Below are 144,179 nucleotides of genomic sequence, written 5' to 3'. Positions count from 1 at the left end.
GTGCTTGAGGGCCTCACATGGAGCCATGTGCTCATCAGCCACAGAGATAAGAGCCGGAGAATTGTCTACATTCCCCACTTATCTCACCTCTCGACCACGCTCTCAATTCAACGGGTCAGTTCGCTATCGCCTCTTTGTGCCGCTCTGAAGTGTCGCCTCGCCTTCGTTGCTGGCCCCTATCCATCCTCCCCGATGCAGACGAGTGGTCCGGAGGTTAAATATACTCGCAAGGACATGATTGGGGGGGCGGGCGACCGTTCAACTAGCTAGTCACGAGATCAACACGTTGCAGAAAAGTAATCGGGGGGAAGGTTTATTGCAATAACCTTTTAAGGGCTTTTTGCATTCAATGTTTTTCAGTTTTTTAAGGCATTAATAAAAAAAAACATGGTTTAGTTTTTAGGGGTTCATCTTATTTTCAAATCCGTTTTCAAATTCAGCAAGATGCGTCGCCATAGCAACCGAGCCTAGCAAGCTGCGGGGCACAACTCACAGACAGACGAGACAACAACGAGACATAGAAGTACAAATTGACAACTTTACAGAACGTGACACTGATTGGTCGAAGTGCACATTTAAGAAATGATTGATTTATTCAATAAAAAATTATAAATTATCGCACATGTTTTCCATATGCATATCGCATGAGCCAATATCATGATATTGATATTTTTTAGATATATCGTGCAGCCCTATCCTTTATGAATGTTGACTAATCTGAATATCGATACGCATCAACTAAAAACGTTCCTAGATTCTAAAGGAATCCAAAGAAGCAAATCTAGTGAGTCAAACTCGGGAAACTGTCTTTAGGTATGAGTGTGTGTGCGAATGCTTGTGTTGCTTTGTGTGCCCTGCGCTAGACTGGCGTCCTGTCCAGGGTGTCCCCTGCCTCTCGCCAGAAGTAACTGGGATAGGCCTCAGCCCCTGGGCTAACCCAATAAGGGATTAAGCGGTATATAATATTAAAGATTATACCGACACTTCCGAGTAGAAATTATATTGAAGGATCTTGGTTTGTGTTTGAAAGACACAGAGATAATTAATATATATTGAGTCAAAAAGAACAAACAAAAGGGATGTTCAATAATATCTCGATATTTTGGGGGATTTTGACCGATAACTTAAATAAGACGATATTCTTCAAATGTTTGTTTATTACGGACAGATAACATTACGATGACAGTGTTAGAATATTGACTTTCTTTTACTACTGTGAAATAACACTAGTCATTCCCTGAATGAAAAGCAAAAAAGGTATAAAATGCTGCTTGTGGTTAACAGTTAAACACTATAAAAAAAATTAAATATATAAACTTTGTAAATCAGTAAATAAAGAAAATATAAAGCATAAGAAAAATATTTCAATAGTAAACTTTGTTCACCCTATAAACAAAAACTATAAATAAAAATGAAGACGGCATGTGTAATAATATACTATATTCAAGCTCATTAAGTCAACACAAAAACTCCAGAACTTAATAAAATCCCCACTTTTGTAGAAAAAAGATATGAGTATGAAAATGAAATCTAACAGTTATTGTCACTTATTAAATAATCACGGTTATCATTATTATCGTAGTATTGTTGCAACAAGATGGTCAAAAGTACTGAAACAAGCTGAAATAATTTAACAATATTTCAGTAAGCAAAAAACTAAAAAAAATATGCAATTGTTCTAAAAACATATTTTGTAAGCAACTCTATTAAAAGCTGCTTCAAAAATAAACAAGGGTTTGAAAATAAAATGAATTAACAAATCAAATGTAATGTAAAAAACGCAGACACTGGAGAGATTTTTGTCGACTTTCATTCATGATCGTGCTTTTAAACACATTTTTTATTACATGAAACACTCATTGAATGATGATGAAAGTTTTCTGTCGCGATCCTTAAACTCAAATCATTATCTTTATGTGATAAACACGATGTAAAGTTGGTCAGTAAAGAGTTTTACCCTGTTTTTTTTGTGTATAATCCTTCATTGATCTTGGTGAAGTTATTTGATTTGAAGCTTCTCTCGTCTCTACATGTTTCATTTCTTTGCTCTTTCTTGTTTCTTCAAAGCTGGTTTCGTCAGCGCAATTATATTTAATTAAACTGCATGGGTCCAATGTGCAAATGGGAGCTTTTTCACCGATACCAGATCCAACTTTGAGAGGCTGGAAAGGAACTGATACCCGATCCTAATATCGTTGCATCCCTACCTTTTTAGTTGTTTTAATGAAGTCCTTTGCATACTCAAGAAAACCAATTTGACTATATTATTGCGACAACCTATACATCGACCAACCCTACATCGGACTCTTACTCTTATGGACAATTCAGTTAACAAACAATTTTAATGGCAAACGTTTTTTTTTGTCCTCTATGTGATTGAGTGATTTGTGTCATTGAGTTTGGCAAATGTACTTCAAGTGTAAATACTGGTTCTAGTAAAAGCTTTTAAAGCAAAAACTGTTTTGCACATTAAGTCTCGTAACAGATGGAACATTTACGGTAAAAATTGTTAGATTTGTGTAAAAAAACATGAAAGTTGTAAAAACTAAAAAAATAAACTTAATTTGTTATGATATCATGCTACTACTATAATTGATGGATAATTAAACCCCAAAATGAATGAAAGAAAATCTGTTCAAAATTAAAGAATCCTGTGAATAATTAAATAAATATTTGGGAGAAAACATAACGTCTGCTGAGGAGTATTTTTTAAATCAAAGAGTACTTTATCATTGTTAACAGCTTCAATACAATCATGCAGCAAAAGTCAAAACACAAGTTGGGTGAGACTTAACTGCCCACAATACTTTCTCTACTTTCACTTTCTTGTTCCCCTCTAACCCTCGGAGAGACAGTGGTCGACTCATCATGCGAAGTCATATTCCCGACTCCATCCATCTCTGTCCACTTCCTGCCCTCAAGAGTCGACGCACATAGATCACGAGTGGGTTTAGTGTTGAATAACTTAATGATCCCGGCGACTTCTTAATGAGCTGCTTTTTTCCTGCAGAGCTTCTCTTCATTATGTTGATGCCACGACACTGAAGATGACTGCTCTGTGGTCGTCTCCCCCCACAGGGTGTTGGTGAAACATTCGGGGTGAGGGGGGATGTGACCCTTGTAGCAGTGGCCTCCACTGATCTTAGCAGGTAACGCTTTTCCTGGTCACGGCAGGATGATGATTTAACCAACTGTGTCCTGTTAGATGTTTTTTCCGTTGCAGGTGGTCCTTTTTAATAAAGCAATCCAATTAAAACTTGTAAAACATGGAGCCTTTAAAAATGCCTTTATCTAAGAACAAATATGTCCCAATGAGCAGGATGAAATATAAACAGGTATTTCTGAGGGTTGCAGTAGGGAATACAAGTTTTCCTAATTTTGTGACCATTTACTAAAGTACTTACTAATACTACTAATACTACTAATAGTATATAGGGATGTGTATCGTCAAGAATGTGGTGATACGATATATATCACCATACAAGGGCATACGATATTTTGAGCTATAAAGTAGGAACAAGTATATATTGGTAGTATTGTCGCGTACTTGACTCTGGTGTTTTAGAATTTACAGACCACATGACTCCTGATGAAGTCGTAACTGATTTCATTCGTCTTGAAACGAAAATATGTCCAAACATCAGCTTTAAAATCAGCTGAAGTTCACTGCATCCTCTCGTCCTCAGTCATCACCAGGATTTCAATTCAGGAAATAATGCAGCCAACAGTAGTTGCCAGTAGTGGCCAACTGGAAGTTTAATTGCAACACGAAAATGAACTGATCTGCGTAAATATTTGCATGTTGATCGTAGAAACTATTTGATTTTAAACACACATTATTTAACAATAACCCATAAAAACTGTGGTAACACATATATTATGATTTGCAAGTCAAAAAGGAAAATTAAAAAAATTAATTAATTAATTGAATGATTGATACAGGGCTGTCAAATATCAATACAGTATCGTGGAAAAGAATATCGCGATATATTGTCGTATTGATTTTTTCACCCTTAATATATAGTGGTTGCCTAGTTGTATACCGTATTTTCCGGACTATAAATCGCAGTTTTTTTCATAGTTTGGCTGGGGGTGCGACTTATACTCTGGAGCGACTTATGTGTGAAATTATTAACACATTATTACCGGTATATCATTTCACATGTTATTTTCATATAAACCACAAGAGGGCGATCTAGGCCTATGCTGACTTATACTACAGTGCGATTTATAAGTTAAACGTTTTTTCCTTTTTATTATGCATTTTATGGCTGGTGCGACTTGTACTCCGGAGCGACTTATAGTCCGGAAAATACGGTAGTCGTCAGGACTGTAATCACGCCCCCCTTTTTTTTTATATAAAGAGTCCCTTGGAGGGTGGAGAGTTCCTGGATTGATGACGCGCGGTGACAAACCGTCAGCATTGTTAAATGGACTCACCAGAACCGATGAGGATTGTTGGAAGTTGCGCAGCAGCTTCTCTTGCACCGACGTGAGTCGCTTGCCTTTGGCTTTCCTCTGCAGCAAACGTTGAACCCTCGCGGACGGAACTCGCCTCGGCCTGAGCCTCACACGGTGGTTGTCGGGTCGTAGCCACTGATGGCAGTACGGACATGCTGAGGTGCTGTGCTCCAGACTGGACGGGTTCCCCGTCAGCGCTGAGGACGACAGATAATATTCCAGATGAAAATCTTCTTCTCCAACTTGTTTGAGAGTCTAAAGTATTTAGTATCTAAAATATAGCTACACAGGATTTTTATAAATGGAGGAAGTATTTGATTTGGATTTCCTTATATGATCTAATTAATAATAAAAATCCAACATTAATATTATATTTTCAATATAACTCACTTTAATTAACAATTTCATCAGCGTACCCAACAGAGATTTAATTTAAAAAAAAGTGATTCCAAATTGTATACAGTAATAATAAATATGTACTGATGAGTTATTACCTTTTTTTTTTTTTAAATTCGTCGATACATGAAGTTAAAAAGTAAAAGTTCATTGACCTACCTTTCGCTTTTATGTGTCGATGGCTGCGAGAGAAGAAAAGGAAAGAAAAAACGAGAAATAAGTACAAATTTCTAGCAGAGGTTGAATTAACAATTAACATGAATATATTCACAGAGTTTCTTATATTTTGTGTTGCAATCATCATCATTTTTTGCAAAACAAACCTCAACCGCAGTCACAGGTTAATTAAAATATGAACCTACCATGTATTTTAAATATGTTACAACAATACCATATATAGCTACTGCATATATTGGGATACTGTACGAGCAACGGTACATGTGTAGTATTGCCCACGTACTTTCTACCTCTTGACGTGCATGTCAGTGCTGTAGTATTGTCGAGTACTAGATTCTTCGAGTACTCTTCCACATGAATCTTCACGAAGTCGTAACTACTTTCATTTGTTTTGAAACCAATGTGTCCAAACATCAGCTTTAAAAGCTGCTGTAGTCCACTGTATCCTCTCGTCCTCAGTCAGAGTTTAATTGCAACACAAAAATGATCAACAAACACAGAGAATATTTGCATGTGAATTGAACATAAAAAGTATATATTATTTTCTTATATACACACTGTATTGAAGTATAAAAGAATCATGACAAAGTGTTATCATTCGTGGGTCACATGTTCAAATATTGAACACAACGTAATAAAACACACCCCCCCCCAGCCCTCCCCACACACGTCGGCATCCCGAAGGCTGCCGATCATTCTGGAAGTCCACCAAACACATTTCTGTGTAAATATTCCTACTAAGCCCTTCAACTAAGTCCGGCTAAAATTAGCTCCTGGCTTGAATCAATGAAGGGAAAACCTTGTGTCCGGAGCGGCACGTGAGGCGAGAAGACACGGTTGAAGGCCATTGGCGTGGAGGACAGGTTGGCTTGAGGCCTGCAGTGATCTGGGGTTGACCTCCTGTGAGGGACTACTTTGGCCTCCAGTGCTGATTGATAAATGACTTCAATTTATCCAGTACAAAACAACAATAAACACTTTTGTTTTTGTTAAAATTAATTAAAAATAAAATAATTGCATCACAATTGTACCTTCTAATTTTACTGACCGTCACAATTTTATTTATTTATTTAGTTTTATTTATGACTGATGACAGTCATCCTCTGAACACTGTCATCAGTGAGCAGAGAAGCAGAATGAGTGCACGAATGCTCCTTCCCAGGTGCAAAACAAATAGACTCAGGGACTCATTCGTCCCTCGGGCTATTAAATTGTACAATTCTGAGTTCGGGGGCAGGAGTGGAGTGAAAGTATCTGGATGTTCTGTTCCATGTTAGTCTTTGTATCTTTGTCTTTGTTGTTTTTCTTTCCTTGACCTATGTCCTTTGTCTTTGTCTTTAGACTTAGATTGTGTCATCTTGTTCTTCCTCTTTATGTTCTTCTTATTTTATTTTTTATGTATTATTTTTTATTGTTTATGAAAAATTGATGGCTATTGGTAAAAAACAATTTCCCAAAGGAGACCTCCTGAGGGATCAATAAAGTTTTACCTTACCTTACCTTACCTTACAACATTTATCTTTGATATAGATTTTTGGAGATACTTTTTGAAGTGAATCCTTCATAAGTGCAATAAAAAATAGTGGGGAATATTGATAAAAGTTGACCCAGGGTTCAATGTCTCCTTCGGTCAAGATTCTGAATTAGAAATTCTCTTTTGCCACTTTCCTCCGTCCGATCACACTGCGTTCTTCTTCCACACTAATCATATTAACATGGTTGACGTTCATTTCCTTTTAAGCGCACACATGGTGTGAGGCGATGAACACTAAAGATACAAATCCTGGACAAACACTGAAGGCATCTGGAAGATCTGTGACCTACTGAAGAACAACAAGCTCTGATAAATACAATCCCTTTTAAGGAGAAATGACAGTATTATGAATATATTGTCACAAGTATTATGTCATACAATACAATAATCTGTAAGTATTCTAGCTAGTATGTTGACTAGCTGGTGTGCTTTTTAGTCTCAGGATAAAAAGAGTATTTATACCCATTCTTTTCTTGCTGATAAAGTTGAAAACGAAAAAACATATTTTTTCTAAAAGTACCTTAAAGGAAGTAGGTGTTATCCACAAATAAAACTGCAATTAGCAGTGGGGTTTGGAAGTGAAATTACAAAAAAATAGATTTAAATAAATAGGAGAATTTAAAAAAGTTTTTGGTTATGGTTATAACTAATTTAGAATGCTTTGGAAGTTATTGGGCTGTAACCTTTTTTGCGCCGCTGACCGGTTTAATGTCAGAATTTTATTCACAGAACGACCTCCAGATAAAAACAGTAATAAAATATAAATCTCATAGAGTTTGTGTCTCGCTCAGTTTGAATAATTTTTGGAGAAAACTTGCCTGAAACACATCTATTGACGTGCCAAGAGTCACAGACCACATTCTTTTAAAAAGACAATTATAATAAATAGAACAGAAATTATATAAGTTATTCTTTTTTTGTGTAAGGCCCGTCAACAAATGCCACATGGACCAGTACTGGGTTTGGTACCACTGCTGTAACTGCTGTGATGCTTTTGTTAAGCTTTATTTCCTTGTGTTAGAGTGGATTTTGAAGTGTTTTTTATCTGAACTTGACAGAGAAGCAGACGAGCTGTGAGGATGGCATCATGGGTAAGTGCCTCGGACGTCAGAGACACATTCCAGACGTGTCTCTCTTTGTTTAGAGTGATAATAAGCACGATAAATCCTGCTCACGTCCGATCTGTACTGTGTGTTTTTGTGTAAACGCCTCTCAATTTGTGCGATTAAGAACTCGCCACAGAAGCCGTCGTGTTTCATGGGTTTAGCTGGCGTTCTTGTTTATTCATATTATGAATTGATTTGTATTCAATAAGCAATTGTTACAGTTGTCGACAATGTATTTTCATTTAACTTCACTTCCCTCTGATGTCTGTAATAAAAAAGCATTTTGTTTGTCATGAGGCATCAGCAGCACTGTTTTTTTGGGAGTAGTTACTACCATTTTTTTTTAATTTTTTTAAATGTTTTTCCCATTACTATTCAATAGTCCTGCTTTTGATTTGATTTGTTTCTTTAAGTGTTGTTGCTGTGGTAATAACAATGTAGTCAAATATCTCTGTTATAAGCGGCATTCAACTACAGATTGAGTACAGATTGGAATCCAGTAGGATCTGGAATCCTACTAAATCTGTACTAGTAGGACCTGGAATCCAACTGTACTAGTACAGATTGGAATTTCAATATTGATCGGAATCCTCCAACTGAACTGGGATCTTAATATTGATTTGGGTTAGGGTTTGATGTAATCCGAATTTCTCCTATTAGAATTGGAGATTGTATTCCAATATTCAGATCCCAATACAGTAGTAGGATTCCAATCTCTCCTAGTAGAGATTGGGATTCACTAGTAGGATCTGGAATCCTACTAGTAGAGATTGGAATTCCAATCTCTACCAGTAGGACCTGGAATCCTGTACTAGTACGGATTGGAATCCTGCAACTGAACTGGGATCTTAATATTGATATGGGTCTGGGTCCCTAACCCATTCCAATACAGTAGTAGGATTCCAATCTCTCCTAGTCGAGATTGGGATTATATACTTTATTGAATATTGTTTTGATTGTTTAAGCGCTTTGTGACCCTGGTCTGGAAAAGCGCTATACAAATAAAAATTACTTACTTACTTACTAGTAGAATCTGGAATCCTCCTAGGACAGATTGGAATTCCAATATTCAGATCCCAGTTCAGTAGTGATCCAATCTGTACTAGTACAGATCGGAATTCCAATCTCTACTAGTACGATCTGGAATCCTACTGGAATTCAAATCTGGCCCCGCCAGAAGCTTGACCAATGGCGCCTCCAAAGAGTCCTGCTCTGTACTAGTAGGATTCCAGATCCTACTGGATTCCAATCTGTACTTTGACATCTACATGTGTTGCACTGTCATAGACAAAACGAATGACGATTGTTCTTCTAAAATATATGTTAATACTTTTGTTTCTGGTACATTTAGGTTCCAATGGCCGCTCATTGCAAAAATTCCAAGAGCAACACTCAGTCCTCTGCTGTTACCATCAGATCCAAGGACAAGACAACCACAGAAGCAACATCTGTGGTGAGTCTGAGAGATCAGTCATTCTACAGAACCAACAGAGGCACACGGTCAAAGTCAGAACTGATACTCTAGACTCCCAGAGGAGTCGTGGTCCTTTTAGCACTTCGAACATTTTCACCCACTTGCAGTTAAGCTCAAAGAAACTGTGAAAGCCAAACACTGAGTATAAAGCTGCACAAAAAAGTCATTGATATATATACGAAATTTAAGTATACAGTCAAAGTTTTTCTTTTAATACAATGAGCATTATTTCACTTGGAGAATTACGCGTGTTTTATCAGCATACAATTAGATGATAGTCCTCTACAAGTCAATCATATTAATGGAGTAATGTTTAGTCAAAGACAAATCAATCAAAGGATTTCGATATGGTACTGGTATCGTATTCTATACTTTAATACCAGTTCCCGAGTGATACGTTTTCAAAAACCTTTTTTTTTTAAGATCAGCTCAAACAATAAGAAAATTACAGTACACATACATAACTACAAATAGCTTTTCAATTTAATTACATTTTCAGCTTTGGTAAATTTCCACTAAAAGCATTTTTTTTAATACAAAAAAAATAATTTATTTTGCTAACATTTATCAAACACTTATCAGGTTTTATTTAGAAAAATCCACATATTATACAAGTTTTGATCACACATCAGTAACAAAAAGCAAAGCATGTTTTGATACTCGGTACTACAGAAGTACTTCGATGGGTGCCACAAGAGAACCAAAGTTTAAACAGATCTAAATGTGTTGTGAGTATGTGTCAAGTTTTCCATAACAACCATTTATGAGAAATAGACCTAATCTGACAAGTTTCTCATCTACATATATACGAGTTCATTTCAGTTGAGCTGCAAATATCTGTGATCATTATCGATGCCTGTTTCTTCATCCTTACCTCGTATGAAGTGAAAAAATATGTCTCAGATCCGCAGTATTTTCCCTTGTGTTAACTATGCAAGTCAATGCAATGATATAACCACACCCATGTTTCTGTCAGAACAGAGGAGGCGGATGAAAAAAATACATCTTTTAAAATCCAGCAGAATCTGAATATTAAGTATATTTCCATCAAAAACTAAAAACAACTTTATAAATATTTTCAGAGCAATAAATTATTCAAAACATAGGTTTGGGAGAAACAAAATCACTTAAACTTCACCTTGAAGGAAATAATTGGATGCATATTTTAAAAATTCATAATATTATGTAAAACCTCTGGATAGACAAGGAGGAAATACTGAAGACAAAATTGTGGTAAAATACTTCATTTGAACTTGATCAACTTAAAAGTATATATTATATATTCAAAACTCTGTCTTTTAAATCAAACTAAATTCAACTTTAATGTATTAACATCTAACAGTTCAGGATTTCTGAGTTCTCAGAATGTTCTGTCCAGTCATCCAACTGTTATACAATCAGTATTACATTATAAAAACAAAGTGACATCAGCAGTCAAAATAGTTAACTGTTGGAAACCTATTATACAACCAAGATTATTAAACAATAGTACTAAAACACCTTGTGCTTTACTTGACAGGCCATAAATATTACAAAGTTCTAAACTAGATAACGCAAGAACAAAAAGCATGGTGTACAATAGTACAAGGAAAACAAATGTGCAAATGTAATGTAAGTTTTTGCTACAAAAAAAGACCAAAAACAACTCATTATCATTGTGGTATTGGTGGTTGGTTAATGACCATTTAGCAAAAACTCACATTTCCCTCCAACATTTAAATATTTTCAACCATTGATGAGACCATCCGCCCTGTAAAAAAAGTCATAAACAATTTACTTTCCTTTCAATCTATTCTTTTTATTTACTATTAATATCCTAACATTCCTACCATCTTCAATCCTAAATTGCAAATAAACTTCCTGCTGCAAGATAGCAGTCATTACGTCCTCTGCAGCTAAAACAACATTGCAATCCCAACGATGAACTGAGGACGAGAGGATACAGTCGACTCCAGCAGCTTTTAAAGCTGATATTTGGACATACATTTGTTTCAAAACAAATGAAAGCAGTAACGACTTCGTCAAGAGTCATACAGTGGAAAGTACATGAGCAATACTACAAATACAAATATACTACCTTTGCTCATACAGTATCCCAATATATACAGTAGCTATCAAGACATTTTTTATTCGTGCAGGCTTTTCCTTGATTTTCTGAGACTCCTGTGTTGTTCTCTGTGTTATCTTGATCTTTTAAGTTTATATTTTATTGGGTATTGTTTTGATTGTTTAAGCGCTTTGTGACCCTGGTCTGGAAAAGCAAATATAAATTACTTACCTACTTTTATATATGGTATTGTTGCCTCTGTATCGTGATAAATATCGTATCGCCGGATTCTTCCAATATCACCTTTATTAACAGTAATATTGCAGGGAGGAAAGTAACAGATTGTAATAAAAAATCCATCCATCCATCGTCATCCGCTTATACGAAGTAAAATTATTAGTGTTGCAACAGTAAGATAGATAGGAAAATACTTGGGATATATTTACGATATTAGGTAGAACTTTATTGAAATGAAATAGTTTTTTTTCGAATTAGACACAGCAATACAGAAATTATTCATAAAAGTAAAAATAAGAACAAGAACAAAGATAAATAAAGAGAAAGAAAAAGATGATACAATCTAAGTCTAAAGATAAATAACATAAACCAAAGATGTAAAGATGTAAACCAAGTATTACAAATATGCACTTACCTGAGCATATACTACTGTGTATTGTATTTCATTTATTTTTATATATTATACTATTGATGGTCAGTATATAAAATTATACTGAATTGTTTTTATTTTTTAAGTATGTTAACTATTCTTATGTGGCAATGTAAATATATACAATTGTTGGACGAACAAAGGATCTTACCTTATTATTATTTGTAATATGTATACTTTTATCTAGTTTGTTTCATTCCATCCACGCATTTTTAATACTGTTAAACCAAAATACAACATACTACTTCTACTGAAGTACTGTAGTTTTACAGTAGTTTTCTGTCTCTGTATACATACCCCAGGGTAACAGCGCTACCTAGTGACCTCACAGTAACCTGCTCCAGCGTGTATGAATTATAAATGAACATTTATGGTTAAATAAGGACAAATAATGACGAATAATAAACACTTACAGCAAGAATCTCGAGAGCTCCGGACACTTGTCTTCATACATCAGCGACGCGTTCAGAAGAAAGTTCTCCGTCATTTTGAAGAAAGTCTAAGTCCTACTTTCAAGGTCGTCACTTTTTTAATAGAAGATATATTTTAAAAAGGCGATTTAGGTTTGATACAATTCCACCGTCTTGTTGTTATTCCACGCTAACACAACTCGGGGTTGGAAAACGCGACAAAAAGCATGTTGTGGCGCAGGCTAGTGACGTCACGCAACACGTGGGAAGTGGAGTTTGGTTGATTATAATACGAAATAATAAAAATGTCAAGCAGTTCGCTGTGATATTTAAAGATAATTTAGTCAAAATATAGATCCAAAAATATGTTGTTTTTTATTTTGTTTATTATATTAAACAAAAAAATGATTTACCATTTATGCTCTTGTATTTTTTAGTTTATTTAATTTGAATGTATTATTATGTTTTGCTACAGTTATTCTTTTATTTAAATAAAGACAATTTAGTAAAAAATATAGATACAAAAATATGTTGTTGTTGTTGTGTTTATTTTGTATTCTTATATTAAAAAAAAATCTTTACCATTTATGATCTTGTATTTTTGACTTTTAAATTTTTTTTTTGAATGTATTATGTTTTGCTACAGTTATTTTTTTATTTAAATAAAGATGATTTAGTAAAAATATAGACACAAAAATATGTTGTTGTGTTTATTTTGTATTATTATATATATTAAAAAATCTTTATCATTTATGATCTTGTCATTTTCACTTTATTTATTTTTTATGTATTATTGTGTTTTGCTACAGTTATTTTTTTATTTAAATAAAGATAATTTAGTAAAAATATAGATACAAAATTATGTTGTTGTGTTTATTTTGTATTATTATATAAAAAATAAAATTCTTTATCATTTACGATCTTGTAATTTTCACTTCATTTATTTTTGAAGTATTATTTTGTTTTGCTACAGTTATTCTTTTATTTGAATAAAGATAATTAAGAAAAAATATAGATACAAAAATATATTGTTGTGTTTTTTTGTATTATTATATATAAATAAATCTTTATCATTTATGATCTTGTATTATTTATTTTATTTATTTTTAATGTATTATTATGTTTTGCTACAGTTATATTTTTATTTAAATAAAGATCATTTAGTAAAAAATATAGATACAAAAATATGTTGTTGTTTTTGTGTTTATTTTGTATTATTCTATAAAAAAGAAAAATCTTTATCATTTACGATCTTGTATTTTTTACTTTTTTTAATTTGAATGTATTATTATGTTTTGCTACAGTTATTTTTTTATTTAAATAAATATAATTTAGTAAAAACATAGATACAAAAATAGGTTGTTGTTTTTGTGTTTATTTTGTATAATTATATATATAAAAGAAATCTTTATCACTAATGATCTTGCAATTTTCACTTTATGTATTTTTAATGTATTATTATGTTTTGCTACAGTTATTTTTTATTTAAAAATAATACATGAAACATTAACAATCTCAAACCAAAACTGTTATTTTCTTTATTTTGTTTCATTAAATGCTTTACTTTCATTTTCATTTCACTCGGTGTTGTGTTGTGTTTATGTTTTAATTGTCTTCTCAACGCAGCGCAACTTCTCTTACGCGACTTGACGTCATCATTCGTTCACATCAGTGGTTTCCAAAAATAATGGATGGTCATGGAAAACGAGACGTTTGCGCGTCAGACAGGAGGAGGGACATCTGATGTGTGTGTGTGTGTGTGTGTGTCGGTGCGCAGCATTTAGACAGTGCGTGTCATGAGAGACGAGACACTCCTGGAACGAAGAGAGTCGCAGTGAAGTGAAAATTGCTTTGTTCATTCAAGCCAGCAGACCGTGGAGGAGAAGAAGTCAAGAGATGCTGGAGGAGGATGTTGGACCAGGAGTCTGAGTTTTATTTGGATTATCATGTCTGTCGGTGAGTGAACTGCGTCCATTCATCATCCTGGTCCTATTTTGTTTATTAGAAATAAATCATTAAAGAGCTGTAAGACAACTAAAATGTTTGAATTCTAATAACACTTCAAGTAAGTTCAAAGATAGACAGTAAACGAATAATCAAGTAGATACAAATAAACTATGTTTTATTAAACATCCGGATTGAATTGTCTATGATTGTTATACAATAAAAGCCGATGGTTGTTAAACATAAATGTAATAATCAATGTTGCATTCATTCTAAATGGGTTTTTATATTGAAATAAAAGTGTTCGACCCAATTATTCGTACAATTTCCACCAAGAATTATAGAGAAATGTTTGCAAATTATTTCCTTTGTTTGACAAAACTGACACGTCTGACATTTATAGCCATTTTAATGTTTTTCAAGCCTTAAAAAGAGGCGATTGGAAAACATCATTCATAACATAAAGTCTAAAAAAAAAAACATATAAACGCATGACCTTGTCTTGAAGACTTGCATCTTGATTCAATTTTCCATCATTAACTATTTCACAGGCTGTCAAGACATGTAATGAGGCTTTCAATAATGTTCAATTATTTGAAATTTATTCAACACATACATTGATCTAATTGGTCGATTTCTATGGTAGTAAATCAGTGCCATCAGAGTATTGAATGGTTGAATTTAACATTTCATATGTTACAACTTTTAATGTTTTAAATCAAAATGTCTTCTTCATTTTAAGCATTATATTCTGTGTTAAGTAATTTAATTCAATAATTTGTGTATTATTTATTTTTTTCATTTTTAATAGTAGAATTATAAAACTATTCTTGGATGAATTCGAATTCCATTAATTCGAAAATACATTTTGTCAGGTAATACTATTATAAGTCACTTTATTGTGTATTAAAATAAAATAATATAATTATGATTATTACTATTACAATTATTTATATTATTTAAATACAAAAAGCAACAACATAACAATCAAAAAAAATAAATTAAAATGTCTTATACTACATTTAATCATTCAATATTCTGATGGCACTGATATTATTCCAAAGGTTTCCTATTTCTTTTTTCCCATCGTATAAAACATATTCTATAATTCTTAAAAAAAAATCCACTCTCACCATTCAAGTGTCTGCCTCCTTAACTTTGTATCCACACTTGTTCCCTTAATGTTCGACTTCTGATTATGTTCTTGTGTCACAGTCTCTTATCCACACAACATACTTCAGTCCCAAAAAGCGTTTCATTTCCTCTTCCGCACTGCCTGCACTCACTTCTTTACCTTCCTCAATATCTTTCCATTACTCCACTTCCTCCCTGGCATCAAAAGAAAAAGCCCCATGTCATCATCAAACATCATAGTCCATTAAGACTCCGCCACAACTGCAAATCATACCATCCTGACGGTAAACAAAAACCATCTGATGCGTCATGTACAGTAACTTCTCAACAATGACTCGCTTTTCAGTGCTGCTTCAGTGTCTGCAGAAACACTGAACTTAACATGTTCCTTCTACTAATCACACATGTATGAAGTGACACTTATTGGTTGAGCCATGATTTGTGATTAAATACATGAAACAGTCACAGTTTATAATGTACGAGCTGTTGCCCGGGGAAGATACAAAACAGCCAAAAATATTTAAAATTAGAAATGCAAAGGCTATTTAATTTAGTTTTAAATATTTTATTGTCCCTTTATAATGCTCGCACGGGCTTAAAAGCATGCAAGAGTCATTTTTCAGTCGATCGTGACAGATTCCAGAAACAAGATGCAGGAGCTGCTCAGGGCTAAAAGCAGACTCGTGACTTTTAAATTTGGTTATAACTTTGTTAGTGTTGGAGCTACTGATCTCTACTTTTAAGCTTTAAACCTCACTTGGAATGAGACACTATTGTCGCACTGATAATAAGGGAGTAGTTGCGACTGTTTTCGGCCATGATTCTGATCCACAGACCTCAAAGCCCGAGCTGGGGTGTAAGTCTGGCTCAGATCAGTGATGGAAGGTCTGACCATGAATAGATCTGAAAGTAAGAACCAGAATTTTTAAATTGAACCTGAAAGAAACTAGAAGCCAGTGAAGAGTTTTAAAGATCAGAGAAATGTGAGTTCTTCTACTAGAGCGGCTCAGAATTCTTGCTGCAGAGTTCTGTATTAACTGCAGGTGAGACAGCTTTTGGCCGACGTAAAAAGGCCAAAAACAAACAAAAAAAAAGCAGTGTAGGTTAATTCCTGTTGTTTAATTAGGTGACTCAAAGTTGCAAATGTCTGAAAGTGAAAAGGAGTTTTCGTGGCTACAACATCTGATAAGGAAGCCTCCTGGACGCCTAGATACTCGTGAAGCTGCTGCTCACACTCAGATAAGATGGAGAAGACGACGATTACGAAACTTGAAGACGGTCGTTTCTCTCAGGACATAAACTAAATGTTTTTCAGTATTTACCAATTAGTGTTTCCAACCCATTGATTCAGTATCTTGGGGGTCACGACTTCATTTACAAAATGTTTCTATCCAAACAATTCTGGTTGAATGAAAACTGGAGAATAATGTTGATTCCGATTCAAATTTCCACCTGTCTACCTTCGTCATGTGACCAAGTGCAAGCCGAGTTTGGCTTCGAATATAAATGGACGCCTCGCTTTTTCCACTTCACCTCAACAAATTCCTGTGTTGTTCTTACATCACTGGCAAATAAAGCTGATTCTCATTCTGATGAATCCAGTATGTGTGGGTAGCACTGCCCAACCATCTGCTGTTGGCCACCAGTGCAAGAAAAGTCTCAGTCGAAGTCATATTTCACAACATGCAACTCTTGCCTGTACAAATACTTTCAATGTAACCCCTGCTCACCAAAAGTGGTCGCACAAAAATGAAGATAAGACTCATGCCAATCCTTCCCAGGACTCACAGGAAAAGCGGTGGTCCTGTTTTCTTCGTCGCCCAGGATCAGTTTCTATTTTATCAGAGTCACATGGCAGGCCGATGTTTATTGTTTCGGGCAGGTAATCAGTGATAAAAGTAAAGTTCATCTGGTCCCTTCAGGGCTGGACTGGAACTGAAAAGGTACTGGGGGCAATCCCAGTGGGTTGTCGCACATTTGGGCCGATTCAATCAGAACATGTCATCGATTTAATCCACTGTTTAAATTAACATCTGGCCAATGAAATGTTAAAAGTCCTCAGACGCAGTGGGCGGAGCTTATGACAAAGAAAGCTGCCCAATTTCAAACAAGAAGGTCTGTTACAATCGAAGTTATGACTTTACAAACAGAACAATAAAGTGTCAATAAAGTTCTATATAAATGGAATCAAAACACCAAAGTGTAACAGACAGATTTCAAAACATACAGTAATGTGATCAAATGAACTGATGATCTTCTCGTCATTACGCAACACAAACTGCAACCACTTTTGTCGTGAGTCTTACCTCCTGAAATTGCTAATGGGCCAACACAGGTGCCTTGACGTCAGTAGAACCAGTACAGTGGGAAGTCCCTTCAGGTGCCTTTCTGGGTCGCTTTGAAGCTAAACTATGTCTTAATTACCTCAGATCTTTTGTCCTTCTTTTTTAAACAAATTCCAGTTTTACTCTTATTTTCGACATCCATCATCTTTGTCTCTTATCTTATCTTAAACACCGACATCTTTATAGGTCACCCTCATGAACATTAGTCTAAGTGGATTTAGTATAAAATGGTTTAGAACATCTCTATGGCAACAACTAATGGAAACAAACACCAGTTTATCACTGTTACCGTCCCATTACGACGGGTGATGCATAGTAAAGTAAATCATCTGCATATAACGATAACTTATACTCAGTATGGAGACGGGATATCCTCGGAAAAAAATTGGGATTGGACCCCGAGACATGATATGAATCTGCATTAGCAAGATGGATTAAACATTAATACTGAGATCAATGGAGCTCGACTCTGCAGCGTCGAAGCACATTTCACACAAACCATAAAGACTTTGTTCGCCCACGATAACCTTACCGGGGGGGGGTGGAAAAAAAGGCATCGCAAAGTGCTTTGTCAGCGTTTGCGAGAAAAAGGGAGCGGATCCATACAGCCACCAGTGAGTCAGCGATCACTTGAGAAATGCAACACCAACTCCAATTCTGCTGAGGAAGCTTCGCCACACAACTTGGTTCTTTGTGTCTAACAGCACAAAACTGTGCACACTGTACTGCTTTGTAATGACTTGTGGTGGTGTGTGCTGCGGGGGGATTACGTTCTCCTGCCGGTGTCGGGGGTAATTCGCCTCATAGAGGGGTCGCTATACAGTAATGGATAGACTCTGTGGGTGTAATTATATCTTAACTACACGATGAGTAGCGTCACGATGTGAGCTTGCTTTAGTTTATATGTGTTATTCAGTTAGTTTACTTTAAACATCCCATTATATTCTCATTTATTAGCTGGATTTAACTGTCGAAGGGAAGTTATTCTTCTGGGTTTTGAAGCTTTTTCCTCCTTTCGAGACCTGACAGAACCAGAAGCACGACCGAGGCCGAACAGTGTCATTGAAATCCACGACATCGATTGATGTCATAGAGAAAGAAGGAGAATAAGTCGTGACAAGACAGATGGAGCTCTAGAGACTGCACTTCATGAGGTCGTCTGAACCACTTTTAAACCTTTTAATCGTGAGTTGTGGAGACAGCTTATACAGGTTTCAAGGGTATACGAGTGCAAATCGGATCAGCAGCGATACAACAGAGGACAATGACGCTGATGATTAACAAGGGATTTCTTTTTAATTACAAATGTTAAAAAGCCTGGAGAAGTGAAGGCGCATCACCTGGTTTTTAAAAACTAAACCCAATGTGAAAGTGCGAAAAGCTGCAGTGTTACAATTTATTACGTAGGATAACGTAAAATAAGATAAACAAAGATGAAAAAATGAGTCTTAATACCCTAGGAAGTTGTCAAATTTCACCCTGTAACATTTTTGTTCTTAACCTAAGAATTAATGCTTTTTAACTACTTTAATGATGTTGAATATACAGTAATATTTTAACAGTGTGTCACAGGTTGCCAAGTTTAAGCTCAAAGTGCACTATTTAACTACCAAAAAAAGGTGAATAAATCACATCAAATAACTAAGAACTTGCCCGCTTGAGGCCTTGGATCCTCCTCGGGTTTGAATAATACAACAGGCATCATTAATAATATTGAATTCAATTACAGATTTATTTTAAAATAATATAAATTAAAACAATTCTAGAAGGGACTTTCTAGACCTGAGGAAAATGTCAAAGTTGTTGGGGAAATTATTGTAGGATGATATATATACTTTTATTTTTACAGCTGCAAAAATGCTATTACGCTTTTTCTGATGTACTATTTTATTTCTTCTCAGTGTATCCTACCATTTACACACACTGTTTATCTGTTTTGATTGATTTATGTGGAAAAATGAATAAACAAAAATAAAAACAATTATTGTAGGATTTATATTTCAAAGGAAAGTCCAACTTTATATACATTTAAATTTCGTTGAATGAACCAGTAATGCAAAAAAATATTTGCCAAATTTCCATCTCATTTCTTTGGCATGTCTAGTTAGTATGGACGACCCTGCGGTGACCTGTGTTATGAAATAGACTTCATGTGATGTAATAACTTTAGAGTCCTTAACAACGGTGTGTCAAACTCAATCACACAAAATGTATATTTAGGAAGAGGCATTTTTATAGGTCACAATATCAACATCAACATTACTTCGTTTTTCAAACTCTACACAAACATTGATCAAAAAGAAACGCCATCAAAGTCCCTTAAGTCCCTTAATAGCTGTTTCCTGTCAGTCGCTTGAAGAGCAGGTTTTTTCTAATTTGGTGCAGAGATGCATCACATATCAGTTACAGGAAGTGTCATCATCGTCCTAAATTAGAAGATTCAGTCTCGATACCTCATCTATGTGTCCTGGTTGTTGAAAAGCTGCTCATCGTGTGACGTGGAAGTGACTGAAGAAGTATCTTCTCGCTCCATCGCCTCCTGTCCATCAAATGACCGAGCAGTTTACAGCTTTAAACACTTTTGAAGATTCTATTTTTAAATATGTTTACAGCGACATCAAAGTAGCTAGTGTCTATGGGTGTGTCCCAAATCGCGCACTTCTGCGCTTGCACTTAATATTTTGAGTGCACAGGTGAATCCCGATGAGCAGTGTGCACTCAAAATGTAGTGTGCTATACACACTCAATTGGTGCACTCAAATGGACAGAAAATTGAGTGTGGATTGATAGACACTTTCCACCCTTAACGCCCGCCATCTTAGTGACGTAGATGACGCTAAACGGAAGCACTGACGACAAGTTAGATACCGGCATAACACCGGCGTAAAACACTCTTTTTTCGAATGGAGAAAAGTGCTGTCAAGTAAGTCAGTAAGTAAGCAATATTTGTAGAGTACTTTACTAGACCAGGGTCACAAAGCACTTAAACAATCAAAACAATACCCAATAAAATATATGCTTAAAAGGTCAAGACAACACCGAGATAAACACAGGAGTCTTAGAGAATCGAGGAAAAACATGCACAAATAAAAAGGTCTTAAGATGTTTCTTGAAGGAGTCAGTAGATCATCAAACACAGAGATGGTTCCAAAGCTTAGGAGCAACAGTCTGGAAGGATTTCTCTCCTGTGGTCCTGAACCGTGTTCAGGAACCATCAGTAGATTCTGATCCACAGACCTCAGAGCCCGAGCTGGGGTTTAAGTCTGGATCAGAATCAACTGATGGAAGGTCTGACCATGAATAGATCTGAAAGTAAGAACCAGAATTTTAAAGTTGATCCTGAAAGAAAGTGGCAGCCAGTGAAGAGTTTTATGGATCGTAGAAATGTGAGTTCTTCTACTAGAGCGGCTCAGAATTCTCGCTGCAGAGTTTTGTATTAACTGCAGGCGAGACAGATCCTTCTTGTTTAGACACCAAAAGCAAACTGTTACAATAGTCTAAACGAGAAGTATCAGTGATAGTGTTGCAATCAGTTCAAAAATTTTATGATTAAGAACCTTTTCATAACTTCATCAAGAGCCTCAAAGTGATTCTTCTTCCTCTAAGAACGTCGTCCTTCTGACCTGAAACCTTTTTGAAATCCCAACAGTAGTCTTTGGCTTTTCCCAGAATACGTGTTCTACTTGCTGCCTTGTTTCCATTTGGAAATAAAAACATCTAAAATAAAAAGTGTTCGCCCAATGGCACACGTTCTTTTTTTTTTTTTTTATCATGCCTCGTCCTTCAGCCGCTTCTAGACGCCCTTTTCAGTTCATATCCCGAAGGTGTGGAATCTAGGTTGGACCCATTTTTACACCACAAATTAGACACGTGTGACCTGAAGTGTGATGAGTTGTGTTTCTTAGAAACAATTCAAGGTCCCGTGAATAGAAAAAAAAAATTGTGTTCCCCCATAGAATATATCATCTAACAATCCTAATTAAGATGAATCGTCTTCTATCATCAGAACATCTGTCGGGGCTGAATTACTTTCAGACACACTTTCATTGCAAACTCACTTTGGGAACCAGCTAAAGCAGGTTCGCTTGATGTCCTCTATGAGTTCTGTGGTGAAAACGTGACTTTATATTATCAGTAGAATTTAATAAATAATTGTATTTGGGATTATGTTTAAATAGTTTGTAGCCCATTAAAAAGGGAAGTAACTAAAATCTGCTCCGCTAACTATCGTAAGGGGGAAAAGAGCTGAGCCAAAAGGCAAAGTTCTGGATTTACTGGCTGATCCACATTAGAAGAACGTCGCCTGAGAACAAGAGTTTTAATAAGTGACTGAAAAATCAAGATACAATGAGATATAGTTAGTCTTCAACTCACTGTGATTATATAAAGAACTTAAAGTTCAACTAAGTTCAACTAAAATGTTGATTTAAGTGTGTGTTAAATAGATTTTTGACACTATTGTATCATCTGTATTTGTGTGTTTGTACAAAACTCTTAATTCATTGAAATATTGACATTAGAAAATGATCTTAAGCCCTGCCCACTGAAAAATATTGTTTACCCTAAGGAAATACTTAAGGCAGCAGCTGAGAGACTGATACCTTCCGATACAAACAAGCTTAAAATATTAACGTATTTAAGGTTTTCAATAGCAATTCCTCATGTCAATACTTCAATCCAAGATGGATGTTACAGACGAGCAGTATGGAGGTATTTTAAGTGTCTTTTTTGCCGAAGACAACTGAGCTCCAGTCGCTACATTAAAATGAACAAACATTTGTGTCTATAATTTTAAAAAGAACAGATTACTCTGAAAATAATCCCAACCCTTAGTCGACATGAGGGTGAGTAGAAAATGAGTGAAATTTAGGTGAACTATCACATCTTTTTATGCATTAAGGTAGTTCTTTACGCTGCCGTCTCCAACATATCACCATCCATTAAAGGGAACGTTATTTCAAACTTCACTCATTTTCTACTCAGAAATTGAGATAACTTGAGCTACAAACAATCTTAAAATATAGACTTTTTTGAGTTGTTTTTGGTAACAATTCCTCATGTCAAGGCTTCAATACAAGAAGGACGTTACAGACGAGCAGTATGGAGGTATTTGGATGTTTTTAAGTGTCTTTTTGGACAAAGACGAAGACAATTGAGCTCCAGTTGCTACATTAAAATTAACATTTGTGTCTATGATTTTAAAAAGAACAGATTACTCTGAAAATAATCCCAACCCTTAGTCGACGAGGGTGAGTAGAAAATGAGTGACATTTGATTTTGGATAAAATATCGTTTGAAGTTTCTATGCAGCTCAAGTACAAGTGAAATGACTTCTGTTATCACCTTCAACGATGCCGTCCTCGCCGCTGTGGGTCGATTGAAGAGCATGAAGGAATAAATGAGCTGCTTATGCACCAAAAAAAATCCTTTGGTTCGCAACATTTAACAAGTTAATCTGCATTGATAATACGCCGTCCAATTCCGCTCGCTCTCCTCCCCTGATTGTCTCTTATCTGCCGACTTTTAATAGAGAATTAATCACCTTCTTCCCTCCTCTCTCCGCCTGCAGGCTCGTCTCAACCTCAACTGGCCCGGGATGAAGGTGAAGCTGCCAGCTGGGCCATCGGCTGCAACACAGGACATGTGTCCTGTCTGTGGTCATCGCTCGTGTCTTGTGTTGCAGCCAGTGGAGCTGCCTGTCTGTCTCTCTGCAGCAGAACCCACTCCTAGAATGGTTTCCAACTTCTTTTAGATTCAGAACTGTTTTTCCTAGCAGGTGTTCTTGCCTCGGTCTGAAGAAAAACGGCGCCTGGTGACATTTACACTCTGACATTTTGAAGCAAAGTTTGCGCCGGGGAGGAATAATATTTGTTTTTTTTTAAAGCTCTAAACACAAGGCGAGGGAAAAGTGCAGGTTTCTCAATTATCCTCGACACGAAAAACAAACCGAGCAGAACCGCAGAATCTAAAGTCAGTGGAGTCGTTACCTTGAAGCAGACCGACCTGTTCCAAAAACAGTTAGTTTTAATATGTACCTCTGTGGATGTAAATGTGCAGACTTTGAATATACATTTTTAACTCTGAACTTTTACACCATCAAAATCAGTAATATGTAAGTAAATTCAGATCACTCTTTAAATCTAGTGGAAAAATTAATTTATTATCATTTATTGCTACAAACAAACTTTAAATATGGATATTTTTTCACAATTTATTTTGTCGAATCTTTACTTTTTGTTGAACTAACACTTTCAAATTATTGAAACTAACTTGATCTAATTGTGGGGGTTGTATGTATGTATATATGGTGTTTTTTTTCCAGTATAAAAATATAAAATCAAATGTGTTTTCATTTGTGCTTGACTCATTTCCTCTTTTTTCAAGCCCTGTAGCTTTTTTAGTTCCCAGACCCACATATAACAGTCCCGCCTGCAAAAATATTCAAACCTAATTTCAATTTAAGTTCTGTTTCCACTTCGTTGACGAACAAAACGTTTTTAGTGAGACCAGAGCTGTGTTTCCAATCGCATACTTGCGTACTTAACCTCAGTATTTTAAGTGCATAAGTGCGTCTCAATTCATACTATGTGAAATGTAGTGCTCCATACACACTAAATTGTCCACAAAACTGAGTATGGATCGATGTATATAAATATATTTATATACTTATAGGTGTATTTTCAGCAGAAGTAGGAGGATGACACGTCTTCGGTGCTGATACCGGCGTAAATATCTCGCGAATATTTTGTTTCTCACATTTCTTGATCCAAACATGCTGCCAGCAGGTGGCGCTAGTGTTCCTACAGCTGCTTGAAATCATCGTTAAATAGTAGTAGAAGAAGAAGCTGTCGCGTCATTTCCTGTTAGTGCGTAGCAGCAGAGTTTGATTCGAGACATACTATCTGTGGAGAATTAGTTACTAGTTAGTACGTACACTATCCTGATGCATACTAACCTCCAGTGCACTCAGAGAAGTATGAGATGTGAGACACAGCTCAGGAAAAATAAGCGTGATGTGGGTTTATAAAGGGGTCAATCTTACAAAATGTGCCAGAATACCTATGCACTTACCAAATGTTTGCCAGCGCCTCCTTTAGATGTTGCTCCACCGTCAAGGATTAGCAAAATAAATGATGAAATTGACCTATTTTTCCAAGGATTTAAGGCTTTTTTACAATTGTTATTCAAATCACTAGGAATGGAACCAAAACCACCGTCAGTCGGACCACCTGAGGGAAAGAACCTGATCCTCATTCTGGTGGTTCTACTCTTGGTGCTCTGTAGCCTCTTCTTAGAAGGAAGACTTGCTTGACCAGTGGGTCCTTGGGACCAGGAATGGTCTGCACAGAAAGATAAAATCGAAAAATTTCTGTTGAAATGTCTGAAATGTGTTTTATTTTGAAAAGAAAAAGACAAGATTTGTATCCAATCGCACAAGAAACTCCTATAAGTATCTTTCAACAACAACAAGTAGAGAAAAAGAGCTAAAGAAAAAATCAACGGATGGACCATCTTCTTGCAGAGAATCCAGCCTTGAGCTCCTGCTGACTCAGCAATATGATGAGATTTATATTTTTTACCATTTTGTTTTAGTTGTTTTCATCATAGGCGCACAGTGGCGCAGTGATTAGTGGCGTGATCGTCTCACAAGCTAGAAGGTTGCCGGTTAATATTCCAGGTCAGGAGGGAGCAAAGTAGTGACCTTGAGTTGCGTGGGTTTACTCCGAGCACTCCGATTTTACTCCCACAGTCCAAAAACATAGGTTCATTGGGAACTTGGGGGAAATTGTTCGTAGGTGTGAGTGTGTGTGTCAATGGTTGTGTGTCTTTGTGTGCTCTGTGACAGGGTGGCATCCTGTCCAGGGTGTCCCCGCCTCTCGCCCTAGGAAACTGCGATAAGCTCCAGAAAAAAGGATGAATGGATGTCTTCATTATTGAGTTGGTCCGGAAAAAACCCAACTATTTCTTGAATCTATTATGACAACCTTTTGTGAACAGTCACAGACAAGGGATAACCCTGTTATTTTTATTATACATCTAAGAATTATAAGAAGATTTTGTCCTAATAAGGTGTGAATCAATTGTGTTTAGCGAGCTTTAGCGAAGTTTAGTCTCCAATATTTTGTGGTGTATATAATTTTATTATTTTTTATCACTAGTTACAAACTTCTTTTGCTTCTCAGTGACCTTAGTTCTTGCATTTTAACAACACAGATGGGAGCGACACAGTTTGTTTGTTTTAGATGAAAAAACCCGTAAGTGCTCAACAGGTGTTTCCCCTCATTTCAGCTTAAAGTGTCAAAAAAGGCTACTTGAACACACCTCCATGACACTGTTTGTTGCGATGAAAGAGCTGAAGCCAGTGTCACGACAGGGATGCTCTTGATTGGAATGTAAATCCTGGAGACGCCTGCTGTTTTCAATCTTCCTCCTCACAGATTGTTTACCAGAGGGACGGACAGCATGTGCTGAATACCTCATGAGCTGATGTTGGCAGACTCTGTTTACCCCCCCGCTGGGTGAAATGTCAAGCAAAACTTTCTTTTATTTACTCTTTTTTTCCTCACAGCCCGCGGGTTCCTGCCGGGTAGCTTTGAGACACCAGCCTCCTGGTGAGTTCAGGGACCTTCAGTGGAGTTTGAGTTCCCGATACTTCCCTCCATGAGGAAGACATATTTACAGTGTCTCCTACTTTGAGAGTCAACGTTCACTAACATCCACATCTTTATCTCACGATGGGTGACAGGATAGAGCAGCAGCATAAACAACAATATACTGTTAAAGGTCAATCTATGTAAAACTACAACTGACTGACTCTCATGTTTCAAAAGTCTTTCTCTCCGAGACGCAGTAAGTTCCTCATCATGACCATGTTTTCAACGTATTACTTTATAAAGTTTGTCTGAAATCTGGGCGAACGAGAGGTTACCAGAGTCCATTATGATGTAATAATGGCTTCACTCCTCCTCCAGCCAGCTGTAATCACGCCTGCTTTGTTTATACAACGAGTCACTTCGAGATGAATACTTTTAAATATTTTGTAAACAAACATTTATTATAAAATAATGAATATGACATAATGAATGTATATGACATAATTAATATAACTCAGTTGAAATATTCTTCATATTATATACTATATATTATATTATATGTTCTTTATATTTGCACTTTGCCATCCTTTGCCCTTTGTTCTTTTAATTGCATTTTGTTCATGTTTTCGGCTGTGAACTGGAAACCCAATTTCCTAAAGAAGATCTCCAAAGGGATTAATAAAGTCTGTCTAAATCTAATCTAATCTAATCTAATCTAAACTGATCTAATCTAATCTAATCTAATGTGAATACTTTTTTAAATAGCCGGAATTAATACATCAATGAATGAAAACATGCTTAAAAATGTTTTACTCCCTTTAAAGTAGTCATTTCATCGATTTAAAGGCCCTATCAGTAAATTGTGAAATTCGTGTTACTGACCCCTGGTGTCAGAATAGTTTAACTGCAATGGAACTTTTGGTGTGAGTCAAGAAAAGGCACAGCCACCGATGCTTCTGTTATCATTCCGTTAAATTTCCATTTCCATCGTCCATATCACCAGGAGCTTGTACTTCTTCTCCTAGTAGGTGTTTTAAAAATGAATGATTTTATTTTACAGGTGAAACAGAAGCACAAACTCTCATCCTCACCATCTTTTGAAAGACATTTTCTGAACAGACATTCGGGTGTAATGGAGCGAAGAAAGTGATGCTGCAGTTAAAAGTGCTGCATCGTTTCATGTCTTACAGCAACAATATCAAATACTTTATTCAAGAGGAGAGATGAAAACACAACACACTGGTCCAGATGCTCCTGGACTAATACAACCAGTTCCTCAGATGTAAAAACAGATCTTCAGGCTTCAACTGAGAGGAAAAAAAAAGGTGCTTGAATTTAATTTTTCGGCTTTTGGACGAACACGAGGGAGAAGAAACAGCTGCAGAAGTGACAATTGTGAGCAGCTTTGAAACGACAACGTGGCAACACAGGATGGTGAAGAATCAAAATGACGATGTTCAAGGATCGTGAGGAGCTGGTCCTGGAGATCGACGGCTGAGGAAGATAAAAGTAAAGCAAAAGAGTGAAGAAGATGAGAATAGATGTGAAGGATATAAAAAGGGATGCAGTTATGGAGGCTAAGAACATTTTGGACCATTTATCGGGACAGGAAACACTCGACAGACGGGGCTGAGTGACGGTGACTCAGAAGTACTGGAAAAAAGTTTGGCAAAATTTGATATTTTTGAGGCCGAAGTTCTGGGAAGTGCTAATAACAGGCGTTAGAGCGAGCCATGATTTTTAGGAGAGGATTTCAGTTGTTTGCTTCGGGATTAAGATCAAAATAAACATTTGGACATGATTTTATGTTTCGTTAGGAAGTGGAGCAGCGACATAAAGACAAGAATCTAGTGACACGATCTGTAAAACTAAACAGGGTCAATGGTACAATATATTGTGATAATATGACAATAAGTATATTTGTGTAGTATTGTCGAGTACTTGACTCTGGAGTTGTAGTATTTACAGATCACATGACTCTTGACGCAGTCGTAACTGCTTTCATTTGTTTTCAAACCAAAATATGTCCAAATATCGGCATTGAAAGCTGGTGGAGTCGACCGTATCCTCTCGTCCTCAGTCATTGCCGGGTAATGGCTGCCGCCATCTAGAGGCCAGAAGTTGAATTGCGTCACATAAATTCACAGGCGCTGTGAATATTTGCTATATGTTAATTGTATAAACAAAACAAAAAAAGATTTTATTTTAAACAAACTTTATTGAACTGATGACCATAACATAAATTAAAATATTATATACTTTTTAATCCTTTTTTTATAATACCAATACTCAATACCTTTTTGTGTGTTATCTTCATGCTTGTCTGTCTAGAATCTAGAATAAAAAAGTCTAGTTTAAATTTAAAAAAAATTCTTTAAAATAGAAACACTAAAGAGACATTCAAAGCTTCACCCAACTTAAAAAGTTATAAATTATGAGACAAAAAGTGAATTGAGAAAAACTTAAATAACAAGACATTAAATTTTAAAAAAAGAAGCCACATTACAGATAAAAATGGAAACCATGACCCAGTTTCAATCCTGCTGCGAAGCAACCCATACATAGCAGAATAATGAGCAACACGGAGTTGAATATTAAGTCTCTGTCATTATTGATGGAATCCAGACAGGATCTGTAATGATATGATTCGTGTCAAAAGTATAAATGTGAGCAGATTTTTCTCCTCTCAACTATATTTCAATGTTTTAATAAATGTCAATGATACTGGAACAAAGAACATTAAGTAAATAATTTAATTTATCTGTCGCTGCTTGCTTCATGTTCAGATCTTGGACATGTATACAGTCCATTTTACGAGCTCCCAAACATTACACTTTTCTTTTTTTTACATTTTAATTAGTTTTAATGTTTTTTTTGTTTCTAAATAGACTCTGTACAGCCTTGACCTTTAGTGTCCAGGTCAGATATGAAGAATAAAATACATGATTATTATTATGATTGTGATCATGATTATTGGTATTGTTATTATTGTTATTATTGTTGTAATTGTAATTGTAATTGTAATTGTAATTGTGATTGTGATTGTGATTTTTATTTTTATTTTTATTTTTATTTTTATTTTTATTTTTATTTTTATTTTTATTTTTATTTTTATTTTTATTTTTATTTTTATTTTTATTTTTATTTTTATTTTTATAAATCAAATGATGATACTTGCCCCACTATTTTTCCTGCTATTATAAAGACACTGTTTTGTTAAGTGACATAATATACACCAGATAGAAACCCTTACAGGAGCCGAGGCCTTAAACTGACTCACACAATATTTTATATTTTTGCTCTTTTTTGGTCGATCTTTTCAGCTTCTGTTGAAATATCCCCACTGTGGTAAGAACAGATAATTATTTATCATTATAGTAATATTTAGAGGAAACTTAACTTAACTTTTTTTTATTATTGTAAAGTGGATGTAATACTGAATTGTATATTTTCTCGCTTATGTGATGACTACATTAATATTCTGAGCTGAAACTACCAAAAATATCCATCATAGACTTACCTTATGGCTCTTCTCTGAACAGACCTGGGGCCTCATGTACTTATAAGGGGTCGTACGTACAAAAAATGTGCTTTTTCCACATCAAATACTGCTCAGATGCATGTCAGCCTCACTAGCCATGTTGAGATGTTTACATCAAACATTAAGGATCAATATTGATCATAAATTAACACACACGCACACACACACACACACACACACAGTGTTTGTCTTTACATGAGTGGATATTAAATTACTCACAAACTTATAAACATATTCTCAATCGAACTGATGATCTGTATTTATTAAGAAAACGTAGATTGTTTTAAACTGAATATTTTAATTCGCTATTTCATGCTATTCAAAAATTAAAAGTGAATTATGAGCTTGTTCTTATAATATAACGAATAAATGATCAGCGTCTGATGCTTAAAGTCTACGAGAGTCACAGACGTTCTTGTGGAACAACATCACGTTTAATCAAAATTAAGCTGCAGAATGAAAGCAGCTGAAGTTTCCATCATGTGATCACGTGATCTGAGCGATATTCCTGAAAAACACACTTTTATAAATACAACTTTATATGATTTGTTAACTTGTGATTTGTAGACAAACGCTTTTATTTCATAAATTTAATAAGAATTTGGTATATGAAGCTCAGACGATCAGACCATCTTCATCCTCGTCTGCACTCATTTATATTTAAGTATGTGATTCCAGTCAGAAATGTTTAAATGAACGAATATATAAACTGTTAATCCAGTTAAATATTCATGTTTTCATGACGTGGAAAGGGACGAACAAAGGAAGATTCACATCGGAATTTTTTTGTACATGCACCATTTTCTGGATTTAAATGTCCGACCGTATTTAGTAGAACATCTACAAACCTTCTTTTAATTTGTCTGTTAATAATTTGTAATTTTTATTTTTCACACTCTTGAACACATGTGAGGTGATACAAAAGTTATTTTTACAGAGTTGGAAAAACAACCTTGATTCCTCAACCTGCACGACAAACACAATTCCAATCTGTTTCCTTCCTTTCCTGTCATGAAAGTCCTGAAAAATAAAAGTGCCTGGAAGTCAAACCTTCTTCAACTACATTTTCTATTTTCACTCCGAGCTTCTATTCCTGTCAAAACAAACCAGTCGAGAAGAAAGTTTCAACCTCGGGAAAATAACAGCAAAGTGAGGAAACATTTCTCTTAGTTTTCAAGCGACTATGCAGAACATTTTTTATCTTCTATCAAGTTATTTTAACATTATCTATGATTCTCTTTTCGGGATTGCGAGCGTCGGTGCATGAGTAGAAGTGACAGGTAGTTACACATAATTCTTTCAACATTATTTTTATACATTGAAAACCTAAAGAAAAACCTAAAACTTGTTTTTCTCCGAATCATCCATGTCATCTAAAGCTCAACTGACCTTTAACCTGTGAGGAAAAACCCACCAGAGCATCGTAACCACTTCTCTTTGCAGCTTGAGTAGTAATGACTTTGCCCTATTGCGCTTCTGTGAGAAGAAAAAAAAAGTGCTGAGTCAGGAGGCGAAGTTCTTTTTCCTCCGGCTTCACTCCCTCGCTCACCTCTGTGCCGACAGAGAAAAGCAGCGACGCTTCTCTCCGGACATTTTCCGAGGATGTGACCAAACAGGAAGGAAATGTGAAAGTAAACCATTGTGCACTGATCCAGCTTTTATTTGTTTTTGTTTTTTTTGGTTATATGGGGAAATGTTTTGAGCAAGATCCGGGTCCAAAATAGGGGCTCAAACTCAAACACAAAATGGGCTCAAAATACTTTAGCTTTCCAAGTCAGTGGCAAAACAATATGTATATTTACCCAACAGGAAGTAAGAGTCTGATTTTCATTATTGAGCAGACTACTAAACAGTTTGAGGATTAGGATTAAAACATTACATTTGTGCTGTTTTATTTGAGTTTCCTTCACGACTCACTAGTTAATCCAACTGTTAGCTGACGGGTGAGAGAAAAGGATATCTTCAACCAGTTGATGCAGGAATGCTGGTTAGGTGCTTTGATGTCAGGATCTGACACTGCGGACTGGAACAATAAGCCGTTAGTCACTTATCTGTCAGGGGAGAAAAAGAAGGAGGAAGTAAATTAAATAAAAGAAATGCAAACACAGAACAGGAACAATGTCTTGTGTGACAATAATTTAAAGGGAGATTTAAAGGTCAGGAAAAAACACAAACTTGTAAATATGCATATTAACAATAATCACTATAAACTAATTGAGAAAATTCAGTTTCAGGGTTGAAACGCACAAAATATTGTGTTGATAAGTTAGACTCACAGGAAGTACTGTATAACGAAGTTTAGTATTGTTGTATTATTGAATTTCAGATGATTAAGAAAGATTACCACAGACTATTTGTTTTTTAAAATTGTTAACTGATTAAAGAGTAGCCTAATATTTTTAACCAGGTGTTATCTCGGGGTCAAGTTGACTCGAAGACCTCCACCATTGACCCTGAGACAACACAAGGGATACCACAAACAAATTTGTTTTCCGGCCTTCGGTTCACCTTGACCCAGAGCCAACCCAAGGGATACCACAAACACATTTGTTTTCTGGCTTTTGGGTCACCTTGACCCAGAGACAACACAAGGGATACTTCAAACACATTTGTTTTCGAGCCTTCAGGTCACCTTGACCCAGAGACAACACAAGGGATACCCCAAACACATTCATTTTCTGGCCTTTTGGTCACCTTGACCCAGAGACAACAGGAGGGATACCACGAACACATTTATTTTCGGGCGTTATCACCCAAGAGATAACAAGAGTTAAACGATGTTGCAGGATCAGTTTGTAGACGTGATTATATTATGTTCTTGGGCTGATTTCCAGCCGAGTCAGCATTTCTTAACTCTTCAGATCTGATCCAAAGTCGATCAAGATCCTCGTCTGGATAATAATGTTCTCAGTAGATGAAGAGTTTCGCTCGAACAGAACCAACAAAAACTAACATCCATTGAGGTCGTTGTGTACTGATGAGGATAAAATAATCATAAATACTTCAAAACTTCAACAAGTCTGCAATTATTAGGTGTTTTACTGATACAATAAACACGAAAATTGCTGCTTTAAAAAGATAATAAATTAGTATTTACAGCCTTAATAATATAATAATAATGTCACAATGCCCCCTTTCTTTTAGTTTAAATTCCCGATGTTATCTTACATTTTAAATGCTGTTTAATCTCTATAAAGACAAGACAAAACCTTGTCTTGTCTTCAACCATGGGTGTCAAAGTCAAACGCAAAACAGGCCAAAAATATCTTTTTGATTTTTGATTGGTGGACCAAAAATCAATAGAAAATATAAATCGAAATCTGACATTTTATTTAGATTCTTTGGTCTTAATCTACCTGGATTATCCCTTTTGTTTTTACACCTTCTTCAAAATCTCCCATCGAATTTCTTCCCTTTGAAATACATTATTTACTGTTTGATTAAATAGAAAATATAAATACGTAACACAAGGGATACTACAAACACATTTGTTTTCCAGCCTTTGGGTCACCTTGACCCAGAGACAACAAAAGGGATACCACAAACACATTCGTTTTCCGGTCTTTGGGCTTTCTTGACCCAGAGACAACACAAGGGATACCCCAAACACATTAGTTTTTCTGGCCTTTTGGTCACCTTGACTCAGAGACAACAAAAGGGATACCCAAAACACTTTTGTTTTTTATTTTGTTTTTACACCTTCTTCAAAATCTCCCGTCAAATTCCTTCCCTTTGAAATACATTTTACTATTATTAACTGTTTGATTAAATAGAAAATATGAATACATATGTATTATTATGCAGTTTTTTAATCTTAATTACAAAAGGGGCCAAAAATCTTTTTAACAGTCCAAGTCAGGGGCCAAACAAAATGCATATTTAACAAACCGTCCGTAACAGGAAGTATGACTCAGATGTTATTTTTTTAGAGGTTTTTGATTTTTTATAATTATCTTCATGTTTGTTATCTTTTCCTCCCCAAAAATATCTTTACTCTTATTGGAAATATCTCTATAATTGTTGATGTTATCTTATTTTAAACATCTTTTTAGGTCAAGACATTAACTTTAATTTGCTTTCATTTGAGTGTCTTCGGATGATGTTTGGACGAGGGGCTCGTTGGAGGAAAGATGTCACTCAAGAATTCTTTGGATAAAATCCTCTACAGCTGTTCAATTACAACAAGCCTCCTCTGCTCCTGATTGGACGAGGCTTTAAAAGGACAAGCATGGCAGTCGGCCCGGTTCACTCATTGACATGCTGTGTGGCCCTTTTTTCTCTCTTTCGGCTCCACTTTCTCTCTCTTCAGCTCCACAAAAGAAGCTTCACCATGAAGTCAAACAACAATACCAGAGAACGATGCCTGTGACATGAGATTCTTAGGCCTTCTATCTGTTGTTTTAAGTTTTTAGATGGAGAGATAAACTTTATTGATCCCTCTGGAGGTCTCGTCTGTATTATCGTCCGTGTTGCTGTTTGCTGGAAAAACTATTTCCCGAAAGAAGACCTTCAGAGGGATCTATAAAGTTCATCTAATCTAATCTAATCTAATCTAATCTAATATTTGTAGTATTGTCCAGTACTTGACTCTGGTGAATTTACAGACCACATGAAAAGCTGCAGAAGTAGACTGTATCCTCTCGTCCTCAGCCATCTTTATTGCGGAGGATGTAATGACTGCTGACATCCAGCGACTAGAAGTTAAATTGCAACACAAAAATGAACCCAAAATATGTCCAAAAATCAGCTTTAAATGCTGCAGGAGTCGACTGTATCCTCTCGTCCTCAGTCATCTTTATTGCGGAGGACGCAATGACTGCTGCCATCTAGCGACTGGAAGTTAAATCGCAATACAAAAATGAACCCAAAATATGTCCAAAAATCAGCTTTAAATGCTGCAGGAGTCGACTGTATCCTCTCGTCCTCAGTCATCTTTATTGCGGAGGACGTAATGACTGCTGCCATCTAGCGACTGGAAGTTAAATCGCAACACAAAAATGAACCCAAAATATGTCCAAAAATTAGCTTTAAAAGCTGCAGGAGTCGACTGTATCCTCTCGTCCTCAGTCATCTTTATTGCGGAAGACGTAATCACTGCTGACATCTAGTGACTGGAAGTTAACTCGCAACACAAAAATTAACCCGAAATATGTCGAAAATTAGCTTTAAAAGCTGCAGGAGTCGACTGTATCCTCTCGTCCTCAGTCATCTTTATTGCGGAAGACGTAATCACTGCTGACATCTAGTGGCTGGAAGTTAACTCGCAACACAAAAATTAACCCGAAATATGTCGAAAATTAGCTTTAAAAGCTGCAGGAGTCGAATGTATCCTCTCGTCCTCAGTCATCTTTATTGCGGAAGACGTAATCACTGCTGACATCTAGTGACTGGAAGTTAACTCGCAACACAAAAATTAACCCGAAATATGTCGAAAATTAGCTTTAAAAGCTGCAGGAGTCGACTGTATCCTCTCGTCCTCAGTCATCTTTATTGCGGAAGACGTAATCACTGCTGACATCTAGTGACTGGAAGTTAACTCGCAACACAAAAATTAACCCGAAATATGTCGAAAATTAGCTTTAAAAGCTGCAGGAGTCGACTGTATCCTCTCGTCCTTAGTCATCTTTATTGCGGAAGACGTAATCACTGCTGACATCTAGTGACTGGAAGTTAACTTGCAACACAAAAATTAACCCGAAATATGTCGAAAATTAGCTTTAAAAGCTGCAGAAGTAGACTGTATCCTCTCGTCCTCAGTCATCTTTATTGCGGAAGACGTAATCACTGCTGACATCTAGTGACTGGAAGTTAACTCGCAACACAAAAATTAACCTGAAATATGTCGAAAATTAGCTTTAAAAGCTGCAGGAGTCGACTGTATCCTCTCGTCCTCAGTCATCTTTATTGCGGAAGACGTAATCACTGCTGACATCTAGTGACTGGAAGTTAACTTGCAACACAAAAATTAACCCGAAATATGTCGAAAATTAGCTTTAAAAGCTGCAGGAGTCAGCTGTATCCTCTCGTCCTCAGTCATCTTTATTGCGGAAGACGTAATCACTGCTGACATCTAGTGACTGGAAGTTAACTCGCAACACAAAAATTAACCCGAAATATGTCGAAAATTAGCTTTAAAAGCTGCAGGAGTCGACTGTATCCTCTCGTCCTCAGTCATCTTTATTGCGGAAGACGTAATCACTGCTGACATCTAGTGACTGGAAGTTAACTCGCAACACAAAAATTAACCCGAAATATGTCGAAAATTAGCTTTAAAAGCTGCAGGAGTCGACTGTATCCTCTCGTCCTCAGTCATCTTTATTGCGGAAGACGTAATCACTGCTGACATCTAGTGACTGGAAGTTAACTCGCAACACAAAAATTAACCCGAAATATGTCGAAAATTAGCTTTAAAAGCTGCAGGAGTCGACTGTATCCTCTCATCCTCAGTCATCTTTATTGCGGAAGACGTAATCACTGCTGACATCTAGTGACTGGAATATAACTTGCAACACAAAAATTAACCCTGAAATATGTCGAAAATTAGCTTTAAAAGCTGCAGGAGTCGACTGTATCCTCTCGTCCTCAGTCATCTTTATTGCAGAGGATGTAATGACTGCTGACATCTAGAGACTGGAAGTTAAATTGCAACACAAAAATGAACCAACGCTGAACAGTGGGAACAAAACACTTTGGAGAAGGATCACTAGTTAAGTTGAGCGGTTTCTGTGTTCTATTTGAAATGTATTTGAATGATTTTTGTACGTCCAAATCAGAGTCCATGGTTCTCACTGAAGATGGGTTGATCATCATCCAGGTCGTGGGATGATAGTCTGGAGTATTTCTAGTGAATGCTGGTCTTTGTTCTCAAGTGAGGGAAGAAATGAGCGTGCGGTTATGCAGATGATCGACGCATTTATCAAACCTGATGCTGATAAATTGAAAAAAAGTTTGTATTCTATACATTTAAGTAACATCCTTAATGAAGAAAGAAGTCTCTTTATTTTTTGTCAAATTTCATGGACTATTAAAGTCAGTTAATCTCTCATTTACGTTTGTAATCTGGAGTCATTGATAGTAAAACTAACTCTAACTATACACATAGTACACTTGAATATACAATATTATCTAAAGTGTGAAAGTGTGTTTAGAAGATAACGTAAGATAATTATCAGCAGGTGTTCTTTTAATCTAGAGATATTTTCGTCAAAAGTCACAACTTCTTGTTCAAATATTAAAAAAACACAACATTTAAGTTAATATTTCAACGAAAGTATTTCTAACCAGGCACTGTAGCACATTTTAACGCAACAATAGATTTGTATATACGTGTTTATGGACACTAGAGGGCACTGTTTGATTTCAAGAGCTGTTGGCCTTTGTCCTTCCAACCTCAGGATCAGACAAATCAAATCTTATGATTTTTCAACTACAATCATGGCTGAAATGTTAAACTGTAAAAAGTTTATACTTATTGATTATGTTGTTTGTTTACTTATTAATGATGTAACTAAATTCTGATTTTACTTCTAACCTTTGAACATTTATGTGCGTCATGTGAATCATGTAATCTATCAAACATCATGTGTGATCTTGTATGTGTGTCATGTGATCATTTATGTGGTCATGTCTGTGTGTCATGTGATCATTTTGTGTCATGTGATCATTTATGTGTGTCATGTGGTCAGGCTTGTGTTTCATGTGATAATTTATGTGCGTCATGTGATCCTGTTGTGTGTCATGTGATCATTATGTATGTCATGTGATAATGTTTGTTTCATTTAAATATGATGTGTGTCATGTGATAATGTTTGTGTTTCAATTAAATAGTATGTGTGTCATGTGATAATGTTTGTGTGTCATTTAAATATCATGTGAACATAATGTATGTCATGTAAACCTTATGTGTGCCATGTGACCATTTATTTGTGTCATGTGATCATGTATGTTTGTCATGTGATCGTTATGTGTCATGTGACCATTTATGTGTGTCATGTGACCATTTATGTGTGTCATGTGACCATGTATGTGTCATGTGATCATGTATGTTTGTCATGTGGTCATTATGTGTCATGTGACCATTTATGTATGTCATGTGACCATGTATGTGTCATGTGATCATGAATGTTTGTCATGTGATCTTTATGTGTCATGTGTTCATGTATGTTTGTCATGTGATCGTTATGTGTCATGTGACCATTTATGTGTGTCATGTGACCATTTATGTGTCATGTGATCATGTATGTTTTTCATGTGGTCATTATGTGTCATGTGACCATTTATGTGTTTCATGTGACATTTATGTGTCATGTGATAATGTATGTTTGTCATGTGATCATTATGAGTCATGTGACCATTTATGTGTGTCATGTGAACATTGTGTCCTTTTATCATGTATGTTATAGCACTTCAAAATCAAAACCAATTCATTAATGAAATTGTCAAGCCAGGAAAGAAAAAACTTTAAATCATGGATAATTTAGTTTGGTCCTTGAAAATATGTTCTATCCCTTCAAAGCATAGAACTCAGGATGAGTGAAGTCACGTGACACATCTGAAGAGGAGCAAATGTCAATCATCAACTCCAGCGAAGGTGTTGAACGTCGTCAGCAGTGAAGCAGCGACAAGAAAGAGATGGAAAAAAAAAAAGAAAAGAATCTGGCAGGTTCCCAAGAGGTGCAGGTGTCGTCCTGATGACAGGATCCGTGGAACACTGCTCACTTCAAGGAAGCGGCATCCGGTCTGAGCAGGACTCCAGGAAATAAGAAAACAAACCAAACCTAGGACAGCAAATACATTTCTTCACAAACACCCTCAGGTGTGTGTGTGTGTGCGGGTGTGTGTGTGTGGCATTGTTTATTCATGGTGTTCATTAATAGATGCTTCTTAGTATTCTCGCTGCCGTCCAAGCAGGATCCATCCATTAGAAGATAGCAGCACATGGAAAAACCTCAAGTCAGCGACTGTGATTTGTCTGATCCATGGACGTCAGCCGAGCTTTTCTTCATCCACTTTGTGCAGATCTTTACGAGCGACGGAGACAATTTGGAGATTGATATGCCGTGAAATGTATAAAAAGGGAAAGTTTATTAAACATGTCTGACAGTTTTCTGGACTGTGGGAGGAAACACCAGTGCAGAAAGTGGATAAGAACTCCATGCAGAAATTACCCAGAATGCCCTGCAACAAAATGTTAACTATAGACTTCAATGTAACTGTGCAAGGTGTAGTAAAAACTAAAAGATTATTAAAATAAATAAACAATAATAATAGATTTTTGAGAACAACGGCAACATAGTTGATCGAAAAACAAGTAGTATATAAATTACATTTTTCTTAATAAGGCACATTGTACAGTAAAATAAAACAATAATAGTAAGTAAGTATTTAATGCTTACTAGGTTCTGTTGCCAATATTAAAAAAACAATCTAAACATAATAAGAAAGTTTTTTTTAACTAACTGAAATTGCAATTTAAACTTTTAAAAACACCAATATAGAGGAATATCGGTGCCATCAGAATATTGAAAAAGTAAATTAAACACGTTGGAACATTTTTTTTATTAAGCTTTACTCAAAAAATAATTAACAACTAATTCCTTTTTATAATTTAAAGGTTTAATTCGTTTTTGTTTAAATATATATTTTTAAACGAATGTCTTTTTATTTGCACATAGAGTTTGATATTTTAATGCCAATAATTAAAAAACATATTTTCTAAATTAAATACTTTTGAATTGGTAACCTGTCAAATTCAATATAAAATGTGTTGGTATAATAGTAACACCAGACATTACCAAACGACAACCGAGCTACTTGATTGAACTTTCAACCAATCGTGGGACACGCAGACGATCATGTGATCAATATAGAAATAATTGTATTCAATTAATAAAAATATATATATATCAAAATGCTTAAAAAAAACAACAAAATATAGGTAAATAAAATCCAAAACGATTAATTGATTCATTTTCTTTTGCACTCTGGTTTCCTCCCACAGTCCAAAAACCAAACTGAAATTAAACATTTAGGTTAGGTTAGGTTAGGTAGAACTTTATTGATCTCTCAGGAGGTCTCCTCCGGGAAATTGTTTTTTTTTCCAATTAGACACAGCAATACAGAAATTATTCATAAAAATAAAAATAAAAATAAAAATAAGAACAAGAACAAATAATTGAAAATAAAGAGAAAGAACTTGAAATGCTAAATCAAAACATTCAATCGACTACTACCTCTTATATACTTCCATACATTAAATAATCTATTATGAGGATCGTTTGATTCATTTGTAATCGAAAAAATTAGCTCTGGATTTAATTCGATTATTACAAAAAAAAGTTAGCGTTAAAACTGTACGTCAAGCTTTCGAAAGACAAGTCAAACAACACCGGATGTTAAAAATAAACGCAACGCTATGAGATCCGTACTGTATATACATAGATGCAGAATATAAATAATATGAAATATGAAATTATCGGATTAAACCTGCTCAGTATGTTATCAAGCGTTTTGAATTAAACGACAAGTTCAACAGGTAAACCGGTGAGATTTGGCGAAATATGCTTTATTTTGAAAGAACAAACAGGAAGCGGCGACGAACCGGCCGCGGGCTTGATCCCGGTCAGACGGCCAACGTGGAGGAGAGGATGTGGGTTCGCTGACATCTGCACGCCAGGGGTTGACGCTCGAGACCCGCAGTCTCAGGCCGACGAACACCGACAGGAGGAACCAGGAGACATGTGACCTGTTGACCAGGTAACTCGGCGTAACTAGTAGTGACAACGTTTTCAAAACACGCGTCGAAAAAGCTTTGAAAACTACGGCGCAGTTTTTGTTTTTCTTCTTCTGCGTCTAAACGTTTGTTTGTGTGTTTGTTTGTGTGTTTGTTTGTGTGTTTGTTTGTGTTAGAGTGTTAGAGACGTGAAGTGAGTTCAAATCCTGACGGAAAACATTGTGTTGTTTGGTTCGGATTCTTCTCAGTGAGACGTTCAGGGACATCAGTTAACTGTCAACTTTGCTGTGGCTGTCAAACTGTTTTTGGTCTTTGAAGCCATCAGTGAAAAAACGTGACTTTATGCGTGAATTATTGCGTGTTTTTGCGTAAAGAAACCTAAGTAATATTTTTGCAATACCTTGGAAAATACAAGTATATTCAAGTTTAATATGAGTAAACTTGTTTGACACTAATATTAAAGTTGTATATTTGAAGTTTACTTTAAATATCTCTTATCAAATACAAGTATCTTCAAGTGTACTATGAGTAAACTTGTTTTACAGTAATATTAGAGTGGTATATTTGATCTTTAATTTTAAATATCACTTTAAATACAGGTATATTCAAGTGTACTATGAATATACTTGTTCCATATTAATATTGAAGTAGAACACTTGAAGTTTACTTTTGAATATCCCTTACCAAAAAGATTTTCTTTCAAGTCTACTATGAGTAAACTTGTTTTACAGTAATGTTAAAGTAGTGCATTTGAAGTTTACTTTTAAATATCTCTTATCAAATACAAGTATCTTCAAGTGTACTATGAGTAAACTTGTTTTACAGTAATATTAGAGTGGTATATTTGATGTTTACTTTTAAATATCTCTTATTAATTACAAGTATATTCAAGTGTACTATGAATATACTTGTTTCATACTAATGTTGAAGTAGAACACTTGAAGTTTACTTTTGAATATCCCTTACCAAAAAGATTTTCTTTCAACTGTACTATGAGTAAACTTGTTTTACAGTAATGTTAAAGTAGTATATTTGAATTTTACTTTTAAATATCTCTTATCAAATATAGTTATATTCAAGTATACTATGAATATACTTGTTCCATACTAATGTTGAAGTAGAACACTTGAAGTTTACTTTTGAATATCCCTTACCAAAAAGATTTTCTTTCAAGTATACTATGAGTAAACTTGTTTTACAGTAATGTTAAAGTAGTATATTTGAATTTTACTTTTAAATATCTCTTATCAAATATAGTTATATTCAAGTATACTATGAATATACTTGTTCCATACTAATGTTGAAGTAGAACACTTGAAGTTTACTTTTGAATATCCCAAGCAAAAATAAGTATATTCAAGAGTACTATGAATATACTTGTTCCATACTAATATTGAAGTAGAACACTTGAAGTTTACTTTTAAATATCCCTACGTAAAAATAATTATATTCAAGTGTACTATGAATATACTTGTTCCATACTAATATTGAAGTAGAACACTTGAAGTTTACTTTGAATATCACTTAGCAAAAATAAGTATATTCAAGTGTACTATGAATATACTTGTTCCATACCATTATTGAAGTAGAACACTTGAAATTTACTTTTAAATATCCCTACGTAAAAAGAATTATATTCAAGTGTACTATGAATATACTTGTTCCATACTAATATTGAAGTAGAACACTTGAAGTTTACTTTGAATATCACTTAGCAAAAATAAGTATATTCAAGTGTACTATGATTATACTTGTTCCATACTAAAATTGAAGTATTATGCTTGAAGTTGACTTTTAAAAATCCCTTTGCAAAAATACATTTTATGCTACACTTGAAGTATACGTTAGATATCCCTTAGCAAACACAAGTATATTCAAATGTACTTGGATTACACTTATTTTATTCTGGAATTGAAGTAGTTTACTTCAGGTCTACAGTTGCTATCCTTTAGCAAACATAAGTATATTTAGATGAACGATGAGTATACTTGTGTTATACTAAAGTTAAATTAGTTTTAATTCAAGTTTACATATACATCCCTTAACAAAAAGAAGAACATCCAAGTTTACTATGAGTATACTTGTTTTATATTACTAATATTGAAGTAGTATACTTAAAGATTACTTTTAAACATCCCAAGTGTACAAAGAGTATATTTGTCTTATACTAAACCTGGAGTAGTTTACCTCAAGTTTACGTTGGATATCCCTTAGCAAACACAAGTATATTCAAGTGTACTTTGAGTATATTTACCTTGTGCTAAAATTGAAGTATACTTTTAAACATCCCTTTGCAATAAGATGTTTAAGCTACACTTGAAGTAGTTTACCTCAAGTTTACGTTGAATATCCCTTAGCAAACACAAGTATATTCAAATGTACTTGGGTTATACCTATTTTATACTGGAATTGAAGTAATTTACTTCAGGTCTACAGTTGACATGCTTAGCAAACATTTGTATATTTAAATATACGATGAGTATACTTGTGTTATACTCAACTTGAATTAAAACTACTTTCATTTAACATTTGACATTCCTCAGCAAACACAAGTATATACAACTGTACTAGGGTTTCACTTATTTCCTATTAAAACTTTAGTAGAATACTTATAATTCAATACTAGTTCACTGGTGTATACTTTTACTCAAGTAGATTTACTGAACTGCACCTCAAGTACAGTTATACCTCTTCTTTCTTCACTATGTGGTGATTCAGAAGTAAACTGCAAAGGATCATGGGAGTGGGTGATGTGTGGCAGAAAAAATACTGTTAGATTTCAGTACTGTATAGACTGTACTTCAAAGTATACTACTGTAAAATACTCCAGTTTAGATCGTCCAAACATGTATCAAATAAGTACACTTTGAGTATCTTCAGTACAAATATTAGAGCAGGTACATTTAGGTATACTAAACAAAATTAACTTTAAGTAAAATACTTTTTGGCTAAGGGACGCTGGAAGTTATCAGAGAGTATTTTCCCCTGGTGTAGTTTAAGTTGCTGGTTCCAATCTGAGCAGGAACGTCGGATGATTGCGGAAGTACAAATAAAAACAGGTTCGTTGACATAGTTGTTTCTGAAGCGAATCCTTATTGATAAAGAAACTAGTTGTTGCATCAGAAACCCTCGTGGCGAGGCATCATTTCCTGGTGACGTCACTATTAACTCGTCTGTTTGTCCACTTTTACGACGTCTCTGCACCATTAGTCACCACCTGTGTGTTTTTTTTGTGTTTGTTGTGTGTTCTCACACATTCTTTACGCTCCATTTATTTATTTATTTTCCCTTCCTGGTCAGTAAATACATCCTCTGGGATCGGGTTCCCGGGGGAGAGCGTGGAAGATGCGGTTGCAGGCAAATAAAAGGGGCGTTTGTGTTCCTTGGGGCGACATTTAGTGACCTCTTGTTGGTGGCCGAAGGAGGAAGCGTCTCTCCTCGGGAGGATCATCATGGACCTGCACGGGTCAGACGTGTGGGTCCACTGTGGACACTTAGTGTCGTCCGTGAGGTCGTGCTGGTGTGTCGAGTGTCGGCGGAGAGTTGGTTCTGCTGGTTGTTTTATGGGATTAAAAACTGGTTAATTGTAGGTTGGAATTTGTTTTTTTAATTAAAAAATGATTTACTTAACAGTTTAATTTGTTTAATCAAGTTAAAAACTGGTTTATTTAATGTTTGAATTTGTTATATTAAGTAAATAAAGGGTTTATTAATGGTTGGAATTTGTTTTATTGAGTAAAAAACTAGTTTATTGAAAGTTTGAATTCATTTTATTGAGTAAAAAACTGGTTTATTAAAAGTTTGAATTCGTTTTATTGAGTAAAAAATGGTTTATTGAAAGTTTGAATTCACTTTATTAAGTAAAAACTGGTTTATTGAAAGTTTGAATTTGTTTTATTGAGTAAAAAATGGTTTATTGAAAATTTGAATTAGTTTTATCGAGTAAAAAAATGGTTTATTGAAAGTTTGAATTTGTTTTTTGTTAAGTAAAAAACATGTTTATTGAAAGGTTACATTTGTGTTTTTTAATTTAAAAAATATTTATTTAACAGTTTAATTTGTTTAATCAAGTAAAAAACTGGTTTATTTAATGTTTGAATTTGTTATATTAAGTAAATAAAGGGTTTATTGAAAGTTTGAATTAATTTTATTAAGTAAAACATGGTTTAGGAAAGGTTGGAATTTGTTTTATTGAGTAAAAAAATAGTTTATTGAAAGTTTGAATTCACTTTATTGAGTAAAAAAAATGGAAAAATGGTTTATTAAAGGTTGGAATTTGTTTTATTGAGTGAAAAACTAGTTTATTGAAAGTTTGAATTCATTTTATTGAGTAAAAAATGGTTTATTGAAAATTTGAATTAGTTTTATCGAGTAAAAAAAATGGTTTATTGAAAGTTTGAATTTGTTTTTTAAGTAAAAAACATGTTTATTGAAAGGTTACATTTGTGTTTTTTAATTTAAAAAATATTTATTTAACAGTTTAATTTGTTTAATCAAGTAAAAAACTGGTTTATTTAATGTTTGAATTTGTTATATTAAGTAAATAAAGGGTTTATTGAAAGTTTGAATTCATTTTATTAAGTAAAACATGGTTTATTAAAGGTTGGAATTTGTTTTATTGAGTGAAAAACTAGTTTATTGAAAGTTTGAATTCACTTTATTGAGTAAAAAAATGGAAAAATGGTTTATTAAAGGTTGGAATTTGTTTTATTGAGTGAAAAACTAGTTTATTGAAAGTTTGAATTCCCTTTATTGAGTAAAAAACTGGTTTATTGAAAATTTGAATTAGTTTTATCGAGTAAAAAACTGGTTTATTGAAAGTTTGAATTTGTTTTTTGTTAAGTAAAAAACATGTTTATTGAAAGGTTACATTTGTGTTTTTTAATTTAAAAAATATTTATTTAACAGTTTAATTTGTTTAATCAAGTTAAAAACTGGTTTATTTAATGTTTGAATTTGTTATATTAAGTAAATAAAGGGTTTATTGAAAGTTGTAATTTGTTTTTTTAATAAAAAAATGATTTACTTAACAGTTTAATTTGTTTAATCAAGTTAAAAACTGGTTTATTTAATGTTTGAATTTGTAATATTAAGTAAATAAAGGGTTTATTGAAAGTTTGAATTTGTTTTATTGAGTAAAACATGGTTTATTAAAGGTTGGAATTTGTTTTATTGAGTGAAAAACTGGTTTATTGAAAGTTTGAATTCGTTTTATTGAGTAAAAAATTGTTTATTGAAAGTTTGAATTCATTTTATTGAGTAAAAAATGGTTTATTGAAAGTTTGAATTCATTTTATTGAGTAAAAAATGGTTTATTGAAAGTTTGAATTAGTTTTATTGAGTAAAAAAATGGTTTATTGAAAGTTTGAATTCATTTTATTGAGTAAAAAATGGTTTATTGAAAGTTTGAATTAGTTTTATTGAGTAAAAAAATGGTTTATTGAAAATTTGAATTAGTTTTATTGAGTAAAAACTGGTTTATTGAAAGTTGGAATTTGTTTTATTGAGTAAAAAATGGTTTATTGAAAGTTTGAATTCATTTTATTGAGTAAAAAATGGTTTATTGAAAGTTTGAATTAGTTTTATCGAGTAAAAAAAATGGTTTATTGAAAGTTTGAATTCACTGTATTGAGTAAAAAATGGTTTATTGCAAGTTGGAATTTGTTTTTTGTTAAGTAAAAACTGGTTTATTGAAAGGTTACATTTGTGTTTTTTAATTAAAAAAATATTTATTTAACAGTTGAATTTGTTTAATCAAGTATACAACTGGTTTATTTAATGTTTGAATTTGTTATATTAAGTAAATAAAGGGTTTATTGAAAGTTTGAATTAATTTTATTAAGTAAAACATGGTTTATTAAAGGTTGGAATTTGTTTTATTGAGTAAAAAACTAGTTTATTGAAAGTTTGAATTCACATTATTGAGTAAAAAAATGGTTTATTAAAGGTTGGAATTTGTTTTATTGAGTGAACAACTAGTTTATTGAAAGTTTGAATTCATTTTATTGAGTAAAAAAATGGTTTATTGAAAATTTGAATTAGTTTTATTGAGTAAAACAAATGGTTTATTGAAAGTTTGAATTCACTGTATTGAGTAAAAAATAGTTTATTGCAAGTTGGAATTTGTTTTTTGTTAAGTAAAAACTGATTTATTGAAAGGTCACATTTGTGTTTTTTAATTAAAAAAATATTTATTTAACAGTTTAATTTGTTTAATCAAGTATACAACTGGTTTATTTAATGTTTGAATTTGTTATAATAAGTAAATAAAGGGTTTATTTAAAGTTTGAATTCATTTTATTGAGTAAAAAATGGTTTATTTAAAGTTTGAATTCATATTATTGAGTAAAAAATGGTTTATTTAAAGTTTGAATTCATATTATTGAGTAAAAAATGGTTTATTTAAAGTTTGAGTTCATATTATTGAGTAAAAAATGGTTTATTTAAAGTTTGAGTTCATATTATTGAGTAAAAAATGGTTTATTTAAAGTTTGAATTCATATTATTGAGTAAAAAATGGTTTATTCAAAGTTTGAATTTGTTTTATTTAGTAAAAAACGTATTTATCGAAAGTTTGAATTCACTTTTTGAGTAAAAACTAGTTTATTGAAATTTAGAATTTCTTTCTGCGATCATTTTAAAGTCACCGTCTTCATCTCTGGGTAAACATTCCTTTCATCATGTAAAGATAGACTTTAGAAGAGGTTTGTTGAAGCCTTTTTATTTTTTTTATTTCTTCTTCTCGATGTCAGCCGAACAAAAGGTGATTAAACGAGGGATTCATGGGTAATTCTCACATTTCAACACTTCATTTCTGTAACGAGTCAAACAGCTTCAACAAAAGCTCGATCAAAACTGTTGACGTGTTCAAAGATGAAGGATCAACGGTTAATTCACGGATGATCGCGAGCGGAAAAGCAAACAGTCGAAGAGAAGCCGAGGATTGTGGGTCTTTATGCAAGTGTTGGCTTCATGAAACTTTTATTTTACATTCGTGCAAGTATTAGTTTATCACAATATTGAATTTAACACAACTATATTGACATATTTAATTTGTTTGAATGCATAAAAACTGGATTATTGAAAGTTAGAGTTTGTTTTATTGAGTAAAAAAATGGTTTATTGAAAGTTATATTTTTTTTTATTGAGTAAAAGTTGGTTTATTGTGAGTTTGAATTTGTTTTATTGAGTAAAAACTGGTTTATTTAAAAATGTAATTGTTTTGTTAAGTTAAAAACTGGTTTATCTAATGGTTTTATTGTTTTTGTAAAGTAAAAACTGGTTTATTTAATGGTTTTATTGTTTTTGTAAAGTAAAAACTGGTTTATTTAATGGTTTTATTGTTTTTGTAAAGTAAAAACTGGTTTATTTAATGGTTTTATTGTTTTTGTAAAGTAAAAACTGGTTTATTTAATGGTTTTATTGTTTTTGTAAAGTAAAAACTGGTTTATCTAATGGTTTTATTGTTTTTGTAAAGTAAAAACTGGTTTATTTAATGGTTTTATTGTTTTTGTAAAGTAAAAACTGGTTTATCTAATGGTTTTATTGTTTTTGTAAAGTAAAAACTGGTTTATTTAATGGTTTTATTTTTTTTGTAAAGTAAAAACTGGTTTATCTAATGGTTTTATTGTTTTTGTAAAGTAAAAACTGGTTTATTTAATGGTTTTATTGTTTTTGTAAAGTAAAAACTGGTTTATTTAATGGTTTTATTGTTTTTGTAAAGTAAAAACTGGTTTATTTAATGGTTCAATTTGTTTTGTTCAAGTAAAAACTGGTTTATCTAATGGTTTTATTGTTTTTGTAAAGTAAAAAGTGGTTTATTTAATGGTTTTATTGTTTTTGTAAAGTAAAAACTGGTTTATTTAATGGTTTTATTGTTTTTGTAAAGTAAAAACTGGTTTATTTAATGGTTTTATTGTTTTTGTAAAGTAAAAACTGGTTTATTTAATGGTTCAATTTGTTTTGTTCAAGTAAAAACTGGTTTATGTAATGGTTTTATTGTTTTTGTAAAGTAAAAACTGGTTTATTTAATGGTTTTATTGTTTTTGTAAAGTAAAAACTGGTTTATTTAATGGTTTTATTGTTTTTGTAAAGTAAAAACTGGTTTATTTAATGGTTTTATTGTTTTTGTAAAGTAAAAACTGGTTTATTTAATGGTTCAATTTGTTTTTGTAAAGTAAAAACTGGTTTATTTAATGGTTTTATTGTTTTTGTAAAGTAAAAACTGGTTTATTTAATGGTTTTATTGTTTTTGTAAATTAAAACTGGTTTATTTAATGGTTCAATTTGTTTTTGTAAAGTAAAAACTGGTTTAGCTAATGGTTTTATTGTTTTTGTAAAGTAAAAACTGGTTTATTTAATGGTTTTATTGTTTTTGTAAAGTAAAAACTGGTTTATCTAATGGTTTTATTGTTTTTGTAAAGTAAAAACTGGTTTATCTAATGGTTTTATTGTTTTTGTAAAGTAAAAACTGGTTTATTTAATGGTTTTATTGTTTTTGTAAAGTAAAAACTGGTTTATTTAAAGGTTTTATTGTTTTTGTAAAGTAAAAACTGGTTTATTTAATGGTTTTATTGTTTTTGTAAAGTAAAAACTGGTTTATCTAATGGTTTTATTGTTTTTGTAAAGTAAAAACTGGTTTATTTAATGGTTCTATTGTTTTTGTTAAGTAAAAACTGGTTTATCTAATGGTTCTATTGTTTTTGTAAAGTAAAAACTGGTTTATCTAATGGTTTTATTGTTTTTGTAAAGTAAAAACTGGTTTATCTGATGGTTTTATTGTTTTTGTAAAGTAAAAACTGGTTTATTTAATGGTTTTATTGTTTTTGTAAAGTAAAAACTGGTTTATTTAATGGTTCAATTTGTTTTGTTCAAGTAAAAACTGGTTTATCTAATGGTTTTATTGTTTTTGTAAAGTAAAAACTGGTTTATTTAATGGTTTTATTGTTTTTGTAAAGTAAAAACTGGTTTATTTAATGGTTTTATTGTTTTTGTAAAGTAAAAACTGGTTTATTTAATGGTTTTATTGTTTTTGTAAAGTAAAAACTGGTTTATTTAATGGTTCAATTTGTTTTTGTAAAGTAAAAACTGGTTTATTTAATGGTTTTATTGTTTTTGTAAAGTAAAAACTGGTTTATTTAATGGTTTTATTGTTTTTGTAAAGTAAAAACTGGTTTATTTAATGGTTCAATTTGTTTTTGTAAAGTAAAAACTGGTTTAGCTAATGGTTTTATTGTTTTTGTAAAGTAAAAACTGGTTTATTTAATGGTTTTATTGTTTTTGTAAAGTAAAAACTGGTTTATCTAATGGTTTTATTGTTTTTGTAAAGTAAAAACTGGTTTATCTAATGGTTTTATTGTTTTTGTAAAGTAAAAACTGGTTTATTTAATGGTTTTATTGTTTTTGTAAAGTAAAAACTGGTTTATTTCAAGGTTTTATTGTTTTTGTAAAGTAAAAACTGGTTTATTTAATGGTTTTATTGTTTTTGTAAAGTAAAAACTGGTTTATCTAATGGTTTTATTGTTTTTGTAAAGTAAAAACTGGTTTATTTAATGGTTCTATTGTTTTTGTTAAGTAAAAACTGGTTTATCTAATGGTTTTATTGTTTTTGTAAAGTAAAAACTGGTTTATCTAATGGTTTTATTGTTTTTGTAAAGTAAAAACTGGTTTATCTGATGGTTTTATTGTTTTTGTAAAGTAAAAACTGGTTTATTTAATGGTTTTATTGTTTTTGTAAAGTAAAAACTGGTTTATTTAATGGTTTTATTGTTTTTGTAAAGTAAAAACTGGTTTATTTAATGGTTTTATTGTTTTTGTAAAGTAAAAACTGGTTTATTTAATGGTTTTATTGTTTTTGTAAAGTTAAAACTGGTTTATTTAATGGTTTTATTGTTTTTGTAAAGTAAAAACTGGTTTATTTAATGGTTTTATTGTTTTTGTAAAGTAAAAACTGGTTTATTTAATGGTTTTATTGTTTTTGTAAAGTTAAAACTGGTTTATTTAATGGTTTTATTGTTTTTGTAAAGTAAAAACTGGTTTATCTAATGGTTTTATTGTTTTTGTAAAGTAAAAAATGGTTTATGTAATGGTTTTATTGTTTTTGTAAAGTAAAAACTGGTTTATCTAATGGTTTTATTGTTTTTGTAAAGTAAAAACTGGTTTATCTAATGGTTTTATTGTTTTTGTAAAGTAAAAACTGGTTTATTTAATGGTTTTATTGTTTTTGTAAAGTAAAAACTGGTTAATTTAATGGTTTTATTGTTTTTGTAAAGTAAAAACTGGTTTATCTAATGGTTTTATTGTTTTTGTAAAGTAAAAACTGGTTTATTTAATGGTTTTATTGTTTTTGTAAAGTAAAAACTGGTTTATTTAATGGTTTTATTGTTTTTGTAAAGTAAAAACTGGTTTATTTAATGGTTTTATTGTTTTTGTAAAGTAAAAACTGGTTTATTTAATGGTTTTATTGTTTTTGTAAAGTAAAAACTGGTTTATCTAATGGTTTTATTGTTTTTGTAAAGTAAAAACTGGTTTATGTAATGGTTTTATTGTTTTTGTAAAGTAAAAACTGGTTTATCTAATGGTTTTATTGTTTTTGTAAAGTAAAAACTGGTTTATCTAATGGTTTTATTGTTTTTGTAAAGTAAAAACTGGTTTATTTAATGGTTCAATTTGTTTTGTTCAAGTAAAAAACTGGTTTATTGAAAGTTTGAATTCACTAGTAAGTAAAACATGGTTGAATTCAATTTCCTGTTTAATAATTTTTAACAATTTTTCATTTTTTCCTTTTTTTTTCAATTTTTATTTTACACATAGAGTTTCATATTCTAATTCCAAAATAATATTACTACACAAAATATATTCTAGTTGTTCGATCAATGTATATTTTAAAGAATTCAATTGTCAAAAAATGCTTTGATAAAAAAGGTTTCAATACAAAAAAAAATCCCTTAAATTCAACAATTCAAAATTACGGTCTCACTGGTATATTTCCAAACAAGAGTTTGTTTTTTTTTACCTGAGGGGGGAGGGGTTATAGACGAGTTCTCAAAAGTGAAAGTGAAAGTGTTTTTGAACCAACACATCTTGAGTTAAATGAAGTTTAAACATGAAACATCTAACTGCGTGTCGTCTGCATATCGATTGACCTCAACATGGCAGACGATGTGACGAAGAGGAAGCAAATGTAGGACAAGTTTGTTTTGTCTACGTCATCGTTCATCGACATCTTCTCGTCCCTCCAGGAGCCTCGTGTCCTGCAGGACACCCCGACGTTTCCCTGTAGCTTCTCATCATGAGGGGGCGCTGCTCCAAAAAGCTGGGCGTGGTCGCCAAAGCTTCCTTCCTACTGTGGGTGCTCTGGATAGGTTACCTCCTGCTGGCGCGCTCGTCCGCCCCCTCGTCCTACGACGACGACGAAAACCTGGGGGGCGACCCGGACCGCCACGCCGTCCGGGCCCGGCAGGCTCCGGCGCAACAGCAGAGCGAGTCCAGCGCCGACCTGTCCAGACCGCTGTACGTCAAGCCGCCGCCCGACAACGGCGCGCCGGGGGAATGGGGTCGAGCCACGCACCTCAGTCTGGGCCCCGAGGAGAAGAAGCTGGAGGAGGCCAGCGTGGAACGATACGCCATCAACATCTACGTCAGCGACAAGATCTCGCTCCATCGTCACATTCAGGATCAGAGGATGGCCGGGTGAGTTTTTAGGAACATAAAACACGTTTACAAATGTTTGGAATAGAGACTGTTGAAGGGACCGTCCTCCAATTAACAAAGCGTGAAATTAAAAAAGAGTAACAATTGTATGATCAATTTTTTAACCCTAATCCCCGAAAACAAATGTGTTTGTGATAACCCTTGTGTTATCTCAGGGTCAAGGTGACTTGAGGCCCTAAAACACATGTGTTTCTGGTATCCCTTTTGTTGTCTCTGGGTCAAAATGACCCAAACCCCTGAAAACAAATGTGTTTGTTGGTATCCCTTTTGTTATCGCTGGGTCAAGGTGACCCGAGGCCCTAAAACAAATGTGTTTGTGGTATCCCTTGTGTTGTCTCTGTGTCAAGATGACCCAAAGCCCCGAAAACAAATGTGTTTGTGGTAACATTGGGTTGTCTCTGGGTCAGTGTGACCCGAAAACAAATGTGTTTGAGGTATTCCTAGTGTTATCAAGCTGACCCGAGGCCCGAAGACACATGCGTTTGTGGTATCCCTCGTGTTATCTCTGGGTCACGTTGACCCGCAGGCCCGAAAACAAATGTGTTTGCGGTATCCCTTGAGCTATCTCTGAGTCAAGGTGACCCGAACCCCCGAAAACAAATGTGTTTGTGGTATCCTTTGGGTTATCGCTGGGTCAAGCTGACCCGAGGCCCAAAGACACATGCGTTTGTGGTATCCCTTGTGTTGTCTCTGGGTCAAGAGGACCCGAAGGCCCGAAAACAAATGTGATTGTGGTATCCCTTGTGTTGTCTCTGGGTCACGCTGACCCGATGGCTCGAAAACACATGTGTTTGTGATATCCCTTGTGTTGTCTCTGGGTCAAGGAGACCCGCAGCCCAGAAAACAAATGTGTTTGTGGTATCCCTTTTGTTATCGCTGGGTCAAGGTGACCCGAGGCCCTAAAACAAATGTGTTTGTGGTATCCCTTGTGTTGTCTCTGTGTCAAGATGACCCAAAGCCCCGAAAACAAATGTGTTCCTGGTAACATTGGGTTGTCTCTGGGTCAGTGTGACCCGAAAACAAATGTGTTTGAGGTATTCCTAGTGTTATTTCATAGACGAGCTGACCCGAGGCCCGAAGACACATGCGTTTGTGGTATCCCTCGTGTTATCTCTGGGTCACGTTGACCCGCAGGCCCGAAAACAAATGTGTTTGCGGTATCCCTTGTGCTATCTCTGAGTCAAGGTGACCCGAACCCCCGAAAACAAATGTGTTTGTGGTATCCTTTGGGTTATCGCTGGGTCAAAGTGACCCGAGGCCCCGAAAACAAATGTGTTTGTGGTATCCCTTGTGTTGTCTCTGTGTCAAGATGACCCAAAGCCCCGATACAAATGTGTTCCTGGTAACATTGTGTTGTCTCTGGGTCAAGGAGACCCGCATGCCAGAAAACAAATGTGTTTGCGGTATCCCTTGTGTTGTCTCTGGGTCAAGGTGACCGGAAGGCCCAAAGACAAATGTGTTTGTGGTATCCCTTGTGTTGTCTCTGGGTCAAGGTGACCGGAAGGCCCAAAGACAAATGTGTTTGTGGTATCCCTTGTGTTGTCTCTGGGTCAAGGTGACCGGAAGGCCCAAAGACAAATGTGTTTGTGGTATCCCTTGTGTTGTCTCTGGGTCAAGGTGACCGGAAGGCCCAAAGACAAATGTGTTTGTGGTATCCCTTGTGTTGTCTCTAGGTCAAGGTACAATACAGTACTGTCAAATATAAATACAGTATCGTGAAAAAAAGGTACTGCCATATATTGCTGTATCAATATTTTCTAACATCCTTTGTAGAAAGTTTCCCAGGAAATAAATTCCAACCTTATCTTTAATGTTCTCAATTTGATAAGTGTAATATAATTATAATGTTTTTTTGTCATCAAGTTTACAAATAATTTGAGTATTTGTTTCACCAATAATCTCGTCAATCTTTTCCTGCCTTGAGTCATCAGAAGTTTTCGTTCCAGACTCTTCCTTCCATCCCTTCCTTCCATCCCTTCATTCCATCTCACTCTGAGCTCCTCTGTGGAATTTAGCTCCTCGCTGTGAAGCACGATTTTGTCCAAGATTCAGCAGAATCATCAAAAGTTGTGAAAAGTTGTATAACTTGTGTCTCCATCTTCACTCGCACAGATGCCGGAGTAAGAAGTTCGACTACCGGCGTTTACCCACCACCTCGGTGATCATCGCCTTCTACAACGAGGCCTGGTCCACCCTCCTGAGGACCATCCACAGTGTCCTGGAGACCACGCCGGCCGTCCTGCTGAAAGAAATCATCCTCATCGATGACTTCAGTGAACGAAGTAAGAACCACAGGAGCTCAAGTCTTCGTATGAACCAGGAAGTTCTTTTTTAATGGACAATAAAACCATTATTTTTATAGTCTTGTTAAAAATCCATGTGTCTTCAAGGCAGTGGTCAACACACCCTAGGACTCTTTATGTTCCATCGATTATTACTGTCTGAAATGTGTTTTATTTTGAAAAAGAAAAGATTTTTTTAAACTAGGGGTGTAAGAATGTTTTTATTCCCGATACTGTATCGATATTCAATAGCATTGTATCAATATAAAAGTTTTTATTTTAATTTAAAGTTATTTTATGGTTTCTAAATCAATAGTGTGTGTATAAAAGACAATCATTCAAAGTCTTTTTTTTACAATTAACACTCAAAATATTCAGGCGTTTTGTGTGCTGCAGTTAAACCTCCCGCCACTAGTTGGCGACATTGGTAATTTCCTCCGTGTCAAAGTAACAACAAAACTGGTAAAATGGCAGCAAAGAGTAAATAAGAAAGGAAACACCAGAGTCCAGCAGCTTTTAAAGCTGATGTTTGGACTCATTTTGTCTTTAAAACAAAGTTTAAAGTTAAATTAAACGCAGATACTGAATATTACATGTTGATCCAGGTTGTTTGTTAATGAACTTCATTGTTAATATAAGTTTATATTTTTGTAAATATTTTGAATTGCACTTTTACATTTGATTAGAGAAAGTATTTGCTCATTTCTTTGTTGTCAAAGCAAGAAAAAGTGTTGAAATATTGACATTAGTAAAATGATCTTAAGCCCCGCCCACTGAAAAAACGTTGTTTTTCTGGAGATTAAATCTTGTTGTCCATAACCACACCCACTCTTCATCAATCCCTGTAGTCTCCACCTGCAAGTGACTCGTTGTATAAACAAAGCGGGCGTGATCACAGCTGGCTGGAGGAGGAGTGAAGCCATTATTACATCATAATGGACTCTCGTAACCTCTCGTTCGCCCAGATTTAAGAGCAACTTTATGAAGTAATAAGTTGAAAACATGGTCATGATGAGGAACTTACTGCGTCTTGGAGAGAAAGAGATGATTTTTTTTTTACGTTAGTTGAGCTTTAATAACACAAGTAACAATTACAACATCAAGTATTTGGGAATATATATAAAATATATACTCAAACTTTCTGTGGACTCAGCGTTAACACGTTACTAAAAACATGAGTTGTTGATCTGCTGGCTTGAGAGATGAAGCAACCGTTCATGTATTCATTCATACTTCTTTCCTCAGGTTACCTGAAGTCCCAGCTCGCCGAGTACATCAGCAAACTCCAGCGAGTACGACTGATCCGCACCAATAAAAGAGAAGGACTGGTCCGGGCCCGTCTCATCGGTGCCACTTATTCCACGGGGGATGTCCTGACGTTCCTGGACTGCCACTGCGAGTGTGTCCCGGGCTGGATAGAGCCTCTGTTAGAAAGGTGTGTGTGTGTGTGTGTGTGTGTGTGTGTGTGTGTGTGTGTGTGTGTGTGTGTGTGTGTGTGTGTGTGTGTGTGTGTGTGTGTGTGTGTGTGTGTGTGTGTGTGTGTGTGTGTGTGTGTGTGTGTGTGTGTGTGTGTGTGTGTGTGTGTGTGTGTGTGTGAGATCCTCAACACTTCCCTGTGATCCAGGATCGGAGAGAACGCCAGCACCGTGGTGTGTCCCGTCATCGACACCATCGACTGGAACAGCTTCGAGTTCTACATGCAGACGGACGAGCCCATGATCGGGGGCTTCGACTGGAGACTCACCTTCCAGTGGAACTCGGTGTCGGAGGTCGAGCGCAAGAGGCGCAAGACCAGAACCGAGCCGCTCAGGTGAGCACGTTAGAAAAGATGCTTGAGAAGTGAAACCACATTATTATTAGCTATTAGTTAGGGCTGTGAGGAAATATCGATATGATGCATACATCAATATTCAACAGCAATATATTTTAAAATGTTCTGGCTTTCAATTATATACATTTCAATATATATATATATATATTTATATATATTTTTTAATCATTTTTCTATTATGGTATATTTTTCAATAAAGTGTGTTATAAAATGAAATGTAAATGTTTATTTATTTACAATTAACCTGCAAAAATGTATGGATTAGTTTTCATTTTGGTTTAATACAAGAATAATAATAATAAATATCTTCATAGATAACAATATATTTTCAGGATACTCTGGCGATATTTAACACCACTATATCCATTTTAATATTTTATTTTCATGTTTTTATTCATTTATATTTTTTGATTATTTTTTTATCATACTTACTGTATGTTTTATATTTCAACGAAGTGTGTAAAACATAAAGTCATTGTTTAAAAAAAAAAGAAGGATATTTACTATAGGCGTTTTTTTGTTTGTGTTGCGATTAAACTTCTGGCCACTAGGGGTGTGAGGAAAAATCCCACAATACACCTAAATATTGCGACATTATTTGTCATTATAGCGTATCATTATTCAACAGCATTGTTATGACACATGTATTAAAATGTTATTATAGTTGTAATTATTATTGAGAGTGTTGCTCTCATCGCAAGATTAAAAACATTTATCTCAAATTATTATTTTTTTAAACTATTAAATATAAGTAAGTTATTCCCTGAAATTGTTTAAGAATAAAAAATCTATCATCGTAAACAGGAGTTATTAAACCACAATTTAGCTTTCTAAAACTTTGTTAGCATGCTTGAGCACACTTCAAACTAGCATTAGCATTTATTTAGCATTTTGCTAACTAGCGTGATACCTTACCATTTTTTTCTTTCAAATCATATTTAATTTAATTCACTACAGTATTCAATATATATTACAATATCGTATCATTGCCCCTGTATCGTGGAACAGCCTTGTATTATTTTCCCCCAAACATCTCTTTAATCAAATATTCTCAACTTATCTTAATATACTTTTTTAACTTAAGACTATATACAAATCTGTCCTCTCTACCTCTTTAAAATCATATTATTTAATTCCTGTTAGTGTTTTATTTTTTTAATCTTACTTTGGATTTCATTTATGTATTTTTATTCAGTACCTTATTGTCTTTCTGGGCCTCATTACTGTCTCGCTTTCCCTTCTTTGTTCTCACCATCTGTTTGTACTTCATCATGGACGTCCTTCTCTTTGTCTTCCTTCCCATCTTTTTTTTTGTTTTCCCACCTCTTTTGCTCAGAGAGAAACTTTCTCTCCTTTTGTTCGCTGATAAATGAAGCAGAATTCTTTTGCTTGTGTCCAGGTCTCCCACCATGGCCGGTGGATTATTTGCTGTGAGCAAAGCTTATTTTGAGTATCTGGGCACATACGACACCGGCATGGAGGTGTGGGGGGGCGAGAACCTGGAGCTTTCATTCAGGGTAGGTTTTCCAAGACTCTTTTGCTTCTGTTGAATTATTTTGTTTCATTTTTATTTACTCTCCAGTCTTGACTTAACTCTGATTTTTAGTTTTAATATCTTCTAAACAAATGATTTAATAACGTACTTTACAAATGTTTATCTTTTTTAATGTTAATGTTATGAGTATATAGAGTATATATAGAGTATATAGTATATATTTAGATGTTAATTATTCATGTTTAGATTGTAGTATCTTATGCAACAAAAATACAGAAGATAGTACAGTAGAAATAAAGAAATATGTGTTTGGTATTATGTAAAACTAACTTGTATTGGTATTAAGACGGATATTTTGAGCGCCTCCACATACGTAACGTGGAAAACGAGTACTAAAACGTTTAGTTTATTTTACGTTACTAGTCAGATCCATCTCTCCCGGTGTTATTGTGACGAGATCTTATAAGGTTTATTTTTAACCATCAAATATAAGTAAGTTATTCCTTGAAATTATTTGAAAATAAAAGATATGCAATAATTTTTAGCATGATTGAATCACACTTCAAGCTTGCATTAGCATTACGTTAGCATTTCGCTAACTAGTGTGCTACAAATTTGATTTCTTTAAACTAATTCCGATTTTTGAAAATATTTTGAATTTCAGGAAAAGAAATATGTTCAAAACCTGTTTCATTTTGATAAAGAAACTACTTGGAAAAAGTTAGAGAATGTGTTTTTGATTTAACTATTTTTGGGGTTGAATAATAACGACACAAATGTCCCACCCATAATATTTCCCAAACACAAAAACATGACTTCGATCAAAGAATACCATTTCAATTGCTTTTTTTTTAGTTTATACATTTTTTTTTTTTAAATTGAAGATACTTTTTGGATAATAGAAATTGTTTGTACATTTATTTTTGTTATTTAAAATGTATATTTTTTTTATGATAAAAGAAAAATAGTTTTTTGAAGCAACTTTTCATGGATTGTTTAATACATAAACCAATCTACCTTCTTTTTAACTTGGCATGTAAATGTAAAATTTTCCATTTTTTACATGCTTGCCAGAAGAAGGAAGTTTAATAAACCAGGAAGTAGGAGAAGAGTTTCACACTTCAAGCTAAGTACGTTAGCATTTTGATAACTAGCGTGCTGCATTTATATTTTTTAAAACCATTTTAGATTTTTTAAACATTTTTTTTATTTCAGCAAAGGAAAAAAAAACTTAAATAAAAAGTACTTCAAACCTTTTTTACTTCAGTAGAAAAAGAGAGTTGGAGAATTTGTTTTTCATTAAAGCAAAAAAGTATCACATTTTGGGGTGTATGAGGTATATATTATATATTATATATTATCAGGGTTGCTGACACGTTTTCAACATGTGATCTACTAACACAAAGAATCAAAAGGATGTAGCTACTACAAAAATGCGAAAAATACATATTTTCTATAAATATATTGAGAATTATTGACAAGTTGAATGTATGTTGATGTACCTTCATGACCACATGATGAATATTAACACAATTAACTGCCATTTTGTCACGACTCGACTCTGATGACTCAATTTCAATTTCAGTGTATTTAAAAAGACAATGTGCAGTTACATTAAAAAGACTGCACCAGATTTAGCACAATGCTACTTTCCATCTGTAGTCCTCAACAAAGATGCAGACAGTTTACATAATACAACGCATACAAATAAAGCAAAAACACAATAATATACAAAAAGACAGTAAAATCTAATAATGTCAATGATGGCCAAATACCCGTCCGGTACTATTAGTGCGAGCAGGATTGGTGGTCTAAGGAGACCTCCTGAGGGATCAATAAAGTTTTTTACCTTAAAAGCCGGACTAAATGGATAATTTGACTCATTAATCGCACATCTCATGACGTAAATCATCTTTCAAACGCCAGATCAGCTGTTTTGATTGACAGGCGGCTGATCCAATTAAATCCTTTAGTGCTCCTGCTCAATGGGCGGAGCTAATGACATAGAAAGGGGTTCATTGGTTCTTTATCTAGATAGTAAAATAAAGGTCTTAGTCAATGAGTGAATCCTTTTCAAGTAAAGGAAGAATGAAAACATCATACAAAAGAGAAGCATCTGACAAAAATAAACCAAATGTGAAGAAAAAAAACATTTGTATTCATTTATAAACATCTCAGAATTGCAACCATGCGATGTCGTTCCAGTTCATTCAGAGACTTCTGAGTGTGTGTGTCTGTACACACTGAACGATCAAAGAATGGTCGTACAAGGATGAATCAAAGCTGCTGTATTACTCTAAGATCTATTACACAACATCTGCTATCGGCTCGCACGGTCTGATGGTTTTGTTTACTCTGGGCTTCAGTGAGAGAACTTTTAAAAAATACTAGCTTCTAATGGAAATGAGCCATAAATACTAGTCAACGTGGTTAATGAAGTCGAACAGGACAAGGAATGCAAACACACACACATGCGTACACAGACAAACACACACACACACACACACACACACACACACACACACACACACACACACACACACACACACACACACACACACACACACACACACACACAAAGTACAGTTAATGATAAACTTGCCCTTTTACTTGCCAACCATGAAGTACACACTCTTTATATCTGATCCTCATTTCTGTTGTTATTTGAAATCAATGCTAGTGATGTAAAGTTAATCTATCCTGTTATTACAACACAACTTTTGTCATTGTACGACTATAAGAGTTGTTACTTTAACATTCATAAAACCAACAACCATATTATTGATTGACACTCTTGGCAACCAAAGTTAACAACAGCAATATTAGCAATAAAAGAGTCCTTTCCGTGAGACTCTGATTTCCTCCCACTGTTCCCACAAGTTATGACTCTGACTTGTGAGTATCTGCCAAACAACAACAACAATGAACACACAACATAAGTTATAAAACCAACAGTTACAATATTGTAATATAAAAACTACTAGGGTTGTAAGAAAAGGGTTAGGGTTGTTATTCTGTCTTAATCTTTATCCCTTTTCTTTGTGTTTTTTCCTTCGATCTTTGTTCTTTATATTTGCACTTTGTCATCCTTTGCACTTTGTTATTTTATTTGCACTTTGTTTTTATGAAACTATCGTCTGCTTTGAACTGGAAACCCACTTTCCTGAAGTAGATCTCCAGAGGGATTAATAATTAAACCTGTCTAATTTAATCTAATCTAATCTAATCTAATCTAATCTAATCTTAAACATATATTCAATTAAATATTGTGTTTTTTTCTCCACGATATTGCATCTATATTGTTGCTTTCAAATCATAATTGTATTATTATCATATTCATTTTAGGGTTTAAATACTATGAATTTTGTATAAAATCAAGTAGTTTTTCGAAATTAAAGTTCAAAGATTTACTTCCTTCGTTCATCTTTGTGTTGCAATTATACTTCTGACAGCTAGATGGCAGCAGTCATTGCATCCTCCGCAGCTAAAGGAACAATGAAATCCTGCGAGATCTCAGTGATGAACTTAGGACGAGAGGATACAGCCATTTTGGTTTCAAAACAAATGAGTACTCGACAATACTAAAAATATATCCTTGTTACTACAGTATTGTAATATATCATATTGTTGCCTCTGTATCGTGATACGTATTGTAACACTTCTAATATTAGGGTTATAATTAACAACTAAAATAATCACAGCATTTGTTCATTTTTGTGTTGCAAATAAACCGAGGATCTCGCAATGACTGAGGATGAGAGGATACAGTGACTCCAGCTGCTTTTAAAGCTGATTATTGGACATATTTTGGTTTGAAAACAAATGAAATCAGTTACGACTTCGTCAAGAGTCATGTGGTCTGTAAATACTACAACACCAGAGTCAAGCACTCGAAAATACTACACATATACTTGTTACTACTGTACTGAATGATATCAAAATATATTTTCGTGTTGCCCCTGTATCATGATACGTATAGTACCGACAAATTACTGAGAAAACACACCCCCTATAAACGTGCAAATATTGACGACAACAACAATAGCAATAGCAAAGCAAAGAAAACAACAGTATTAATAATAATATTTTTGTTTATATTATTATAAAGCATCCCAGGCTCCTGCCATTCAAAAGGTTTAAGTATCTTTAACATGTGTTGATTCTATTGTGTGTGCAGGTGTGGCAGTGTGGCGGCAGCCTGGAGATCCACCCCTGCTCTCACGTGGGTCACGTCTTCCCCAAGAAGGCACCGTACGCTCGACCCAACTTCCTCCAGAACACCGTGAGGGCCGCAGAAGTCTGGATGGATTCCTATAAAGTGCACTTTTACAACAGGAACCCTCCTGCCAAGAAGGTGATTCACTCATTATTGTCACAAGCATTTCTTTTAAGAGATTCTTTAGATTATCTTCTGGTGCAAATGATCCATTGAATAGAAGTTTGAGACCAAGTTTAAGGCAAGAATCCTAAATATGAAATCCTTTCTTTTATTTTTAAACAAGACTTGACATCCCCTTATATGAGTTAGATCCACTTCATCTTCAAAAACTTCTGTTAAATGATCAAAAACTTAAACCAAATCTCAGAGCGACATATTAGTCATTGCTGACTCTACGTTTGTGGTTCAACCTCTATTAGCCGGAGTCATGAGCTAAGCACTGACCACGGTTCTCGGCAGGGAATTTCCAAAGAGGAAAAAATGTAAATGAGAAAAAAAGAAGAAGCAGAATTTGACACAGATGTGCTTTATGTGGCCAAGATAAATAGATTGTATTTCCAGAAAACATTATTAAAAAGAGAATTCCTGTGTATTCAATGAAAATCTGACTATGGAAAGTTATTATGAAACTTGCAGAACAAACTGGTTGATACCATCTAAAATAGGAAACAATCTGACAACCACTGCATAACCAACATTACATTGTCAACGATACGATATATAGTGATATTGTAGTAACAAGTATATATGTGTAGTATTGTCAAGTATTTGACTCTGGTTTTGCAGAATTTACAGACCACATGACTCTTGACGAAGTTGCTTTCATTTGTTTTCAAACCAAAATATATCCAAACATCTTGAGTCGACTGTATCCTCTCGTCCTCAGTCATCACTGGGATCTCGCAGGATTTTTATTGTTCCTGTAACTAGGGAGGATGAAATGACTGCTGCCATCTAGTGGCCGGAAGTATAATTGCAACACAAAAATGAACGAAGGCAGTAAATCTTTGCACGTTAATTGTCAATAAATAATATAAAACTACTTGATTTTTATACACAATTCATAGTATTTAAACCTTAAAATGACAATGGTAAAAATAAAATTATGATTTTAAAGCAACAAAATAGATGTAATATCGTGAAGAAAAACTAAATCAGAATATTTAAGTGAACATATGTTTAAGATTAGATTAGATTGACTTTATTAATCCCCCTGCTTCTGGGGTTAGGTTTAATATGTCCAAACATCAGCTTTAAAAGCTGCTGGAGTCCACTGCATCCTCTCGTCCTCAGTCATCGTAGGGATCTGGTGGGAGGACACTGATGTCCACTGCTATTTAACAGCCGGAAGTTTTGCGACACAAAAATGAACAAAGGCTGTGAATATTTATTAATTGTTATTAAAAATGTAATCGTTTATTTCCCAAAGACTTTACTAACTTTACCTTCATAAAAGTACTGTGATAAAACAAATCAATACAGTCCTGTTGAATATCGATACAGTATTGTGGAAAAAAAAGAGCTATATCAGTCATTTTTCACACATATAACTAGGCTCTAAAGTTTATTAAGCGTTTTTATAGTTTTAATCTTGTATTTTTAGTTATAAAGTGATTCTTATTCTATCTTTTACACTTCTTATCTCCCTCTTTCTTAACCGTTGACTTCGAAGAACCCAGCACAAGATTTACGATGTGTCCGACTGTTGCACAAAAGGAACCTTGAACCTCGATGAACGTGTTATCTGTGGACACACCCAGACGCTGTTGAGAGCATTTATTTTAAATCCAACAATAAGAATCTGATGCTAAAGACACACTCTCAGCTATTTAAAACTCTGCTGTTGATTATGGTTATTATTATTTGGATCAAAGTCTCGATGGAAAAACCTGTCGTGGAATTTGAAACGGTTCAGGAGGCTATTGTTGCTGGTGTTGTTTGAAGTACAATGCACTAAAAATAGAGACATTCAAGTCTAGTTAATGTTCCCGGTCAAGAGTATTCCCGAGTCGTCGTGTTCCACCGTGAGGATTCAATTCAGTTAGGAAGGAAAAACACATGTTAATATAGGTTTACAGTGACGTTCACCACCAAAGATGATCCTGTTCAAGTCAATCAATCGTATAACTGTGTGTGTGTGTGTGTGTGTGTGTGTGTGTGTGTGTGTGTGTGTGTGTGTGTGTGTGTGTGTGTGTGCGCGCGTGTGTGTGTGTATGTGTGTGTGTGCGGGTTATGAAAGGTAACCTCAGATAACTTTACACTTGTCACACCTTTGTCTCGCTCCCCTCCTACCTCCTGCTTTATTCAACTTCCTTCTCCTGGCAAACATGCTACGTGTACCGATGTTGACTTTTTACATTTACACATTTATACAAGTTAGAAGGAAGGAAGATTGGATTATGTATTAAGGAATTCATGAAAAGTTTGATTTCATTAAAAGAAAAGGTGCTTTAATCATGAATATATATTTTCAATTGAAGAGAAAAAGAATTTGCTTGATGAATCCTCAAAACATTAAAAATATATATACTGTATATATATATATATATATATATATATATATATATATATATATATATATATATATATATATATATATAAATATATATATATATATATATATATATATATATATATAAATAATAGCATTTGAAAACTTTTTCTTTTGGAATTGAAACGATCATTTTTTTAAACCGTTTTTTTATTTGTTTATTTCATTAATCAATCCCCAAAAATGCATTATTAAAAAACGTATTTTTAAAACTTGTGAAACTAAAGTAAAAACAGTTTATAGTTTCCTTTTTTTTCTTTTTAATTAAAAACATGTTTTAATTAAATCAACATTTTGGATTAAGCATTTTATTATCGAGGAAATACATATGCTTAAATGAATCAACATTTATTTTAAAAATGAATATTAACTGAATTAACATTTTATTTTTTATAAGCTTTTTACTTAAAGTAAAATCAACTTTTTTGATTTAATTTTTTCATATTTTAATTGAACATATTTTATTTTTAATTAAATATTACTTTTTTTTTTAATTGAAGCAACATTTTCTGGGATTAAAGCAGCATTTTATATCGATATTTTGATTGATTAAATCCTTTTTTTTAAAGTTGAAAATATATCATTATTTTATTAAATAAACCTTTCTTTTAATTAAAGAAATAAAAGGGATAAAAGCCAGTTTTTTTTTATTGAAGCAGCTTTGTTTTCCTTTTAAATTAAATCAACCTTTTTTTGGTTAAATGACGAGACAAATCTACCTTCATAAGTGAAAAGATCTTCCAGGGTTTGGATTCTTGTAAACATCACACGTCTAGATTGATAAATGACACAAGCAGGAAATCAATATTAGTTCCAGGTGTGTCTGCATGTACCTGACGTGGATCTTCTTCTTCTCTTCTCTGGTGCAGGAGTCGTACGGCGACGTGTCGGAGCGTCTGGTTCTGAGGAACAAGCTGAAGTGCAACAGTTTCGACTGGTACCTGAAGAACATCTACCCGGAGCTCCACGTGCCTGAGGACCGGGAGGGATGGCACGGAGCCGTGAGTGTTTCCATCGCATCGCTTAAGTCCTCGATTCTTAGTCACCAAAAACATCCGGCCAATCAGAGGACGCAAGAATAAAGATGTCGCCTTAAATCTGCTCTTGACTCTGAAGGTCCTGCTAGAGACACAGACTCACATACCAGCTGAACTTGATAGTGTTTTGGTCAATGTTTGGATATTAAGGCTAATCAAACATTAGTCACAGTAACAAAATAAATTACCTTAGTAAGTTTCGTTACAGTTACATCATCAGTTTTAATTCAAAAAGTAAAACAATAATTAAAAAAATAACTTAGAAGTAACTTACACTAGTAATGCGTTAACAGACCCAGTTTTTGTTTATTTTATGGACAAAAAAAAAACAGCAACCGTTACATTTTTTTTAGGTAGATATTAATTGTTTGTTTTAATAAATGAATATTTACCTAAAAAATAATAAAAAATCCTTTAACAGAAAAAAGGGAAATTGAAAAAAACAAACAAACGATTCGTAGAGTTCAAGTGAGGTTATAACAAAAGGTAGTTCCTTAAAAAATTTAATTACAAAACAAGTATAAAATACTACAGTAACTGTATTTTAAAAATCATTTAATGATGCGACTCAACCACTGACACAAAGATCTTGTAAAAATAATTTCAAAACAAACATTAAAAAATGAAAAACAATCTCCAACTTTTAACGTTTCTACAAAAAACATGGTTCATGATAAAAGTCTGTGTTCAATGAATATTTACAGTTTTCAATCCGATCGTCTTTTCCGTTTTGCAACTTTGTTCAGGGTCGAGAGTTTCTTTGATGCATTAATATGAGTTTGAAATTACAAAGCCTTTATTAAAGTAAGATAACAAACTTAAATAACAATATAGTCCAAATCCTAGATAGATAGATGGAGAGATGGAGAGATGGAGAGATGCTGGAGTTACTGTATCCTCTCATTCTCAGTCGTTGCGGGACTCTCGGAGGGTTTTTATTGTTCCTATAGCTGCGGAGGACGTAATGACTGCTGCCGTCTAGTGGCAGGACGTTTAATTGCAACACAAAAAAAAAAAAAAAACGGGATTATTTTATTTGTAATTAAAAAAAATAGTAAAAGGGTAAGGAGTGTGGATTGATGGATCGAAGGATGGATGGATGGATTGGGTTTCCAGATCACACGATGGTTTAAAAAAAAAAAAAGAACGAGAACAAAGTGCAAATACAAAGAACATGGATCAAAGGAAATAATGAAAATAAAAGGATACAAAAATATATATACATATCAAAATTGTACAGATTGTATCAGGATGACACGCTATATGTTTGGTTTCCATGACTCAGAATTTGTTAAAATAATGCTGGTATCATACTTTTAGCAGAAATGTTGGCTTTAAAATCTTAACTTTTGAAAAGACAGAGTGAACATAAGTAGGCAGAACTCTGAAGAAATTTTTACCGTGAATAAAATATTGTAAATGTTGATCTAACAAAAAAAAGGATTTTGTGTCATTTTTAAGAAGTTATGAAAAGTCAAGACAAAGAGAAAGAGCAAGAAGCTGCAGTTCATCAAGTGTCCACTCGAGGCTCACACCAGAGGTCACAATATTACATAATTAAAAAAAACAGCCCGGTTAAAAACAGGTCCTAAATTTTCCAAGATGCCTGCAAACACAGGCAGGTAATAAAGGAGTGTCATCACAGATGTTCGTCTCTTCCACAGTGTGTCCAGTGTGTGCAGGAGTCACATGTCATCGTCGTCTCTATTTCAGGTGCAGAATCTAGGAATGCAGTCGGAGTGTTTGGACTACAACGCTCCGGATCATAATCCCACAGGATCACACATCTCTCTCTTCGGCTGCCACGGTCAGGGAGGCAACCAGGTATTCATCTCACTTTTCCACTTTATTTTCCTCCGTTTCCTTTACGAATACAATCCCCTGATTGTGAAGAAACACACTTGACTTCACCTGAATGATGCAACGCCTCACTTACCTTTCTTTCACACGGGAAAGAAAACATTGTGCGTTTGTTTCTTCTTCCCTTTTTCTTCACAGTGTTTTCGTTCACATAGAGTGAGAAATGTTTTGCTAGCACAGACGACAATACAGGTCTTTAACCAAATCAGTGTTTAGGCAAGAAACTGTATCAAGTTACAGGGGCAGAGATACGATATATATTGATACTGTAGTAACAAGGATGTATGTGTAGTATTGTTGAGTACTTGACTCTGGTGTTGCAGTATTTACAGACCACATGACTCTTGACGAAGTCGTAATTGATTTCATTTGTTTTCAAACCAAAATATGTCTAAAAATAAGCTTTAGAAGCTGCTGGAGTCACTGTATCCTCTTGTCCTCAGTCATTGCGGGACCCTCAGTTTGATTGCAGCACAAAAATGAACAAATGCTGTGATTATTTTATTTGTAAATAAAAAACCCTTATGTTATAAGTGTTAGGAGCAAGAATCCGGCGATACGATGCGTATCACGATACAGGGTCAACAATACGATATATAGTAATACTGCAGTTACGAGGATATATTTACAGTATTGTTGAGTACTTGACTCTGGTGTTGCAGAATTTACAGACCACATGACTCTTGACGAAGTCGCTTTCATTTGTTTTCTAACCAAAATATGTCCAAACAGCAGCTTTAAAATCTGCAGGAGTCGATTGTATCCTCTTATCCTCAGTCGTTGCGGGACCCTTAGAGGGTTATTATTGTTCCTATGGCTGTGGAGGACGTAATGACTGCTGCCATCTAGTGGCAGGACGTTTAATTTCAACACAAAAATGAAAAAACTTAGGGTCAACAATAAGATATATCATGATACTGCAGTAACAAGGATATATGTGTAGTATTGTCCAATACTTGACTCTGGTGTTGTAGTATTTACAGACCACATGACTCTTGATGAAGTCGTAACTGCTTTAATTTGTTTTCAAACCAAAATATGTCCCAACATCGGCTTTAAAAGCTGCTGGAGTCACTGTATCCTCTCGTCCTCAGTCCTCGAAGCGTTTTAATGTTCCTTAAGCTACAGAGGACGTATTGACGACTGCCACCTACTGGCCAGAAGTTTGATTGCGACATAAAGATTAACAAAGTCGGTGAATGTTTGATTGTTATTGTGAATAAAAAATGAAGTTGTTTTATCTTTAACAAATAGAATTGAAATAATAATAATAATAAGAGATGCTATTGTGTTTTATTTTGATAACACAAAACTAAGGTGTCATTCAGTGAGTTTACAAAATAAAACAGTATTCGCAGACGTTAAATCACTTTCAACCTCATTTCAATCATGATATGGAAGAAGTTTTACATGTTGATTGTATCTAGTATTGTGTTGGTCATACTATAGAACAACAAGAGTGTTACCCTGACAATAAACAATCGCAAAATAGGTTAAAAAATAAACAACTTTTTCCCAAATCTTTCGGCCCTTAGCTTCACCATCAAAAACATTGTTTTCCTTTCTCAGTTTGGTTAATGGTAATAAACAGGATGTAACATGTGAGCAGTATCAGTTCATCACGATACTTTCACAATAAGAGCTCCTTCAAAAGTAAGAAATGTTGGTGACAAATGAAAGCTTCTCTAGACGAGGTCCATGTTCTAGAAAAACAGCATCTGAGCTGAAACAAGAACCTTTATCTCCTCCTGCTTTTTTGCTCTTCTGGCCCAAAGAGAGTCGCGTTCCGTCTTGAAAGATACATGAGCCTCTTTGGCAGCAATGAATCCTGGGTAAATAAAGTTGCACCAGAGGAGGTCTTTTTATTCAAGAGAAACCAGATGAAGCTGAAAGTTGCATGAGAAGAGCAGGTAGGAGGACATGAAGGAGGATCAGAAGGTTGGTGAGTGGAGGTGATGACAGTGGAAATCATCTCCTCGTTACAACAAACATCTCATAGTGGAGACGAGGTCCACAAGGACCAGATCCTTCATCTCTAGACCAGCTTTGAATCAGTATCAAGAAGAAACTATATTAATACCAATTTATCCCTTGTGTTGTCTCTGGGTCAAGGTGACCCGAGGGCCCGAAAACAAATGTGTTTGGTATCCCTTGTGTTGTCTCTGGGTCAAGGTGACCCGAAGGCCCGAAAGCAAATGTGATTTTAGTATCCGTTGTGTTGTCTCTGGGTCAAGGTGAACCGAAGGCCCGAAAACAAATGTGTTTGTTGTATCCCTTGTGTTGTCTCTGGGTCAAGGTGACCCGAAGGCCCAAAAGCAAATGTGATTTTAGTATCCGTTGTGTTGTCTCTGGGTCAAGGTGACCCGAAGGCCCGTAAACAAATGTGTTCGTGGTATCCTTTGTGTTGTCTCAGGGTCAAGGTGAACCGAAGGCCCGAAAACAAATGTGTTTGTTGTATCCCTTGTGTTGTCTCTGGGTCAAGGTGACCCGAAGGCCCGTAAACAAATTTGTTTGTTGTATCCCTTGTGTTGTCTCTGGGTCAAGGTGACCCGAGGGCCCGAAAACAAATGTGTTTGGTATCCCTTGTGTTGTCTCTGGGTCAAGGTGACCCGAAGGCCCGAAAGCAAATGTGTTTGGTATCCCTTGTGTTGTCTCTGGGTCAAGGTGACCCGAAGGCCCGAAAGCAATTGTGATTTTAGTATCCGTTGTGTTGTCTCTGGGTCAAGGTGACCCGAAGGCCCGAAAACAAATGTGTTTGATGTATCCCTTGTGTTGTCTCTGGGTCAAGGTGACCCGAGGGCCCGAAAACAAATGTGTTTGGTATCCCTTGTGTTGTCTCTGGGTCAAGGTGACCCGAAGGCCCGAAAGCAAATGTGATTTTAGTATCCGTTGTGTTGTCTCTGGGTCAAGGTGACCCGAAGGCCTGTAAACAAATGTGTTTGTTGCATCCCTTGTGTTGTCTCTGGGTCAAGGTGACCCGAGGGCCCGAAAACAAATGTGTTTGGTATCCCTTGTGTTGTCTCTGGGTCAAGGTGACCCGAAGGCCCGTAAACAAATGTGTTCGTGGTATCCTTTGTGTTGTCTCAGGGTCAAGGTGAACCGAAGGCCCGAAAACAAATGTGATTTTAGTATCCCTTCTGTTGTCTCTGGGTCAAGGTGACCCAAAGACCCGAAAACAAATGTTTTTGTTGTATCCCTTGTGATATCTTATGGTCAAGGTGACCATGAAGGCCCAAAAACAAATGTGTTTGATGTTTAATTAATACATACATTTTGCAAGTGACTATTATTTTAGTTCATATTTTAAAATGTCTTGTATATTATATATATTATTGTATATTATATATATTATATTATGCAGAAATGAAAAGACTAAGTCAGTGTGTAACCGGTATTAGTGAAGTATATTTCCTGCACCGGTCAGTAATTTATGCAATATCGATGTCATAGTTATTTTATGGTTTATATTTCCATAAAGTCTGTTTAATCAAAAAATAGTAATAATTATAATATTACTAAGGATTTTTTCATTTTTTTATTTTATTTTTTATAATTTACAATAAACGTGCAAATCTTCACAGAGTTTGTTCATTTTTGTGATGCAATTAAACTTCCGGCCGCTAGATGGCAGCAGTCATTCTGTCCTACACAGCTAAAGGAAACATTAAATCCCACAAAATCCAGGCCATAGCTGAGGACGAGAGGATACGGTCGACTCCAGCAGCCTATCAAAGCTGTTTTTTTGGACATATTTTGTGTATATACTGTATATATAGATACATATATATCTATATATACAGTACATACTGTATATATCTATATCTCTCTCTCTATATCTAGATATCTAGATATCTAGATGTATAAAGAGAGAGATGTAGATATATATATATATATATATATATATATATATATATATATATATATATATAGTTATAGATGTGCTAATATTTATTATGGTTAATTTATTTATGATTATTCTTATTATTATATGATTTTATTAGAATTATTATTATGTATTGATTAATAATATATAGGAGGTTTCATTGTGTGTTTTTAAATTTATTTTAAATTGTTGTTTTTGTTGTTATTTTTACGTTTACTTTTTGTCATATAATGTGTTTATATATGGGATATATGAAGACACGTCATTGATTTAAAATCGTGTTCAAAACACTAACTTGATAGAAACATAAATGATAGAAAGTAATTCAGTTCATCACAGCAGTGAGTTGAACTGACCTGACCTGAAGTCTGGAGGCTCTTGTTAGTTCTAGCCTCGTTCACACATTCCTCTCTACCAGTTCTACCTGTATGTGTGTGTGTGAGTGTGAGAGAGTGTGTGTGTGTGTGCGTGAGAGAGTGTGTGAGTGTGTAAGTGTGTGTGAGTCCTCAACATTCACGTCTTGATGGTCCGACTTGTGTTTAATGGTTTGAAAGACGTCACTTTCTGACTCTGAACAAACTGATCCTGGTTTTCTTGGAGAAATATTGAAGTATTTTTCTTCTCCTCGTTCTTCTCGTAGTACTTTGAGTTCACGTCCAGCAAGGAGATCCGTTTCAACTCGGTGACAGAGCTGTGTGCGGAGGTGCTGGACGGACAGAACCTCCTCAGCATGAAACACTGTCCACGGGACGGGGAGGTGAAGCCGGACAGTATCAGCTGGGAGTTCAGAGACGTGAGTCCATCACTGCATCTTAGTTCACTGTGTGTGTTTGTATGTATATACTGTGTGTGTGTGTGTGTGTGTTTGTATGTATATACTGTGTGTGTGTGTGTGTGTTTGTATGTATATACTGTATGTGTGTGTGTGTGTTTGTATGTATATACTGTGTGTGTGTGTGTGTGTTTGTATGTATATACTGTATGTGTGTGTGTGTGTTTGTATGTATATACTGTGTGTGTGTGTGTGTGTTTGTATGTATATACTGTATGAGTGTGTGTGTGTTTGTATGTATATACTGTATGTGTGTGTGTGTGTTTGTATGTATATACCGTGTGTGTGTGTGTGTGTTTGTATGTATATACTGTATGAGTGTGTGTGTGTTTGTATGTATATACTGTATGTGTGTGTGTGTGTTTGTATGTATATACTGTGTGTGTGTGTGTGTTTGTATGTATATACTGTATGAGTGTGTGTGTGTTTGTATGTATATACTGTGTGTGTGTGTGTGTGTTTGTATGTATATACTGTATGTGTGTGTGTGTGTTTGTATGTATATACTGTATGAGTGTGTGTGTGTTTGTAAGTATATACTGTATGAGTGTGTGTGTGTTTGTATGTATATACTGTGTGTGTGTGTGTGTTTGTATGTATATACTGTATGAGTGTGTGTGTGTTTGTATGTATATACTGTATGAGTGTGTGTGTTTGTATGTATATACTGTGTGTGTGTGTGTGTGTGTGTGTGTGTGTGTTTGTATGTATATACTGTATGTGTGTGTGTGTGTTTGTATGTATATACTGTGTGTGTGTGTGTGTTTGTATGTATATACTGTATGTGTGTGTGTGTGTTTGTATGTATATACTGTATGTGTGTGTGTGTGTTTGTATGTATATACTGTGTGTGTGTGTGTGTGTTTGTATGTATATACTGTATGTGTGTGTGTGTGTTTGTATGTATATACTGTGTGTGTGTGTGTGTGTTTGTATGTATATACTGTATGTGTGTGTGTGTGTTTGTATGTATATACTGTGTGTGTGTGTGTGTGTTTGTATGTATATACTGTATGTGTGTGTGTGTGTTTGTATGTATATACTGTGTGTGTGTGTGTGTTTGTATGTATATACTGTATGTGTGTGTGTGTGTTTGTATGTATATACTGTATGTGTGTGTGTGTGTTTGTATGTATATACTGTGTGTGTGTGTGTGTGTTTGTATGTATATACTGTATGTGTGTGTGTGTGTTTGTAAGTAAGTATATACTGTATGAGTGTGTGTGTGTTTGTATGTATATACTGTGTGTGTGTGTGTGTTTGTATGTATATACTGTATGTGTGTGTTTGTATGTATATACTGTGTGTGTGTGTGTGTTTGTATGTATATACTGTATGTGTGTGTGTGTGTTTGTATGTATATACTGTATGTGTGTGTGTGTGTTTGTATGTATATACTGTATGTGTGTGTGTGTTTTTGTAAGTAAATACTGTATGATTGTGTGTGTTTGTATGTATATACTGTATAAGTGTCTGTGTTTGTAAGTATATACTGTATGATTGTGTGTGTTTGTATGTATATACTGTATGAGTGTGTGTGTTTGTAAGTATATACTGTATGATTGTGTGTGTTTGTATGTATATACTGTATGTGTGTGTGTGTTTGTATGTATATACTGTATGTGTGTGTGTGTTTGTATGTATATACTGTATGTGTGTGTGTGTTTTTGTAAGTATATACTGTATGATTGTGTGTGTTTGTATGTATATACTGTATAAGTGTGTGTGTTTGTAAGTATATACTGTATGATTGTGTGTGTTTGTATGTATATACTGTATGAGTGTGTGTGTTTGTATGTATATACTGTATGTGTGTGTGTGTTTGTATGTATATACTGTATGTGTGTGTGTGTGTTTGTATGTATATACTGTATGTGTGTGTGTGTTTTTGTAAGTATATACTGTATGATTGTGTGTGTTTGTATGTATATACTGTATGAGTGTGTGTGTTTGTAAGTATATACTGTATGATTGTGTGTGTTTGTATGTATATACTGTATGAGTGTGTGTGTTTGTAAGTATATACTGTATGTGTGTGTGTGTGTTTGTATGTATATACTGTATGTGTGTGTGTTTGTATGTATATACTGTATGAGTGTGTGTGTGTTTGTATGTATATACTGTATGTGTGTGTGTGTGTTTGTATGTATATACTGTATGAGTGTGTGTGTGTTTGTATGTATATACTGTATGTGTGTGTGTGTGTGTTTGTGTGTATATACTGTATGAGTGTGTGTGTGTTTGTATGTATATACTGTATGTGTGTGTGTGTGTGTGTTTGTATGTATATACTGTATGTGTGTGTGTGTGTGTTTGTATGTATATACTGTATGTGTGTGTGTGTGTGTTTGTATGTATATACTGTATGTGTGTGTGTGTGTTTGTATGCAAATACTGTATGAGTGTGTGTGTGTTTGTAAGTATATACTGTATGATTGTGTGTGTGTTTGTATGTATATACTGTATGAGTGTGTGTGTGTTTGTATGTATATACTGTATGTGTATGTGTGTGTGTTTGTATGTATATACTGTATTTGTGTGTGTGTGTGTTTGTATGTATATACTGTATGTGTGTGTGTGTGTTTGTATGTATATACTGTATGAGTGTATGTGTTTGTAAGTATATACTGTATGTTTGTGTGTGTGTTTGTATGTATATACTGTATGAGTGTGTGTGTTTGTAAGTATATACTGTATGTGTGTGTGTGTGTTTGTAAGTATATACTGTATGTGTGTGTGTGTGTGTTTGTATGTATATACTGTATGTGTGTGTGTGTTTGTATGTATATACTGTATGAGTGTGTGTGTTTGTATGTATATACTGTATGGGTGTTTGTGTGTTTGTATGTATATACTGTATGAGTGTGTGTGTGTTTGTAAGTATATACTGTATGTGTGTGTGTGTGTTTGTATGTATATACTGTATGTGTGTGTGTGTGTTTGTAAGTATATACTGTATGTGTGTGTGTGTGTTTGTATGTATATACTGTATGTGTGTGTGTGTTTGTATGTATATACTGTATGTGTGTGTGCGTTTGTATGTATATACTGTATGAGTGTGTGTGTGTTTGTATGTATATACTGTATGTGTGTGTGTGTGTTTGTATGTATATACTGTATGAGTGCGTGTGTGTTTGTATGTATATACTGTATGTGTGTGTGTGTTTGTATGTATATACTGTATGTGTGTGCTTTTGGGAATGTTTTTGTGTATGTGTATTTTGGTATTTATGCAAGTGTGTTTATTTATATATTTGTAAGTGTATATGTGTGTGTTATATGTTTGAGTTTTTGTGAATGTTTTTGCATATGTGTATATTGGTGTTTATGTATGTGTGTGTGTATATATGTACTTGTATATGTATGTGTGTTTTTGTTTATGTGTATATTGGTGTTTATGTATGTGTGTGTGTATATATTTGTAGGTGTATATATGTCTATATATATGTACGTGTGTTTGTGAATGTTTTTGTGTATGTTTATATTGGTATTTATATAAGTGTGTGTGTATCTTTGTGTGTATATATGTGTGTGCTTTTGTTTATGTGTATATTGGTGTTTATATATGTGTGTGTGTATATATTTGTACGTGTTTATATGTATGTATATATGTATGTGTATGTGTGTTTTTGTCTATGTGTATATTGGTATTTATGTAAGTGTGCGTGTATCTATGTGTGTGTATGTGGGTGTGCTTTTGTTTATGTGTATATTGTAGTTTATGTAAGTGTCCGTGTATCTATGTGTGTGCTTTTGTTTATTTGTATATTGGTGTATATGTATGTGTGTGTATATATGTACGTTTATATATGTGTGTGATTTTGTGAATGTGTATATTGGTGTTTATGTATGTGTGTATTTGTATATATGTATATATGTGTGTAGGTGTATATGTGCGTGTTTAATTGTAAGTAAGTAAGTAAGTAAGTAAGTAAGTAAGTAATGGTTATTTCTAAAGTGCTTTTCTAGACCAGGGTCACAAAGCACTTTAAAAATCCAAAACAAAAGTGTGTCTGTATATGTGTGTATGTGTATATTTGTGTGTATATAATTATGTGTATGTGTATCTGTCTTTATGTATATTTTTGTGTATGTATGTATGTGTTTAATCGATCTTTGCTTGTATGTACTTCTGTGTAAGTATATATTTGTGTATGTGTATCTTTGTGTGTATGTATGTGTGTTTATATATGTATATATATTTGTGTATGTTTATATTTGTTTGCATATATATGTGTGCATGTATATATACGTGTATATATTTGAGGATGTGTCTTTATATATTTGTGTGTGTGTATATTTTTGTTTATATATATATTTGTGTATTGTATATCTGTGTGTATTTTGTGTTTTATTTATATATGTGTGTATGTGTCTTATTGTGTGTATGTGTGTGTGTGTGTATAGAAATGTAGTTGTGTGTTCATTATAAAGTGTATCATTTGTATGTATCTTAAAACACATGTTTTTGTCATCACCAACTAAAACACGTTGTGCGTCTGCTGGTCAGTAACTTGTGCGTCTGCTCTCAGGACAAGAGTATCTTCCACCCTCAGTCGGGCAAGTGTGTGTCGGCGTATCGAACGCCGGAGGGTCGAGCCGACGCTCAGATGCGACGCTGCAACCCTCAGGACCGGGAGCAGCAGTGGAAGTTTGTGTGGTAGAATCAACACAACACAACACAACTGAAGGACCTGAACTGAGGGACAAGTCTTCACCGGAGGACACGAGGATCGTCCTCTGGTGCGAGACACTCGAACGAGTGAGACGCTTGTGTCGCCTCAGTGCCTTGAACTCTGACCTGAAGTGCCACAGACCGACCAGCACCCAACATGGAACCTTCGCTCTTTCATATATTTAAAGAAACAACCTTTTTTCTTCCTCGAAGTGGATTTAATTTTCCATTTTTTCTTTTATTTTTCCTTTTATTTTTCATCTATTTTATTCTATTTTTCTGCACTTTGTTCTTCCTAAACTGTGCCAAACCTTTATGATTTAAAAGACGTCTTAACATTCCTGACACTTGCACTGAAACACTTTTTAAAGTCGTCGACTTGATTCAACTTAAGGTTTGTTTAACGAGGCCTTAAAATGTTTAGATTCATTTGAAAAAAACAACAAAAAAAAGAATGAATAAACACTGGAATGTCATGAAGCATCATGGGAAGTAATTTATTAAAGAAAACCATGTTAAAAAAAAATTATATGTTTATAAATTATTCGACCAAATAAGTAAAAATACATGATTTAATTAATTTAAAAAATGTTTAATTTCCTGTATAAGCTAAAATATTTACAGTTTTTTTTTCTTTGGTAATGAAAAAGTTATTTATTTGAAAATAAAATGAAAACTTAAAAATGTCATAATAAGTGTAAGAATAAATCGGATAATTGTTCAACAATAACAAAGAATTAAATTAATTTTATTTATATTTATCATTAATGTCTTTTAATTTCCTCGTTAAAAAATGATTTAAAAATGAAGTAAAATACATTTTAAATTAATTAAAATAAGAGACTGTTTACACTTTTCTAAGGTGGTGTTGTTGTGAAAATAAACAAAAAAAACTTTATACATTCTCAGCACTTTCTCATCAAGTTGAAATATTTATTTTTAAGTCTAATGACGTCACAACTTTGTGCGAGTTCTGCTCGTAAAAGTCAAGTAAAAACTCCGGTTTGTTCCCACGTGTGTCACGACGGAAAAGAAACACTCCTTTCTTTTTTTCTCTCCTCCGCAGAGATTGTTGTCTTCAAACTTGAACTTGTCCAACTTATCTACACAATCTGTTGTGTGTGTGTGTCCGCGTGTGATTGTGTTGTTGAAGGAACTACTGATTTTTAAAGGGATGTTTTGGAAAAAGACTTGAAGTGAAGAGGGTGAGGGTGTGTTGTGTAAACTGTGTGATGATCCGAGGAATAAACACAACTAACTGCAGATGTTTTCTCTCAGAGCTTGTGTGTGTGAATCAGTTTCTTGAGAAAGTTCATCTTCGTGAGACTCTGAACTTCAGCATCTATGGCTCCACCTAGTGGTCGATAAAATACCTCGCTGTTAGAAAAATCAGAAAATAAAAGGACTGGAAAAATATAAATGTAGTAAAAAATGATTTTGGTACATATTTTATAACTCGTAATAGATGTATATAATACGACATTAATCTAGTAATACATTTATTTTATATGACTTTATTCTCGTAATACATGTATTTTATTTGACTTTATTTCTCGTAATAAATGTATTTTATATGACTCTATTCTCGTAATAAATGTATTTTATGACTCTATTCACGTAATACATGTATTTTATTCGACTTTATTTCTCGTAATTAATGTATCTGTTATGACTTTAAGATCTTAATACAGTTTAAAGCGATTTTAAACTTGAAATAAATGTATTTTTGATGACTTTAATCTCAAGATTAAAATAAAAATACAAATATTTGAGTAACTCTTTTAGTAGAACGATTGAAATACATAAAAATTAACATTTTCATTTTCTGAGAACAAGTTCAACATTATTTAAAATTATTTATATAATTATCTATTATAGTTATATATTATGACGAGTTATTTCATTATTTAATTTGAAGTATTCTTTATTTTTTAATTATGTGATTTTTATGTTCCCACTTTAATAAACAAATCCCTTTTTCATTTAGTTTATTTCATTAAAACTAAAAGAAGATGTTTTAAAAAACAAGAGCACAATGTAGGTGAATTTAGACAAATAAATAGCAACAAAAAAGGGCAATATAGTGCAGTTAACTAAAAATGTATATATTATTGTGCAAATACCAAAATACTAAAAAGTAATATAGTGCAAAATAACAAAATAAATATGTATATTACTGTGCACATATCTAAATATATACAGTTGCACTCAAAATTATTCTCCTACTGAAAATGGATTATTGGCAAAATGTACAAATTATCAACTTTTTGCAATAAACAAATCAAATAAGAACAATTCAAATGTCTCAACACAACTAATAATACAAGCGTTTTCTCCAAATCCAACACAAAATGCCACTTTTAATGATCACTACAGTGTCAGAATTATTCAAACCCCGGAATAGAATTCCTCATGCGAGTAGATATTTGAGAATCAGGTGTAGTTTTAAACTCCCCTGATGCAGCCTAGAGATACACTTGGAAACATAGTTTCAAGTTTAAAGTGAACCGTGGCTCCACGACCTGGACGTGGCAGAAAGAAGAAGTTATCAATGGCTGTTACCAGAGTCCTGAGTGGGCAGGTGGTTAAAAATCCTCCACTGACTGCGAAAGACCTGCAGCAAGACTTGGTGGCAGCAGGAACTGAGGTCTCAGTGTCCACAGTGAGGCGCCCACTCAATGCTGAAGGACTCCACACCCCAATTCCAAGACGTATTGATCCGAAGGCACAAGAAAAGTCGGCTCTAATTTGCTCAACACTATATTGAGAAGCCAAAGAGGTTTTGGAATTCTGTTCTGAACAAAAGTGGAACTTTTCGGGCCTATGGATCAGAGGTATGTCTGGAGGAGGAAGAATGAAGCATATGTTGGAGAAGAACATCTGCCTACACTGAAGAATGGTGGTGGCTCGTGATGCTCTACGGCTGGAAACCTGCAGCGTGTAGAGAAGCAAGATGGAGTCCTTCAAGTATCAGGAAATCCTGCGAGAAAATGTCTGTGAGGAGCTGAAGCTTGGACGTCATTGGAGCTTCCAACAGGACAATGATCTCCGAGCATCTCAAAGTCCAACCAAGGCTTGGTTCCAGCAGGAAAAACCTAAGAACACTAGTGAACTGGAGCCTTTGTCCAGGAGGAATGGGCATTAAAGGGGTGAATTATTTTGATTGCAACTGTATATATTATTGTGCAAATAACAAAATAATAAAATGGAATATAGTGAAAAAAACAACATAAACATGTACAATACTGTGTAAATAACTACAAATATTAATATTTATTATTGTGCAAATAACAAAATACTAAAATGGAATATAGTGAAAATATAATAAATATGTATAATACTGGGGAAATAACTAAATATATATATATATATATATATATATATATTATTGTGCAAATAACAAAACACTAAAATGGAATATAGTGAAAATATAATAAATATGTATAATACTGGGGAAATAACTAAATATATATATATATATATATATATATATATATATATATATATATATATATATATATTATTGTGCAAATAACAAAACACTAAAATGGAATATAGTTAAAATAAAATAAAAATGTATAATACTGTGTAAATAAATAAATAAATAAATATTTATTATTGTGAAATAACAAAATACTAAAACGGGATATAGTGAAAATAAAATAAATATGTATAATACTGTGTAAATAACTAAAAATATATATCTATTATTCTGCAAATAACAAAATATTAAAATGGAATATAGTGAAAATAAAATAATTATGTATAATACTGGGTAAATAACTAAAAATATATATCTATTATTCTGCAAATAACAAAATATAAAAATGGAATATAGTGAAAATAAAATAAATATGTATAAAACTGTGTAAATAACTAAAAATATGAATATAATATATATATATATATATATATATATATATATATATATATATATTATTGGGCAAATAACAACATACTAAAATGGAATATAGTGAAAATAAAATAAATATGTAAGTAAGTAAGTAATTTTTATTTATGTATAATACTGTGTAAATAACTACAAATATATATATATATATATTATTGTGCAAATAACAAAATACTAAAATGGAATATAGTGAAAACAAAATAAATATCTATAATACTGTGTAAATAACTAAACATATACATATATTATTAATTGCAAATAACAAAATAAACATATATAATATTTTGCAAAAAACAAAATACAAAAATATATTAATAAATATAATTGTGCAAATATAAAAAAGAAAATAAAGTATAATAGCAAAGATAAGATATAATTCTAAGATATACATTTATTTATTTTTAAATATAAATGTAATTAAAGCAAATACATTAAAAAAAATATATATATATATATATTATTATTATTTCTTAGCCAAATGTAAGTAAGTAAGTAAGTAAGTAAGTAAGTAAGTAAGTAACTTGTATTTATATAGCGCTTTTCCAGACCAGGGTCACAAAGCACTTTTTCTCTCCTCTGGTCCTGAAGCGTGTTCAGGAACCATCAGTAGATTCTGATCCACAGACCTCAGAGCCCGAGCTGGGGTGTAAGTCTGGATCAGATCACTGATGGAAGGTCTGACCATGAATAGATCTGAAAGTAAGAACCAGAATTTTAAGTTGATAGTGAAAGAAACTGGAAGCCAGTGAAGAGATTTAAGGATCGGAGAAATGTGAGTTCTTCTACTAGAGCGACTCAGAATTCTGGAGTTTTGTATCAACAGCAGGCGAGACACATCCTTCTTGTTTAGACATGGAAACAAACTGTTAAAATAGTCCAGACGAGAAGATACAAACACATGGATTACAAGATCCAGATCATGTTGTGACAACATTTTCCTAAATTTAGAGATTTTTCTCAGTTGAAAACTGTTTTCTGGTCAGTTTTCTTCAGTGTTGAACTAGAGACATGTCTTTGTCAAATACAACACCCAGGTTTCTCAGGCTCAGTTTGACAGATTGACCTAAGTCACCCAAGTACTGACTCAACCCTGGAACCTAATCATCAGGAGCAATGACTAGAGTTTCAGGTTTGTCCACATTTAGCTGCAAAGTGTTTTCATTGTTTGATTTCTAGCAAACAATTGACTAAGCTGTTCAGCCTCTGGGGCTCAGTTGGATCAAAAGAGCAGTAGAGCTGGATGTCATCAGAAAAAATGTGATACGAAACATCAGGAAATCTCTAAATGATTTTACCGAGGGGAATCAAGTACAGCAAAAACAAAAAGGACCCGGAACAGAACTGGTCTCGAAAAGCGCTATATAAATAAATATTACTTACTTACTTACTTGAGGGACTCCACACAACAGATCTGCCGATTCAGACCTCATTTGATTGGCAGATACACTAAAACTGCGCCCAGAAAGGTAAGATGAGAACCATTCTAACAGACCCAGACAGTCCCACTTCATCCCTCAGTCTTCTCAGCAGGATCTGGTGATCAACTGTGTCAAAGGCTGAGGACAGATCCAAGAGAACCATAACAGTGTATTGACCCGAGTCAGCCGACATCACCATGTCACTGGACACTTTCAGTAAGGCTGTCTCGAGTAGAGTGATGTTTACGGAAGCCAGACTGAAACTTCTCATGGATGTCGCTCTGATCCAGGAACAAATACAGCTGCTCAGTCACCACCTTCTCCAAGATCTTAGACAAGAAAGGGAGCTTAGAAGATACAGCACTGAAGGAAGACCAAGAGGAGGAGAAGGGCTCAGAACTAAGTCTAAAGTGTGGCTTTTTTGATAAGTGGGTTCAGAAACATGTTGCTCAAAATTAAAGGCTTCTGTTAAAGTTAAAAGTTCTTTAGCAGAACAAGATGTGACCTCATCAACATGAAGATTAAAGTCTCCAAGAATAAGAACAGATTCCATTTCAATAATGGAAGATAAGAAGTCACTGAAGTCATTCAAGAACATCGCCGCAGGACCAGGCGGGCGGTAGATTGACACACAATTGAAAGGTCTTGTAGAACCAACCAAGATCATCTGAGACTCAAAAGAAGTGATTTCCTGTGTCTGAATCACTTTGCAAGAACAACTCTCCCTAAAAACTGTAGCAAGACCTCCCCCACCACCAGAGAGGCGAGGCTTCCCCAGGACAGCGCTCTCTACTGGACAAAGTTAGTTCAGATGAAAAAACTCTCTGCCAGGTCTCAGAAAGACATAATAAATCCAAATTAACTCTTGTAAAAAGATCATTAAAAGTGAAGGATTTATTAGTAATGGAGCGAACATTCAGAAGTCCTACATTCAGCACCGATGACGTAAACGTTAAACTGATAAAGACATTTATAATATAAATATATAACATATATATAAGGACATTAGACAAAGGGAGGACTTTGAGCCGAGACGTTAATTTGACGAAGGTTTGAAAAAGCCGAACCAAAGTCTGGTTGACTCACATCCATATTTCCTCCTTTCATTCTGAACCATCCGTAGCATGGAAAAATTGTCATCCATGGTCTGCTCGTCCAATGAGGAAACGTCCTCATGCATTCACCGCAATATTGTGTCTCTGACAGACACGACATGCACGGCGGAGCGTGGTCAATTACAACACTCTGGCTGACTTGTTGCCTCCTCGTGTCTCTTTGTGCCGCTCACAATGTGGCTACTCAATCAAACACTCCTGTTACCTCCGCCTCAATTATTCAGCCTTTTAATTTGCTTAAACATGCTTTTTGTGTCAGATTTCATGTTTGCTGTCGAGAGTTTTGTGATCAGTTACAGACGGATGAGCTTGAAGGTGCTGCCGTATGACTGCACTTGCGCCGCACCTGCTGCTCCTCATACATGTTTGATGCTGCGACCGCAGGACGAAGGAGGAGGAAAAATGATTTGGTCGTTAAATTCTGTGTAAATGCGTAAATCACAATTCTGAAACTTGTTTTACAAATGTGTAACTAACTCTAGAAATGCGGTACTGGTTTTACAAATGTGTAACTCGATTTACAAATAAGTAACTTGTTTTACAAATGTGTAACTTACTCTACAAATGCGGTACTGGTTTTACAAATGTGTAACTCGATTTACAAATGAGTAACTTGTTTTACAAATGTGTAACTTACTCTACAAATGCGGTACTGGTTTTACAAATGTGTAACTCGATTTACAAATGAGTAACTTGTTTTACAAATGTATAACTTACTCTACAAATGCGGTACTGGTTTTACAAATGTATAACTTAATTTAAAAATGAGTAACTTTTTACAAATGTGTAACTTACTCTACAAATGCAGTACTGGTTTTACGAATGTGTAACTCGATTTACAAATGAGTAACTTGTTTTACAAATGTGTAACTAACTCTACAAATGCGGTACTGGTTTTACAAATTTGTAACTCGATTTACAAATGAGTAACTTGTTTTACAAATGTGTAACTTACTCTACAAATGCGGTAATGGCTTTACAAATGTATAACTTGATTTAAAAATGAGTAACTTTTTACAAATGTGTAACTTACTCTACAAATGCAGTACTGGTTTTACGAATGTGTAACTCGATTTACAAATGAGTAACTTGTTTTACAAATGTGTAACTAACTCTACAAATGCGGTACTGGTTTTACAAATTTGTAACTCGATTTACAAATGAGTAACTTGTTTTACAAATGTGTAACTTACTCTACAAATGCGGTACTGGTTTTACAAATTTGTAACTCGATTTACAAATGAGTAACTTGTTTTACAAATGTGTAACTTACTCTACAAATGCGGTACTGGTTTTACAAATGTATAACTCGATTTAAAAATGAGTAACTTTTTACAAATGTGTAACTTACTCTACAAATGCAGTACTGGTTTTAAAAATGTGTAACTCGATTTACAAATGAGTAACTTGTTTTACAAATGTGTAACTTACTCTACAAATGCAGTACTGGTTTTACAAATGTGTTACTCGATTTACAAATGAGTAACTTGTTTTACAAATGAAAAACTTGTTTTATAAATGTGTAAATTACTTTACAAATGCGTTACTACATTCACAAATGTGTTAATCACTTTACAAATGCATTCCTTGATTTACTAATGCATAACTCGATTTACAAATGTGTAACTTACTTTACAACGCGACTTACAAATGAGTTACTCTATTCACAAATGCGTAAATTGATTTTCAAATGCGTAGCTCACTTTACAAATGTGTAACTCGATTTAATTTTTTTTTTTACTTGATTTACAAATGGGTTACTCGATTGTCAAATGTGAAATTTCCAATAAATATGAACAAACCCTCAAAACTCAGACGAGGTCTAAAACACAAACAACTTCACAAAAACACAGACGACTTTGTGTGGATTTTATCTGAACATTTTTTGCAACGAGCAAGAATCCTTTGTGAAACGGTTCATCGTTCTTCACATACTTTGAGTATTTATTGTAAATGTACCATTTGTAAACAAAGTTAGGCATTTGCGGATCATGATACATGTGCTCGTTCACATTTGTAAAACCTTTCAGGCATTTGAGTTTAGTCACAATAATAGCCCCATAGAGGTAAATATAAAATCCTTTTTTCCGTTGTAACCAAGAGCTCCTGTTGAAGTGGATCTCATGCCTGACGTCTTCGCAAACATAGATCTCTGTCCATGATTAAAGAATCATCAGTGAACCGGCAAGAGTAAAAATCTTACACTGATCGTTGAGTTTGTTGAAAGTCCGGTTTTGTTCAGACGACTATTTGCTTTCATAGACTTGAGACTGGATGTGTTTAAAGGGTTTATTTGTTTAATCTTTTGATTTATCCGACAATGAACGCCTTTCTTTGGAAGAAACGACTCAATGAAAAGTGTGTCAATATCCTCGTGAAGAGACTTTTGTTCCGTATAAAGAGCAGTTCTCTTAAGAGTGAACTTTTAAAAGTTGTTATACTGATAAACTCAGGTAACTATTAGTTCTGTGGGTCAAATAGTTCTTTAAAATAGAATAAAACAGTTTCTTTGCGCAGCAGAAGATTGCTAACACTGTAGCTTTTCTTTTTTTTAGCTTGTAATGTTATTTGACAGCTTGCTAGCTCTCAATGCTAATAAAGCGACAATTGCTAAGGCGCTATGCTAACATATTTTCTTTGTTATTGTTATCAATAGCATGGCACTATCTCTCTAGTTCCCAATGCAAGAAAGTTAGCTTACTAGCTCTGTATGCAAATACAAATACAAAATCTGAATGATTTCATACTGTTTAGTGGAAAAAAAAGCGAAAAAAGTGAGTAAAATAAAAAATATATGTCATTAAGAAAAAATGAATGCTAACCGGAGCTAATAATGCTACAGAACATTAGCTTCACTGTAAGTATCAATAATTTTCCTGAACAAAACAATTACGATTTACCAGTTAATTCAATGTATTTGCTAAGAATAACTTTAAATGCACTTTTTTTAAAATACTGAATACCAATGTAATATATAATAATAAATTATATTCCACTTGACTAATGTTTAATGTTCAGTTTTCTTCCAGAAATATACATTTAATGAAACCACAGAAGTTTATTATGTAACTTTTTATTAGGGCATCAGCTGTTGCAGTGCATTATGGGATTTTATTTTTCTATGTGTGACAGGAATGTCGTTTTTTATCTTCTTCTTCTCGACTGTGGGAGTGAAACGGTTGTTGTTGTTGTTGTTGCACTTCCCATGGTGGCTTTCGGTTTAAGATAAGATAAGAGATTTGTGTCGTCACAGCAACACGTGCAGGATTCAGTGCATACATTAGATTATAATAATAACACGTCAAAATATTGTAGTAAAATTTGAAATAAATTACCAATAATATGTATTTTTTTAATTACAAAACAAAACAGGTTCTATAGGCCGTGGTGAAAAGTTATTATATGATAAAACAGATTCAATAAATACATTTATATTAAGGCAGGATGAGTGTGAACTTCTTCTGCCTTTTAAGATCTTCTTTTCCACTGAACATCCAGGACCAGATCTCCACTCTGACCAAGGAATGTCTCATGTTGTTGCTTTTGAAACTGTAATCAACGCAATGTAAGTAAGTAAGTAAGTAAGTAATATTTATTTATATAGCGCTTTTCGAGACCAGGGTCACAAAGCGCTTTAACAATCAAAACACTACTCAAAACAGTACATACTTTAAAGATCAAGATAATACCGAGAACAACACAGGAGTTTGAGAAATTCAAGGAAAAGCCTGAACAAATAGAAACGTCTTAAGATGTTTCTTAAAGGAGTCAGTAGATCCATCAAGCGCAAAGAGAGAGGAAGATCGTTCCAAAGCTTAGGAGCAACAGCCTGAAAAGATTTCTCTCCTCTGGTCCTGAGCCGTGTGCGTGGAACCATAAGTAGATTCTGATCGACAGACCTCAGAGACCGAGCTGGGGTGTAAGGCTGGATCAGATCAGTGATGTAAGGAGGAGCCTGACCATGAATAGATCTGAAAGTAAGAACCAGAATTTTAAAGTTGATCCTGAAAGAAACTGGAAGCCAATGAAGAGTTTTAAGGATCGGAGAAATGTGAGTTCTTCTACTTGAGCAGGTCAGAATTCTCGCTGCAGAGTTCTGAATCAACTGCAGACGAGACACATCCTTCTTGTTAAGACATGAAAACAAACTGTTACAATAGTCCAGACGAGAAGAAACAAACGCATGGATTACAAGCTCCAGATCATGTTGTGACAACATTTTCCTAAGTTTAGAGATTTTTCTCAGTTGAAGGAAACAGTTTCTGGTCAGTTTTCTGCAGTGTTGAACAAGAGACATGTCTTTATCAAATACAACACCCAGGTTTCTCAGGCTCAGTTTGACAGACTGACCTAAGTCACCCAAGTACTGACTCAACCCTGGAATCTTATCATCAGGAGCAATCACCAGAGTTTCAGTTTTGTCCACATTAAGCTGTAAAGTGTTTTCACTCAGCCATTGTTTGATTTCTAGCAAACAATTGACTAAGCTGTTCAGCCTTTGGGGCTCAGTTGGGTCAAAAGAGCAGTAGAGCTGGATGTCATCAGCAAAAATGATAAGATAAGTGATAAGAAACATCTGGAAATCTCTGAATGATTTTACCAAGGGGAATCAAGTACAGCAAAAACAATAAAGGACCCAGAACAGAACCTTGAGGGACTCCACACAACAGATCTGCCGATTCAGACCTCATTTGATTGGCAGATACACTAAAACTGCGCCCAGAAAGGTAAGATGAGAACCATTCTAACACAGACCCAGACAGTCCCACTTCATCCCTTAGTCTTCTCAGCAGGATCTGGTGATCAACTGTGTCAAAGGCTGAGGACAGATCCAAGAGAACCAGAACAGTGAATTTACCAGAGTCAGCCGACATCATGATGTCACTGGACACTTTCAGTAAAGCTGTCTCCGTAGAGTGATGTTTACGGAAGCCAGACTGAAACTTCTCATGGATGTCGCTCTGATCCAGGAACAAAGACACCTGCTCAGTCACCACCTTCTCCAAGATCTTGGACAAGAAAGGGAGCTTAGAAATAGGCCTGAAATGACTGAGGTCAGTTGGGTCTAAGCCTGGTTTTTTGAGCAGAGGCTCCACAATGGCATGTTTAAATGCATTGGGAAAAACCCCTGTGGAAAGGGAGAGGTTTACCATATTGGTAACCCAGGGGCCAATTACATCAAATACTTTGATAAAAAGCCTACAAGGAAGGACGTCATCTGAGCAAGAGGAGGGTTTCATCTTGTTCACTAGTGCTGAAATATCACCCAAAGATACAGCAGTGAAGGATGACCAAGAGGAGGAGATGGGCTCAGAGACAGTAGGGGTTCCCAACAAAGGGGGAGAGATTTTCTCTTTGATCAATTTAATTTTGTCAATAGAAAATCTCAACAATGCATTGCTGTCAGCTTCACAGAAGACCGGCGTGATTTGAGGAGCAGGAGACACGAGAGAATTAATCGTGTCAAACAAAACTTTGGGGTTTTTCCTATTTGCTGCTACCAGTTTTCTGATGTAATCAGATCTAGCAAAAGTGGCTTAAACCAGTATTTGGCGCATTTGTTATTTACACAAAAATAAAAATAAAGTACTACATATAATTTCTGTTTTAGTCTTGTGTTTTATTTTGAAATAAACGACCAGATTTTCTCTGAAATGTTCTTGTTCACTAAAAATAAAACCAAAAAAAACTTGAGGAAATTAATAAAAAAATGATTGAAACTTTATAAAGTTGCTCTGAAATCTGGGCGAACGAGAGGTTACGAGAGTCCATTATGACGCAATGGTGGCTTCACTTCACCTCCCGGTCCAGCTGTGATCACACCCCACTTTGTTTATACAACGAGTCCCTTGGAGGTGGAGACTTCCTGGATGGATGACGTTTGACCAATCACAGCAGAGTGGGCGTGGTTATGGTCAAGAAAATGTACTTCCAGAGAAATTAAGTGTTTTCAGTGGGCGGGTCTCAAAGATCCTTTTCTAAGGTCAATATTTAAGTGAAGAGAGATTTGTACAAACAGACACAACCCTGATGATACAATAGAGGTCCAAGGTCGATTTAACGCATTAGTTCTCTTGAAATTAATGCCAGCAATAAAGGTCGAACTTTATTGATTGTTTTTTTTCCAATAGCCACAGCAAATACAGCAATTTTTCATAAAAAATAAGTCAAAATAAAATAAGAACTAGAATATAGAGAAAGAAGAGAAAGAATAAGATGATACAATCTAAGCTAAAGATAAAGAACATAGATCAAAGAAAAATAAAAAATACAAAGGATACGAAGACTAACATAGAACAGAACATCATGGTACTAGTTTTTTAATACAATAATTTTATTTAAATTAATTTTACAGAAAGCGTTAAAAAAATTGAAACTAACCCACTATTGACACACAAACAAAAAAAGATTTCCAGGGGGAAAAAAAAGTAGCATTTGATTGACGTCTGGAAACAAAGGGCGTCGCGTTGTGACGTCACCAAAGTGAGTCGAAAGCGGCGGAACTTTTTTTAATTTTTTTTTTATTATTGACACATTTTGACGGAGATTTAGTCAAATCTTGAAGTTTAATCCGAGATCATTTAATCCTCGAGTGTTAATCCGGCCTGAGTCGAAAGAAAGTAGCGGAGGAGGAGGAAGAGGAGGAGGTGGAGGAAGAGGAGGGGTGGAGAAGACAACTTCTCCGACAGTCTCTCTCTCGTTCTTCGAGGGAAGAACTTGACAAAACTTAGGTTCGAAATGGCGGCGGCGGAGGTCGCGGATCGTGCGGCTCTCGAGACCAACTCTACCTGATGTGTCTCTCGGAGAAAAAAACTTTTTTTTTTTTTACCTCCAAGAACTTTTGAACCATCATGGCAGCCTTCGCCCGGAGGACTCGATCCAAAGTCCTCTTCCTGCTCCTCGGAGCCACGCTGCTGGGGTACCTGCTGGTCTCCAGGTCTTCCGTGGAGGTGAGTCCCTCGTCCCGGCGAGAGGCGCCCGAGGATCCGGCGGCGTCTCCGGGCGAGGAGCAGCTGAGGAGCCCGGTGTACGAGAGGCCGCCGCTGGACCTCCACGCCCCGGGAGAGATGGGTCGAGCTGTCAGGCTGACGCTGGGCGAGGAGGAGAAGAAGAAGGAGGAGGAGAGCATTAAAGTGCATCAGATCAACACGTATGTCAGCGACAAGATCTCGCTGCACCGCAGACTCCCGGAGAGATGGAACGCGCTGTGAGTAAACTTGAATAAACTTCCATAAAGTTCTACCTAAACTTGGAAATGTCATGAAGTCATTGTTGAGCAAGTATTTATTAGTGTCATCACAATATTGAAGGAAGTTTTCAAGGGTTCAAACTTTGAAGATCTTTATTGAAAAGTTGTTTTTTTTAGGCATTTAATTGAATTAAATCAATGTTATATTGAAACAAATATTTCCTATTTGTTTCTTCTAATCAAAACGGTGTATATTTTTTAATAATATATTATTTTGATTAGACGAAAAAAATATGAAATATTTGTTTCAATATAAAATTGATTTAAATAAATTAAATCAAAAGTATGTATATTTTTAAATAATATATTCTTTTGATTGGGATGTAAATGTAATGGATTTTTACACAAGGAATTTGACCGAAGGAGACATGTTCTACCTAACCTAACATTTTTGATAATTCCAATAATTCAATAAACGTAATTAAATTCAAGTTTTTAATCCCAAGCTTTTTAAATTCTAACTAAAAAAAACGTTGGTTACCAGACATTACCAATAGAGTACAGAGCTACTTCGTCAATCCTTCGGCCAATCGGACGTCGACTTGACTGATGGTTATCTTGACCTTTAAAGTATATACTTTATTGAGTATTGTTTTGATTGTTTAAGAGCTTTGTGACCCTGGTCTGGAAAAGCGCTATACAAATAAAAATGACTTACTTACTTTGCACATTTAAAAAAAAAGAAGTGTTTTTGAGATGTTAAACTATTCAATATTCTGATAAAGCCATGATTTCAAAAATGTAAGTGTCCTCAGTCGACCATAACATTATGAACTGTATTATCTCACGCTGAAGCCAGCAGTGGTCAGTACCTATGTTGGGACCGACACCGTTTATTAGGGGTGTGTTTTGGCAATATCTGGTGATCTGGTGAGATCTATCAGAATACAGGGGGAACTATACGATATGTTGAGGTATATGTGTAGTAACAAGGATATATGTGTAGTATAGACGAGTACTTGACTCTGGTGTTGTAGTATTTACAGACCACATGACTCTTCTCAAAGTCGTAACTGTTTTAATTTGTTTTTAAACCAAAATACTGTATGTCTAAACATCAGCTTTAAAAACTGCTGGAGTCACTGTATCCTCTCGTCCTCAGTCATTTCTGGGATCTTACGGGATTTAATTGTTCCTTAATCAGCCGAAGACTGCTGCCATCTAGTGGCCGGAAGTTTAATTACGACCGTATCCTCTCGTCCTCAGTCATTATCAGTTGTGAGACAAAAAAGGAACAAACGCTGTGAATTTTAACATGATAATTGTAAATAAATAAAAAACAACTCATCATTTAATTTGACAAACTTTATAAAAATAAAACAAAATACAAATAAAATATTAATTTAAAGCCAAAAAACTATTTTTTTCAGATACATCTTTAAATGCCAATAGCTTTATTTGCGATTCCAACCAGTGTTCCTCTGTTGCAGCTGCAAACACCTGAAGTACGACTACAGGTCTCTTCCGACCACATCCGTGGTCATCGCTTTCTACAACGAAGCCTGGTCCACGTTACTGCGAACCGTCCACAGCGTCCTGGAGACGTCGCCGGACATTCTGCTGAAGGAGGTGGTGCTGGTGGACGACTACAGCGACAGAGGTGAACTCTCAATCCCTGCTCTGATCCGGTGACCTATGGAGATGTCGGTGTTTAAGATAAGATAAGGGACAGAGATGATGGATGTCAACAGTTCGAGTAAAACTGGAGAACATACACTGGAGATATTTAAGATAAATTTAGCCTTAATAATGGAAAAGACAACATATAATTGAGACCCCTACTTCCTGTTGGGTAAATATACTTTATTTTTTGAGCCATTACTTCTACTGCTTAAAGGTTTTGGTGTCGTTTGTGATTGACACGCCTGATCTACTTTTATAACAAGTATTTGACAAGTTTTAAATGATCATCAAATGTTTTTCGCATTTAATACAGTACAATTTCACTGTAATTTAAATAACTTGAAACATGTTTTAATACCACAATATTTTCATTATTTCATCTAAATGAATAAAAATAACTATGATTAAAAAATAAAGTATTATTTTAAAGCAAAAAAAATACACGAAAAATAAACAGACTTGTTAAATATAGATATAGTTTCATGGAAAAAAAAGATATATTACTTTTATTTATGTCCGTAGAGCAATTCACAATTCTAGCAGAAACGGTTATGGATAAACACTTAAAATAACTTATAATAATAAAATTCAGTAAAACAATGTTGGAAAAACTTCTCGAAATGTACAGGAAAAATACAATAACATAACAGTAAAAAGGCAGGATATAAACTTTACACAATATACAAATATTAAGATATCTTAAAATAAGCTATTAAGAAAATATAAAATTACAGAAGGCAAAAAAATGTCAATTAAAACCGACATATACAGAAAGATAAGATATGTTGATGAGAGTATCGAATAAAATAAATTAAAATAAAATTACAAGTCATTAGATAAAAGTGGGAATATAAAATTAACTAATAATGTAAACAGATAATACAAATTGTATTTAAATAAACCAGAAATGAATATAATTTTTAGAGTTTTATAGAAAACGAACAAGGTAGGTTCTTGTCAAATTTCACAAAGATTCTTGTTTTCTTTTTCTTTTTTTCCTGGTTGTTGTTTCTGAATCATTATCATCATCATCTGTACTATATGGTTGTATTGGTCGTAGTTAATGTCTATTGGTAATCTATTAATTAATTATGAATTTATGAATTTTAAAGCAATATTTTTCAATTAATTTTATTACTAAAAATTCATTTTTTGTGTGTATTGTATTATTGCTGCCACCAGTGTTGCTAAAACAGAAAAAGTTTACTCTATATTTGACTCTCTACTATTAAAGGTCATTTATATTACAGTTTAAAGTCCAGCGAATGTACAACGTGGCACTGAAGGTGACAAGTGGCAGCTCTGGTTGTGTTTGACTTTGAGAAGGAAGTAGAAAGTTACATCCTGGCTATTTGAAAAAAGACAAACACAAGAGAACAATAACGTGGAAACGGGTGGAGATGAGTCTTTAAATAAACTTTATAAGTCAAACAAATGTGGGTTTTTGAATCTGTCATTCAGTAAATGGTGTCAAGGACATTTAATTTGAATTGTAAATTCAGTTCCTAACGAGTCATGAACCTTTTAATCCAAAACCTCCTTGAATTAAATCTCCACCGGTCGTCGTGCTTAAGCGTCTCCACTTATTTATTCATGTGAAGATCACCTGAAGGAGCCACTGGAGAGCTACATCGCCGGGCTGAGGAAAGTCCGGCTGATCCGGGCCACCAAGAGGGAGGGTCTGGTGCGGGCCCGGTTACTGGGAGCGTCCATCACCACCGGGGAGGTGTTGACCTTCCTGGACTGTCACTGCGAGTGTCACGACGGCTGGCTGGAGCCTCTGCTGCTCAGGTGAGACGTCCTGCTGGTCGTGTCCGTGAAGACGGCGCTTTATAAATAAAGTTGGGATGTATGGTTGAAACTTTGGAGATGATGTTGGTGACTGTTCCATGACATCTCCTCTAGGGCTGAGCCATGTATGAAGGAAAATAAATGACATTATTATTTATAGATAAATACATGTATAAATACATAACTAAATGTATGAATAAATTACATGATTATTAATAGATAAATACATGAATAAATGCATAGCTAAATGTATGAATAATTCAATAAATTACATGATTATTAATAGATAAATACATGAATAAATGCATAGCTAAATGTATGAATAATTCAATAAATTACATGATTATTAATAGATAAATACATGTATAAATACACAACTAAATGTATAGATAAATCAATGAATTACATGATTATTAATAGATAAATACATGTATAAATACATAACTAAATGTATAAATAAATACATGTTAAAAATAAATATAAAAATGTCAAAATGGATGAATTACATCTGATTTTAATTTTTGTCGGAGACTGATGCCATTATATGTTTATATATATATATTATGTATAAATAAATCAATAAATTACATGATTATTAAAAGATAAATACATGTATAAATACATAACTGAATGTATGAATAAATCAATAAATTACATGATTATTAATAGATAAATACATGTATAAATACATAACTAAACGTATAAATAAATCAATAAATTACATGATTATTAAAAGATAAATACATGTATAAATACATAACTGAATGTATGAATAAATCAATAAATTACATGATTATTAATAGATGAATACATGTATAAATACATAACTAAACGTATAAATAAATCAATAAATTACATGATTATTAAAAGATAAATACATGTATAAATACATAACTAAACGTATAAATAAATCAATAAATTACATGATTATTAAAAGATAAATAAATGTATAAATACATAACTGAATGTATGAATAAATCAATAAATTACATGATTATTAATAGATAAATACATGTATAAATACATAACTAAACGTGTAAATAAAATCAATAAATTACATGATTATTAATAGATAAATACATGTATACATGCATAACTAAATGTATGAATAAATCAATAAATGACATGATTATTAATAGATAAATACATGTATAAATACATAACTAAATGTATAAATAAATACATGTTAAAAATAAATATAAAAATGTCAAAATGGATGAATTACATCTGATTTTAATTTTTGTCGGAATGATGCCATTATATGTTTATACATTAAGCTTTTTATTAATTTATGTTCCCTCCTCTTGGTCTTTTATTTATATTCAATGTTTTAGCTGGCAATGAGAAAACGGAGTAGGCTGGCCAATTTTAATCTTTTAATTAAGATGAAGATAAGAACTGTGTTTCAGAAAGTGATAATTTTCTAAAATTGTTCTTTATAAAAAAAATCCTCTGAATAAAACATAAAAAGTCAGTCCCTTGAGCCATTGCATGTCTTTACATGCCTTTGGATCCCTCTGGGATTATAAATTAATTAAATGATAAATATATGAATAAATGTATAAATAAACAAAATAATAAATGTACATTTTCAATATTTTTTTTTTTTCAAAGATAAGTGATATTTCTGTGCATATATACATTTATTTATGGATAGATGGATAGAAATCCTCTTCGGGAAACAGGGTTTCCAGTTCACAGCAGACGATAATTTCATAAAAACAAGCACAAAGTGCAAATAAAAAGTGCAAAGTGCAAGGCATGACAAAGTGCAAATATATTTATACATTTAGTCACGTGTTTAATTATGTCATTTGTTGGTCTACATGGCTAGGCACGTCTTGTATTCCAAATGACTAATAAAAAAAATAAAAAAAATTCAACACATTGATCTGGAATGTTCAAGTGGTTTCATTTTGCTGGTTCATGTTTTTACTGGACACTTAAGTTTCACTCACTTAAACACATTACTGCTACACTTGGCTACATTGAAGGGCTGACACGTATAATAGTTATATGTTTAATATGTCATGTATGATTGTGGTCAAAAGGAAGCTTAAGCTAAAGTGCATTTTGGACTCTGTCGTTCTCAAAGTTTTTGGGTTTTTGTTGTTTCTTGTGTACAGTAGTTTACAGACAGGGGAGTTTAGGGCAAGGATGTCAAACTCAACCACACCAGGGACCAAAAGTCCTTTAGTCGCCTCAAAAAAAATGTAATACAAGTCTTAATGCGTTTGTTTTTTTAAATTTTGAGGCTCTTTATATCTAAATTTTCTCTTTGTTTGACCTCCTATCAAACACTCGCCAAGCAAATTACTTTTTCTCAGTATTTCTTGGAATTCTCTTTATATTGGTTGATAATCCCCTAATTGTCATTCCTTATCTTTAACGCAACATCTTAATAGGTCACGATATCGAAAAAATGAAAAATATTTAATTCTTGCGTCAGAATCAAGGAGGAGCCGTCGGCGGTCGTCTGCCCGGTCATAGACGTGATTGACTGGAACACCTTCCAGTACTTCGGGAACTCTGGGGAGCCTAACATCGGGGGCTTCGACTGGAGGCTGGTGTTCACGTGGCACCCCGTCCCGGAGGAGGAGCGCCAACGCAGGAAATCCCCCACTGACGTCATCAGGTCGGCCAACCGAGAGGAGTTCTTGTGTATCCACGCTCGAGGATTTGAACTGAAATCATTGCTTTTGTTTGTCAGATCCCCCACTATGGCCGGAGGTCTCTTTGCTGTCGGAAAGAAATACTTCAGCTACCTGGGGACGTACGACACTGGGATGGAAGTTTGGGGCGGAGAGAATCTGGAATTCTCTTTCAGGGTAAGTGTCTTCAAATCTTCGATAGATAGATGGATAGATTTAACTTAGTGGCTCCTTGAAGAAGATCCTTTTTTACCGTATTTTCCGCACTATAAGGCGCACTTAAAAGCCTTTAAATTTCTCAAAAAACGACAGTGCGCCTTATAATGAGGAGCGCCTTATAAATGAACATTACCTGCTGGGTGACTTGTTTACAAACACTTGACTCTGCACCGACTGAGCCTACAAGCCGTGGGCGGGATTACATCATTGCATCATCACGGGGCAGGATGTACAACGCATGTCACATCATGGCGGACGACTATGGAGTAATATTACTGCCACCGGTTTGAGCGAGTGTGTCTTGGTTGTTTGGTTGTATCTTTTATTCTATGCTCTTTATAATCCAGTGCGTGCTATTTATGAAAATGGTTCTTAAATAGGCCATTCATTGAAGGTGCGCCTTATAATCCTTTTCGCCTAATTGTGCTGAAAATACAGTAATTCAATACATCCAATCCCTTGTTTAATGTGGTGGCTTACATTCTGACCCAACCGGTTATCGGTTGTTCAAATAAACTGTGTTTACTGTAAATCTGTTTGTGATTAAGTGAATAAAGATAAAGAGCACGGATGATAAACCGCGACATAACAATCTACTACTTTATATCAGGGAATAATTGTATTAAACATCACCTTTTTACGGGACTCGATCAGAATTTCTATGATTAATTTACAGGTATTACAGTTTTGCTTTTTTTTATTGATGTTTTACTGGAATAAATAAGAAGGTATTTAACCAAATCTTGTGACAGGGTTCAAGACTTAGTCTCCCCAATCTTTTTGTAGTGATTTATCTCAAATGAGCTTTAATTTTTGGGAAAATAAACCAATTTTCTCTGTAGTTATATCCGCTATGAGATAAAAATGAGTCTGTGACTCTTGTCAAGATGCTTTTTTTTGGTCTCGTCTACTAAAATAAAGTATATATAAAGTATAAATGAGTGAAAAATAAACTCTTTTTGCTTCATATAATCAAGTGTTTTGGTGAGATGTATTATTCATTACACATAAAGTCCCTTTTTCTTGTCCCTATTCTCCATTTCTAAAGCACTGGTCAGTGTCAATGAAAGCCAGAATAAAACCGGTTCACAGTTTAAAAAATACATTTGAGAACCACTTCTCTAAAGTTTATTAAACCCAAGCACTCTTTGCTAAATATATTTCCTCTGAAACACCATTAAAAGAAAGAAACCGTCTTTGTTCTGATGAATCTTCCAGCACCAGCTGCGTGGTTAACCAACTCTCCACGCTTGTGTGGTGAATCGTCCTCACAGATCTGGCAGTGTGGAGGCAGCCTGGAGATCCATCCCTGCTCTCACGTGGGTCACGTGTTCCCCAAGAAGGCCCCGTACTCCCGGAGCAAAGCCCTGGCCAACAGTGTGCGAGCGGCTGAGGTCTGGATGGACGATTTCAAGCAGGTCTACTACCATCGGAGCCCCCACGCCCGCCTGGTGAGTGCCTATAAATAGAGACATTTGAAGACTTTATGTTGGCACTGGAGATGTTGCTGAATTCAAATTCCACTCATTTTCTACTCGCCCTTATGTCCACTGAGGGTTTGGAGACGTATCAGAGTAATCCGTGTCTTTGTGGAGTTACACGGTCCATATGTTTATATGACGCTCGAGAATGAAGCCTACTTTTCTTCGTTCAAAAAGACACTTAAATCCACCAAATGCCTCAGTACTGCTCGTCTGTAACGCCCCTCTTGGATTGAAGCCTCGACATGAGAAATAGTTCTGGAAAATAAATCTAATAAGTATGTATTTAAAGCTTGTCAACACAGAAGAGAGTCTTAAGAGTAAATCTCGTGCATAATGGGAACATTTTAGCTTCTGCTACAAACCAGAGGTGTGTCTCAAATCACATACTTGCGTACTTAAACTTAGTATTTTTAGTGCATAAGTGCGTCTCAATTCTTAGTATGCGTACTTAAACGCCCACAAAACTGAGTATGCATCGATGGACACTTTCTACCCTAAACGGCCAAAATCTTAGTGACGTTGACATTGTAAACTGAAGTTACATCATGTATATATATATATATATATAATATTTATATATATTATATATATAATATATATATATATATATATATATATATATATATATATATATATATTATATATTACAGGTGCATTTATAGCCAGCAGTAGGAGGACGACACGTCTTCGGTGCTGATACCGGCGTAAATATCTCGCAAATTATTTGTTTCTCATATTTCTTGATCCAAACCAAACATGCTGCCAGTAGGTGGCGATAGTGTTCCTACAGCTGGATGAATTATCATTAAATAGTAGTAGAAGAAGAAGCTGTTGCGTCATTTCCTGTTAGTGCGTAGCAGCAGAGTTTGATTTGAGACATACTATCTGTGGAGAATTAGTTACTAGTTAGTATGTACACTATCCTGATGCATACTTACTAGTGCACTAAGATAAATATGGGATTTGAGACACAGCTCAGCTTAAAATATAGACTTGTTTAACTTCTTTCTGAACAAATTCTCTTGTCGAGGCTTCAATACAAGATGGAGATTAATTTTTCCTGTAACTCCAAAAAAGGCATGGATTACTCTACAACTTTTTCTAACCCTTAGTCGACATGATTGGAGTAGAAAATGAGTCGAATTCATCCCTTTAAATTCAATGCCTGTCACCTCCAACTGCAAACAAACACTATCTTGCTTTTGTCACAACCTTCCTGATTAAGTGACACTCTGGATACGTGAGCGGCAGACACCCCAAGTTGACACGTGTGTCACGGTATTCCGGTGTGTGATTACCAGCTTTCCGCGTCACTCCGTGCCAACCGGTGTCACCCATCCCGGCCTCGACCGGTGTCACCCACCCCGGCCTCGACCGGTGTCACCCATCCCGGCCTCGACCGGTGTCACCCACCCCGGCCTCGACCGGTGTCACCCACCCCGGCCTCGGCGCCGCGAGAGCATCGCTGGCTGGTGTGTGTGGGCAGTGTAGTTAAGTGGAGACGCTCTCTAAACACAGATGAGGTGTCACTCACAAGAGGTTGTTCTTAAAATCCAGCTGCCATCTGTCATTTTTAAATATTTGGAAATGTATTCAAACAGAAAAGATTTCACTGAATCACAATAATGGCCCTGAATACCCCCCCCCCCCATACCAAAAATACATGTATTAGGGGTTGTAGAAAGTGATACAACACTATATTTTTTTATTTTTTTCACGATACTCTTTCAAATGAACCTCTGACCACTAGATGGCAGCGTGTCCTCCGCATGAAAAGCATCAATGTTATCTGGCCAGAGCCTGGCGATGACTGAGGACGAGAGGATACAGTGACTCCAGCAGCTTTAAAAAGCTGATGTTTGGACATATTTTGGTTTGAAAACAAATTAAAGCGACTTCGTCAAGAGTCATGTGGTCTGTAAATTAAAACGCCAGAGTCAAGTACTCGACAATACTACAAATATATCCTTGTTACTACAGTATCACTATATATGGTATAGTTGACCATATTAAAATATGTTTCGTATCGCTGGATTCTTGCTCCTAACACTTCCACTATTAGGGTTCTTTATTTACAAGTAAAATAATCACAGCATTTGTTCATCTTTGTGTTGCAATTAAAAACACTGCCACTAGATGGCAGCAGTGAAAGCTGATGTTTGGACATATTTTGGTTTGAAAACAAATGAAAGCGACTTAGTCAAGAGTTATGTGGTCTGTAAATTAAAAGTCAAGTACTCGACAATACTGCAAATATATCCTTGTTCTTACAGTATCGCAATAACTCCCAAAATATTATATCGTTAGCTCTGCATCGTGATACAGATGTTATTGCCAGAATCTTGCCAATACATAACCCTAAAAATTATACCAGACTTATGAAGAAACCACCTGAATACATTGAACACTTGAATTGAATTTTTATTAGTTTTTGCTTATCAGTAATACTTCTGTGTCGTCCTGTTCAAGAACCTGTTCAGGAACCTGTTCAGGTTTGTCAGGTTTGTCAGGTTACAGTTCTTCCTCTAACAGATTTGTGCAGCGTTATGGAAGTGTAGATTGTTGTCCTAAGCCCGAAAAGGCAACGTAGGGCCGTCCTATGTAGGAGTGTGTATTGGCTAGAAATTTTTTTTTTTTTAAAAAAGAAGAAGAAATTATATCTGTCATGATGCTGTGGCAAATAGACGATAGATTGCGATATATTGTGATACTGTAGTAAGAAGGATATATGTGTAGTATTGTCGAGTACCTGACTCTGGTTTTGCAGAATTTACTGACCACATGACTCTTGACGAAGTTTTAACTGTTTTCATTGTTGTTTTTTTTAAACCAAAATATGTCTAAACATCATATTTAAAAGCTGCTGTAGTCGACTGTATCCTCTTGTCCTCAGTCATCTCAGGGTTTCATTGTCACTTTAGCAGCGGAGGATGTAATGACTGCTGCCATCTAGTGGGCAGAATTGAAACACAAACATGGATAAACGCCATGAATATTTGTATTCCCATTGTAAATTAATTACTTATTTTCTACACAAAATAAATATATGATACAGTATTGTGGGGGGGGGGGGGGGGCATATCTGGTGTGCAAGGTGTTCAAGCACCTTGTCAAGCAGGTCACCCCTCTTAAATATCTGAGACTGAGTTATCATAGGTGGTTATAAAGCCCCAGTTGGATGAGATCAACCTGGAGTTCCTCAAGACTCTTGATATTGTGTGGCCTTCGTAACTCGCCTGCCTTTGCAACATCGCACAGCCATCTAGGGCGGTACCTCCGTATTGACGGACTGGTTGTGCTTTCTATTTTTAAGGATGGTAGGATGCCTTATGGAGGGTCACACTCCTCAGGCTCCAGTGGATCAGCTCTATACCCTTGGCAGAATCCTTGTGGGTTCAAGGTAGTTTGCCGGACCAGCATACATGTGTTTTGTATACTTGGAGAAGGCTTTCAACCGTGTCCCTTTAGTAGTCCTGTGGGGGGTGCTCCGGGAGTATGGGATATCGAATACCCTGATAAGGACTCCCTGATCCCTATACAACCAGTGCCAGAGCTTGATCTGCATAGCCGGTAGTTGGACTTGTTTCCAGCGAGGATTAGACTCGGCCAAGGCTGCCCTTTATCTCCGGTTCTTTTCATGAGTTAATGGACTGAATTTCAAGACGAAACAAGCGTGTTGAGGGGGGTCCGGTTTGGTGGACTCAGGATTGCTGGTCACTACTTTTGTGGGATGACTTGTTCTTCAGCTGTAAGAGTGTACAAGCCATTTTCACCAGGAAGTGAGGGAAGAATGGGACTAAAGCAAAGTCCAAGTTATAAAGAAATAACTGTTCTTGCTACACTACGAACATGATTATCTATCAGTGATTTGACTATAATCTGCTTTCACAATGTTTCCAAATTGACATGTGATAAATCCGAATTATTGCAGTTTTTTTTATCTTTAGCTAAAGACGATCAAATGTCATCATTTATCGCTGGTATATAAAATAAAATAACGCATTATATTAGACATAATTTGCCCAAACTTACAGTGAAACTACAACAAAAATCCATAAAACATTAAACAACAAAATATAAATTCATTTTTTAACCATTGAAGTTAAAAAAAAAAAAAATCAATAATTTGAATATTGAAAGGTTGAATTTGTTTTTATATGATAATTTAATTCAATAATTTAATTTTAAACATTCTTAAAATTAGATACTTTGTACACATATAGTTTGATTCCGATTCCAATAATTAAGAAATACATTTTCTAGATTCAATATGTTTTAATTCATAGCCTTTTAAAATATATACCAAAAAAAATCGTAGCTCTTCAAATTCAATATATAAATGTTGGTATAATAGTGGCACCAGACAAACCAAAAGATTACCGATGTACTTGATCGTACTTTCGGCCAATCATGTGACGCTTAGACGATCATGTGACAACATCGAATCACTGTCATGTCAATTGAGGTTATTTCCTGACAATGTGTCAACTTATTTTCAACGTCAGAACTTTAGAAAATCTTGATTCTGATGGCACTGATATACTTCCATACACCAGCCTGGAACCCCAAGAAATGACCACTGGCGACCCCCCCCCCCCCAGGCTAGTTGGGTTTAAGACCCGAGATCCAAGAAAGTGCTGTTAAAATGTGGATTTTGGTTGAACAAACTCTCCAACATTCCTCTTCCTGCTGGTGCCACCGAACATCCTCCTCTGCGGATCACTTGTTTACTAATGAACTGTTTATTCTGGCGTGACTTTGTCCCGGTTCAACCCGGGTCACGGTCCCACCCTTTTCTTTTTTTACGAGTCCCGATCCTAGAGCAGCTGTGTGGAGGATTATTGGTGCTGTTAAGAACCAGACGTGGGTCTTGTTTGCAGGAGGCGTTTGGCGACGTGAGCGAGCGAAGGTTGCTCCGAGAACGGCTGGGTTGTAAAAGCTTCAGATGGTATCTGGACAACGTGTACCGGGAAATCAATATTCCAGAGGATCTGCCCGGCATGTTCGGAATGGTAGGACCGTCTTACTTGACCATGACCATGACCATTATTTGTCGGTCAGTTGGGTCCACTAACCGTTTTCTTAAACCCAGTTTAAGAACCGGGGGAAAACTGGCTACTGTTTCGACTACAACCCTGCAAGTGAGCACATGGCGTTCGGACAAAGAGTGATCGTCTACCCCTGTCATGGCATGGGCCAGAATCAGGTACTACATGAATATACTACATGAATATACTACATGAATATACTACATGAATATACGTCTTTTGTATTTCTCATCAAGACTTGCTATGTCAGGTCCTCCAATTAAATCCATTTTCTCATCAACCCTAGTTTACATCCAGGAACCTCATTGGTTGTCCACCTCTCATGTCTTTAATGTAGGGTAGAGATATGAAAAACACAATAAATCATTTAGAAAAAATGTATTTTATTTCATTTTCTTGTTTGAAATGATCTGAAATATATATATTTTATCATTATTCTTTAGGATTTTAAATAAAATGAATCACAAATGATACAATATTTAATCAAATTACATCTTAAACAATGATGTTCTTTTTATTCCTTTTATTTTATTATAGGTTTTCACAAATTTGAAGTCTGGCCCCTCTTGTTAATCACAGTATATAATGTGGCCCCTGTGAAAATGTAATTTACTCATTAGAATCATTCTGAGATTCATCATCCTGACGGGCTTTAAAAGTATTTAACAATTAAAATAACAATTAAATTGCATTAACAAAAATATGTTGTTTGTCGTGGATTTCTATTTGCTTGTTGTAGGATGACATAAAATGTATCACTTTTTATAAATCAAAAATGTCCTGGTAAAACGAATACCTCAAAGTGACATTTAATTTTTTTTCCTGTCAATCAAAATAAGTTGATATTATATTTAAATCAGTCCTAACTAAACTCATTAAAAAAGAAACATTTTTGAAACATTAGATTAAAAAAATGTGTATTTTTGGCAACACTTTCCATAAACAAGTTGTTTGTTATTAATTTAAAACACTTATAAGGCTTTACATATGAAGTAATGCCAGTTAAAATCATGTATGTCAACATAAAACAAGCTTTATTATTAAGAGCTCTTTGTAAATCAAGGTTTATTAAACCTTCATACATGTAAAGCTGACGCATGTGTTCTTTCTCTCATCCACACACACAGCAGATGATAGAAGAGTCTCTGCTCATTTTCTCTCTTCGTTTGAGTCACACATGAATATTCATGAGCAGCTTCCCTGACACCAGCACTCTTCTACTGGATCCTTCTGTCGCGGGTAACAGGTGTTGTGTCTCCGCCCACAGTTCTTCGAGTTCTCCTCCGATGGAGAGATTCGCTTCAACACAAGGGTACCAGCCGGGTGTGTCGTGGGCGACAACATCAGCACCTACCTGACGGTGCAGCAGTGCAGGAAACGAGGGCAGCCTGTGCTGGCCGACCAGAAGTTTGTCCTCAAAGAGGTAATGGATGATGGAAGGATCAGTAATGGATGGATGGAGGGATGGATGGATGAATAATGGAAGGATGGATGGATGGAGGGAGGGATGGATGGATGGATGGATGAATAATGGAAGGATGGATGGATGGATGGAGGGAGGGATGGATGGATGGATGGATGAATAATGGAAGGAAGGAAGGATGGATGGATGGATGGATGGATGGATGGATGGATGGATGGATGGATGATTGATGGGCGGATGAATGTCGGAAGTATGGATGAATAATGGAAGGAATGATGGAGGATGGATGGATAAATGATGGAAGTACTGATGGATGATGGATGGATGGATGGGTGATGGATGGATAGATGATGATAGATGGATGAAAGATGGAAGGATAGATAAATAATGGAAGGATGGAAGGATGGATGGATGGATGATGCACACATGATGGATGGATGGATGATGATAGATGAATGAGTGATGGAAGGATAGATAAATAATGGAAGGATGGATGGATGGATGATGCACAAATGATGGATGGATGGATGGATGATGATAGATGGATGATGATAGATGGATGAGTGATGGAAGGATAGATAAATAATGGATGGTGGATGGATGAATGATGGAAGGATAGATAAATAATGAGAGGATGGATGATGGATGTATGGATTACAGAAGGATAGATAAATAATGTATGGATTGATGGATGGATGAATGACAGAAGGATAGATAAATAATTGAAGGATGGATGATGGATGGATGGATGACGGAAGGATAGATAAATAATGGAAGGCTGAATGGATGATGGATGATAGATGGATGAGTGATGGAAGGATAGATAAATAATGGAAGGGTGGATGGATGGATGATGCACAAATGATGGATGGATGGATGATGATGATGATAGATGGATGAGTGATGGAAGGATAGATAAATAATGGATGATGGATGGATAAATGATGGAAGGATAGATAAATAATGGGAGGATGGATGGATGATGTTTGGATGATGGATGTATGGATTACAGAAGGATAGATAAATAATGGATGGATTGATGGATGGATGAATGACAGAAGGATAGATAAATAATTGAAGGATGGATGATGGATGGATGGATGACGGAAGGATAGATAAATAATGGAAGGCTGAATGGATGATGGATGATAGATGGATGAGTGATGGAAGGATAGATAAATAATGGAAGGGTGGATTGATGGATGATGCACAAATGATGGATGGATGGATGATGATAGATGGATGAGTGATGGAAGGATAGATGAATAATGGATGATGGATGGATGAATGATGGAAGGATAGATAAATAATGGGAGGATGGATGGATGGTGTTTGGATGATGGATGTATGGATTACAGAAGGATAGATAAATAATGGATGGATTGATGGATGGATGAATGACAGAAGGATAGATAAATAATTGAAGGATGGATGATGGATGGATGGATGACGGAAGGATAGATAAATAATGGAAGGCTGAATGGATGATGGATGATAGATGGATGAGTGATGGAAGGATAGATAAATAATGGAAGGGTGGATGGATGGATGATGCACAAATGATGGATGGATGGATGATGATAGATGGATGAGTGATGGAAGGATAGATAAATAATGGATGATGGATGGATGAATGATGGAAGGATAGATAAATAATGGGAGGATGGATGGATAAATGATGGAAGTACTGATGGATGATGGATGGATGGATAGATGATGATAGATGGATGAAAGATGGAAGGATAGATAAATAATGGAAGGATGGAAGGATGGATGGATGGATGATGCACACATGATGGATGGATGGATGATGATAGATGAAAGAGTGATGGAAGGATAGATAAATAATTGAAGGATGGATGGATGGATGGATGATGCACAAATGATGGATGGATGGATGGATGGATGAGTGATGGAAGGATAGATGAATAATGGATGATGGATGGATGAATGATGGAAGGATAGATAAATAATGGGAGGATGGATGGATGATGTTTGGATGATGGATGTATGGATTACAGAAGGATAGATAAATAATGGATGGATTGATGGATGGATGAATGACAGAAGGATAGATAAATAATTGAAGGATGGATGATGGATGGATGGATGACGGAAGGATAGATAAATAATGGAAGGCTGAATGGATGATGGATGATAGATGGATGAGTGATGGAAGGATAGATAAATAATAGAAGAATGGATGGATGTATGGATGACAGAAGGATAGATAAATAATGAAAGGATGGATGATGGATGGATGAATGACAGAAGGATAGATAAATAATGGAAGGATGGCCGCTAGATGGCAGCAGTCATGAGGACGAGAGGATACAGTGACTCCAGCGGCTTTGTTTGGATATATTCTTCTCTGTCATGTGGTCTGTAAATTCTGCAACACCAGAGTCAAGTACTGGACAATACTACAAGTACGTCCTTGTTACACAGATGCATAAGTACAAGCATTTAAAAAAAATATATGTTACTGCTTCAATGCAGTAAATCAATATACTCTATTATGATGAAACCCCTTGAATCCTTGAGTTCTCGTAGACGTCAGAATTGTTGGCGACGTCTCTCAGTTATTCATAAGCAAAGCCTTAATTATTCACCCGCTCGACCCACTTCCTGTTTGCTCCCCCGCAGGACGGAACCCTGGTGCACGCCGGCAGCCAGAAGTGCGTGGAGGCCGTGGACAAGAGCGACAACGGGACTCCGGCGCCGGCGCTCCGACCCTGTTCCGGCGGCGCCCGACAACAGTGGTACTTTCAGGAACGCATGTAGACCAAGCCGTTTTCTCTGCACACGTCGTGTTCCGCGCTGGACGTTTATCGCTCAAAACTGACACAAATGTTTGACGCCGACTAGAAAAAAAATAATATTTGAATCTTATTTATTTTTTCCTGGATGCTGGGGTTTTGAAAAATTGCTGGAAAATGAAGGAAATGTATTTATAAACATGTCCATGGAAACTGAAGTGGTTATTTAAAAAAAATATATAAATAAAACACTCGCACAAACTGCACTCTGAGATGCTGCGACGTTCTGCAGCTCCTCCAATAGAGGGCGCTGACGCTCCTCTACTTCCATTATCTTCCCTTTGCTGACGTGTATTTGTAGCAGGAAATAAACCAGCCGGTGTTCAAGCACCGGCGTGAGTTTCTCCAAGAAAAGAAAGATAGTTTTGCTGGCGTTTGCACTGAAACTCTGAGAGTTAATCTGAGGCCTTAACAACGTGAGGGAATATTTGTTCATCTTTAGAGATTATTGACGAAAAAAAATGTCCTGATTGTTGTTGATCAATGACGTGGGATTCGTCCCCATCCGAGTGTCTGATCTGTGGCCGCTCGTGTCGTCCCCCGAGGACCGAGGCGGTCGTAAGGGTCTCGGGTGTGCACAGGAGCCAGATGCTTGTCTGATTGATTCCCTGGTCCTCCACCTCCCCCCCCACCGACCCCCCAAAAATCCTTCATCACCAACACTTCCTGTCAAAAGGTGTTTCCCTCTCGTGGCAGTTGTAAAGCCGAGTCTATGGAGGTAAAACCGGTGCAAAAGTGACACTAACTTACTCCTGTGGTGAGTGCAAAGTGCAAAATTTACACTTTTGTGTTGTCGGACGAGCACGAACGGTGGCTTTATAAAGTGTCAAAGGATGTTCAGTAGAAGTACAAGGAAGGTACAGCCATGGATCTCTAATTGTAAATGTGAAAAGATGTTTACAAATATGCAGAATATCTTAATTTTGAATTGTTAGAAATGTGTATCAGTTGATTGATTGGTGGAAAAAAAAATGCAGAGATGAACGTGAAAAAACAATTTAATTAGGTTTCAACACAGGTTTTCAGCCAGAAAAGATTTGCAAATGGTCAGAAATTTGAAAATGCACAATAGCAGGTAATTATAATGACCTTTCTATTTTATACTTTATACTATTTTTTAATTTGTAATTTTTAATCCTTAAAGTAAAAAATAGAGCATTTCTTCAGTGAGTTTGATAATTAAAATTCTCAATTGCAAATGCGAAAAAGATTGTATATCCTAATCAGAATTGTTAAAAATGTCTATCTGTCGATTTATTGGTGGAGAAAAAACCCAATTGAATTGGGTTTCAAGACGTCAATACACCTTTTTTTTTTAGCAAAAAAGGTTTTCAGCATGAAAATAAATTTATTTTTTTATTTTAAATTTCTAAGAATACTTTTTTTTGATGACAAACTCATTAAAAATACAAATGGAACATTTCTTAATGAGTCTGAATTCCTAATTGCAAATGTGAAGCTTGTCCCAAAAAAGAAATCTGCAACTATATCTTAATCAGAATTGTTAAAAATGTGTACGAGTCGATTTACTGGTGAAAAAACAAATACAAAGATGCTCGAGAAAAGGCCATTTTAATTGGGTTTCAAGACTTTAAATTTTAAGCACATTTGCAAATCTTTCTTGTTTTAAACAAAATTTTCAAATTTCTGACCAATAGCGGGTTATTATAATGACTTCTATATTTTATACTTCTGAATTTCTTTGATGCCAAAATACTTAAAGTAACAAATTAAACATTTCATAGTGAGTTTAATTATACAATTCTAAATTGCAAATGTGAAAAGATTGTTAAAAATATGCAGAATATCTCAATATAATGAATATATATAGTGAATAAAAAAACAACAACTAATATGCGCAAGAAAAGACAATTTTATTGGGTTTAAAGATGTCAAAAAAACACTTTTGCTCTAAGATCGGTTTTCGCCCGAGAAAATATTTGCAAATGGTCATAATTTAATTTAAAAATGTTTTTTAGTTTGACGCACAATAACAATAGGACTAGCAAGTTATCATAATGTCTTTTTATCTTACCCTTTTCAAAACTGAAATCCTTAAGAATACATTTTTTAATACATACTTACAAAACATTTGAGACTTTTCAAAAGTGTTTTAACTTCCAGGTCAAATATAGAAGTCCTGTATTAAATCTTTGAAATCATTTTGCAAATGTGCAACAGTAGTTTTTTGGTTATAAAACCTACAACAATGGACTACTTGCCAAGTAAATTTTACGAAATCAAGGAATGACACGGGTGTGCAATATCAGATTTGTTTTCCTCAATAGCCTTAAAGTTGATAAATTAAAAAGTACTTGTTGAAAAGTAACAAAAAAGTCACCGTAGCAACAGAGGATAGTATTTTTTAAACGTTCCTCTACATCCACAAATTGATGGTTGATCTTGTTTGACCTCCTTGCAAACAGAAAAACCTTCACACTCAGACCCGTCATCAATAACACATTTGCCTTGGCCAGTGATTTATGAGCAGTCGCTGCAGTTTTTGGCAGCAGCGCACGATAGTAAACAGCTTTCCTGACCAGTAACCTCTACACGTCTCCACAGCTCTGGTCACTATTGATGGAATCGATTCAGATATTGATCGTCAAGGTTTTCCTTTTCCATAAGAGTCAAGAGAGTCAAGAGAAAGAGTTTGCCAGCTGAGATTATGATGCACGAAGAGATCCAGAGATCCATCTAAGATACGATACATATCACGATACATGGACAACGATACGATATCTAGTGATACTGCAGTAACAAGGATATATGTGTAGTATTGTCGAGTACTTGACTCTGGTGTTGCAGTATTTACAGACCACATGACTCTTGACGAAGTCGTAACTGATTTCATTTTTTTTCAAACCAAAATATGTCCAAACATCAGCTTTAAAAGCTGCTGGAGTCACTGTATCCTCTTGTCCTCAGTCATCTCCGGGATCTGTCGGGATTTCACTGTTTATTTAGCTGTTGTGGACGTAATGACTGCTGCCATTAATTGGGACACAAAATAAACAAATGCCTTGAATATTGACATAATTAAAAAATATATATATAAATACATGTGTTTATACTGTGTGTATATATATATATATATATATATATATGTTTGTGTGTGTGTGTTTTTAAAAGCCAAAATTAAAGCTAAGAAATAATTATTAGAGTTACAGTATCATAAAAAAAATAATTATCATGATACTATGGTAAATATAAATATTTCAGACACGCTTTTACATTTTTTATAAATCATTCAAGATTTAAAAATAAAAAAGTATCCTCTCGTCCTCAGTCATCGCCGATACTATGGTTATTATAAATATTTCAGACACACTTTAAAAAAAAAATATAAACAATACAAGAACTATGATTTAAAAAAATAGAAACCGTATCCTCTTGTCCTCAGTCATTACCCAGGAGTTCATCGTTCCTTTAGCCGCAGAGCACTTAATAACTGCCGCCATCTACAGGCCAGGAGTTTTATTGCAATCGAAAAATGAACAAACCCAGTGAATATTTGCACGTTAGTTGTAGACATACTTATATATATATAATACTTATATATATACTTATACTTATATATATATGTTATAGAGATACTTATGGTTCCACGCACACGGCTCAGGACCAGAGGAGAGAAATCTTTTCAGGCTGTTGCTCCTAAGCTTTGGAACGATCTTCTCTCTCTTTGCGCTTGATGGATCTACTGACTCCTTTAAGAAACATCTTAAGACGTTTCTATTTGTTCAGGCTTTTCCTTGAATTTCTCGAACTCCTGTGTTGTTCTCAGTATTATCTTGATCTTTAAAGTATGTACTTTTTTGAGTATTGTTTTGATTGTCTAAGCGCTTTGTGACCCTGGTCTCGAAAAGCGCTATATAAATAAATATTACTTACTTACTTACTTACTTACATATATATATATATATATATATATATATATATATATATATATTTTAATCGGAAATATTTTGTTCCACACACACTTTATTGATCTATAAACCATAAGTAACCATGGTAACACGTAAGATAAGATTTGCAAAACAAAAACGAAAGACGCAAAGTAAAAAAAAAAATTTTTGAATCAAAAAAACATCAGTACAGATCTGTCTCTGTATCACTAAGTTGACGTCTCACGAAAGTGAGATTCTGCAGAGAGAGGAAGTGCTGTTTTCGTTGAGTCTCCGCTCACCTGCTGCAACACCTGCTGAATATTTGAAATGTGTCCAGTGTTGAAAAATCTCATGTCGAGCCCCGTTGAGCTGCATTACATCACCTCGTCTCCCTCGCCTCCCTCGCCTCCCTCGCCTCCCTCGCCTCCCTCGCCTCCCTCGCCTCCCTCGCCTCCCTCGCCTCCCTCGCCTCCCTCGCCTCCCTCGTCTCTGGACCTGTTGTCAGGCGTGTTATTGAAACTGTGCTGGAGTCACCGAGAGACTCGTCGCTGGATCTCAATACAATTTCTTTTCACTCCTTTTTGTTTTCTGTGATACAAATTGATGTTTGGCTTTGATTGATTTCTTTGTCCTTTGTTTTGTTTTTTGTTTTTTTGTTTTTTACTGTCGAACTAATAAACGAGATGAATATATTTGAGCGTTTATTTTTCCAACATGAATTAAACACAATTTCACTGAGATACTTTATAATCGTCAGTTTTTATTGTTAAACTGAAGGTACATTTATTCATTTGTACTAAGAAGAGTGTTTTGAGAGAACATTTTAAACCAAATTATTATCAGGAAAATGATGCCTTTGATGCTTCACTGTTTTTTGTTTTTAAATTTGGATTGTTTGGATTGTTAATTGTCAATAAATTAAGTACATTTATTAACATGGTCATATTTGTTAAGCTATTTGTACAATCAAAATAAGTGAATAAAAAGGAAAAAAGAAGATTAAAGAAAAAACATATGAGAATTTGAAGCAACTTTGGGTAAGAATTGTTATTATTTGAATGATGACGTTTTTTAATTATTCTTTTTTTATTCTTTTATTTATTTAATTTTTATTTTATTGATGTTTATTCAAACTTTTCAGATGCGTCGACACAAACGTCTCTATCGCTTAACTAAGTTATAAAATCCCTTTCAAAAAAAAAAAATTTTTTTTTTTTAACAATTTTTTTTATATTTATTTTGATTAAAAAAAAAAATTGTAATCGTTATTTAATGTTTATCTTATTATTATTATTATTTTATTATTTTCTTTCACGCTGAAAAAATAGAAATAGTTGAAATTGCATTTTTTACTGAGTTAAGAAAATATAAAACTCAAATGTTAGCCTTGCTAGCAAAGTAGAATTTTTGTCTGTCTGTCTGTCTGTCAAGATTCGGTTCAACAGAAATAATTATAAACAATTACATTTTAATTTAATTATAAAATGTAGCACTTAAGTCCAATCCAGGTGCTTTTTGCGAGGTCCGTCAATATAGACTGTCCCCGCGAACACAACCTACAATAGTTCCTGGCATCAAAAAAAAAGATTTCTTCTTCATAATTGTGAAAAATTAAAATCATAAAATTAGCAAAATAACTTTCTAAAATCTTTCTTTCAATTTTCTTTTGTTGATTTTGTAAGAAAAGTCCAAGAACCACAGAATACCAAACAAACCAAAAATATCACTAATTCTTTAAAAACTTTAAAAAAGTGTGTAAAAGTCTTTCAGGCTTGGTTAAAAAAATCAATATATAGATGATCAGAAATTATTGTTATACAAGTTATACTAACATTATAATGTTTACCCTTTTTTACTCACATTGTATCTAATTATTTACTATTGTTGTCGGTTTGTTTAAAAACAATTCAAAAAGATTTACATATATGAGAACATTTCAATAAAATGAATCAAATCTTTCAAAGTTAAATCACATCCTGTTCCCAGTTTGACTTAAAATCATCTTAAAATCAAATGAACCAGATTTAACCATGTGTTCTATTTCATCTGGATTTTGGGGGTTCTGTCTTTTTTTAGTGTCTCCTTAAGTGTCCTCAAGGATTCAGAAAATACTTTGAACTGAGATAGAAGCCAACAAAAATACTCTCGAACCTTCAGGAAAAACCCTTGTGAGTTAACAACAACTCCATCTCACGTTGTAGCGCCCCCTTTTGGGGGACTCACGAATATGGTCACTCTTTATTAACTCTGGGGGATAAGGCTGGACATGTAGACAGTGAAATACTTGGAGTGAGAAAAATGAATCATTTAATAAAAGATATGATTTCTCTGTTGCAGTACATTATGGACTTTTTACTGTAAGTGGTAGAAAGACCATCAATAATTGACACGACAAAATGCCTTTGGTTCTTTGCCACAGAAGACAAATTGTTATTAAAAGATACTGAGTTCGAATCCCTTCTTGATGTTTTGAGACCAAGTGTTTCTCTGCAGTTTCTCGACGTCCTTATGTGGCTCCGGTGATCATGCAAAACAAGTCCCCCCCATGGGTCGAGTCTGTGGTTGTGCAAGACTTCGGTTGTCAGGGAGACACACACACACACACACACACACACACACACACACACACACACACACACACACACACACACACACACACACACACACACACACACACACACACATACACACACAGTGGATGTCACTTTAGTTCATGTAATCCCCAATACCCAGTAGAACTGAGCAGCGGTGGCTGCATACATTAGATGACACACTTTCAGGGAGACTTCAGAGTAAACAGCCAAGTCCTAGTTACAGAGACAGACCTGCACGTCCTGCACGACACCACGACAACTGTTCCTCGGCAGTGAGACGCCCTGGGACGCTTGGAAGACAGCTGGCCGTTTGCAAAAAAGGAGTCTGAGAATTGGAACACACTGGTAACCCTTTTTTTTTTTTACTCAGTATAAATCTCAGAGGCCTCAATAAAGGTAACAAATCCAGTCCAGTACGATGATCGACCTAAACGGCATTTTGTGTGAGTTATATTCAAGCATGGTTAAAATGTTGATGTGGAGGGCTGCACCACCGATTAAAGGTGATTTACCAAGATAACATTTTATATATGGGGGCGCGAGGCAGTTTGGCAGCATGAAGAGTTTGGAGGGAGAGATCAACAGAATCTAGAGTCTACTCTTCGCATGTGCATACATTTAGGCACCCTTATATCTTATGGATTTTGATACCTTTAGCACTAATTATTGGAACTCAAAATTGGGCTGTGTCTCAAATCGCATACTACTCTTAGTATGCTAGAAGTTAGTATGCATCAGTTTAGTGTACGTACTAACTAGTATGCAAATTCTACACAGATAGTATGTCTCAAATCAAACTCTGCTGCTACACACTAACCGGAGATCACATGACAGCTTCTTCTTCTACTTCTATTTAACGATGTTTCAACCAGCTGTTTGAACGCTATCGCCGACACCTGCTGGCAGCACGTATTGCAACTTTGGAAAAAGAAATAAAGAAAAAATATGAGAATCTAAATAATCAAGAGATATTTAAGCTGGTATCAGCAGCAAAGACGTGTTTATCCTCCTACTGCTGCTGAAAATACACATTTAAGTATATGCATATATATGCATTTATATATGACGTAACTTCCGTTTAAAACGTCACTAAGATGGCGGCTGTTTAGTGTGGTTAGTGTCCATCGAACCATGCTCAGTTTTGTGGGCGTGTTAGTACGCCAATTTAGTGTGCATGGCGCACTAACTTTCGCATACTAAGTGACGCACTAACGCACTAAAAATACTAACTTTTAGTACGCTAGTATGCGATTTGAGACACAGCATTGGTTTGGTAACCTCAGTGACCCTTGACCTCCATACACAGGTGAGTCCAATCATGAGAAAGGGTATTTAAGGAGGAGTGTTTCTCCTCTTTGCATCTTCTCTGAAGATTGGCAACATGGGAGCCTCAAAACAACTCTCAAATGACCTGAAAACAATGATTGTTCAACATCATGGTTTAGGGGAAGGATATAGAAAGCTATCCCAGAGATTGTAGCTCTCAGTTTCAACTGTGAGGAACATTGTGAGGAAATGGAAGACCACAGGCAAAGTTCTAGTTAAGGCCCGGAGTGGCAGACCAAGGAAAAATCTCAGATAAACAGAGGCGCAGGATGGTGAGAACAGTCACAGTCGACCCACAGACCAGCTCCCAAGACCTGCAACATCAACTTGCTGCAGATGGTGTCACTGTGCATCCTTCAACTATTCAGCGCACTTTACACAAGGAGATGCTTTATGGAAGAGTAATGCGGAAAAAGCCTTTTCTCTGCACACGCCACAAACGGGGCCGCTTGAGGTATGCTAAAGCACATTTGGACAAGCCAGCTTCATTTTGGAAAAAGGTGCTGTGGACTGATGAAACTAAAATAGATTTATTTGGGCATAACAAGGGGGTTATGCATGGCAGAAAAAGAACAAAGCATTCCAAGAAAAGAACTTGCTGCCTACAGTACAATTTGGTGGTGGTCCCATCATGCTGTGTGGCCAGTGCAAGGACGGGGAATCTTGTTAAAGTTGAGGGGCGCATGGATTCCTCTCAATATCAGCAGATTCTGGAGAACAATGTCCAGGAATCGGTAACAAAGTTGAAGTTGCGCCGGGGCTGGATCTTTCAACAAGACAATGATCCTAAACACTGGTCAAAATCTACTAAGGCGTTCATGCAGAGGAACAAGTATAACGTTCTGGAATCATCTCAGTCCCCAGACCTGAATATTATTGAACATTTATGTTGTGATTTAAAGCGGGAGGTCCATGAAACCATCAAACCTGACTGAACTGGAGAGGATCTGTAAAGAAGAATGCTCCAAAATACCTTCCACCAGAATCCAGACCCTAATTGGAAGCTATAGGAAGCGTTTAGAGGCTGTTATTTCTGAAGAAGGAGGATAAGTAAGTAAGTAATATTTATTTATATAGCGCTTTTCGAGACCAGGGTCACAAAGCGCTTAAACAATCAAAACAATACTCAAAAAAGTACATACTTTAAAGATCAAGATAATACTGAGAACAACACAGGAGTTCGAGAAATTCAAGGAAAAGCCTGAACAAATAGAAACGTCTTAAGATGTTTCTTAAAGAAGTCAGTAGACTCCATCAAGCGCAAAGAGAGAGGAAGATCGTTCCAAAGCTTAGGAGCAACAGCCTGAAAAGATTTCTCTCCTCTGGTTCTGAGCCGTGTGCGTGGAACCATAAGTAGATTCTGATCCACAGACCTCAGAGCCCGAGCTGGGGTGTAAGGCTGGATCAGATCAGTGATGTAAGGAGGAGCCTGACCATGAATAGATCTGAAAGTAAGAACCAGAATTTTAAAGTTGATCCTGAAAGAAACTGGAAGCCAGTGAAGAGTTTTAAGGACCGGAGAAATGTGAGTTCTTCTACTAGAGCGGGTCAGAATTCTCACTGCAGAGTTCTGAATCAACTGCAGACGAGACAGATCCTTCTTGTTAAGACTTGTTAAGGATGCACAAAATATTGAGTAGTTTTTCTTTTGTGATGCCTACATTTATGCACATGCCTAACTTAGTTTAAATAATTCTTGCACACTATACAAAATGATACACTTGTCCATGCATTACTTATACAGTATATAAGTACTTTGAAATTGGATATTAACAAGATAATAACTTTCTTTGATAGTAAATTAGGATGTTTATAAATATTTGTTTTTCAAAAAAAGATGTTAATCTGGTGTTTTGTAAAGATTCTAATGACACTTAAAGATTTTAAACCAATGATCTGTTTCCTGCTCTTTTTATGAACCAGTCGACATCCAAGGTTGTATCATCGATAAATCAGGTCTGAACATATTTCAAACTTGCCTGAAAAGAGAGAGAAAAAATCATATTTTTGGTCAGAAACAATGTTTTCAAGCGAAAGAAGCCACGAGTTGATTTACACTCGCTCGGCGATATTTCACAGCCTCCGCGACACCATCTCTCCCTCGATGATCAAACACTTCCACAGACGATTAACCATTCCACCTCTCCATCCTTCCTCTCCGTCGTTCCTCTCTGTCACATTACGCTTGTTAAACACACTCTTTCAACCTCTCCGGAGATGAAGTGCCTCAGATTTCCTCCCAAAATCAGAGGCTGTTGTGTCTCGAAACGTTATTAAGCGACAAATATATGAGAATCTTCAGAGGCTTCACGTGTGTTTGGAAACAAGGTTTGAATAAATCATAGAGAGTATTGAATATCCATCCATCCATCCATCCATCCATCCATCCATCCATCCATCCATCCATACTTTACATCAATACATACAGTAAGTTACATGTATTTACAACAGCAACAGTTAAAATATAAATGTACCATAATGGTAATATAATAAATACATTAGATTAGAGACAGACACCAAGATCACTGGTTAGTATGCATCAGGATAGTGTACATACTAACTAGTAACTAATTCTCCACAGATAGTATGTCTCAAATCAAACTCTGCTGCTACACACTAACAGGAAATGACGCCACAGCTTCTTCTTCTACTACTATTTAACGATGATTTCAACCAGCTGTAGGAACACTAGCGACACCTGCTGGCAGCACGTTTGGTTTACATCATATTTATATATTTATATATATATATATATATATATACATGTATATATGACGTAACTTCAGTTTACAACGTCACTAAGATTTCAGCTGTTTAGTGTAGAAAGTGTCCATCGATCCATACTCAGTATTTTGGGCGTTTTAGTGACAATTTAGTGTGTATGGAGCACTACATTTCACATACTAAGAATTAAGACGAACTTATGCACTAAAAATACTAAGTTTAAAACGCAAGTATGTGATTTGAGACACATCTCTGGTCTTTATTTTCATGGGTCAATTCTAGGCCGCCCAAAAACTTTCAAGATTATTTTAACAGTGTTTTATTCTGTGAAAGTAAAAACTGAGCTTGTCGTGTAGATCTGGATAGATGGATGGATGGATGGATGGATGGATGGATGGATGGATGGATGGATGTGTTGATGGATGTGCGGATGGTTGGATGGAGGCGTGGATGGATGGATGGATGGATGGATGGATGTGTGGATGGATGCGCAGATGGTTGGATGGAGGCGTGGATGGATGGATGGATGCGTGGATTGATGGATGGATGGATTGATGGATGTGTGGATAGATGGATGGATGGATGGATGAATGGATGGATGGATGGATGTGTGGATGGATGCACGGATGGTTGGATGGAGGCGTGGATGGATGGATGGATGGATGCGTGGATTGATGGATGGATGGATGGATTGATGGATGTGTGGATAGATGGATGGATGGATGGATGCGTGGATGGATGCGTGGATGGATGGATGGATGGATGGAGGCGTGGATGGATGGATGGATGTGTGGATTGATGGATGGATGGATGCGTGGATTGATGGATGGATGGATGGGTTGATGGATGGATTGATGGATGGATGGATGCGTGGATGGATGGCTGGCCGGATGGATGGATGGATGCGTGGATGGATGGATAGATGGATGGATGGATGGATGGATGGATGTGTGGATGGATGGATGGATGGATGGGTTGATGGATGGATTGATGGATGGATGTGTGGATTGATGGATGGATGGATGGGTTGATGGATGGATTGATGGATGGATGGATGCGTGGATGGATGGCTGGCCGGATGGATGGATGGATGCGTGGATGGATGGATAGATGGATGGATGGATGGATGGATGGATGTGTGGATGGATGGATGGATGGATGGATGGATTGATGGATGCGTGGATGGATGGATGGATATGGGATGGATGGATGGATGGATGGATGCGTTGATGGACGGATGGACGAATGGACGGATGCATGGATGGATGGATGGATGGATGGATGCGTGGATGGATGGATGCGTGGATGGATGGATGGATGGATGGATGCGTGGATGGATGGATAAACTTTATTGATTCCTCTGGAGGTCTCCTTCGGGAAATAGTTTTTCCAGCTCACAGCAACACAGACGATAGATTCATAAAACAAGAACAGGATCCAGAGCTCCTGGTGGTGAGATCCGTCCGTCACCTCGATGCACGTCTGCACCTCAGAGCTTCACACGTCGACTTCCCTCGTCACAGTGTGTGATTAAATTAAATTCTTCTCTCTTCAGGTGGAATGAAAAGACGCCTCCTCGATATGTGCTGAAAACTGTCACCAAGTCAGTAAACACACTCGCTCCAGTGAGTTTTTACTCACATTTTCTTTTTACACTTTTTTTTTTCTTCTTGTCCATAAATGAGTTTTCTGCTCTCCCTGCAAATTAATTACCGAGGACTTCTAATCTTATCGGCGGCGGCAGCGGCGGTGGATAAGGAAGTTGTGCGTCGGGCTCCGACGGTCTGAGCGTCGGCTAATGGTGTTTTAAGAGAGAGAGGCGGCACTTAAGAGTTCCTGCAGCCGTCTCCAGAAGTCCGGGGAAAGAGAAAACATTTCTGCTTGTGTATTATTCATCGCTGATGTGGCGATGATGTGCTCGGCCAGACAGCTCAGCGACTGCCTTCCCAAACAGAATTTAGATTGACGGTACGACGGTTACATTCATCCGCCGGCCGAGCCAGGATGGATTCATCAAGGGAAACGATTGGAATGAATATTCATCGTGGAGGGTTTTTTTTTTTTCAACCTCCTACAGCCTCATGTCGGGGGGGGGGGGGAACACTCCAGGAACGGGACGTACAACCCACCTGACTGACACCAGGGGGCGCTGTAGCAGGAGGTGCAGGAACTGATTCAGAAGACCTGTGCTGTGTCTCAAATCGCATACTAATCTTAGTATGCTAGAAGTTAGTATGCATCAGTTTAGTATGCATACTAACTAGTATGCAAATTCTCCACAGAAAGTATGTCTCAAATCAAACCCTGAAGCTACACACTAACCGGAAATCACATGACAGCTTCTTCTTCTTCTACTTCTATTTAACGATGTTTCAACCAGCTGTTTGAACGCTATCGCCGACACCTGCTGGCAGCACGTATTGCAACTTTGGAAAAAGAAATAAAGAAAAAATATGAGAATCTAAATAATCAAGAGATATTTAAGCTGGTATCAGCAGCGAAGAAGTGTTTATCCTCCTACTGCTGCTGAAAATACACATTTAAGTATATGCATATATATGCATTTATATATGACGTAACTTCCGTTTAAAACGTCACTAAAATGGCGGCTGTTTAGTGTGGTTAGTGTCCATCGAACCATGCTAGTTTTGTGGGCGTGTTAGTACGCCAATTTAGTATGCATGGCGCACTAAATTTCGCATACTAAGAATTGAGACACACTAACGTACTAAAAATACTAACTTTTAGTACGCTAGCATGCGATTTGAGACACAGCACAGGAAATAGACGTTAAAAAAAAAAGATGACCGTTTTTCTGGAACGGTGATCACCGTCATGATGGAAAACAGACATGATGCTGTTTTTTTTTAAAGGAAGTCGAACTGGATGTTTAGGAGAGAAATGAAGATTCTGAACGGCACATTTTTTATGTAGCGTTACATGTTCTTTTTAATAGTTTTTTACGCTGCCGTCTCCAACATCTCACCATCCAATAGATGAGAGGTTCATCCGAAATTCAAATTTCACTCATTTTCTACTCACCCTCATGTCGACTAAGGGTTGGAGTAATCTGTTTTTTTTAGAGCTATAGACAAAAATGATTGTTCATTTTAATGTAGTGACTGGAGCCCAGTTTTCTTCATCTTTGTCCAAAAAAAACACTTAAACATCCAAATACCTCTATACTGCTCGTCTGTAACATCCATCTTGTATTGAAGCCTTAAAAACTTAAATAAATCTATATTTTTAAGTCTGTTAAAAGAAATTTATCACGGTGTGGAACGGAGAAACCCAGACGCAGAGGTAATTTGCAGAGACTTGGTTTAATTCAGTGGGGAAGGCAGAGGCGTAGTCATACAGTCCAGGAATCGGCAACAAAAGACAATAGCAGGGGTAAAGCAAACTCGGCGTCAAGGGGCAGAAACAGGTCGAAACTCACAACAGGAAGGAATGGAGTCTTGGTCAGGACAAGGTAAGGAGACAAGGTAGGAAGCAGGAATACTCAACGGCAAGATACTGGTTACTGGAATACGGTGATGACAAGACAAAGGACGTGACAGAGAGTGGAGGCTTAAGAACACAGGGGAGCAATCAGCAGCAGCTGGGGGCGGGACTAACAAGACACGGCTGGGAACAATTACTACTCAGAAAGGGGGGAAGTAAGACTAGCACAGACACAGAAGGGAGCGAATTTCACAATAAAACCGGAAACACAAGGAGGAACATGTAGACTCTTGACAACGTTATCTCAATTCTTAATGTCGAGGCTTCAATACATGAGGGACGTTACAGACGAGCAGTGTGGAGGTATTTGGATGTTTTTAAGTGTCTTTTTTTTGGTCGAAGACGAAGACAACTGACCTCCAGTCACTACATTAAAATGAACAAACATTTTTGTCAATAACTCTAAAAAAAAGAACAAATTATTTTGAAAATAATCCCGACACTAAATCGACATGAGGGTGAGTAGAAAATTAGTGAAGTTTGAACCTCTCCTTTATTGGATGGCGAGATGTTGGAGACGGCAGCGTAAAGAACTATCTTAATGCAAAAAAGATCAAATCTTAAAGTGATTTAAAAACATTCAAACTTAACTCATTTCTTTTCATCCTTATGTCGACTAAGGGTTGGTATTGTTATTTAATCTATTCTTTTTAGAGTTACAGACAAAAAATTGTGTTCATTTTAATGTAGCGACTGGAGCTCAGTCGTCTTCGTCTTCATCTTCGTCCAAAAAGACACTTAAAAACATCCAATTACCTTCAAACTAACGTCCCTCTTGGATTGAAGCTTCGACATTTAGACTTAAATGAGCAGTATGGAGGTATTTAGATGTTTTAAGTGTCTTTTTGAAGCTAGTTCGTCCCTGGGCGCTCAGTTCCTTCATCAAAAATTGTTAAAATGCGCTAAACAAACATGATTTTCATTATTAGTTCCCTTTGCACTATAACGCTGTTCGCAGGGATGTTGACAATGACCTATTTTATGTTGGTCCCTGAACGCCCCTCGTGTCTTTTTCCCTACCTGTTGAAGCGCTGTCAACCACAGCTGAGCGATGACGCTCCGAAAATAAAATAAGTTTCCGTGCGATTATATCACAAGTGCTACTTACCACACACTTTTGTCTATAACTCTAAAAAGGAACAGATTACTCTAAAAATAATCCCAACCCTTAGTTGACATGAGGGGGAACTATCCCTTTAACTTGACAATTGATGCTCTTAATCCTATCTTGTCGTTTTACTGCCGTGTTATAAGGACTGTTCGGAATCTTTAACAACATATCTGAGAAAATGTTTCTGTGTACCATATATTTTTGTTATTATCTCATGTCACATTATTTATAGCCTATAGTTTAATATATAGGTTTCTGTTAATAATAGGCTAGTTCACTTCCAGGTCAGGAGGGAGGCAACTTGTGACCTTTCTGTGTGTAGTTTATGTTCTCCCCATGTAACGTGGGTTTACTCCGGGCACTCCAGTTTCCTCCCACAGTCCAAAAACATACAGAGGTTTAATTAGAACTTGGAGAAATTGTCCGTAGGTATGAGTGTGTGTGTGAATAGTTTTGTGTCTTTGTGTGTCCTTGCGACAGACTGGCGTCCTGTCCAGGGTGTCCCCCGCCTCTCACCCAATGAAACTGGAATAGACTTAAGCTCCTGTAAGATAATAAGCGACAGAAAATGGATGGAAATAATACTGGAATGTGTCATAGACTTAAGCTGAACTAATGCCTTGTTTTGCATGGTCTTTATGAAACTAAACATAGAGTATTTTGGTCTCATCTTGTACTTCTCCGGTGTACGACAAGTACACTGACACAAGCGTTTCAAACCGAGTTCCTGTCGGAGCAGGAAGGAGGACCAGCGGTAAGCGAAGACTTGACCTTTGGGATCGATGAGGCTCGGCTTCTCAGCACACCGGAAATCTCCGGCCAGAAAGACAACAAACGCTGTCAGATGATGCTCTAATTGCTGGAGGCTGCTTATCTCGCATCGCCTGCTGAGTGGATCTCAAAAGAGGCTTCGAGAACTCCTGCCACGGATCGTCTGCCCGAGCGTCAGCGAGCAATTCATGACTAAAAAACTTGTTGACATTGTCAATAATTAAACCTTTCAACACATGAAGTTGATTAAATAAATATAAATTGTTGGTATTTTGCACTTTGTGTACTTGAAATACATTTTAGCACCTTATGTTTTCAATGAATGTGTAGAACAGAGTAGTAACAATTCCCAGTGATGTCAAAAAGACTAACTATGAGTCTTTATTTTGTCTTATTAGTAAAGCAAAAGTGTGATGGAGATGCAGATTAGCTGGATAATAAAAAAAATCTTTCCAGTTTGATGTTAAAATTATTTAGATGTCGTTCAACTATCATTTGACCATCACAGGATGTTTGAAAACTTGTTTGAAAACACATTTTTTATCTCCTGGGTTTTAGCTCTGCATCTTTTATATTCGCTTTATCGTGTCAGTCTTATGTTTTTAACTGTTTTATTTTGTGCTGTTTTATTTTATTGTACAGCATTTTGTGTAAACTGCTGTCGTTTAAGTGTTATATAAATAAAGTTGAGTTGAGAGATGTTTTTTGGATGTTTTTTATACTCATCAGTATGTGTCTGTTTGTACAAAACTTAATTTTCACTGAAATATTGACATTAGAAAATGATCTTAAGCCCCGCCCACTGAAAACACTTTGTTTTTCTGGAGATTAAATCTTGTTTAATCATAACCTCACCCACCCTGCTATGATTGGTCAAGCATGGAGGTTTGTCACCGCACCTCATCAATCCACGAAGTCTCCACCTCAAAGGGATAGCTGGCTGGAGGAGGAGTGAAGCCATTATTATGTCATAATGGACTCTCGTAACCTCTCGTTCGCTCAGATTTCAGAGCAACTTTATAAAGTAATAAGTTGAAAACATGGTCACAATGAGGAACTTACTGCATCTTGGAGAGGAAGACTTCAACATTTACAACATGTGAGTCAGGAGAGTTGGGGTTTCATGTTAGTTGTCCTTTAAGTTGAGTTTTGTTCAAGGTCGTTGAAGGACGACCAGGGGCTTAGTTTTATGTTGTCCAGGCAGATACATGACCCGTCAATCATCATAGGGATATCTTGTAATTATTAAAAACATCTACATATTTTCCTATGTTCGGAGTCAATTCAAGTACAAAATATTGACAATAAATGTAGTATTTGTTTATTTACTTTTGCTTAAAAAACGGGAACGAACTTTATAACTCAAATCATTTGTGGATTGATTTATAATAATTGAGTTCCAAGTCACTAGATTCCAAAGGAACATGCAGATGCACTCCGAGCCTGCAGGGGGCAGCCAACATTCTCAGGAAGTGGGACCATATCCACCTGTGAACCAGCAGGAAGTCAGGACTTGAAATGTTTGGAAAGATCTCGGCCAGGCCTACTCCTGGAACGACCACTCAACCACAGATCCTTGAAAAGACACAACAAGGTAAGATCGAAACAAGTCGTTTCAGTGTTTGAGGTTTTTATTCTCTGTGCTCATGGTTGGTTGTAAATAATCTGTTCAGAAACAGACAACAAAGTTCAGAGAGCGAACGTTGACATTTGAATGTGGATTTAGAAGTTTTATGTGTATTTTTTATGCAACTTTGATAATAATATGAGTTTAGAACTTTTGCTAACTTAATTGTTGTCTTGATTTTGAAAACTTTTGGCCAAAAAACTACCTTAAGTTTTATCATTTCATCCATGATTTAGTTTCATACTTTAAAGAGATATTTAATTTGAATTGCAGTACAACTTGACAGACAAGTAGTACTGAATTTTAAACTTGATGCATTAATGTATTTTTATTGAACATGTTTTCCAATCATTTTAATGTCCTAGAGTTGATGTTACAGTTAATTTCACTGGAGATTTACAGAAATAAAATTGAAATTTTAATAATACAGAAAAATACAAACGGGTACATGTTGGTAAATCATACCTATGTATGAATGCAGTTAGTTCTTTTATCAACTAGCTTATCTAGTTAGAATACTAGTGATGGTCTCATGAAGCTTCATGAAACGGTGTCATTATGTTCAGAGTCCACTAGATGGCATCTCTATTTTCCTTTAGTTTTGAACAACTGTTCTAATGAAACATAATTTCTAAACTGATGGCGCCACCTACTGACCTCTTAACAACATGACACTGTTTCATGAAGCTTCATTAATCCATCACTAAACAATACCATTCATCTAAAAAAATCCCATTTGTTTTTATCATAGTTGCACGAAAGTTAAACAACTTCATTCCATATTATCTTGATCTAGTATGATCTAGTATGTGTTACATCACAGGTCATCTTGACCCACAGATGACACAAGGGATACCACAAACACATTTTTGGACCTCTGGGTCACCTTGACCCTGAGACAACACAAAGGTTAAAAGTTCTATGAAGAGAAAGAAAAGGACTTGGTCTCCATGATCTTCCATTAAGCTTCACCTCACATGGTCCTACACGCCCTCGAACCCAAAAACCTTCATCCGTCATTCCCGTCTCCATGGAACCCCGACGAGTCCTGACAGGATGTGTTCGGATCAGCAGCTCCGCTTATTTTTTTCCCTTTCTAACATGATATCAGCAACAACCCGCAGAGGAGGTCCGAGGGTAGACGCCCGAGACACAAAATCGAATGAATGGAAGCAGCCAGAGTCCGGCTCTGAAGGAGCTGCCAGGCCGTGAGTGGCAGGTGGACTGGCCCCGGGGACTCCTAATGAAGAGAGCGCCTGCCGCCTCATCGATCCTGCTTCATGTGAGGCTTGGCAAGACTTTAGTGGGGACAAGGGGGGGGTGATGAACACCTGCAGCCATATTCCGAGTCACAGCTCTTTAGACACCTTAAGGGGGTGTGGTTATTACACAAGTTTTGATCCCAGATGTGGACATGTGCTGTGGCTGGAAGTTTTCGTTGAATTTCAAACGGTGACGAAGGAATCGACGCCTCTGAAATTATTGCGAAATTTAAAAAATAATTTTGTTTTCTGTGAACGTTACGATGTACGTTTGTCGTTGAAAACCTTAGGCTTGTACGACTGTGTTGTAGTTCTAGCGAGTCAAACTCATGACCTGGCGGGCCCCTTAAGTCCTTTTATGTGGGAAGTAAAATCCATGTTCATGTTCATTTTTTGGACCTACGAAGATGTCGGTATCAGGTTTTGAATCTGAATTTTACTCGAACAAAGCATAGGAATCAGATTTGGTTTTAAAGACATTTTTACTTGCAAGGAGAGTGTAGAACAGAGTTTTCATGTGTGTCTGAATCCTTTCTGTCCTTTTAGTACATGAGGCCCCTGATTTTTCCTTCTCCTATGAAGTGAACTTTCAGCTATAGTGTCTTCAGATAACAATAGAGTTGGATTGAAATGTTTTTTCTATCATTTCACCTCATTAAAACATAAACACATCTTAAAAATGGAAGTAAAACTTTGGTTCTGTCACGTATCACGACTCCTGTTTTGAAGAAATAAACAAGTCTGATTCGCTGGTTAACGTCTATTTCTCCGTTAATGCATCTTAATCCCGAGCATCAAAGATGAATGAAGCAGCAACATCTCATCTATTTTTCACCACTTTCGTTTGTTTTAGCACAGAAAAGAAATATTTTTGGACGTTCCCGCGCTGCCGTGAGTAATGAGCTCAGGCAGTCGTGTTTCCTCTATTTCAACACGGAACGCTCTGTTCACGCTTGATGGACTTCCTGACAAAAGGTAGAATCAGGATAAATGTCACTTCGTACAGGTGAGTGTTGTCTTTGACAAACGTACCACGGATGATTCCAACCAATCAACCATGTGTTCAGTCGTTGGCTTTTTACTACTACCTATACTTGTACTACTAATTCTACTACTACTTTTACATTTATAACTAACTCACTTATTCTACTACTTCTACCCCCACTACTACTTCTACTACTTCCTCTACTTCAACTACTATTTATTCCACTACTTCTTCTATTCATACTACTTTCTCTTCTTCTACTACTAATTATTCTACTATTTTACTACTACATCTACTTCTTATTCTACTTCTACTACTTTTACTTCTAATACTGCTTCAACTATTCATTTTCTTTCTACTACTACTTCTAATTGTATTGCTTATTCTACTACTTCTATAATATTTTATTACTAATTCTACTACTACTACTTCAAATTTTATTACTTATTCTACTACTTCTACTAATATTTTTATTACTAATTGTACTACTACTACTTCTAATTGTATTACTTATTCTACTACTTCTACCAATATTTTATTACTAATTGTACTACTACTACTTCTAATTGTATTACTTATTCTACTACTTCTACTAATATTTGTATTACTATTTCTACTACTACTTCCAATTGTATTATTTATTCTACTACTTCTACTAATATATTATTACTAATTCTACTACTACTACTTCTAATTTTATTACTTATTCTACTACTTCTATTATTTTTTTTACTAATTCTACTACTACTACTTCTAATTTTACAACTAATTCTACGACTTCCACCTTTACTTCTACTATTACTTTTACTTCTTCTACAGTTATTACTTATTTTACTACTTCTAATACTAATTTTATTACTAATTCTACTACTTCTACTATTACTTCTACTACTACTTATTCTACTTCTATTACTACTTTTACTATTAATTTTACTACTGCTTCTACTTCTTCTTACTTTTATAAGTTATACTCATATGACCTTTTAACGTAGAGAAAAAAAAAAGTGTGTGTATATATATATATATATATATATATACTGTATATATACAGTATATATATATATATACACATACACAGTATATACACGGGCTAGCATCTGGTACAGTGAAAGATTGAAGTGAAAGTTCCACAAAATTGATTTACAAACAAAAACTAATGTATCTGGGTGAAGGTTTGTTTTTCTGCCTCCGGGTCACCATGACCCTGAAATAAAGGGTCAAAATAATAATTCTGATTCTCTGACCTCAACAGAAGTAAAAAAAACAAAAACAAAAATGCGGTTAAAAAAGAACTCCCCTCACACTCCTGTAGGATCATCCACACTCGTTTGTTGTTTTTCTTCCCGGCGCAGCGTGACGAGCGAGTCGGTCATGTGACGCGACACGTTCCTAACATGATCGTCTTTCATCCTCTCGCCGTCACCTTTGAACCCCAATTCCTGACGTATTCCTCCCACTTTGGGCCCCGCGAGCACTTCGTAGTATCAAGTCATCTGACAAAGTGTGCGTCCGGGGTAATGAGTTGGACGAGTGTGTGTTGTGCGAGCGTGTATCTCTTCATACCCGCTAATTGGAGTGACAGTTTTTATTAATAGTTTGGGGCTAATGTGCTACAGCGTGACTCCATCTTTTCCAACTAGCTCGCTTTCCCGACTCTCTCGCCACCTCGGGTCCTAATTACCAGGCCGGGGCCGTCCGACGCCGGGGCTCGGAAACCGACTTGACACGTTTGACATATTGTCAGTTTCTGACTCTGGGATCCACTTGATTCATATCGTGTGATCTCTTCCTGGTTTTATGTCGCGACGTTGACGAGACGTGCAGGGATGGAAATCATACCTTTGAGAGACTCTTTAGTAATTTTATATAGTTGATCGTGGAAAAGAGCTGAGATGGTGGAAATAATTCTTATCTGATATGTATGAAATAAGAAGTTAAGTAATTGAAATTGTATTTTCTGGAGCTCAGTGTCTTCTTCGGCGCCCCCTTATGATTGTCAAAAGAAGCTGCCATTCTGGAAAACTGCCTCATTTTGTGTTTAAAATGTAATTAAAATTTTAACATATTTCAATTTCCTCCTGTTTTTATCATGTTTCCCTCCCTTTAAATACCTTCACTGAGAGGTCATTATTAAGGTTGTCTTTTTCATTCATGGGGGTCTTCTGCCCCCCCTTATAAAGCCCCCTTACAATGAACCAATGTAGCTGAAATTCTGGAAATCCACCTGACTATGTACTTGTACATCAAGTTTTATAAATTAAACATGACCAATTTGAATTTTCATGGGGGTCTTCTGCCTCCCTTCTGCCCCCTCACCCATGACCTGCTGGAGTTTATCAAAATTTGATGTAGTTCAGCTTTCATTGGGGTCTTTTACTCCCTTTCAAGTAAAACATGGAGGTCTACTTCTGAGAAACCACATTATTTGGTATGTAATACATTAACTTTCTTCAAAATGTAGACTTATTAGAATTTTATGAGGGTCTTCTGCCCCCCTTTCTGCCCACTTTATTATTAAAAGGAGCATAAATTCCGGAAATCTGTCTGAGCTGGTATGTATTAATGTAAAAAGTGGTGTAAGATTCACCAAAATTGGACCATTTTTAATTTTCATGGGGGTCAATAGTCTACATGCAAAATTTCAAGCAAATTATATTTCATTGAAATTTGACGCATTTCCATTTGTATGGGGGTCTTCTGCCCCCTTACAATTAAAAATGGAGCTTTAATTCTGGGAAACCACATTACTTGGTATATAATACATTTACTTTCTTCAAAATGTAGACTTATTAGAATTTTCATGGGAGTCTTCTGCCCCCCTTATAATTATTAAACAGCTTAAATTCCTTAAATCTATCTGAGCTGGTATGTATTAATGTAAAAAGTATGGTGTACAATTAATCAAAGTTGGACCGTGTTTAGTTTTCATGGGGGTCAATAGTGTACCTGCAAAATTTTACATCATCAAAATTAGACGTATTTCCATGTTTATGGGGGTCTTCTGCCCCCTTACAATTAAAAATGGAGATGTCTTTCTTTGAAACCACATTACTTGGTATGTAATACATTTACTTTCTTCAAAATTTAGACTTATTAGAATTTTCATGGGGGTCTTCTTCCCCCTTACAATTATTAAACATAGCTTAAATTCCGTAAATCTATCTGAGCTGGTATGTATTAGAGTAAAAAGTATGTGGTACAATTAATCAAAGTTGGACCGTTTTTAGTTTTCATGGGGGTCAATAGTCTACATGCAAAATTTCCAGCAAATTTTACTTTATCAACATTTAACGTATTTTCATTTTTATGGGGGTCTTCTGCCCCCTTACAATAAAACATGGAGCTGTCATTCTGGGAAACCACATTACTTGGTATGTAATACATTAACCTTTTTCGAAATTGGACTTATTCGAATTGTCATGGGGGTCTTCTGCCCCCCTTTCTGCTCCCTTACAATTATTAAAAGCAGCTTTAATTCAGGAACACTTTCTTACTCTTTATGTATTTAATATGGTTTACAATTCATTAGGGGCCCACCTTTGTGCCCCCTTTGTTTTGAACAAAAGGAGTTGCCCCCCACCTCCTAAAGCATAAAATGGAATCACACAAAAATCTATTTATTTTGATACATTCTTCATGGGAGTCGAACCTGTTATGCAACAAAACTTAAATGCATCCTAATAACATCAAAACATTTCTCTAATTTATTCCAGCGTCACTTCCCTTAATTCACTATAACGTTGTGCGACAGTGTTTCACACAAAAGTTGTCGACATGCGCGGCGAGCGGGAGATAAAGCTTCCATACAGACTTGCGGGCGACTATACATCTACGCGTATCTATATCAAGACGTCGCAAATGTCTTCTCGGCTTCCGATCATCTGAATCCTACGGGCGCAGGGATTTGTTTGGCGATGACGTCGGAGGCATCCATCGTACGTGTGATTATGTAACGCACAGTTCTTCCTGTTACCAAGACTTGACAGTAATCAAAATAGTGTCCTCCCACAGAACAGGCTCTTTTGAAGGCAGTGGCCCACTTTCACAGTCTCCTCTCATATCCGTGATTTAATTTCAGAGAAGAGGAGAAACTATATCCTCCTCAGAGAAGCACGATTGTAACATCCATAGATTTCCAGTTTTCTAGGAAACCAGAATTTCCCTCAAAAGTACAAATCGTACTTGTACATCTAGTATCATATTATTATTTTCATTTATTTAATTATCAGAATAAAAGGTTAAACAAATGCCACCTGAAGCCTGATCACCTCTAGAGAACATTTTCAATTTTTTACGATTTATGTGAATAATTGATTTCAAAATAATGGCGGTAAATGACCACTTATATTTGTGATCTTAAAGCAGCAACGCGTAAAGTTAAAAATAGTTTCTGGCTCCCCCTTTGTTCAATAACTGTAACTGCAATGTTGTTTCCTTTCTTTAACGCCGTTGTTACAAACTACATTTGTTTACGACAAACAAGTTTCTTAGTTTTCCCTTCCTGGTAATTTAAATAAATCTATCTTTACTTCATTAAAAAATGATATCTTTAGAGAATGTCGCCAACATTATTACACGTCCATGATGAGTTGTCAATTTAGTTTTCACTTTATTTATTCTATGCTCAGAACTGTCAGCTTCTTAAGGACATTTGGATTTGCATTTTACTTTTTAACTTAAATCATGATTATAATTTAATGTTGGGTTTAGTTTTTATTGCCAAAACAATGTGGTTCTGGGGAATGTAGCACTGATGCTAATGCTACACTGACGCTAATGCTTCACCCATGCTAACGAAGCTAAGCTGCAATGTTGTGGTGAAAACGGTTAACTTAATTGATGTTGTAATATTTTTATCATGTAAATGGAATGTATTTTGTTTAATATTGTCCTACAATTTCGTTTTTTGTTGTTGTTCTGAAGCTTTGTTAAAGGTTAATCTTTTCGCCTAAAAACAAAAAATTGCATCAGAAAATATGACCGAAATCTGGGAATAAAGAAAAAAAATGAATCATTGAAACATGAAACCAAAGTGCTCTTAATGTGCAGCTTTATAGATCCGTGAATATAGACTCGTTCTACTGACCTGCACTTGCGAGTCACTCGTGACCCTTTATTGATTCACTTTTGTTGTCATTGACTTCAACAGATACAATTTAAATTGTGTATTGCATGTGTGTATAAAATTTCCATTTCACGTGTTCACTCATCCGAGTGACTCCACTTGACCCGCAGTGGCGAGTGATGTCGTGGGTCACCAGTGGATTTTTACATTTTGCTGAAAAGATATTTTGTTATAAACAGGAGCTTTTTCTGTTTTCTTTTACCTCCATATTGATGCGAAGAATGAACTTGTAGCCAATAGAAGGGCTGGAAAATAATACAAATAAATCTTATTGTACTTAACTTTATTTATTAAAATAAGTACTTATACTTCATTAGTACCTTGTCAAAAACTGAATTCATAACTATACCCAAATATAATAGTTAATAATAATAATAATTACAGTTAAATTCAAACTCTCAATGGAGTAAAATAACAAAAGTACGAAAAGAGGTTTTCAATAATCATTACTACTAATGTAGGTTATGGAAAATTACTGAGGTAGAATGTGAGTTTTAATATATACTTAACCACATACTTGCATGTTAAATCATTGGTTGGTTTCTAAATACACATACCAGGTTTACTCAGATAAACCATCTGGAAGAACAGTAACTTTTGTTTGTTTCAATTAAGAGCAGCTGTTGTAGATTTTTCTGGTTGTAAACTTTGTTTTTCTCTCTCAGATAATCAAATACTTACAATGGAGAAAAAATATGCGATAGAAACGGTTTTATCTTCAGAGAGAAATCGGACCGACTATGAGAATATTCTGTATTTTGTCTCTCCTTGTACAAGTAAAATCATTGTGGCTTTAAACCAAATCTGATGTTTGTTCTTTGTTTAAGTCAGATTCCTAACCTGACTTTCCCTTATAATCATTGACTTAACTTAATTAAAGAGTAGATTTAAGACGCGTTAATGTAATGTATTCAAGTACAACTGTTACTTGTTTTGATATTTGTTAGAAATCTGATTTAAAGTTACTGGTTTCCTAAAGTTAATCAAACAATTTAAAAGCCCTGATTTGATTCTAAGCTATTTTTAATCAGTGATTATTGTTTGTTTTTCATTTGACAACTGTGTTCAAAATACGCCATTTAACACCGTTGTTACAACTTTAATTCTCCCGAAGAAACAGACAACACACACACACACTTGTGATCACACTGCAGCAGAGTGTGTTCATTCAGTTGTAGTTTGTGCGTCTGAGTGCACCGGCTTTTGATTTTCCCGTTCTCACGATAAACTGTGTGAAAGGCTTTTAGCGAATGGAAAATGGTGTCGACCCGTTTACCGCTTCTTTGCCCCCATCGCGAACTCTTGATTACTTTGCGCGGTCCTTTGTAAACACTTGGATTCAGGTTCTTCTTTTTGGTTTTTGGTTTTGAAAAACTATATTTCTTTCTCCAAATACAAACTTTTTGTCACCAGTTGTGAATACTTTCCAGGGAATGTTTGTATTTTCTTATCTCGTGCTGCTTGTTCTCGGTAAGAACTAAAGATGTTCAATAGATATTTCCAATAAGAGCAACATCCGTCTCCATCATTGTGAGGGTTTTAACAAGATTTGTTTTTGAGATATGAAGTATAATTTCCCAACATGAGGTTTCAAAAGGAATCAATGAAGTTATCTATGAAGTAGGAACTTCATCCATTATCCTCCATAATATCCTGCGAGTATTCTCGTTACACAACGTAAATAAAAGATGACAAAGGTAAAAGTGTGTTGAATTACTTAACGTTAACACCGACTATTCATCGCTGTAGCTGGAGGAATGTGTGTTTCACACTCTGCAGACACACACACTTGCAAACGCACACCAAAGTGTTCCAATTAGCACCGTTGTGTTAGCTTGACGTGCCGTTAATGATTGAAGGACTAATGATTCCTAAAGTGAGAAGTTGTTATCACGACGACAAGAGTCGTTTAAATCATTTAAAAGGTGGCGACGGATTTTATCTACGTTTTAATTCCGTCAAAATATATTCGTTCTAAATAGTTTCACCTGATGATGAATTTCATAAACACAGTGTTTCCCAGTCGCCTCACAGCAAGAAGGTTGCTGGTTCACTTCCTGGTCTGGGGGGAGAACTTTCAGTGTGGAGTTTATATGTTCTCCTAGTGTTGCCTGGGTATCTCAACTATGATCAAACAATTCTTTTAAATTGTTTGATCATAGTTGAAAATGTTTGATTATAATCAAACAATTATCAACTATGATCAAACAATTTTTTTTAATTGTTTGATTCTAGTTGAAAATTGTTTGATTACAGTTGATAATTGTTTGATTGATATAATCAGTTGATAATTGTTTGATTGATATAATCAAACAATTATCAACTGTAATCAAACAATTTTCAACTAGAATCAAACAATTTTCAAATGTAATCAAACATTTTTTAACTATAATCAAACAATTTTCAACTGTAATCAAACAATTATCAACTGTAATCAAACAATTTTCAACTAGAATCAAACAATTTTCAAATGTAATCAAACATTTTTTAACTATAATCAAACAATTTTCAACTATAATCAAACAATTTTCAACTATAATCAAACAACTTTCAACTATAATCAAACAATTTTCAACTATAATCAAACAATTTTCAACTATAATCAAACAATTTTCAACTGTAATCAAACAATTTTCAACTGTAATCAAACAATTTTCAATTGTAATCAAACAATTTTCAATTGTAATCAAACAATTTTCAACTATAATCAAACTATTTTCAACTATAATCAAACTATTTTCAACTATAATCAAACTATTTTCAACTGTAATCAAACAATTTTCAACTATAATCAAACAATTTTCAACTATAATCAAACAATTTTCAACTATAATCCAACAATTTTCAACTATAATCAAACAATTTTCAACTGTAATCAAACAATTTTCAACTATAATCAAACAATTTTCAACTATAATCAAACAATTTTCAACTATAATCAAACAATTTTCAACTATAATCCAACAATTTTCAACTATAATCAAACTATTTTCAACTGTAATCAAACAATTTTCAACTATAATCAAACAATTTTCAACTATAATCAAACAATTTTCAACTATAATCCAACAATTTTCAACTATAATCAAACAATTTTCAACTGTAATCAAACAATTTTCAACTGTAATCAAACTATTTTCAACTATAATCAAACTATTTTCAACTGTAATCAAACAATTTTCAACTATAATCAAACAATTTTCAACTATAATCAAACAATTTTCAACTATAATCAAACAATTTTCAACTATAATCAAACAACTTTCAACTGTAATCAAACAATTTAAACTATAATCAAACAATTTTCAACTGTAATCAAACAATTGAAACTATAATCCAACAATTTTCAACTATAATCCAACAATTTTCAACTATAATCAAACAATTTTCAACTGTAATCAAACAATTTTCAACTATAATCAAACAATTTTCAACTATAATCAAACAATTTTCAACTATAATCCAACAATTTTCAACTATAATCCAACAATTTTCAACTATAATCCAACAATTTTCAACTGTAATCAAACAATTTTACTCCGGGCACTCCGGTTTCCTCCCACAGTCCAAAAACATACAGAGGTTGATTGAGAACTTGGGGAAATTGTCCGTAGGTATGAGTGTGTGTGAGAATGGTTTTGTGTCTTTGTGTGTCCTGAGACAGACTGGCGTCCTGTCCAGGGTGTCCCTGCCTCTCGCCCTAGGAAACTGGAATAGGCTCTAGCCCCCCATGACCCACATAAGCGATTGAGCGGCACAAAAAATGAATGAATGAATGAATGAATGAATGGTTATTTCTGTCTAAAAGGTGTTTTGTTTTAATGAGTTTATGACTTTTTACGCTCGTTTACTCCAAAAATAAACCTTTAAACAAGTGAAAATGAGTAAAAAACAAACTCTATATAATGTACTTTTACGGTTTTAACCTAAAAGAAATCAAAAACAAATGGTCGACCCTGTTAATCGCGTCTCCCTCGTCCTTCCGTTTGACCTTTACTTCTTTCCGTCCTCGTCCGTCCAGTTCGCTCCGATCATAAATCAACCTTCGGTGTCTTCGTCCTCTTTGATCCTCTTCATCCGTTGATTGCAACATCCTGCTGGATTTCTCTGCTTCACTCTGGGAAGTGAACAAAAAAGTTGAATAAGAAAGTTGAATTCAGTTTGAAGTTTTTTTTTTTTATTTTCTCTTGATACTCGTCTTGTTTCTCGTCTGAAGCCTGCAGCGTCTTCGCTCCATCAGAAATTCTGTGTTGTCCAGATTCTTGAGAGAGAACCCGTCTGAGGATTCTGCTGCTCTCAATTTCACTTCAAGTTTTCCAAGATATCTGGGAAAGATTAGACGACGGCGTGAAAAGAATATGATCTAATTCGAATCAGTGCGTCCGTCAGTCAAAGCTCTCGTCGACCCTGACTTCGAGACGTGGAGTCGAAGTTTGGCTTCAATAAACACACGTCGTCTGGTCAGAGATGGAATGTATTTAACATGTTCAACTGTGTCATCGGTTTTCAAGTTTTTCAAATATTATCAAACAATTGTCAACTATAATCAAACAATTTTCAACTATAATCAAACAATTTTCAACGATAATCAAACAATTTTCAACGATAATCAAACAATTTTCAACGATAATCAAACAATTTTCAACGATAATCAAACAATTTTCAACTATAATCAAACAATTTTCAACGATAATCAAACAATTTTCAACAATAATCAAACAATTTTCAACTATAATCAAACAATTTTCAAATAAAATTAAAAATTCACAACTATAATCAAACAATTTTCAACTGTAATCAAACAATTTTCAACTGTAATCAAACAATTTTCAAATAAAATTAAAAATTCTCAACTATAATCAAACAATTTTCAACTATAATCGAACAATTTTCAACTATAATCAAACAATTTTCAACTATAATCAAACAATTTTCAACTATAATCAAACAATTTTCAACTATAATCAAACAATTTTCAACTTTAATCAAACAATTTTCAACTATAATCAAACAATTTTTTTACTTTAATCAAAAAATGTTCCACCGTTATCAAAGACAGAAGAAAAGTTACTATTCCTTCTTCTTATTCATACTTTTATAAATTTACTGAAAACTATTTGTACTTTATTCTCTCACAAAACTTTGCCCAGCTCTGCACCTGAAGGAAACGTATCAATATTTAAAGCATTTGAATGTCTCTGATATATTTGTCAATAAAGTCAAATGATGGACGAGGCTGCAGACGCAGCAACATCAACCCAACAAAAGGTCATAATCGGGAGCAAAACATCGTGATGATGCAACTGGTTTGTGTCTTCAGTTGTACCTCATGACTCCGGAGGATTGTGTTCGTCGCCGCCTCGTGTGAAACCAACAGATGGGACGACGACTTGACCTACTTCTTCCTCGGTGACTGGAAGCGAGGGATGACTGGAAGCGAGGGATGACTGGTGCGACGTCTGCTCACGTCTTCCTCTGATTTATAACCTAAAGAACGATTGTTTCGTAGCCTCTTCCATTTTTCTCAGAGATGATCTTCTTCCTCGGCTGGTAATGAGATCCATCCTGACGGATCCACGATTTGGGGGAGAGCCTTTCATGTTTGAGGAGAGGGAAACCTAGATACCGATCCTCCGGGGGGCGCCGCTCACTCCTCCACGCGTCGCTCGCTGTGATGAATGACCCTTGTTTTCAAGGTACCGTCGGGGTCACAAGGTTCACGTCGACCACGACGGCTCTTCTCTCCGCAGCTGTAATGAAGATGGATTCATCTCGTCTCTTTTTTTGGATGTGATCATTTTGTGCTGTGATTAGAAGAGTCTAGCTACACATTTTTTCACATTGAATCCTTTCATATTTTTCTTATTCTTCTTATTCTTTTCTTGTACATTTCCTCGAGTCAAACAGTCGTAAATTAAATTTAACATGGAAGGATGTGATTTGGAGCTTTGATCTTCAAGTTTAGACTGGAGCTGCCTCACCTGGAGTTAATACAAAACTCTGCAGAGAGAATTAATTTCCCCGATCCTTAATACTGACCAGCTCTAGTAGGAGAACTCGCATTTCCCCGATCCTTAATCCTGACCCGCTCTAGCAGGATAATTCAAATTTCCCCAGTCCTTAATTCTGACCTGCTCAGAGTAGGAGAACTCGAATTTCCCGATCCTTAATTCTGACTCGCTCTAGTAGGAGAACTCGCATTTCCCCGATCCTTAATTCTGACATGCTCTAGTAGGAGAACTCGCAATTCCCCAATCCCTAATTCTGACCCGCTCTAGCAAGAGAACTCAAATTTCCCCAATCCCTAATTCTGACCCGCTCTAGTAGGAGAACTAGCATTTTCCCGATCCTTAACTCTGATCCGCTCTAGTAGGAGAACTCGCATTTCCCGATCCTTAATTCTGACCTGCTCTAGTAGGAGAACTAGCATTTTCCCGATCCTTAATTCTGATCCGCTCTAGTAGAAGAACTCACATTTCTCCCATCCTTAAAATTCTTCACTGGCTGCCAGTTTCTTTCAGGATCATTTTAAAATCCTGGTTCTTACTTTCAGATCTATTCATGGTCAGACCTTCCATCAGTGATCTGATCCAGACTTACACCCAAGCTCGGGCTCTGAGGTCTGTGGATCAGAATCTACTGATGGTTCCTGAACACGCTTCAGGACCAGAGGAGAGAAATCCTTCCAGACTGTGAAATAATATTAAACAAAGTCCGATAAACGAACATATCCGTCAACTGTCTGTTCATTCGGTTTTCATTCGTCTCCTGCTTTATACTTAAAAGGTCAAGACGACACGAGACAATTGTGTATTTTTCTCTCAGCATTTTTCACATGTAGGCGCAGTGCGATTGTATAATGAAGGCAGAATCACCACAATTTGTTTCTCTAGTCACATGAAGAGGTTTTGATGAAATTGTCAATCACTGATCCTGTTCTCTTTAAACTATTCAGTAAATCAACCACAATCTTCTGCCCTGAGGTGGTATTTTCATCGCTTTTCAATTCAGCACCACGGACAGCTCCCGGTTCCTTTCAACCACCGAGATCATCTGTTGTGCGTCGGACGGTCGACGACTTGTGTGTGAGGACGTTGTGTTGTGTTTTCAGGAGCGTGCAATTGTGATTAATGATTAATTGTGTTGCTACTGTTGGAACTACGTTGATCCTGTTTGTTTGTTCGTTCTTTTTCTTTATCAATTTACATCTACATTGGTCGGATTGAATTATCTTTTTAATAACTTCATATCTAAAACCTTAAAAAGTGCATCAAATACTGTAACATTTTGGTCTGATCGGGCATAATGTGGGTTGTTGGTAAACAGAACAAAAAATGGATTTACATATTTCGTTGGATTGGTTAGAAATGCCTACTTATCTTTATAACGTAAGAGAACACAAGCTGCTGTTTAGAGTTTGTTATGAAATAATAATTGCATTATTTTTTGTGTTTTCTTTTTTTTTTTAATGCGTGTCGTTCACTACTATTTTGTAATTTTTTTCTTTTTACTTGATTGCCTTGTGTATGAAGAAATAATCTGTGTTCTGTACTTGAAGCACAAAAAAAATATAATCAAAAAATATAATTTCATTTGTATGGCTTCTCACAGCTGCTGCTGCGGACTCTGAAAACCATTTTTTTTGTTTTTTAAGTTGGCATCTGAGCTTTTCTGGTCATTTATGCCGTAATTACATTATTTTTGTTCAGGATTAAATTAGCCTAATAAATACTTACCAACACCTACTTTAGTCTTCGTTGCCTGAACATCATGTACAATGTGTGATAGAATCTGATTAATATACTTGATTGTGACAGAAAATAGATAGATAATAGAAAGAAAAGAAACTGGCGAGTTTTAAGGATCGGATAAATGTGAGTTCTTCTACTAGAGCGACTCTCGCTGGAGAGTTTTGGTTTAAGTTGATCCTACTGTGGAGACGCCCGAGAAGACAAATGATTAAATAAAAGTATCCAACGTTTGCATCGGCCTGGGGAACCTTCTCAAACTGCCCACCACATCGTCTACATCGGCGGATTTTGGTCCAAGCGCTTTTGTTTTGTAGCTTCAGGGCAGATCAAAGCTCGTAAAGGAGTCGGAATCTATTTTAATGTGGAGTCTTTATTGATCCTCGAGGAACAGCCCGGGCTCGTCTTGACGTAAACGTGGAGGTGGAAACACCTGACAGGCTGAGGAGAACCAGTGCACACCAGCTGCTGTCAGTCAAATGACGCACAAACACAAGTTAAAATAATCAATTTAAATGTATTTGATGCAGGTTGATGGATAAAAAAAAAAAAAAAGGTTAAGTAGAAATTATCATTATTATTATTGTGTTAAGATTCAGTCTTAACATTTTGAAGTTTGACATGTTGAAGCTGTTAAGTAATTTATTTTTAGTTGTACTGTGGATATTTGGGTTTTTGAATTTGTCAATTTTGTCATATACTTGCTGGGTTTAAACAGAATTTTGGTTGAGAGGAAAATCATTATATGGTATTAAGGTGATTTTTATTTATTTTTTTATTTATATTTTTGAATATATATTAGTATATTTTATATAAGCGTTTAATCCTACAGCTAGTTTATTTAATTGTATTATTATTGTAAAATATTATTTTATTTGACATTTCTTTAGTTGTTTGGTCATCATTTATTTTTAGTTTAAAAGTGGTTTTATTTTTTCAATTTCAGATTTTCTCTTGTTCTAATAATACTGGATGCTTTTTAAATAAACCATTATGACCATTATTTATACATTATACTTCTCAGTGTGTATTAATGGATTGATACACTTTTATTGTTTCCTATTTAGGGACATTAGTGGTCACAGCAATTTTAAAAGATTAAACATACACATTAAATTAAGACAAAGTTTGAATATTTCCAATATTAATTAAATAATCGAATAAACATGATGGACAAAACAAATTAGAAAAAAATAAAATATACAAATATGATTTAAAATAAATGAAATTTAAATAAATATAAGGAAAAAAATCACATACATTAATAATTTCATGGAATAAACAAAACAGTAATAAATACAAAATAAGTATAAAAGTGTGGGTAGAGAGTTCTAAATACTAATTCAAATATATTTCTTCATTAAATAATCTGACATGAGTGGAGAGGAAGGTATCTCTCCTTATACATATATATTTATACACAAAAATGGGAATAAACTGTCTTTTTGTAAGAAATTGAGTATATTTAGTTTTTCTTAACTGCATTTATTTGAGCTCATAAATCAAATTTCACATTTTAAAACCATGCTGAATAATGTGAGCTGTTAAAAAAGGGTGACACAATAATAATAATAATAATAATAGTTGTATGTATTTCCGGATGAACATGATATCCCTGCAGAAACACATGTCACTCAGAGCTGCAGGACTCTCCACTGCAGTCTCGCTTCTTTTTGCGTTTCTCTATTTGAGCGACGGGCTCCGTCTTGCTCGTGGGCTCCTCGGTACCGTCGCGCATCTGTCAGCAGCTGCTCAGACGTGTCTTCAGTGCGCGTGTGTTTTTTCTTTAAAGAAGCTCCTTGTGAATCTTCCTGGTCTCAATAACAGCTCATCAGTCTTGGCTGTCATCGGCGGGTGAGTGTCCTGCGTGAATCCTGCGCAGCCTTTTCAGCCAGGCTGTCTCCCTCCCTCCCTCCCTCCCTCTCTACCTCCCTCCATCTCTACCTCCTCCTCCTCCTCCTCTTCCTCCTCCTCCACTGCTCCCTCTTGTGCGCGCGGTGAGCATCAGCTTCTCTGACGCACCGTCAGAGATGAGCATCCCAGTCCCACAGGCTGTCAGACTCAGGACCTCCAGCGCTCCCCCTTCCCACCCCCGGCTGTCCTGCAGGAGCGAGACCGCATCCGCGGGGATCTACCTTCACTGAGTCCGCGAACCTCACCTGTGTTTGGATCGTACCCCGGGACCGTCTGAATGACGTGATCGATCTTGGATTATTCTTTATCAGTTTTTTTTTTTTTTTTTTTTTTTTTTTGGAAGGGGGGGGACTAGCTACAGTTTTATCTCTGAGGGAGGTTTTTTTTTTAATTTTTTTTATAGCTTAACTGACCCGGACCCGGATTTTGCCATGCCTACATACTAAAGGGTTGGGGTGGGGGGGTCCAGGCGGGTTCTGATCTTCTGGTCACGGTGCACGGCAGCATGGCCCGAGCCCGCAGGGTGTGCGGCGGCGGCGGCGGGATGCTGGTGCTGGTCCTGATGCTGGTCCTGATGCTGCTCCTGGTTCCTCCGCCGGCTCTGGCCAAGGTGTGCAACGACCGCACCAAACACGGACAGGACAACAGCTGGTTCTCCAGGGACGGCGAGCACTTGCCCATCATGGTCCTCATGCCCATGAACGAGTCGGCCCTGATGAGCGGCATCAGCCAGGGTATCGAACCGGCGGTCCAGCTGGCCATCCAGCACATCCGCGAGTCCAGGAAGTACTCGTTCTCTCTCATCACCAAGATCTACGACACGGAGGTAAACACGGGTGTCTCACTTGCAACTGTGTGTGTGTGTGTGTGTGCGTGCGCGTAAGTGTGTGCGCGCGCGGGTCCTCGTCCAAGAGGAAACGCTGCTGTCATGTTTGGTATCTGCGCATCCTCCCGTCCTCAGTGCGCAAAAAAAAAAGAAAAAAAGTCCTTGTGCGTGTTTGTTGGATTCCTGCTCTGGTGCAGTGCAGGAACCTGGCTCCACGGCACTGCGTCTCTCCCGCAACCGCACCGGCAACCTCTCGCCTCTCTATCGACTGAGCAGCAATTACCAGATTGACAATTACTTTTCTCTTTTCTTTCGTGTCGAGCGACGAGGAACAGTTTCCACTCACGACTCTTCCAACTCTGCAGGAGGGGTTTCCCTTTTGGCGCCTGAAGGGGGCGCAGTTGGATGTGCTGTGATGGTGGTGGTGGGTGTTGGTGAAAGTCGGGGATTTAAGAGGATAAATAAATTATTATTAAACAACTATTATTGTGATAAAATAAGAATATAGAAGTAGTCGTTGCGAGAGGACTTTGATTTAAACTAGTGGAAGGAATTTTAACTTCCCTCAGGGGCCACGTTTTGAAAGGAAAGTGAAGAGTTGTCAAGCAAAAAACTATAAAAAACACAACAACAAATAAATCAAATTCTTTACTAAAAAAAACAAAAAAAACAACCCAGTATATTTCTAATAAAATCAAACTAAATTGGAAAAAATAAGTTTTTATTGTACTGAACTTAACTTCTTTCATTCTGATGTAAAACATTTTTTTTTTAAGTATAGTTCATACTTAAAGTTAAAGAAAGTGAGGGGTCGTCAAGCATAAAACTGAAAAAACATAAAAAGAAATCTAAATTTGATCTAAAGAAAAACCCTAAATATTTCCAATAAAATCAAGCTAAATTGTCAAAAATAAGTTTTAATCGTATTGAAAGTAACTTTTTTTTTATTCTGATGTAAAATAACTTTTAAAAGTATTATTCATACTTAGATTGAAATAAAAAAAAAAAAAAAATAAAGGATAAAAATGTTAGTTTCTACATGATCTGTATGAGTTATTTTTTTGACAGTATTTCCCTGACCCT

General features: G+C 35.4%; 4 protein-coding genes across 5 annotated transcripts in view; 3 read left to right on the top strand and 1 right to left on the bottom strand.

The window, feature by feature from the left end:
* rmp24 (ribonuclease MRP subunit p24) overlaps positions 1-20,222 on the bottom strand; it is a 33,553-nt gene extending 13,331 nt beyond the window's left edge. The window contains exons 1-3 of one of the 2 annotated variants that reach the window (XM_087785680.1): positions 20,149-20,222; positions 5,017-5,039; positions 4,441-4,658 (exon numbers count right to left, since the gene is read on the bottom strand). In XM_087785680.1, the coding sequence (XP_087641806.1) occupies positions 4,441-4,658; positions 5,017-5,039; positions 20,149-20,153 (246 nt within the window). In that variant the 5' untranslated portion in view covers positions 20,154-20,222. Of the gene's footprint in view, positions 1-4,440; positions 4,659-5,016; positions 5,040-12,275; positions 12,485-20,148 lie in introns of those variants that run through there. The other variant, XM_087785679.1, reaches the window with a different exon arrangement.
* A 20,232-nt stretch (positions 20,223-40,454) lies between these two features.
* Positions 40,455-78,218, top strand: galnt4 (polypeptide N-acetylgalactosaminyltransferase 4). Its single transcript, XM_087786386.1, has 11 exons — positions 40,455-40,585; positions 51,803-52,253; positions 54,387-54,556; positions 55,802-55,991; positions 56,181-56,366; positions 57,787-57,904; positions 62,060-62,236; positions 65,522-65,653; positions 67,403-67,513; positions 72,073-72,225; positions 76,797-78,218. The coding sequence occupies exons 2-11, from the start codon at positions 51,853-51,855 to the stop codon at positions 76,926-76,928; spliced, it is 1,770 nt and encodes a 589-aa protein (XP_087642512.1). The 5' UTR covers positions 40,455-40,585; positions 51,803-51,852; the 3' UTR covers positions 76,929-78,218.
* An 11,627-nt stretch (positions 78,219-89,845) lies between these two features.
* galnt12 (UDP-N-acetyl-alpha-D-galactosamine:polypeptide N-acetylgalactosaminyltransferase 12) lies at positions 89,846-112,271 on the top strand. Its single transcript, XM_087786377.1, has 10 exons — positions 89,846-90,589; positions 92,062-92,231; positions 93,856-94,045; positions 96,495-96,680; positions 96,756-96,873; positions 98,190-98,366; positions 103,280-103,411; positions 103,492-103,605; positions 104,715-104,870; positions 107,517-112,271. Exons 1-10 carry the CDS (start codon positions 90,234-90,236, stop codon positions 107,652-107,654), a joined length of 1,737 nt encoding a protein of 578 aa, XP_087642503.1. The 5' UTR covers positions 89,846-90,233; the 3' UTR covers positions 107,655-112,271.
* Positions 112,272-142,309: 30,038 nt separating this feature from the next.
* gabbr2 (gamma-aminobutyric acid (GABA) B receptor, 2) overlaps positions 142,310-144,179 on the top strand; it is a 247,522-nt gene continuing 245,652 nt past the window's right edge. Inside the window, exon 1 of the mRNA XM_087786379.1 lies at positions 142,310-143,096. Coding sequence (XP_087642505.1) covers positions 142,776-143,096 — 321 coding nt within the window. The 5' untranslated portion in view covers positions 142,310-142,775. The remainder of the gene's footprint in view (positions 143,097-144,179) is intronic.

Source organism: Callionymus lyra, chromosome 3 (genome assembly GCF_982586985.1).
Source record: "Callionymus lyra chromosome 3, fCalLyr1.hap1.1, whole genome shotgun sequence".
NCBI classification, from domain to species: domain Eukaryota; kingdom Metazoa; phylum Chordata; class Actinopteri; order Syngnathiformes; family Callionymidae; genus Callionymus; species Callionymus lyra.
Note: the sequence above shows the minus strand (reverse complement) of the source record. Positions and strands in the feature narration are given on the sequence as shown.

Bases quoted from the DNA above. Each gene is read 5' to 3' on its own strand.
- galnt12 (XM_087786377.1), top strand. From the start codon at position 90,234: ATGGCAGCCTTCGCCCGGAGGACTCGATCCAAAGTCCTCTTCCTGCTC. The intron at 94,046-96,494 runs GTGAGACGTCCT...TTCTTGCGTCAG, and splicing joins CTGGAGCCTCTGCTGCTCAG to AATCAAGGAGGAGCCGTCGG. The intron at 98,367-103,279 runs GTGAGTGCCTAT...TCTTGTTTGCAG, and splicing joins GGAGCCCCCACGCCCGCCTG to GAGGCGTTTGGCGACGTGAG.
- galnt4 (XM_087786386.1), top strand. From the start codon at position 51,853: ATGAGGGGGCGCTGCTCCAAAAAGCTGGGCGTGGTCGCCAAAGCTTCC. The intron at 57,905-62,059 runs GTAGGTTTTCCA...TTGTGTGTGCAG, and splicing joins ACCTGGAGCTTTCATTCAGG to GTGTGGCAGTGTGGCGGCAG. The intron at 62,237-65,521 runs GTGATTCACTCA...TCTCTGGTGCAG, and splicing joins GGAACCCTCCTGCCAAGAAG to GAGTCGTACGGCGACGTGTC.